This window comes from Mesoplodon densirostris, chromosome 2 (genome assembly GCF_025265405.1).
Source record: "Mesoplodon densirostris isolate mMesDen1 chromosome 2, mMesDen1 primary haplotype, whole genome shotgun sequence".
Lineage (NCBI taxonomy): Eukaryota > Metazoa > Chordata > Mammalia > Artiodactyla > Ziphiidae > Mesoplodon > Mesoplodon densirostris.
This window is the reverse complement of record NC_082662.1, coordinates 12,128,396-12,272,574: the sequence shown is the minus strand read 5'-3', so window position 1 is coordinate 12,272,574 and position 144,179 is coordinate 12,128,396. Positions and strand designations below refer to the sequence as shown.

Sequence of the window (144,179 nt, the reverse complement as noted above, 5' to 3'; positions counted from 1 at the left end):
TGAAGAGGAGGGGCACAGGGCATTTTAGGGCAGTGAAAATATTTGTTATGATACTGTAATGGTGGATACTTGTCACTATACATTTGTCAAAACGAAAGAACGTACAACACAAAGAGTGAACCCTAATGTAAACTATGGACTTAGTTAATCATAGCATATCAATATTGGTTCATCAGTTGTAACAAATGTACCGCACTAATGCATGATGTTAATAATAGAGGAAACAGTGTGTATTGGAGGGGTGGATATATGGGAACTCTCTGTATTCTCTGCTCAATTTCCTGTAAACCTAAAACTGTTCAAAACAATAAAGTATTAAAAAAATTAAAACACATTAGTTCTTTGGAAAATGTCACCCACATCATCTTCATCACCATTGCCATTGATCTTTGTGTCCTTTGAACCTTTGATAACCCATGAATGAGAGAAACTCTGTGTGTTACATTTTGTTTTTCTCTTCCCAGGCTTCACTGCTTTCAGTTCCTCAAAACCTGCCAAGCCATTATTAAGAAATCAAAGCAAGCAGGAAGTTTTAAATGACTCCACAAATTTGGGTGAGCCTCTACCACATGTTAGGCCAGGAGACAGCTTCCTAGTTTGGCCCTATAATATCACTCACTCCCTTACTTGGAAAATTGCTAAATGCTACTACTGGACAGATGCCCTGCTGCTAATACAGACTGACTCTATAAGCCCCAGCCTACTGAGCTGTCCAACTATGAGATGAACTGTTATTTGTTTATTATTATTTTTATTATTATCCTTATCATCATCTAACATGTTTTGAGGGCTTCCTGTGAACTGGGCCCTGCTGAAGCATTTTGTGTGCATTTTTATCATTTAATCTGCATGACAGCCCTAAACAGGGACTCTTATTATCTCCATCTTAGAGATGAAGAAGCTGAGACTCAAAAGGTGAAGTGAGAGGACAGCATTACCTTGATACCAAACCCAGACAAAGACACTACAAGAAAACTACAGACCAATATCTCTTATGAACACTGATACCACAATCCTCAACAAAATAGGAGGAAACCGAATTCAACAGCACATTAAAAGGATCATACACTATGATCAAGTGGGATTTATTCTTGGAATGCAGACTTGATGGTTCAACATATGAAAATTAATCCATGTAATACATCACATTAACAGAAAGAAGGAAAAAATGATCATCTCGATTGATGTACAAAAAGCATTTGACAAAATGCAACATTCTTTCATGATAAAAGCACTCAACAAACAGGGAAAAGAGGGAAATTACCTCAACATAATAAAGGTCAAATATGAAAGGCCCACAGGTAGCATCATACTCAAAGGTGAAAGACTGAAAGCTTTTCCTCTAATTTCAAGAATAAGATAAGGATACCTGCTTTTGCCACTTCTATTCAACAAAGTACTGGAAGTCCTAGCCAGAGCAATTAGGCAAGAAAAAGAAATAAAGGCATCCAAATTCAAAAGGAAGAAGTAAAATTATCTCTGTTCACAGGCAACATGATCTTACATGTACAAAATCCTAAAGAGTCCATGAAAACCCACAACCCTCTTAGAACCAATAAATAACATTCGCTAGCAAAATCGTAGGATACAAAATCAACACACAAACATCAGTTGTGTTTCTATATACTCACAATGAACAATCTGAAAAGGAAGTTAAGAAAATAATTTCATTTACAATAGCATCAAAATGAATAACATATTTTGGGATAAATTTAACCAAGGTGGTAAAAGATGTGTACACTGAAAACTACAAAGTGCTGCTGAAAGAAATTAAAGACACAAATAAATGGAAAGACACCCTGTATTCGTAGGTTGGAAGACTTAATATTGTGAAGATGTCAATACTACACAGCAGGATCTACAGATTCAAAATCCCAACATCAGTTTTGGCAGAAATAGAAAAATCCATCCTAAAATTCATATGGAATCTCAGTGGACCCCAAATAGACAAAATAATCTTGAGAAAGAAAAGCAAAGCTGGAGGTCTCACACTTCCTGATTTCAAAACTTACTGCATACAAAGGTACAGTAATCAAAACAGTGTGATACCGACATAAGGTCAGGCACATAGGCCAATAGAATAGAATAGAGAGCAGAGAAATAAAACTTTGCATATATGATCCAATGATTTTTGACAAGGGTGCCAAGATTATTCAAGGGGGAAAGAACAGTATTTTCAACAAACGATGCTGGGAAAGACAGCAAAAGAATTAAGTTGAACTCTTACCTTACACCATGTATAAAAATTAACTCAAAGTGGATCAAAGACTTAAACATAGTCTATACTTTTAGAGGAAAACACAGGAGGAAAGCTTTATGACATTGGATTTGGCAATGCATTTTTGGATATGATACCAAAAGCATAGGCAGCAAAAGTAAAAATAGATAAATTCAACTATATCAAAAATTAAAACTTCTGTGAATCAAAGGACACAATAAACAGGGTGAAAGGCCATCTAGGGAATGGGAGAAAATAGTTGCAAATCACAAATCTGAAAAAGGGTCAATATGAAGAATATATAGAGAACTATAACTCAACAACAACAACGAAAAAGAACCCCCAAATAACCTGATCAAATATGGGCAAAGAACTGGAATAGACATTTCTCCAAAGAAGATATATAAATGTCCAACAAGCATATAAAAAGTGCTCAACACTACTAGTCATTAGGGAAATGCAAATCAAAACCACAGTGAGATACCACCTCATACCCATTAGGATGGCTACTATCAAAAACAAACAAACAGCAACAGAAAATAACAAGTGTTGGCAAGGATGTAGAGTAGGGGAACACTTATGCACCGCTGAGAAGGTAAAATGGTGCAGCTGATATGGAAAACAGTAGAGCGGCTTCTCAAACAATTTAGAATAAAATTATCATATGATCCAGCAAGTCCACTTCTGGGTATATACCCCAAAGAATTGAAAGCAGGAACTTAAAGAGTTATTTGTACACTCATGTTTATAGTAGCATTATTCACAATTGCCAAAAGGTGGAAGCCACCCAAGTGCCCACTGACTGATGATTGGATAAGCAAAATGTGGTCCATCCATAACAGTGGAATATTATTCAGTGTAGGAGGAAGGAAATTCTGACACATGCTACAACATGGATGAACTGTGAGGACATTATGTGAAATAAGTGTCACAAAAAGGCAAATTTTGTATGATTCCACTATGTGAGGTACATAGAGTAGTCAGGCTCATAGAAACAAAATAGAACGGGGGTTGCCAGGAGCTGGGGAAGGGGAAATGGGGAGTTGTTGTTTAATGGGTACAGTTTCAGTTTTGCAAGATGAAAAATTCTGAGGCTGGTTGCACAACAATGTGAATAACTTACAACTACTGATCTGTACACTTAAAAGTGGTTAAGACGGTAAACTTTATAGGTATTTTACCACGATTTAAAAAATGGCTAAGATGAAGGGACTCACTCAACATCAGGATGTTGGCCCAGGGCAATGTCAGGGTTTGAACCCAAGTCTAATTCCAAAACTTGTACCTTTGATTTGTACCCTGTGATTTTCAGAGTAGAGAGTGATTTAATAATGAGAGAGGAGACAGGCAGGACCTAATATACAAAACAAGTGCATTTTTTAAGGCTCCTGCATTTAAAATGTCTTTAAAAAGTATATAGTGAGTCCATAAAATATTGAGATGTTTAAAGTTCTATTAACAATGACCATCTGCTCTGATGACCCCTGTGCTTTAAGGAAGCCTCTTCGGGAAGCTGACTTAGTTATGACGTTGCCCTGAGGTTCACTGACATTGTCGCTGAGGTTTGACGTGTACCTGGAACCGTCCTTTGGAGCTAGGTTTCAACCTTGCATCACCTGGCATTGGGAAGCCCCATCTCAGACCATAACCTCCCACTCCCGGCCTTCCTTATCCTCTGTCTCGTCCTCTCCTTGAGTCACGTAGCCTTTGCTCCCTGTTTGCTCTCTATGGGTAATGCCCTATGCTCACCCAGCCTGGGCCCTGCTCAAGCTCACCAGCTCCTTCAAGTCCATCCCGGCCCCCAAACCCTCCTGCCACCCTCACACTTCTGTCCTGAGGCTGGCCCAGTGCCCTTTGGGCCCCCCAGCCAGCAGGTCCCTGCTCTCAGGCTTTTCATTCTACTTTGACAACAGCCTCCTAGGTCTTCACCTCCTGCACCTGCCCCCATCCTCCGTCTGCTTCTCCCGACCCTCCTCCATCCCTTTACACGGCGCCCTCTGCCCAGCAGGCCCACCTGTGAAGCTACATCCATGGGCTGATGGGCTCCTTGCCTCTGGTTTCTGGTTGGGTTTGGCCAATGCGGGGTTTAGAGATCAGAGCAGGGAGGAGAGAGCTTGGGGTACTTACTCCCCTGGCTTCCATTCTCTGGGGCCACACAGCTTCCCTCAGAGGACTCTACCCAGCCCTCGGGGTCTCCGGGTCCCTGGAAATGCCCCTGCCCCTCACCCCTCAGCCCTGGGGGTGGGAACAGTCCTCACTCATACTAGCTCTGGGCCCTGCACTATCCTTTGTGGTTTCTCTGAGCCCTGCCCACTGCCCATGGAGTCCCTTCAGGAAACTCCCTTCCATCACTCCACACCCCTGTGAATGTGCCTTCAGCTCCCTGCCAGGACCTGGACTTCCCAGGCATGGAGAAGCTCTTAGATGGGACCTTCAAGGCTTCTCTTAGCTGCCAAGGGCCTCCGGGTGGTCCTGCCTTCATCCCACCCTGGTCTGGTCCCTCTCCTCAACCATCTCCTCTTCTGCATCCTCACCTTGACAGTGTAACTTCCGTCTAACCTGTGAACGTGCTCACCACCCCCTCGGCCTGGAAACGCCGCCCCTTCCCCCTTCCTTTCCTTTATTGTCAAATGGCTTCAAGAGGTTCCTCTCCCGCTGGGTCCTCAACCCACTGCCATTGCCCTCGGGGGCCTCCTCAGGCTCTCGGCCTCCCTGTGACATGTGACACAGTTGTCAGAGAGAGGCACGTGGCCTGGTGGTTCAGGGGTTGGGGGAGCAGGGCAACGTGGTGGTTATTAGACTGGGCTCGAGTCCAGCTCTCCTACTTCCTAGCAGGGTGACCTTGGGCAAGTGATACCTCAGCTTCCTCATCTGTAAGGTAACAAAAGGACAGTCTTATAAGCTACTGGTGACGTATAAATGATATAATACATACAAAAGCACTTAGAAGAGAACATAGGGCAAATGGGAAATGTTCTCTATTATGAGCAAGAGGATGGGCTCTGGAGTTAGAAAGCCTTGAGTTCAAGTCCCACCTCTGCTACCTTCCAGCTGTGCAGCCTGGGGCACGGTTCTTTGCTTCTCTTTGGTTGCTCCCTGAGCAGCAAAAATGAGTTTGATAAGCTGGGCTTCGTAGGATTGACAAAAGGTACTGCTTGGTGACATGTTCACAGGAGTGGGATAACATTTTTGAAATTAACTTGTGTGTGTGTGTGTGTGTGTGTGTGTGTGTTTTATCTATTTCTTTTAACCTTTTGGTTCTAGGCTATCCCATCCCCCAGCCCCAGCCCCCCACTGCCTCCGGAAAGGGATGTAGTGAGAAATAGTAAAAAAAAAAATGGGGTTTTCAAAAGAATAAGGATATGAGGAAACGGCCAGGCGCTGGTGAGACGACGAGTCTGGGAGTGGGAGGAAAGAAGAAGCTTCTCTGCTTCCCCGTCAGCTGGATCCTTCCTCCCCGGTCTCCCCGGGAGAGCCCTGTGGACCGGCAAGGCCTCAGGAGAGGCTGGTCCTGAAAGCAGACCGCACGAGCGTGGTGCCCAGTGCCCCAGCCTCCCCCTGTGACCCCAGGCAGAATGCTCAGCCTATCTGTGCCTCAACGCCCTCATCTGTACAGTGGGGCCATCAACACTAACCTCCTAAGGATGAAATGAGTTAATACACTCGAGAGTGCCCAGAACAGTACCTGGCACACAGCAAGCTGTCTCTGTGATGAATACCCTCAGCCTGTCAGCAGCGCTCTGGCTCCCTCACCTCTCTGACTGCTTCCAGGTCTCCGCGCCGGGCTCCTCTCCCCTCAGATGTCCGTTTCCTCCGCACTCTGTCCATGGGCTGGGGCCACTGTGCCACCCCCTCGATTCGCAGGTGTGTGTTTCCAACCCCTGGTTCATCTCCAGGCCCCAAACTGCCTGGCTGCTTCCGGGATGTTGAGGTGCTCACTCAACCCGTCCTGCTTCCTGCCCTCTTGGTAACGGTATTATCACCTGCCAGCTCATCCATCCATCTTTCTCCGTGGCCTGTGGCATTGATCCTACTGATTCTTCCAGAAAGCTCCAAGACCAGTCTCAAAGCAACGGTCCAGTCAGGTGGTAGTATTAATGTGGTGGGCAGAATGGTCTCCCAAAGATACCCAGGCCCTGATCCCCAGAACCTGGGACTATGCTCCATGATGTGGCCAAAGGGACTGTGACGATGTCAAGGTTACTAATCAGTGCTCTTAAAAGAGGGAGACTAAGGACTTCCCTGGTGTTGCAGTGGTTAAGAATCCGCCTGCCAGTGCAAGGGACACGGGTTCGAGCCCTGGTCCGGGAAGATCCCACATGCCATGGAGCAACGAAGCCCGTGTGCCACAACTACCGAGCCTGCGCTCCAGAGCCCACGAGCCACAACTACTGAGCCCACGTGCCACAACTACTGAATCTGCGTGCCTAGAGCCCGTGCTCCACAACAAGAGAAACCACTGCAATGAGAAGCCCGTGCACCGCAACAAAGAGTAACCCTCGCTCGCTGCAACTAGAGAAACCCTGTGCTCAGCAACGAAGACCAAACCCAGCCAAAAACTTTTTAAAAATTTTTTAAAAAGTGGGAGACTATCCTGGGTTATCCAGGTGGGACTAATTGAACTCCACCAGTCCTTATAAGCAGAGAACTTACTCTGGCTGGATTGGAGAGATAAGTGGTGTTTCTTGCTGGGCCCCCACTTAACAGCCCCAATGCTCCTCTTCCTGGGAAAGCACCAGGTCAACGTTTCCTCTTTACCCAAATCCCCCCCTAGATGGCACCACCTCAGTCTGTTGCATGAATGAGGACCACAAGAACATTCATCTCACATTTCACTGACAACCCCCATTCTCGATTCCACAGGGTGGAATTTCCCTAGCTTACTCAATTATCTTGTTATCTCAGTTAACTGAGAATTTCCAATTTAGATATTAGATGTTCCCAAAGCTAAATTTACACTCAAAAAGTGAAGCTTCTGTTTTTAGAAGCTTGAGTCAGCTCAGTCTGAAACTCAGCCCCACGTCCCCCGTCTAGCTGTGTGATTTGGGCCAGTTCCTTAACCTTTCTGAGTCCCATGTCCATGTCATCAAATGAGGATAATAATGATAATAGTAGTTCTCACCCGCACAGGATTTGTTTTGTGGATATAATTCTATAAATATATATACAGAACATACATAGATGATGTATAAAGCCATGTGAGATGCAGTAAGTAGTCCATAAATGTATGCTGTAGCTGTTTGTATTGTGTATGCTATTCAAAAGATTATGATCCTTCTTTCATCTCACATCCATCAGAATGGCTACTATAAAAAAAAAAAGGGAAATCACAAGTGTTGGTGAGGATGCAGGGAAAGTGGAACCCTTGTGCCCTGTTGTGAGAATGTAACTTGGTGCAGCCACTATGGAAAACAGCATGGCAGTTCCTCAAACAATTAAAAATAAAATTATCATATGATCCAGCAAGTCTACTTTTGGGTATATATCCCAAAGAACTGAAAGCAGGGCCTTGAAGAGATATTTATACACCCATGTTCATAGCATTGTTTGCAACAGCCAAAAGGTGGAAACAACCCAAGTGTCCATCACTAGATGAATGAATAAACAAAATGTGGTGAATCCACACCATGGAATATTATTCAGCCTCAAAAAAGGAAGGAAATTCGGACACATGCTACAGCATGGATGAACATGGACATTATACTCAGTGAAAGGATATTATACTCAGTGAAAGAAGCCAGTCATGAAAAGACAAATACTGTTATGATTCTACTTATATGAGATACCCAGAGTAGCCAAGGTCATAGAGACAGAAAGCAGAACGGTGGTTGCTGGGGGCTGGGATGGGGGGACAAGGGGAGTTGTTGTTTCATGGGTGCAGTTTCAGTTCTGCAAGATTCAAAGAGTTCTGGAGATGGATGGGGGTGATGGCTGCACAACAGTGTGAATATATTTAATGCCACTGAACGGCACACTTAATAAAAGTGGTTAAGATGGTAAATTTTATGTTATGCATAACTTACCACAATTTAAAAAAATGAGAAAAATGAGATCACGATCTAGCCCTTTCCTCTGAACTTTTTCCTCTTGGAAGCCCTCCATCTGCTGGTGAGAAACTAGTCCCATCAATTGCTGTGGTGGGTACTGACCAATGAAATCAGCCGCCAATTCCCAAACAGGGGACAAAACATTCCCTGAGGACTGGTGAGACCAAACAGGTGAACCCCCAGAGCAAGGAGCACTTGGGGAGAAGCCAGGGGTGAGGTGGGGGTGAGGGGGGAGGATGGGAGCACGACCCAGGCAGGAGGACAAGCGCGATGCAGATGGGGAGCCAGCAAGTGCACCCTCCCAGGCCTGTTTCATTCCGTGGATTTCCCCACAGAGAGTCCACCTGTCACCTTATGTCCGAAAATGCAGGTGTTCGCTTAGAATAAGAGAAATGTGAATTAAAATGACACAGGTACCATACTTCACCCCGTAGATCAGTGAAGATCCAATGAGGGGTCAGCACCCTAGGCTGGGGAGGGAGTGGGAGACGGGCGTCCACTGCTGGCAGGACACCACATCCGGAAACCTCTGGTGGGCAATTTGGCCATGCCCATCAGAGTTACAGCTGTATGTGTCCTTTGACAGAGCAGACATACCTGCACATCCGTGAAATGATGCAAATAATAGGACAATCCCAGCAGCCTTGTTTAATAATAATAAACAAGACTATGGTGTAGGCTCTGGTTCTTTTCTGAGAGGCAGCCCAGAACTGGCAGGGGCCAGGAAAAGGGACAAGAGTCATCCGGCTGGATGGGATCGGGGGTGTGTGTATGAGATCAGTCTGGCTTCACGACCCTCAGATCCCACGCTAGAAGGGCTGACACAGGCTGGAGAGATGGCTCCACCCATGAGAAAGGAGATGGCTGGCAGGACACTGACCACCGAGGGTGAGGGGTGGACACCAGCATTTCATCCCCCTGTCATGTCTGTTCTTTCTTTTTCTCTTCCATCTCCACCCTCGTAGCTGCAGCCCTGCGCTGACTTGGGCTGTCCTAGAGCTCAGTCTTCTAGGGATCCTGGGACTTCCCCAGGGTGGGACTGGGGGAGTCCCTAGGGAGGGGGTAGGGTCAGTCAGCCCTTCATTGTTTACCCTTCGCTTCTCTTTTCCTCAAAACAAAGTTTATTGAAAGAATACACACACACACACACACACACACACACACACACACACACATATAAGCAGGAGCTCTGCTGATCAAGAAGGGAGAGGGAGGGAGCACTGATGGTGGGGTTCTCAAAGTGTGGTCCTGGAGCCAACTCCAGGGGACTCCATTTCCCCCACCTGAACCTGGGGAGCATATAAATGTGAAGATTCCTGGGCCTTACCCCAAACCCACTGGGTCAGAATGCCTAGGAGTTCATGTTGAACAACCACTCTTAAACATACGGAAAATCCAACAACCACTGGCTTTGGTGTTTCTTCATTCTGGAAGAACTGAGTCCCTTTCTCAGCAGAGTTTAAATAACAGCCACATCCAACTCTAAAAATTACAGTTTACAAGGCACATCAAATCATATAAATTATAACTTGCAAGGTTTAGCTGTGAAATGAGCAAGGCTGAGGCTTTTGAGCCATGTAAAATGGGAGAGGGGAGATTGTGAATAGAGCTCCTGATGGCTCGTCTGCACACAGCAGCTGGGATGTTCACTGGCAGGTCTCCCCCTTGTTTACAATCCTTCAAGCCTTCTTCCCACTGCTTTTCAGATAAAGATCAAAACCCTTATGGTGACATGAAGGAGGCCGACTTGTCCCTTAGCCCTCCTCCTTCCCACTCTGACTTCTGGATGCCCTGGTTTTCTCTCAGTCCCTTGGATTCACAATATGCTCTTGCACCCCAGGGCCCTTGCACATGCCATTCCCTTCTCCTTTTGTCTAGTTAAGTCCTCCTTGTCTTCCATATTCCTTTCCTTTACAGCCCCAATGTTGGAATGGAATTAGTCACACCTCTGTGGGATCATTTGACTTATTTCTCTCTCTCCTGGCAGCTTCCTGATGGCAGGGACCATGTCCAGTTCTGCCATCACTGTACCCCTAGACTTGGCTTGGTGCTGAGGCTCTGGGTAAATACTGTGCAATGAATGAGTGATAGCAACAGTTATCACTGTTGACTATAAACAGTTCTCACTAGCCTGGCTATAAACAGGCTTCCTATTGCCTTAGGGAACCAAACTCCTTACAGGATATAGAAAAAAGTCTGGAGGGTAAAACCCTGCAAATATCAATATTGATTTTTCCCTGAGCCAAATGATTACAAGTGACTTTTATTTTCTTCCTCATATTTTCCTTTCTCCCAATTTTTAAACACAAGAAGCATGTAACTACCTTCCATTATCGGAAAGAGTAAATGATGTCGAAATACTACGATACCAATAGTCAAAACAACATGTCAGCCTTGCTGATGAGTAGAAGTCTTTAGAAGCATGACTGCCTATTCTTTAGGATTGATCCAGGCAAATAGAACAATCTTTTTTATTTGCTAGATGTAACCTCTGGGTAAATGCAAGGATGACTTTTTAGTAATATAAATCACTGAATTTTTTTTTTTTTTTTTTTGCGGTACGTGGGCCTCTCACTGTTGTGGACTCTCCCGTTGCAGAGCACAGGCTCCGGACACGCTGGCTCAGCGGCCATGGCTCACAGGCCCAGCCGCTCCGCGGCATGTGGGATATTCCCGGACCGGGCACGAACCCGTGTCCCTTGCATCGGCAGGCGGACTCTCAACCACTGCGCCACCAGGGAAGCCTAGTCACCTATTTCTTAAGCTAAGTCCAAGGAGCAGTAAGCACTCAATTATTTCTATACAATGAATGCAACTCAATTTCTGTCTAGTTAATAACTGTCCTCATTAGTTCCCTTTTCCAAATGGCTTATTAATGTCAGTGGATCCTCATCTCAACCCTGTGCACCTCTGAGGATTCTTCTCAGTCTCTGTTTTAGGAGACCATAATAATGATCATTGTGTCATTCACTGAGCACCACGTGCCAGGCTCCTTATATGCATTTCTCATTTAATCCTCAGAATAACCCTGTGAGGTAAGAGGTTTACAGACAGGGAAAAGGAGCTCAGAGTGATTAAGTAATTTGGTTGAAGTCACTCAGCCACAAAGTAGCCTAATGAGATTCAAACCCAGCTCTGTCTATCTCCAAAGCCTGTGCTTTTAAAAATTACTACAGTTTTCTAATATCATAGTCAGGTTCAAAACAGAGATCTCTGACTCTACTTTAGCCAGACAGGAAATAAAACTACCCCAAATCTATGCCTTGTTAGGATAAAGAAGATACTACAGTTCTTCTTCTTCTTCTTTTTCCTCCCACTTTGCACACTGCACAGATGTTCTGTGTCCTTGAAGGGAGACCATATCATGGAGGAGAATCTCACGGGGAGGTTCATGGAGTTATCTTTAAATCTGTTGCATTTACAATAAACATTCTCAGAAAACTAGGAATAAAGGGGGAAATTTCTCACTTGGTAAGAACATGTATAAAAACCCTACAGCTAACCTCCTACTTAACGGTGAAAGAGTAACTGCTTTCCCCTAAGGTCAGGAACAAGCGAATATAAGGATTTATACACTGCTCTTGTTCAGCAGAGTCCTGGAAGTCTTAACCAGGGAAATAAAGCAAGGAAAAGAAGATTCAAGGCATTCAGATCTCCTTTTCTGAAAGGAGAAATAAAATTGTTCTTATTTGCAGATGACATGATTGTTTATGTATAAAATCCCAAGAAATCTACAAAAGCCCTTATATAAGAAAGTGCAGTTAAGGTTGCAAGATACCAAGAAGCATACAAAAATCAACTGTATTTCTATATACTGTCAATGAACATGTGGACACCAAAATTGAAAATATAATACCATTTACAATCACTCAAAAAAAAAAAGAGAGACATACTTAAGTGTAAATCTAACAAAACATGTTCAGGACTCGTATGCTGAAAACTACAAAACACTCATGAGAGACACTGAATAAATGGAGAAATATACCATGATCATGAATTGGAAGACAATGTAGGAGTATATCAATTATTCTCACATTGTTATATAGGATTAAACACAATTCCAATCAAAATTACATCATGATATTTTGTATATACAGACAGGCTTACACTAAAATGTAAATGGAAAGGCAAAGGAACTAGAATAGGTTAAAAAAATTTTTTAAAGAAAAGTGGGAGGAATCACTCTACCTGATTTAAGACTTACATAGCGACAGTAATCAAGGCTATCTCATAATGGTAGATCCATTATGACAAATAGATCCATGAAACATAATAGGGAACTAAGAAGCAGCCCCCATAGAAAGTATGGCCAGATTATTTTTGACAAACTTGCAAAAGCAATTCAATGGAGAAAGGATAGTCTGTTCAACAAATGGTTCTGGAACAACTAAATATCCACATGGAAGAAAAATGAACTTTGACCTAAATCTCACATCATAAACGACAGTGAACCCAAAATGGTTCATAGATTTAAACATAAAACTATAAAACACTTAGAAGAAAACATAAGAGAAAATCCTCAGGGTCAGGGACTTGTGGCATGTTCTTAGACATGACACTAAAAGCATGATCTATAAAAGAAAAAATAACTACCTGGACTTCATCAAAAGTTGAAGCTTTTGCTCTGTGAAATACTCTGCTAAGAGAATGAAAAGACAAGCTACGGGTGGGAGAAAATATTTGCAAACCATCTATCTGACAAGGGACTCATATGTAAAATACATAAAGAATTCTCAAAACTCAATGGTAAAAAAATTAACAATTCGATTAGAGACACTTAAAAGATATGAAGAGATATTTCACTGAAGAGGATATGCAGAAGGCAAACACGTACATGAAAAGATATTTAACATCACTATCGATTTGGGAAATGCAAGTTAAGACTATGATGAGATACCACTACACACTTACTAAAACAGCTAAAATGAAAAACAGTGTTTATGCTAATTGCTGGTGAGGATGTGTCTCATACATTGCTGGTGGAAATGAAAAATGGTACAGACATGCTGGATAAGTCTGGCAGTTTCTTTACAAACCGAATATATATAAACACATATGTTAATCCATGCAATCATACTCCTGAGCATTTATCACAGAGAAATAAAAACTTATGTTCACACAAAAACCTGTATACAAATGTTTATAGTACAGTTATTTGTAATAGCCCCAAATGGAAACAAAATGTCCTTCAAAAAGTGAATGGTTAAACATAGGTGATACGTCCATACCGTGGACTATTACTCAGCAATAAAAGAACAAGCTAATAACCTAAATGGATGTCAAGGGCATTACACTGACTAAAAAAAAATAAAGAAATCAATCGCAAAGGTCATACATAAATGATGAAAATTATAGAGACGGAGAATAGATTAGTGGTTTTTGGAGCGTGGGGACGATGGTGGGAGGAGGAATTGTGACTATAAAAGGAGCATCACAAGGGACATCTCTGATGATGGAATACTCCTATATCCTGATGGCCACACCCAAATCCACACGTGGTAAAATGGCACAGGACTCCACACATGCTTCGTGCCATTCTCTCTACCATTTGTGCATCTATAATTATTTCAAAATAAAGTTTAAAAAACTCTGTTGAGTGAAGTCTGAGAGTGGTCTGTCTTTCACAGTCCTAAAGGGATTCCATTGCAGTTCTCTTTCTGCTTCAATATTTTAATCCCTTTCAAAATTTTAAAAGGCTCAAAGCCACTGTTTGTATAATTCCTTACTTACAATTTCTTCCAACTTCCTTGGCTGTCAATGAGCTGAGACTGTGGACCAAGCCACAGCTAATTCAGAGAATGGAATGAAATGAAGTGAGAGAGCGCTGAGGCCACGCCCAGGGCTGACCCTGATTTACTACTTGGAGGTATGGGGGCGGGGGAGGGCTCTGAGGGGCCCATAGTCTCCAGAAGCTCTGGAAAGGGCGAGAGGCCATTGCTCAAGCTGGGCCCTTCAGGTGGCCGTGGCTGCCAGACGCGGAGCAGGTGAAGGTCAAGCATCAGCTCTACGCCCACCTTCCAAACCGCGCCATCAGGGTGGGACACTGCACACACAGTCAGCAAAGGACACAGGGCCCATCGCACTTTGCACTGTGCTCATTCTTACCACATGTGCCATGGAGACCCAGCACATGCGGGGAATGGTGGCACACCGAGGAAGGCTGGGACTGTTAGCCAGAGGCTGTGCTTTACAAGAGACTGGAGTCCACAGAACAGTAAGGACTTTTGGTGGTGTGAGGGGTAGGGAGGGTCGGGGACTGGCTAGGAAGAGGTCTTACCTCTAAAACAAGGTCTGAATTTTCATGCCTTCCAATCGTAGTGCTTTTATTCAGGACAAAATAGCCTTCTGCACTCTTTAGATAGGCTTTCATATTCTCTGCTTTCCCTATAAAAGGTTTTCAGAAAACAATTTTGTTAGAAAAATACAGTCCTCTAATTATTCAATGTCATATTTAGAATGAATGGAATACACCATAATGTCCACAGGAGAAGTCAGCAGAGGTAGGAGTGGATAGCTGGATTTAACAATGATCACAATGATAATTCCGCACATTTTTAAGACTGTCCTTTTAACAGTGATAGCCGGCATAGATGAGCTTGCTTCTGATCACAAGAGGACATCCTTTATGTAATTCAGAGCACAAACAAGCAATAGCAAAAAAAAAAAAAAAAAACCAAACAAATCTGACTTCCACTGATCACCGCTCTCCACCTCCCGTTAAGCTTAGTTTGGGGTTAGTTATCTGACAGAATCAAGTACTCAGGGTTACTAACCCACCACTTACTAGCTCTGTGACTCTGGGTGAGTTACTTATTCTCTCTCTATGCCTCTGTTTCCTCATCTGTAAAATGGGGCTAATAATACTCTGTATCCCAAAGAGTTTTGTGAGGATTAAATGTGAAGCATCTAGAATGGTGATTGCTACACTAAACACCCATTTGTCCTACTGTGATCGTGACTGTTATTAATCTTGGGCTTCTGAACTTTGACTCAAGAAACCCCAACTTCTACAGAGCTTCTTAAAGTGTGGAAGAGTCAGTCATCAAGGAAATGGGCATTAGAAGATACTTTCTTTTTAAGTCACCGCATTCCTTCATATATTTAGGTTGAAAAAAAATAATTTCCAAAGACAAAATATCAAGATTATAGCTTGGCTGTACGGTCAAGACTCTGTACGTATCTTTTGCTGGCATTTTATTAGGAAAATGTCAAACACACAGAAAAGTTGAAAGAAGTGGATGGTGAACTTCTATAGAACCACCACCCAGATTCTACAATCAACATTTTGCTCTATTTGCTTTATCATATATCTACCCATCTATACATTTTATATTTTAATGCATTTCAAAGTAAATCCTATACATGGTTTTAAAATTTATTTATTTATTTTTGGCTGTGTTGGGTCTTTGTTTCTGCGTGAGGGCTTTCCCTAGTTGTGGCAAGCGGGCGCCACTCTTCATCGCGGTGCGCGGGCCTCTCACTATCGCGGCCTCTCTTGTTGTGGAGCACAGGCTCCAGATGCGCAAGCTCAGTAGTTGTGGCTCGCGGGCCTAGTTGCTCCGCGGCACGTGGGATCTTCCCAGACCAGGGCTCGAACCCGTGTCCCCTGTATTAGCAGGCAGATTCTCAACCACTGCGCCACCAGGGAAGCCCTATACATGTTTTTTATTATTTATTTATTTATTTATTTATTTATTTATTTATTTATTTTTTTTTTTTTGCATTACGCGGGCCTCTCACTGTTGTGGCCTCTCCCGTTGCGGAGCACAGACTCCGGACACACAGGCTCAGAGGCCATGGCTCACGGGCCCAGCCACTCCGCAGCATGTGGGATCCTCCAAGACTGGGGCACGAACCCGTGTCCCCTGCATCGGCAGGTGAACTCTCAACCACTGTGCCACCAGGGAAGCCCATATATACATGTTTTTTAAAACATAAAAATTTCAGTGACTTCAGCTGGTTCCAAGATGTTGATGATAATTCACATGATATTTGAATTCTGATCCATCTCAGTGCCATGCCAAAGATAGTCTCTTTTCTTTTTTTTCCTTTTTTTTTTTTTGGCTGTGTTGGGTCTTCGTTGCTGCATGTGGGCTTTCTCTAGTTGCGGCGAGCGGAGGCTACTCTTCCTCACAGTGCGCAGGCTTCTCATTGCGGTGGCTTCTCCTGTTGTGGAGCATGGGCTCTAGGTGTGCAGACTTCAGTAATTGAAGCACGTGGGCTCAGTAGTTGCGGCACACGGGCCCTAGTTGTGGCTCGCGGGCTCTAGAGTGCAGGCTCAGTCGTTGTGGTGCACTGGCTTAGTTGCTCCGAGGCATGTGGGATCTTCCTGGACCAGGGCTCGAACCTGTGTATCCTGCATTGGCAGGCGGATTCTTAACCGCTGAGCCACCAGGAAAGTCCCCAAAGTCTCTTTTCAACTGAAAGGTCACTGAAGTGTGAAGTTGTTAGACTGTGGATAAAAACAAAAATCATCTAGGTCTGACCGTAGAGGGTCTCCGGTCTGGCTCTGCTTTCCATCAACATCTCCATCATCATTCCATCACTGAATCCCTACTAAGTGCCAGGCACTGGGCTGTCCTTTTACACACGTGGCCTCTTTTCACCCTCAGAACCACCCTGCGAGGCAGGTGTCAGCATTGTCCCGCTTTACAAATGAGGGAACTGAGACTCAGAGAAGTTAAGGTCACACAATAGTAAGTGTGTGACAACTCTGGGCCTTTGCCTGTAACCAGTGTACAAACCTCCATTGCTGCTGGAGGGGCAGAGTAGGGGTGGGGGAATTGCACTGTCTGCTGACACTTGGGACATGTAATAAAAGAAAGTCCTTGAAACCAGCATTGTATCCTCTGAAAGGAAGACGAGACCCTACCTGGGGGTAAGAGAAATAAAAATAAGCAGGATAGTTTATATTTGTAAACTTTGAGGCCTGTGGATGTCCCACAAATATTGATGCTTTCAGATAATGAGAAATACATTTGATTAAGTTCGCTGTCATGTGTACAGGGGAAAAGACATTTCCTCTTCCCAAAGAACCATGCTCTGATGCCTTCAGTTATTAATCTTCAATTGCAGAGGATCATGTTAGCACGCAACACATTCAAGTCTAATTAAGCTAAAATGTAAACTTCCAAGAAATGTCTCTTCTGCAGGAAAACCACAGGAAACGCCACTAATCGAAAACTTAAACTTGGATCATGCGCATATTTGTTTTTCAGCTCTCACCCCAGACGTCCCCAAGGCTGGGGTCTTCTCTCTGCTCAGACGTGCCCCCTCGGGGCAACCACCTGACCACTCTGGCTAAAGGCACCCTCAGTCATGTTATTCCCCTGCTAGTTTTCCCCTGCTGTGTTTCCTTTCTTGTACTTATCATTCTCTGACATGTTCTTGTTCCTTTCTTTAGTTGTGCTTGCTGTTGGTTTCTCTTTCACTAAGATATATGTTCCTGGAAAACCAGGACTGTGTTCATTTTGTTCAGAAGCGATTCTTCATGGGTATTTTGTGTTTGTACCCATCTTCAGAGCAAAGGCATTGAAAGATTTTGTCCTGCACTCACTTTCCGAGGATGCTTGTATGGCAAACAGCCTGGGAGGATATAGGTAATGTTCCTAATAAAGATAACGGCTCCTTCTGGGGCAAAAGTTGGGCAGGTTTGCTAGCAGCCCCTTTCAAAGATTGCAGTTTCCTGAGTTTGGAGTTCCTTACCTGGGACACAGACCCACTGTGCGCACAGCATCCACACTGGCTGCTCTGCACCAGCCCGAGGGACTTTCAGGGCAACAGGAACCAATGTGCATATGCAGCTCTGGCTGCCTGTTATGTCATTGGCTGTGCTGTGAGTAATCAAGTTCTTTGTTTCTGGCCCAGGAGTCTCTTGTCTTCTGCCAGGAACTATAAGCTGGGCAGGCTAACTTACTAACTTTCAAACAGGGTCAAATGTCAGACCCTTTGCAGTTCCTGCCAGTTCTGTGCATTACCCCTTCTCCAGGGTAGGGGGCGGTGGGGGGGCAGAACCTGACACATAGTAGGTGCTTGGGAAACACTTGCTGAGTGAATGAAAATACAAAGGACACCTCAAAGCAAGTCAGTACAGCCAGCTGGCTAGGAAGCTTTGATGGTAACTACCTTTCATTTTTCCTGTCAGTATCTAGCTTAGATGACTCCTTGGAAAACCTAAATTCTATCTCTTTAGCTTTTGGATTGGACAATATTTCTCCACCTTCATTTTGCCCTGTGCATCACTTCCTTGCGTGAAAACACTGTCAAAGTAATTTGAATGTGTTGAGCTCTGTGAATTCCTTCTTACTCAGGGCCATGGAGCACCAGCCACAGGAAAGAGCAAAAGGGCTTCAGTCATCTGCGTTCCCCCGACCACTTTGGATGGCTCAGAATTGGGCTATAGGAGCAAACTTTCTTTTGAGGTTTACAGTGGCCTCAAAGTTCCTTAAAGAAGGGGAGTTCAGGTAAGGGGCGGGTGTGTGTGTGTCTCTGACCATTGGGTGGGTGTTGTCCATAAATCAGGGGAAACAGGGGTTCCTCTCTTAATCCCAGCTATACCCACAGGACATCCAAGAGCTGGTGCCCAGGAGAGGCTTAAAGCTCCCGTGCCGCCTCCCTTGGGGGGCGAGGAAGGGGCTGCACTTAGGAAGGAACGGCTGGTGTTGGGGCATCTTTTCTGGGGTGCTCCTGGCAACCCGAGCCTGGATCAGAGAGTTCGGACTCGGGTGGGGCCGGGTCCCCTGCCTACCCCAACGCCCTTGACCTCGCAGGGCTGGCCTCCTCCGGCCCAGGTTTCCGCCCGCCGCCTCCTCGCGTGCCGCTCTCACCTGGCCAGAGGAAGAAGCCCACGCCTCGTCCTCCGCCAAGAGCCCTGACCTCCGCTCTGCCGCCCTCCCGCGGAGTCTCCAGGCTATGGCCCACAGCACGAGGGCCCGCCCGGCCTTTGTACAAACGTCGCCACGGCAACGCCATTCTGACGGCCAAGCTGGGGAGGGGCGTGGCGTGCGCGGCGCCCGAGGATGAGGGGGAGGTGCGCTGGGAGCACCCGGCCAATTACAGCCCGCTGCAGCGCTGCGAGCCCTAACCGACCTGCCCGCTAGAGGTCCCCAGCCCCGTTTCAAGGATGGAGAAACAGGCTCAGTGTTCACAGAAGTAGCTCAAAGTCTTACAGCGGGGAAGGAGCAGCCTCAAGAATCCTTCCTAGTGACCTTAGCTCCAGGCTTGGTGCGTTGAGGAGGGGTGGTCAGGCGTGGGCGGGTAATGGAGCTGAACCACGAGAAGCTTGGAGGTTAGTACACCCCGTCCCACCCGAATCTCTAGTTCTCTCTCTTGTGGAGGAGAAAACAGAGTAAGCTGGGGGGACCATCACTTCTGGGGGTGGGGTTGGAGATGGGAGATGGGTGCGGTGGAAGGAACACTTCTGAAAGAATGGAAGATTCTCCCACGTGCTAGGGAAGGGGTATTTACAAGCCCCCAACCTTACTGTTCCTGTCCATCCCTGTCAAAACTCGCGTTTATTCATTCATGTGTTCTTTACTTCTACAAACATCACCTGAGTCCCTACAAGGTCAGATGGTGGACCCAGTGTTGACCTGGATCAGATCCTTAAGAAACCCCCCGCACTCCCCATGGGCACGGGGCTGGGGGGATGGAGCATGTGGAGAAGACATGCAAATGCCAACTATCTCCCCTCACCCCATGTCACCTTTTTCAGATCAGCCCCTTCTGTCTGGGAGCAGAACAGCTCCTCTGACTACCTACAGAATGCCTCATTTCCCTGGCAGGAAATGCCGGACAAGGTGCCCCAAGACAAACTCAAAATATTCATCTGAGAAAGATGAAAGATGGCAGACTCCACTCTAGTCAATTAGAAGAAGAGATAAGAGAGAAAAATCATGGAAATCGATATGGGATGGAATATATGGTAAAGATGCTCCCACATGCCTAGAGGCTCTTAGAAATGCACATTCCCTGGCACAGACCTCAGAGATTCTGATTAAGCAGCTCTGGAGCATGGTCCAGGAATGAATTTGTTGCATTCTTGCAAATTCCTTGTGCATTTGTTAAAAGCTTGGCAAAACCTCAGGACTTATTCAACCCTGCATTTGAATCACAGAGCCCTCCCAGAACTTGTGCCTAAAAATCTTTTCCAGGCCCTCAGTCAGCCTGGAAGGTTCTGCCTGAGTTAGTTCCCTTTGACCAGAAAGACCTTAGGAATGTATGAGGAGTGACCACAGAGGCCGGGGCCCTGAGTGGTAACTTCAGAGGAACAGAGAGGGTCAGGCTCAACTCTCCAGGCACATTTCTGCCTCAGGGCCTTTGAAGTTTCTGTTTCTTCTCCCTACCAGGCACTTCCCCAGGGATCTCCTTCAGCTCCTTTAGATTTTTATTCAAATATCCCCCTATTTAAAAGGGTCTTGGAATTCCCTGGCTGTCCAGTGTTTAGGACTCAGTGCTTTCACTGCCCTGTTCGATCCGTGGTCGATCCTGCAAGCCCCATGATGCCACCCAAAAAAACAAAACAAAACAAAAAACACCCCCCTAAAAACATGAATAACAAAACAAACACCTCACTCTATTGATCTTCCCTTCATCTTACCACTCCTCTAACATGCTATTTATTTAGTTTCCTTCTCTTATTTGTTGTCGGTCTCCCCACTCCCAACTCCCCCCTGCCCCCCAACTTAAGCTCCATGAGGGCAGGGATTTTTTTTTCTCTTTTGTTCACTGCTGTATGACCAGTACCTAGAACAGTGCCTGAATGAACGAATGAGTGAATGAACAGGGGCAGCCCTTGCCACCCGCCCACAGCCTTGCCTCCTACTCTTGAGCTGCTGAGCTGAACTGTCCTTACCCCAGGACCTAGGCTTCTGTAGCCTTGGACCTCCCCAGCCCCACCCCCATCTCCATGCTTGTCTTCAATGTCATCAACATGAGCACAGAACGCAACCCTGCTCACTGCCAGCCAGACCCTACGGAGCCCATCCAGGCCAGCCTGGAGCCGGAGCCGCCCTTGGCCCCCTGATAGGCTTGGGAGAGCCTATGTTGCCATTAGTCCATCTCTCGATGAGGAAATACTAAACGGAGAACAAAGCTGACATTCAGGCTCACTGGAGCAGAAATTGCCAAATCTTGATTGGATCCTGCCGCTCCCCACAGGATGCCACAGTCATCTCAAAGGGTGTGTGAAAGTCTTAAAACCCAGTTCCATGTCATCCACTTAAATTTCAAAAACAGAAACTAAAATACCCCAATAACTCATGGCTTTATCATAGCATGTCCTGGGCTGAGTGAGAGTTGTACTTTGCAATGATAGGGTGTTCAGAATACTGCACCTGGGGAATTCCCTGTCGGTCCACTGGCTAGGACTTGGTGCTTTCACTGCCATGGCCCTGGTTCAATCCCTGGTGGGGAAATTAAGGTCCCGCAAGCCACACGGCATGGCCAAAAAAAAAAAAAAAAGAGGTTTCTAGCTTATATGGGCTCCTTGGTGATGCCTGTAATCAATCAATCTTATTGAGCTCTGGGTGGCTACCAAGGCTGTACTGTATCTCCATCAACATCAGGATGCTGGTGTCTGAAAGGCCTGGGTCCAGGTCCCAGCTTTGTCATTCCCAGCTGTCCTCCTAATACTGGAGCGAGTGATGTTAACTCCGGGCTTTCCACCCACAGGGCACTGTCCCAGTCTTTCCTGTGGATCATCTCATTTAAACCTCACCATAACCTGGGGCAGTAGGTGTGTGTGAAAACACCTGGAACAGGGAGCTCTGCAGAGAAGCGCTCAAAAATGTCGTGATGGGTAGTATTTCTATCACATCACTCCCACTTGAACAGGAAAATAAGGCTCAAGAGACATGGAGGTATGTGCCCAAGGTGACACAGCCAGAGAAGGACTTGAATCTAGATGACTGTGATGGGACGGTATGTTCCCCGGGGACCACAGGTGACAGGTGTCACAGCCACGAGACACCCATGCTCACCACCTGCTTTCCCTCAGCCCTGAAAAATCTGGGCTTCCAGCTGTCCTGAAGTTTTGGCAGTGCCTGCAGCAAGAGGGGGAGGGAGCTGAGGCCAGGAGGGAGTAGCTGGGGCTTGCCAAGGACCTCTCCTGCCACCCACTGGGCTTCTTTCCTGTAGGACCTCTTCCCCATAAAATCTCATTGGGCCACAGTTACCTTCCCTGGGCTGTCCTTGACTGGGAGAGCCCATCCACTGTGCCCCCTCCCCAGATCTGCTTGTTGTCTCCTGCATTCCAACAAGAAATGAATGCTGGCCTCCCGCCTGGAAGAGGTAGGGAGCTTGCCCAGCCTTTAAGGGGTAAGAGAGAGCCAGGGAAAGAGCTGGAACAGGAGAAAGGGAGAGTAAAAGAGAGAGAGAGCGCTCGAAGATCAGGAAGTAGCTAAGCTGTTGAGTAGGTGACAGATGGGAGAGCAAAGGGCCACTGGAGGCTCCACAGTCCATTACTAACCTGGTGCGATGGGCAAAGGAAATGCAGGTTTTTATACAAACACACACACACACACACACACACACAGGTTCACAAAAGTAAATTCAAACCACAAAATCACAGCTGGTCACTGAGGCCTTCTGCGGCCCTGCTCACCCCCTTCCCCTGTGAGAAAATGAGAAGTCACCCAGGTGTTTTCTCAAATAGAGACAAGACTGGTTGGGACGTTCATCTCTTGCAAATCAGAGCTCTGCCAGCAGGCTTCCCTGGTGGCGCAGTGGTTGGGAGTCTGCCTGCCAATGCAGGGGACGTGGGTTCGAGCATTTGTCCGGGAGGATCCCACATGCCGCGGAGCAACTAGGCCTGTGAGCCACAGCTACTGAGCCTGCGCGTCTGGAACTTGTGCTCTGCAACAAGAGAGGCCGCGATAGTGAGAGGCCTGTGCACCGCGATGAAGAGTGACCCCCGCTTGCCACACCTGGAGAAAGCCCTCGCACAGAAACGAAGACCAAACACAGCCAAAAATAAATTAATTAATTTAAAAAAATTAAAACAAAAACAAAAAACCACTGTCTCTAAAAAAAAAAAAAAAAAAAAAACAGAAAAAAAGCTTTGCCAGGGAGGTCAGTCTGTATGTTCCGTTTGAAAACTGCAGATGAAGGGTGCTGATCCCACCTCTGATCGGCCTGGTTTCGCTTGTTTCTTTGTTTTATTCTGTCTGTACCTCACTTCTCTCACCTGTAAAATGGAGGTAATAACAGCATTGACTGTAAAGACCAAATGGGTTAATATGTGTGAAGTAGTAAACTGTGCCTGATACCACAGACTCCTTCTGTGAATGTCCGCGTTGCTGTCTGTCTGTTTGCTTGTTTTTGTTGTTTTCTTGATGATGTGGGAGGACAGCACCATCTCAACCCGATCACAGACATCCTGGGGAGAGCTTTGATTTGCATCGTCTCAGTCCCAACCCAGAGCAAACTTGACCACTCGCATATCATCTTGCTTGTTGCCCAGGGACCTTTCTGGGTGTGGGTGTCAGAGGCAGGCTGAGCTCCCCTGATCGCTGCTAGAGGGATTCTGAGAATCCAGCTGGTCTCTGTGGGGTGGCACCTGCAGGACAACTCCATAAATTCGACTTGCAGGCATCCAGGCAAATCAACCTCCACTACTTCTTTTTTTTTGAGATTAACAATGAACCATTATGAATGAGGTGAACCAAACTAGCTAATATTTATTGAGGCTTGTTAGGTACCAGCCGCTATGCCATGCACTGTTTTATTTAATTCTTAGCCCAACCCATTTTACAGAAGCGGGCTCAGAAAAGTCAAGTAACTTGCCCAGTTACAAATCTTGTAAGTGATAGGTCCAAGATTAGAACCCTGGCTGTTTGACTCCAGCATATTGTCTTTTTTGTAAACTTTTGTTTTCAAAACATAATCTACATCTCGAAAAGAGCACAACTGATAAGTGTATGCTTGAAGAATTTTCACAAAGTGTATGCACCCACCCTAACCAGAACCCAGAACAAGAAGCAGAACATCACCACCCACCCCCGCCCCTCCGAGAAGACTCCCTGTGCTCACTTCTGGTTAGCCCCTCCCGCTTGTCTGACTTCCAATCATAGATTAGTTCTGCTTGGTTTTGAACTTCATGGAAATGGAATCTTACAGATTCCATTTGCTGCCTGGTTTCTTTCACTCAACTATGTGAGGTTCGACCACGTTGTCTGATGTAGCTGTGGTTCATTCATTCTCACTGCTGCATTGCTTTACACTCTGTTATCTATTCCTGCAGAACAAATTATGGCAAACTTAACGGATCCAAAAAACACACACTTATGTCACAGTTTGTGTGGGCCAGGAATCCGGGCACTGCTTAGCTAGGTTCTCTGCTCAGGGTCTCTCCCAGGCTGCAATGAGGGAGGTGGCCAGGGCTGGGGTCTCATCTGAGGCTCAGCTGGGGAAGGATCCTCTTTCCAGTTCATGTGGTGGTTGGCAGGATACAGTTTCTTGAGGGTTGTTAGTTAGTCTGAGGGCCTCACCGCCTTGCTGGCTGTTAGCCAGAGATCTTGCACTTTTTTTTTTTTTTTTTTTTTTTTTTTTTTTTGCTGTACGCGGGCCTCTCACTGCTGTGGCCTCTCCCGTTGCGGAGCACAGGCTCCGGACACACAGGCCCCGCGGCCATGGCTCGCGGGCCCAGCCGCTCCGCGGCATGTGGGATCCTCCGGGATCGGGGCACGAACCCGTGTCCCCTGCATCGGCAGGCGGACTCTCAACCACTGCGCCACCAGGGAGGCCCGAGATCTTGCACTTTTTCTTGCCATGTGGGCCTCTCCATAAGGTGGCTTGCTTCATCAAAGCCAGTGAGAGTCCATAGAGAGAGTCTCCAGGCAAGATGGAAGTTACAATCTTCTGTAACATAATCACAGAAATGACATGCCCATCACCTTCGCAGCATCTACTGATTAGAAATAAGGTACAGTCCTGCCTACTCTCAAGGGGAGGGGACACAGAGGTGTGAACACCAGGGATAATTGGGGGCCGTTGTGTATGCCTTTTGGTCTGCACATGTGCACATATCTCTTGGGTATATATCTAGGAGTAGAATTTCTGGGTCCCACATACGTCCGGCTTTACGAGATTCTGCCAAACATTTTTCCAAAGTGCAGGTACCCTCTACACTCCCTCAGCAGGCTATGAGCTTCCCAGTTAGAGCACATGCTTTCAATACACTCCTCCCCTCTCTCCTTACAGAAGGGGTGTTTGAGCTGGGGCTCTTTGGGACGACAGGTCCTAATTCTAGCCCCATGTCAGAATCACTGAATTCCCGGGCCACTTCGCCAGACATTCTGATCATTTGAGGGCTCAGATACAAACTGGAAGGTCCACTCCATGAGGCGAGGATCCCTGTACCCTTGGTGGCCGGAGTAGTACCTGTCAGCAGTACCTGGCAGGTACCAGGTGGCTGGCACTCAATAAATGTGTTTTTGATTAAGTGAATGAGTTTAGGAAATATCGTTCAAGAGATGGGCCCCAGGGCGGGTATAAGCTGCTTAAACGGGAAGGAAACTTTGTTGTGTCTGAGGCTGTGTGCATTTTTCTGGGAAGAGGGCTCAGAGCCTCAACCAGGTATGTCCCCAACAAAGGTTAAAGGGCGCTGGGATTGGCTACTGTCCGGCTTAGGTGGTATTTTTTCACATGAAGAAATAATTGGTCCCAGGGTAGGAGGCATGGGAACTGTGGACAAGGTCCCATGGTCCTTAGAAGTAAAAAGCGAGACAGTGTTTGCCTGGGGTGGCTCATAAACTGAGACCTTGCTTGTTTTGACCTTTGACCCATGGTAGTTCTTTTGGTACATCTAGCCATTGCCTGGCCTCCTGGGACCCTCCCTGTGTCTGTCTGTTGAACAGAAAATTCCAGAAGGCCTCGGTGCCTTGAGTTTCCCTCAGCGGCAAGCCAACATGAGCCCTAGCTTTTGAAAAACCCCTTTCAATCCATACAAAGCCTCCCAGTTTATCTGGTTTGAGATGACCTCATCCTTTGTCACCTTCTCTCTTGTTTTCTGGAGGCTGCTCAGCGTCTTGCTGCTGTCTGCATTCTTTTCTCACGTGAACAGTGCACCTATTTTGGGCATTTTGTCGTTGTTGTTTTGGGTCATTCCCGTCACACATTTTTTGTATTCCTTTCCAGTCAGATCAACCTCATGCCTCTCTAGACATTTCTTCTCAGGTTTCCTCTGAATCATTTCGTTTGGTCTAAATATGTCCCGTGTTTCCTCCTTCCTCACTGCACTCCACATAGACCCTCTCTTTTCCCTAGAAGAACTGTTCTTTTCTTTCGAATCCCTTACCCAAATCCTCATCTTTCACCATGTTTTCTGACTTCTCCTAAGAACTGATTGTTTTTTGAAACTTAAGCCTCAAATATCATCCCTTCTAATCTGCGTCTGAATTTGGATCACGGTCAAGAAGCAGGGGAGACAGGAACGTGGCTGGGTAATTAGGCTCCTCAGCAGAAGGGCTGAGTGTTTATCGGGCTGGTCAGAGGGGCCTGGGGATGGAGGGAGAGGTATCTTCTTCTGCCTCGGGTAGGGCTTAGGGTGGGGTTGTCAGGAAAAGCGCTAAGAAAAAAGGACCCATTTGACTTGAGTTCTGAAGGAAGAGTAGGATTTCCGGAGGCAGAACAGGGAGAGCAGAGGATGGTCCAAGGAAGGAGCAGTGGGAATGGAGGCTAGAAGATGAGTCATCAGAGAAGCTAGGGACAGGAGTACAGAAGGAGAGGGGTGGCCAGGTGGTGAGACCGCAGACTGAAGGTCCATGGTCAGCCCTCAGATATGTTTGTCTGGCTTTCCCAGTGTGTTAAGACTTTTAATTTGTTGCTGAAGGGAGAGGCCTCTTTCTGTGGAGTGACAGAGAAACCTATTCAAATTGTCTTCAGCATGAATGCAAATTCACTGGTTACCAAAAATGAAAAGTCTAGAGGGAACCTCTGGGTTCAGGCTCAGATGATTTCATGAGGCCTTGGCCTCTCTCCAGCTCTCAGGGATTCTTTGAACCATGTGGATCCAACCTTAGACAGAATCTCTGTATAATGGTCACAAAAAGGCGGCCGAAGCTCCAGCCCTTACATCTTCTCAGCTTTGAATTCCATAGGGAAGGATAAGAGTCTTTTTCCTAAGCTTCCCCCAATGGCCTCACTGCTTCTCATTTTCTCTGGGTGGGTCACAAGCCCATTCCTGAGCCAATTATTGTGGCCCAGGAGACTGCTCTGATTGGCTGAGCTTGAGCCAACATGCCCAGCCCTGCAGCCAGAGGTGGAATCAACACCATCTCTGAGAAACTGGACTGAGACTAGGAGAAAGGTGTTGTCCCCAAAGGGGGATCATAACACCATAATATTTTAGAAGAGAGGTGAATTGTTATTAGGTGACAAAAACCAGATGTCTACCACAGTAGCCAACATGTACAGATCATCGACATCTGGATTTATGCCTTTTTTTAGGAAAATGGGAATATCTGGCAATACCTGGACTCTCTTCTTGTATATAGATCAACAATCTGCTGGGGCTGAGAAGAGGCACCCTCTTTAGATACAGCCTATGTTCTGCCTGCCCAATGCACTGCTCATATTTCCTCTCTGGCTCCTGGAAGCACTTGAATTTTTATTGCCAGCATAATTTGATTCTGTAAAGAAATCTGTTTTTCCCACCAGAATGGAAGAGCCAAATGTACAGGGGTCAAATAGCTCTCCTGGGCTCCCACAAACTCCTGAGGACAAATGCCTGGCCATTTTTGATAGTCTCATTCCTTGCTCATTTTAAAAGCCTTCTTTAAAAAAATATTGAATACATAGTGATTTTAGAATCTGTTATCTGATAATTCCAACATCTGAAGTCTTTGGGTGGGAGTGTCGGGGGGGGTGGTGTCTCAATGTCTTGTTTGTTGTGTGTGCTTACTCTGGCTCATACTGACTTATTGCTTGGATGTTTAGTAATTTGACTGTGATCTCATTCTTGATTGAACTTAATCTGTGGGAATCCTGAGGGGTCTGATTCCTGGCTGCTTTTCTCTCGGAAGTCTTTTTTGTTTGTTTCAGCTGGATGCCAGGGATAACCTCTGAACACTGACATTTATTTCCTCAACTTGGAGTTTTCCCACTGAATACATGGAGTGTAAACTTGAGCCCCAGACCCACGTGGTTACAAACCTTCAGGGTGATCATCATCATCACCAGTATTGTGGCCATTATTAGTTTTCCCCTCCAGAGCCACATTGAAAACTACAGGTTTTCATAGGCTCCCCCTTCTGAAAGACCAGAAAAAAAAACATTTTTAAGCCCTCCTCTTGCCAGGGTGTGGAGCATCTTTGAGGGTGCCAGCTTAATACAGGCATCTTAGACTTGGTTAGCTCACTTTGCAAGGCCCAAGTGTTAATCTGCCGTTTCCTGCACTTATTAAACGCAAATGGCTTCCTCATTTGCTTACGCTTTGGTTGTAGCTCACTCTGTTTGTGTTGTGTGTCTGTATGTTCCTTTGAGATTGCCTACATAAAAATTGTTTTTTATTATGGGATTTTGGAAACACACACAAAACTAGAGAAGCCTGCGATTAACTCCATGTATTCATCATCCAGCTTCAACATTTTCCCAGTGTTCTCTCATTCTTTTTTCTTCCTTTTTGAGTTTTTTTCTAGGTTAATTTAAAGCAAGTTGTGTCATTTCACCCATAAAGACATCCTAACTGAAAGGACTTTTTTTTCCTTTACATTATCCCCGCCTGGACATTATCACAGCTAAAAATACTTAGAATCATTCCTGAATATCATCTAATATTCAGTCCATGCTCACATTTCCTTGATTCTCTCAGAAATATCTTTTTTACTGTTGGTTTGTTAGAATCAGGATCCAGACAATGTCCACACATTACACTTGGTTGTTCTGTCTCTGACATGTCTTTAATTCTGTAACAGCAACTCCCCGCCCCTGACCTTTTTTATCCCCCAGCCACTGATTTGTTGGAGAAACTGGGTCTTGTGTCCTGTAGAATATTCACATCCTGGATTTGGCTGATCACTTCCTCTTGGTTTCAGTTAACTTGTTCCTCTTTTCCCCATGTTTCCTGTAAACTAGTAGTTAGATCTAGAGCACTGAGGAGATCAAAGTCTTTTTGTTGTCCAGACGCCTTCATAGGCGGTACTGTGTGATCCATCCTGCATCACACAGTGAGCACATAATGTCTGGTCATCCTGTTTTTAACGATATTGAGATTGAATGGTAGGTCCAATGCTAACAGACTGAGCCATCCATTACAAAGTCCCCAACGGCTTTTTTTCCCCCAATAATTAACATTTTTAATTTTTCATTATGGTAAAATATACATAACATAACATTTACCATCTGAACCATTTAAAAATATGCAGTTCACTAATGTTAAGGATATTCACATTGTTGCTTTACCAACCTCCAAAAACTTTTCTTCATGTAAAACCGAAACTGTGTACCCCTTAAACAACTACTCTCCATTTTCCCCTTACCCCAGCCCCTGGCAACCACCCATCTATTTTCTACTTCAGTGAATCTGGCTACGCTAGGGACCTCATATAAGTGGAATCATATGGTATTTGTCTTTTTGGTGACCGGCTTCTTTCACTTAGCATAATATCCTCAAGGTTCATCCATGTTGTAGCATGTGTCAGAATTTCCTTCCTTTTTAAGGCTGAATAATATTTCCTTGTGTGTATATACCTTGTTTTATCCATTCATTTGTAAATGGGCACTGGAGCTCATCCATCAACTTTTTACCTAATAGTTTTAGCATCCTTTGAGGATCATTCCCTGGATCCGTATTTCTTGTGGGGTCACAGAGTTGTGATTTTTTCCTGATTGTTATTCCTTTGGTAATTATTAGCTAGAATCCTTCATCAACCATTTGTTTATTTGTTTATCATAAAATACAGTTGGTTCAGGGAAGGCAGAATAAGAGATTGGTTCTTTCCTCCTATGTGTCATTATTCAAAGAAGCAACTGCCAAAGTGACCAGTGAGTTTTAAAAAATATCATTAGGAGTCTTTGATTTAAACAGTGTAGATGTGTTTTAATCCACTGAACTCATTATGTGGTTTGAGGCTCATACTATGCCACCTCAGGGGTTCATGCAGGTTGGCTCCCGTGTTTTTGTTTTTCCAGGTGGAAACTACGCAGTATTTACTGGTAACCACCTATGTTTGCATTGCATTGGTGTGGTCTTTAGACAAACAACTCTGCCTCTCAGTTTTCCTTCGCTGTACAAGGAAGTTGGACAAAATGAGCTCTAGCGCCATTCCTGTTCAAAACTCTCCCTTTTGTAGCATTTTCATTACATAGAACATTATGGTTCAGTCATTGGATTCTTCCAGTCCTGTGACTGAATGCAGTTACCAACACCTTCCTTTCAGAAACATGAAAATTGCCACCCTGCTGATACTGTTTTTAGTCTACTTCTCCATACTGCATTTTCCCCCAGTAGACTTAAAGCTGTACCTCTCAGTTAGGGATATTTTGCCTCCCAGGGGACTTTTGACAATGTCTAGAGACATGTTTGATTGTCACACCAGGGAGGAGCTACTGGTATCCAGTACGTAGAGGCCAGGGATGCTGCTAAACATCCTACAGTGCACAGGACGGCCCCCCCTCACATAAATGCTCTCCGGCACCAAATATCATTAGTGCCAAAGCTGAGAAACCCTGACTTGAAGAAATCCATAGAGATGAAATCATATTCCTCTTACTTATATGTTTCAGTGAAAGGAAGTACATATAAAAATGTACACATCTGAGAATTCAGCTATACATGACGTAGGACAATGAGATCGTCTGTTTTTAACCTACCCATAGAATTTAGTCATTTGATGTGCATCTCCTTACTGTTTCCCCTTCAATCTTATTTCTGGCTCCTATTCTACCCCTTGAGACCTTTCTATTATTGGCCTGAGGGAAGGTTAATGGACAATTTTTACTGCTTTCAGGTCAATGGAAAAAATTTAGGTCTTAATTTTTTTTTTTAGACTCGGGAAATAAACATCAAAATCAACTTTTATCATAAATAGCAGTTAGATATTTTTGGTCCCAATTCCTCTTTGCCATTTTAATTGATTGAGTGGATATTTTCAATGAACTTAGCATTACCTTTCAAATTATTGCTCTCTTCTGCTCACAGCATCTCCTGTGAGATGTGTATTCCTGAATCTTTCTCTCTCATGCTTTTGTGCTGATTTAAAAGAACCCACTTGGTGCTAAAATGAATTTATCATTGGCAACTGCTAGAATGGTGTGTCCTTTCCTAATCAAAAAGTCAATTTGTGGGCTCATACTTTGAATCTGATTGTTAAAACAGACAACTAATTTGTCAGAAACAAAAAAAAAATGCAGCTTTTATCTTTTTTGTGGTTGTTGCTCAGCTTTGAAAGAGGCAGCATTTAGATAAGGCAGGTACATTTATTTTTATTTTTGGCTGCGTTGGGTCTTTTTTGCTGCGCACTGGCTTTCTCTAGTTGCCGCGAGCGGGGGCTACTCTTCGTTGTGGTGCGAGGGCTTCTCATTGCAGTGGCTTCTCTTGTTGCGAAGCACGGGCTCTAGGCACATGGGCTTCAGTAGTTGTGGCACGCGGGCTCAGTAGTTGTGGCTCATGCACTCTAGAGCACAGGCTCGGTAGTTTTCGCACATGGGCTTAGTTGCTCCGCGGCATGTGAGATCTTCCCAGACCAGGGCTCGAACTCATGCCCACTGCATTGGCAGGCGGATTCTTAACCACTGTGCCACCAGGGAAGCCCAGGCAGGTACATTTATTCACTTGTTTATATCAAGTATTCACACAATTTCTCTTACCAACACATATATTCACAGCTTGTCAAGTTTTACCCAAAAAGTGAAGGAAAAAGCTTGCTATCCCATTATTATATGATTTTTCTCTCTTGTGTGTTTTGTTAAAGTAGATGCTGATGATTTTTCTTGACTGGACATATCATCAAGGATGCTTTCTGAAATAAGTCATCTTGATGATAAACACTAAGGACATTTTCTTGCATTTAAAGTTCCCATGCACCTCTCCAATTTTATACAGTATTGAGCCTAGGTGATCTCTGAGATGCATGCTGTATTGTTTGACATTGGTTCTTCTTTCTGATAAGGAAGACCTATAGCCCAGAAGGCTTTTTGCCATAACTTTTGCTTCCCAAATTGTATTCTAGTTGGTTTTGTTGTGGTTATTCACCCTCCATTAGTTCCAAGTATGCTTTTAAATAATCTAAAATTTCTCCAAATCAATGTGAGTTTCTAACTACTACTGACTCTTTTCTTTCCCACAGTTTTTATATTACAATTAAATTCCAGGTTTTAATGCACAGAGTTGGGGCTGGAGATAGAGAAAAGGAGAAAGGGAAGAGAAGTCTGTTTCTATCATGCCATGGAGAATTTGATTTATAGTTCTGGACTGGGGAGGGATAGGAAAACAGTCTTTGTAAAAGACTGTTTCTTTAAAGGAAAATGGTAAGTACCACACTCAGACTGGTCTCCAAGGATGATTGTTTCCTGCTTCTTTCTTATGGAACTGACACCGGGTGTCCAGGCTCTCTGATGGGAATCCTCACTGCCCAAGAGAATGGATTTTCCTCTGTTCAGGGCAGCGTTTTTCAAACTCGGCCCCATTGACTGTGGGGTAGAACAGTTCTTTGCTGTGGGGACTGTCCTATGCATTGGTGGGTGTTTAGCAGAATCCCTGCTCTCCTAGATGCCAGCAGCAGCTCCCCCTCCGGCCACTGTGACTTTGCCAAATGTCCACTGGGGGGCAAACCCAATCGTGGTTGAGAACCACTGATCTGAGGTGAGAACATTCAGTTCTGGCGTTGGCTTGAATCCTTAACAGTGTCACTGCAAGCTGAGAACGTTTGGTCACATGTTGCATCTGGGAGATGGTCAGCTTGTATCAGCATGTCATCCACCTAACTGCCTTCCTGGAAAGTGCAGAGTTCCAGGGGTCTGATGAGACACATGGCAGTCAGGCGGGTTGGTCCCAAGGAAACTCCTGTTGCCAGGGCTACGTTTTAAAGGTGTCTGGTGCACGTGTATACATGTTCTCTCTAGTGGCTTTTCTGGAGAAATTTGCATCTGTGTATTGTGTGCTCGTATTTCCCTATCTTTCCCTCCCTCTCTGGGTCAGCTTGCTTCGCAATGTCCAAGGAGAGCAGGTTTCCTGACCACTACTCTCCTTCAGTTATTGGAGGATCTGAGCCTGATGTGCTGTGGCTCGCTGTCACGTACCATCCCATCTTCAGGCACTCTGGGACATCGCTTCCTAGGCCAGCTGCATTGTTACAAAGACACCGGGGAATGGCTTTCTCCTGTCGGCTCAGCATGAAAGGTGCTTCTGAATGGTCTGACGGTGCCTTGCGAACCACCACCCACACAGGTGGCAAGAACTTTGGAAAGCATCCACCCCTCTGCCATGAGGCTGTCATGAGGGGGTGCAGGCTTCCCATCAGAGGCACACGCTTCCCTGTCGGGGAGTGGACACAGGGGGGTCTGAGCTGGAGGTTCCAGGCGCCTGTGGCTGGCTCATCCTGCACCCATGAACTTGGTTCTACCCCGCTGCCCACCACCACCACTGCCAGGCGCTGCTGGGCCATCTTAGTGGCTTGCCCTTACTGGTGATCTGCGATCTGAATGCCACCTAGCGAGAAAGCTGATGGACGACTTCATCAATGAGCTGTAGGACTATGGGCAACCCTTGTCTGCTCTGGGCCCGTTTCTCCCCCTGCAGAATATCACATTTGGCTCCATCACCATTCCCTGCAGGGTGTTCTGTGAAAGCTGACCCTGGAAGATGCTCTGTGGGGTAAAAGAGTTTTGTGGCCAAATGGGTTTGGGAAATGTGACGTCATACAGCATCTGTTTGGAGATTCATAATGTGCACAAACATTTGAGAGATTTTCTGGAATTCTCTGCACCCAGGTATCCATGTGGCTCACTCGTCACTTTTCTGCAATGTGATTTCCCTCAAGACTTTTCCTGATCACCCAGATCTGTGGTCCCTTCTCATCTGTCCTTTACCCTGCCTCATTTGTCTTCCCAGCACTTCTCATTTTCTGACATTGCATCATATTCTTATTTATTGGTGTATTTTATGTCCCCCTCCACCCAAGATGTGCCCTCTGTGTCAGCAGGGACTTGATCCATTTGTTTGCAGATTATCCCTAGCATGTGACCCATAGTAGGTGCTCAATAAAAATGTGTTGAATGAATAGACTGTTTAACTTGGAGATTCCCAAATGGAGCTCATCAGGGACGTTTTCCCATTAAAATCCTGGGAAATGTGCTTGGGGACTCACCAGGAAGAGGGTGGCTAAAATCCCGAGGGCCGTGGTTCCTAGTACCAGCCACTTAGTTCTGAGTACACAGACAACTCGGCGTTAGCCTGAAAACAAACAAAACGGACGTCATGAGAGTTGCCATCACGTGCCTCGAGGAACCAAGCCTTGTGCAAGGCTGACCCCAGGGCTGCCTCAACTGGTCTTACCTACGGGGCCCTGCTGCCGTTTTCCTGAGATGGCTTTATATGAAGATTCCTTGCAAACTATTGGTGGCGCCTGTTGAATCTTCCCAAAACACGTTTTCGGAAATGCGTGTGAGGCTCACACTTGGAGAAGTGCTTGAATCTTCAAGTTCTCCATCAGGAGACTGTGGTCTAGTCACAGCCACCACGTGGCAACTCCCCCCCGCACCCCCGCCTCCACTCTGAGTCAGGTGTAGCTTTGGCACTTTGCCTGTGGTTTCCTCAGGTGCTCAAAAGTAGGAAACTCCAGGGCTTCCCTGGTGGCGCAGTGGTTGGGAGTCCGCCTGCCGATGCAGGGGACACGGGTTCGTGCCCCGGTCTGGGAGGATCCCACATGCCATGGAGTGGCTGGGCCCATGAGCCATGGCTGCTGGACCTGTGCATCTGGAGCCCGTGCTCCACAACGGGAGAGAACACAACAGTGAGAGGCCCGCGTACAACACACACATTAAAAAATTAGGAAACTCCATTTTGCTGGTGTAGAGAGGAAGGCTCAGAGGGATCCAATTATTTGCTCACGATCATCCTTCTAGGAAGCAGCAGTGCTTGCATTAAAACAAAGTCCTCCCCAGTTGAAAGCCCATCTCTCGCCCTCTGTGCTTGCATACAGAACAGGGGCTGTCCTTTTGTACCTCCACACTTAAATACTCAGCACAATTTGTCCTAGGAGCTAAATGGGCCTGGCCAGGGCCCTTAAGGCAACAAATGAGACCAGTAATCCTCAGAAGGGCTCTTCGTGTACTGCCCATTTATGGCCTGTGGTTTGATTGATCCATCCATTTCCAGGGATAAAGCTGTGTCCCATTTTCAGTTTTGCTCCACAGTTGTGGGTTTAGTTTAGATTTCCCATCTCACACGTGTTCATCCAGAGCCAAGGCGTCTCAGAACATTTGGCATCAAGCAACAGAAACCCACTGCACCTCGTTTAGGCATAAGATAGGACTTTATTGAAAGTAGCCTGGGGCATCCTATAGGACAGTGAGTGAGGCCAGGCTAAGGGGAGCCCAGAACTCTCTCTTTCTATGAAGGACTGTTTTCTCCGTGAACCTCTGCTTCATGAGTCTCCTCTTGCAGACCAGCTTTCTCTGTGCACGTGGCTCCCTGGTGGCTTTCAAGTTGATTAGATCCAGTGCAAGTAGCCAGTCCAAAATGACCATGGTCATTGTCACCCAAGGCCACGGGACCCACTTTGGGAAACACTGTTCAAGCAAGGACCCTTCCCATGGAGAGCGGGGCTTCATGCCTTATCCCCAGAACCCAGAACAGTACCCTGGCACATATCTGTGGAGCTCCATACCTGTCTGTGGGTGGATGCAGCTGCCTTAGCTGCACACACACACCAGACAGCGCTCTGCACTGCGGTCACAGCTGTGCTCCAACACGATGTTTATCTCAATCATCTGCCTGTGGCTCCCCTTTTCAGAACTGTAACTGGTCTGAGAAAAGTGAAAATCAAAATTGAGACCCGGTGGAGTATCCACTGTGGGCCCAGCACTGCCTGATATGATGCAAAGGCAGGGCCCGCCTTCAAGGACATGGACTAAGTTTAGGATCCGACCTTAAAAGGGGAATTTATTGGGAGGACACAGCATTTCTTGTGGAACCCAGAGGCAGAAGTACAGCTGGGCTTTCCAAGGCATCAGGACCAAAGACCAGAAAGTCATCAGGACACAGCTATGTCTGAGGTCTCATCCTCATGTCGGCCTCTTTCAGCAGTCACCTTCTCTCTGTGCTGATGTACGTCCACTGCTTCACTCACCTGTGGCCCCTTAATCCCTGATACCACGTTGCCCAACCCAGGACCTGGGAGAGATGAGCCTAGCCCAGCCCAGCCTCTGATTGGTTCTCCTGGGTCAGGTGAACACATACCTATCAGTGGTGACTTGAGAGGGTGGAGGTCACATGGCACCAATATGGCTGCTGAGATTCCTCCTTTTGGGTGGGGTGGGAGTGCTGGGGGGAATTTTCTTTGCTCTTTCATAGCCCTGGGGCCAGTTAGGGCCCAAGAACAGGTGAGGTGGGTGGCTTTTGATTTTTCTCCCCTGTCTCTGCCTTTCTTCTATTTAGTCTAAGAACAAAAACACGGCGGAGAGGAAAGGAAGGGCCAGGGTCTTTCTTCTGGTTTTTACCTTTTTAGCTTTTTCTGTAGTGAAAAGATAGAGAGCTCTGAGAAGTCTGAACCAGTGAACAAGCAGGACGAGTGTGCCTTCGGGAATTTTGAGGTGAAAGTGACCTCCTGCTTTGGTTTTAATTTACTCTTGCAGATAACTTCCTTGTCTTCCTAGGCACTATTCAGGGCTCCAGCCTATTGCTACCATTCCCAGCTAACATTCTCCCTGCCTTCCTTTTAGACGGAGGTGCATCCATGCTCCATATTTTACGTACTAAACATCCATGAGCTATTCTCTGAACAACGTGAATAATTTTTTACTTGATTGTTTCCACACATACAAAACAACTAAGGTCCTTTGTGCAATTTCCACAGCACTCCTGCCGTATAGGAAGAGTCCAGAAGTGTTCAGATCAAAGTGGGGGGCTGGTCTCTAATGAGTTGAAGATTGAGCCCCGTGTTGGTTTGCTAAACACAGTGATGAATTCCCACAAGCTTAGTGGCCTAAAACAACAAACGTATTCTCTCATGGGTCTGGGGGCTGGAAGCCCCAAATCAGTATCAGCGGGGCTGCAATCAAGGTTTTTCAGAAGAACCAAACTCCCTTGGATGCTCTAGGGAGGAGTCCATCCCTTGCCTCTTCCAGCTCTGGTGGCTGCTGGCATCCCTTTTTTCTTTTTTTTTCTTTTTTTCTCGCTATGTAGGATTCCCATCTAGGGAAATACAATAATTTATATGTGCATTTTCCTGTTGATGGACATTTAAATTGTTTCCAATTTTCCATATGATTTCTTTAAAAAAAATTTTTATATACTTTTTCAAGGTTACTTTACATTTACAGTATTACAAAATATTGGCTATATTCCCTGTGTTGTACAATACATCCTTGAGCCTATCGTACACCCAGAAGTTTACATCTCTCACCTCCCCACCCTGTATTGTACCCTCCTCCCACTCCGCGCTGGCAACCATTAGTTTGTTCTCTATATCTGTGACTCTCCTTTTTTGGTATATTCGGTAGTTTGTTGTATTTTTTACATTCCATATATAGGTGATATCCTACAGTATTTGTTTTTGTTTGACTTATTTCACTTACCACAATGCCCTCCAAGTCCACCCATGTTGCTGCAAATGGCAAAATTTCGTTCTTTTTTAAGGCTGAGTAGTATTCTATTGGTTATATGTACCACATCTTCTTTATCCATTCATCTCTTTTAATTTTTTTTATTTTTTTTTTTTTTTGCGGTACGCGGGCCTCTCACTGTTGCGGCCTCTACCGCTGCGGAGCACAGGCTCTGGACGCACAGGCTCAGCAGCCATGGCTCACGGGCCCAGCCGCTCGGTGGCATGTGGGATCCTCCCGGACCGGAGCACGAACACGTGTCCCCTGCACTGGCAGGCGGACTCTCAACCACTGCGCCACCAAGGAAGCTCTGCCCCTTCTTTTTTCCTCCTGTTTGTCCTCAACAGGGGGAAGCATTAAGAGTAAATGAGGGGCTTCCCTGGTGGTGCAGTGGTTAAGAATCCACCTGCCAATGCAGGGGACACAGGCTCGAGCCCTGGTCCAGGAAGATCCCACATGCTGCAGAGCAACTGCGCCCGTGCGCCACGACTACTGAGCCTGCGTTCTTGAGCCTGCGAGCCACAACTCCTAAAGCCTCCATGCCTAGAGCCTGTGCTCTGCAACAAGAGAAGGCCATGGAATGAGAAGCCCGAGCAACGCAACAAAGAGTAGCCCCTGCTCGCCACAACTAGAGAAAGCCCGGGCGCAGCAACATAGACCCAATGCAGCCATAAATTAAAATAATAATAATAATAATAAAAAAATAAATGCATTAGTGGATTTTGGGTTTCCTCTCATCGTTAGCGTATTGCTTTCATTCCTAAGACCCTAAAAAATTGGAAACCACTCCACTTACCAGGAACACACTTTGCAACACGGATCCGGGGGAAGCTGTTTTCTTCCGTAGACACTTCATGACCCCAGTTTCCACAACAGCAGGCACTGCTGGCTCTGACAAGTTGCTGGAGAAGGGCACCTTATCTGCAAAGTCACGAATCCAAATGGGCCCCCACTGGCAAGGGTGGAAGGAAGTTGTTTGGCTTAGCTTCTTGGGGGATCAGAAGATTGGGAGTTCTGGTGGGGGGACTGCAGGTACCTTGCTGTCCCTTGGTACAACGTCAGGGGAAAGAAAGGTCGCTGGTAGCTTCTCAGAGCTACCAGTTGGGGCTGTGCAGAGCGTCTTAGTAAATGCCATTTTGGTTGCAAATTACAGAAACTCAAACCGGCTGAAGAAAAAAGGCGACATCTATGGAGAAGAAAAGATGGCTCCTGCCTGTCCAGACTCCTCAGCTTTGCTTGCCCTTTGATTCTCTAACCTTCCGCATTTCCTTTCAGTAAACTCCTTTTCTGTTTAAGTTAGCCACAGGAGATTTCTGTTGGTTGCAACCAGAGAATCTTGAGTGATACAAAACGTCCTAGTGGAACCCAAGGGCAGGCATTGGAATGGGCCTTTCCAAGGAAAAAACCAGGAACCAGATAGTCATCAGGAATCAGGGCAACTTTGTGCATCAGTTGGAATGCTTTCAGCTTTTTTTTTTTTCCTTCATGGAGCTCATAATCCATTCATTTATTCAATAAACAATTATTGAGTATTATCCTGTGCCAGGCACACTGGTAGGTCTTAGAGTTCCATACAGGTGTAAAATATGCCAAGACCCCTGCCCTCAAGTAGCTCACATTCTAGTGAAGATAAGTCATGTGAGCACATAGAGTATATTCACAACACAGAGTAAGAAGAGCTATGCCATGGACACATATACACCAGCAAACATAAAATAGATAGCTAGTGGGAAGCAGCTGCACAGCACAGGGAGATCAGCTCGGTGCCCCGCGACCACCTAGAGGGGTGGGACAGGGAGGGCGGGAGGGAGGGAGACGCAAGAGGGAAGAGACATGGGAACACATGCACATGCATAACTGATTCACCCTGCCACAAAGCAGAAACCGACACACCATTGCAAAGCAACTACACTCCGACAAAGATGCAAAAAAAAAAAAAAAAAAAAAAAAAACAAGAGCTATGCCAGAGGGATGAAGCATGACTGTCTTCATAGACCTAGAAAGCACAGATGCAATTATCCTGGTAGAGAGGGCCTGGGCAGAGAATCGCAGTTAGGTGAACCTGTGTGCACAGAGAACATGGTATGTATGAGAAGCTGCAAGTTTTCAACATCCGTGGAGCAAAAGAGTTCTTGCAAAAGTAGTGGGAGATGTGGCTGAAGAAATTGGTTGAGGATGAAGCATAAAAAACCCACTGAAGTGTGATCTTTTTTTCCTGAGGAGGCATGGGGGAGCCATGGAAGATTTTTAAGCTGTTTGAGGACATGGTCAATTCTCTGGGTTTCAGAAAAGTCCCTCTGGAGTCTGGGATGTGGTGAAAGTTGGGCTGGACCTTTCACCAGCAGGCATGCTCAGTCGCTCAGGAAAGGTTTTCGCTCTGCCTTGGGAAATTTTTCACGCCGCTCTGGCAGCGGAGCTCGCCCCGCCCACGGCTTCTCCTCACTGGATTGGTTGAACTCAGGGAGGCTACCAGGAGGCCCAGTTGACCTCCCAACTGCACACCCCCGCCCCCGCCCGTTAACGCTCTGGGCGCGCGCTGCCTTCAGCTTTAAATAACTGAAACCTGGATGTGGGTAGATGGTAAAAATTTGGAGCCCCTCCCAAATGAACTCTAGCCATGTGGCTTGCTTTGTCTGATGAGATGTTGGCAAACACATGGCAGGTGGAGACTTCAAAAGTGTGCTTTGCGGCTTTCTCTCTCCTGTTGCTCTTGGAAACCTGTACCCACCACACGTGGCCTGGTCTGGCCTGCTGGGTGATGAGGGACCACACCAGGCAGAATCAGACGTCCCAGCTGAGGCCTTTCTAGACCAGGGTTTCTCATTCTCGGTACTATTGACATATTGGATCAAATAAGTCTTGGTTGTGGGCAGCTGTTCTGTGCACTGCAGGATGTTTAGCAGCATCCCTGGCCTCTACCCCCAGATGACAGTATCACCGTCACCCCAGTTTAACAACCAAAGTGTGTCCAGACATTGCCAAATGCCCCCTGGGTGGCAAAATCGCCCCCAGTTGAGAACCACTGTCCTAACCCAGCTTGCCGGGCAATGACTAGGCAGGCATGTACACGAAGCCACCCTAAAGTAGCCCCAGCCAAACCAACCAGGCCAGTACAAGTGGCCAGCTTGACGCCTGGAATCCTGAGAACTAATAGTTGCCATTTTAAGTCACTAACTTTTGAGTGGTTGGCTCCACAGCACAAACAGGTACATCTGACTACAGTGGCTGAAACTGATAGGATTGATTTATTTATACAACAGGATGTACAGAGGTAGGCAGTTCAGGTACAGTGCAGAGCACAGTGATGCCACTAGGCTCCCACCCAGGCTTTTCATGTCTTTCCACTCCACTGTACTTTGAGGTGGGCTTTGGTCTCTTGCTTGTTACCTGGTGATCCCCAACATGGCTGCTCCAGCTCCAAGTCAGAGCTCCAGGAGAGGAAAAGGAGACAAGGCAAAGGGACAAAGAGAAAAACTTTCTCCTAGCAAAGCCTTGCCTTTAATTCCAGAAGGGAAGCCCTGCCCAGGGCCCTCACCTGCATGTCACTAGCCAGAACTGAACAACACAGCCAGGTCTAGCTGCAAGGGGGGCTGGGAAATGAGGGCATTTCACATGCTGCTTATACAGTAGAGGGAGGCAATGACTAAGGGGCTTGTAGTGTCTGTTGCACTGTCTCTCTGGGGATCATCTTGGTTTCTTCTTCTTCTTCTTTTTTTTTTTTTTTTTTGCCACACGGTGTGGCTTATGGGATCCTAGCTCCCTGATCAGGGATTGAGTCCGGGCCCTTGGCAGTGAAAGCGCAGGTTGGACTGCCAGGGAATTCCCTGGGTCTTGGTTTCTTGTCTCTACCTGTTGCTTATCTATCCTGGCCATCTCTTTCTAAGACTGGCTTTGTTTCTCCAAACACAGTGGGAGAAATGGCCACCCCAGCTGGGAACTGCATCAAGACTTTCAGCTCTGGGCCATTAATGACCTGTGTGGTAACTCCGTGTCCCACTTCCAAATATCAAGGGCACAGGTGCTGATTGGCCCAGCTTGGGTTAGAAGAGAAACCTGATTGGTCTGGCTTGGGTAGAATATCTACTGATCAGCCAGTCAGGTGTGGCCAAGAGAGCAGCAGTAGGTAGGGTAAACCTGGTTGGGGAATGTGCATTCTCAGAGAAAGGGGTGTGTGGCTGAGGAGACACCTAAAGAACCATCTAGTTCAAGGAGTGAAGAAAGGACATTGCCACTGTGGGTTGCAATGCTGATACGATAAAGATTAACACGTCCTTTGAAAGACCTCAAATACAGTGGAGTCCCATAGGCATTACATTTAACTTAAGCAAATTCAAATATTTGTATTCAACCAAAGTATTTTTTTTCCCACACAATTTGGCTTCCAAACATGAGCCAGCTACTTAACTACTGCCTGACCAAGTGATCTTTTCTGGTGCTGGAGATTGCTGTTTTGGATTTTGGGGATATGGTACAGTATAAGTAATATGTTCTTTATGGAAAACTGCTAGAATTTTCAAGATTATTTTTAAGGTCAGGTGATGCTCACCCTTCTCACTGTGTAAGAAGTACCTTTAGTGGAAGATCATGCAAATCATTTTTCCCATTTCCTTCTAGTTTTAATCAGTATAAAGAATGCATTTGGTTTTAAAATATCAAAATACTTTTATTGTGGCTTTTTAGAAATAAAAAATAAATGATATTCATGGCTTCTGGCTCTTCCTCCTGTTTTGTTTGGTGGTCTCTGGCCGTACACGAAAGGCAGGGAGAGAACAGATGGCTGGAGAGAAGGCAAAAATGAGGGTCTCTTCAAACACCATGGGAAAGGGGTATGTCCACCTGAGCAGTGTGTGTTCTTTGATGACTGGGTACTTGGTCTGTCCTGATGGCCTGGGACTTGACCTACTGGGCTGTCTTGGTGCGGCAGAATGGGCAGCGTGAGATGGAGTTAGAAACCTGGCTTCCAGACCCAATTCTTGAATTTACTAGCTGTGTGACTTTAGATGGGCCATTTAACCTCTCTGGGCCTCAGCTTCCTCATTTGTAAAATGGGGAACATAATGCTATTTACCTCCCAGGGCTTGAGAGAGGATTAGACGAGAAGTGTTTTGAACACCGCACAGCGCCATATAAACATGACTCACTGTTATGGAAGCGATAAAACTGGTTGCTGTTCACATTTATTATAATCAATTCAGATATAAATGCACTATACCATGGCCCCAACAGCCCTGAGGTTACCATTCTGTCCTGTGGCCCCAGTACACGCCCTGGGTTTTCTCAACTGCGGGCTTCTCAGAGCTCCTTGGAGGTGTGACATTTGGGTTTGTCACTACCCAAACACATAATTGCATCTACCAGGCCTAGGAGTCTGAATTTCAAACTTATTCTTCATATGCCTGTGTATGTTTACATTCATAATATCTGTGAAAAGAACCCCTCTCCTCACACACTCCAAAATGCAGTATTGTGCAAAATACCAGTCTAGGAAGCAACACACTAGGGTAGCAACCTTTAATGTCCTAAAAAAGCATCTTAGTAGTTTGACGCAGAAGAGTTACACTGACTCACGGAGGATCACGCGAGGCCCAGCGGGACGATGTTTCTAGTTCCTTCCACCAGGTTTAGAAAACAGAAGGCTCTGGCTGGATTTGCTAGACACTTCTCTCTTCAGCATCTCCCTTCCTTGGTCCATCTTTGGGGTGCCTTTTCTGGCTCCAACCTACAACAAGCAAGAGCAACAAATGCCCAAACTCTATAATTGTAGGGAGATCCCCAAATATTTCTCAAATGGCATTTTTTGTTACTCAAAATAAAATCTTTGTTGTAAAAAATATTTCTATACACGCATAGATGTGAGCAAAATGAAGGTAAAATGATCCACCATTATCACACTACCCACAGGTAACCTTATTCACATTTTGGTGTACACTCTTCCAGGTACACAGATAACGTTTTCTTCTGACATTTGCATCTTTTTTTGAACCAGGAGTTTCTGATTATAGGCAATTTCATTGGGATGGACTTTCTCTCGAAAAGCTGTTACTGAACTGAATGCCTTATGTCTCTGATGTCTTAGGAGGGTAAGATGCAGCATACTCTAGGGGGTCTGTCTAACCCTTTTCTGAGCACTACTCCTGGATCCAGGCAGCCATGTGTGTGACTCTGTCCCTGGTCATAGCTGATCGGGCACTTGGCATGGGCTGGGCTTTTAAGATGGTCACTCCCAGGATTTGGGGTTATGGGCTCTAAGATGCTACTTGCTTCCTGGGCTGGTCCTTTGAACTGGGGGACCGTGAGGTCATTCCTTCCTGTCACATGACTGGAGAGAGCAGAGATCAGGAGAGCCACACAGAGACACAGGGAGGAGATACGGCCTGTGTGTGCGGTGCGCATGATTGTGTGTGTGTAAAAGTGATGATGCCTGAGATCTGATGGCTTACCAGTTCTATTTCGAGGCCAGGCTCTCTTTCATCTCCCAGTTTGTATGAGGCACTCACCCCTATATCCTTAAAAAAGCCCCCTCCCCCCCCCTTTTTTTTTGCGGTACGGGGGCCTCTCAGTGTTGTGGCCTCTCCCATTGCGGAGCACAGGCTCCGGATGCGCAGGCTCAGCAGCCATGGCTCACAGGCCCAGCCGCTCCGCGGCATGTGGGAGCTTCCCAGACTGGGGCACGAACCCATGTCCCCTGCATCGGCAGGCGGACTCTCAACCACTGCGCCACCAGGGAAGCCCAAGGCCCACTCTTGGGGAAGGAGTCACCCAAGTTACACTTGGCAAGGAACCTGGAGGAAACCTTTCTGTACTGACGAGATCCTAGACACCAAACTTCTAAGCTCAGGCTGGAGGGCAGGGAGAATGGGAAGCTGGCTCTTTGCTCTTAGCTGAAGCACCATCTGCCCCGCTTCTGTTAAAGCCACAGGCAGCGTGAAGTTCCAGGGTGTCTCACATCTCAGAGAAGCACAATGTTCCCACAACATCCGGGACCCATCCCAATATCTCCTCTGCCATTTCACATCCCCAGGTGGTCCTCAGACAAAACCTAGATGTGGGGCAGTTTCTGCCTCCTCCCAGCTCAGTCATATATGTGAGTGAATAGGTAACAAACTTCCAGTCGTTTCCACTTTGCAGGGTGGCAAACGTCTCAAATCAAGTGGGGCCCTCAGGATGCTCTCTATCCTCTTAACATACTGCTCTGGGGAGTAACCACCTTCTGGTCTTAGCACAAGGATGCTGGTTGAGAAACTTCTATTTTCCAAATATATCCCTCACCTAGAATATCTTCGTTTCTTCCCATGATAATTTGGTTGCCTCAGCATGACTGTGGCCTTTTATCAAACTTGAATGTCTCCTCTCTCATATTCAACCAAAATGTGTTTGGCTTTCTAGCTTCCTGAGAGCTCGCCTCTACTGTCTGCAAAGTGGGAACGTGGACTGGCTTAATTGCAGTTCCAGGGCTGATTTGTCAATGGCAATGTTTCAACATGTTCAAGATTTCATAGTCTTAATTCTCAACTTTGAAGAGAATTCTAGAGGAGGCTTCCTGGAAATTTCAGAGAAATGCCACTGGAAATGTATCAGGTTTATTACCTGGAGGTTTCTAACCTAAAGGAGGAAAAGCTAGCACTCACCTGGGTGTCAGATCTGCACTGATTCCCAGCTCTCCTACTGAGCTGTGTGGCTCTGGACAAAGAAAGTCTCTGAGCCTCAGACACCTCATCTGGCAATTGGGTATAATAACAACACCCACCCCATAGGGTTGTTGTGAAGCTTAAAAGAGATACTGCACGTCGAGTGTTTGGCTCTGTGCCCGGCACATGCCAAATGCTCAGTACATAATAGATGTGGGATAACTGTCCACTGGGCTTCCTGCTGACGTTCTAGGGTTTTCTCTCTTCTCTCTTCTGGCTCACCTGGAAATGTGAGTTCTGCATCTTTGAGTTCTTCATCAGCTCTACAAACATTCGTCTCTTTAACACAGAAAGAAAATTGACCAAATTTAGCTTATGTTCTTCTTTGCCTTTTGCATCAGAGAAAAATGGATTTTTCTCAACTTTCAGATGCTACCCATTTGGATGGAATGTTGAGCCTTCCTAGGTGAGGAGGTGAGGATAGAGGTCTGCAGAAGGGGGTGTGGCTTTGGGGCAACGCTACACTGTCCTGCTGCACCTTTTAGGGAATCTCTGTTCCAGATTCCAGCAGAGAAGGAGGTGGTCAACCAAGAAGGCTATGAAGGATACTGTATTCTTCTTGGAGGACAGATCTGCTTTAGCTGGAAGCAGAGCCTCCTAGATCAGTGGAAGAGGCTGTAGATGTCCAGTGGCTTTCCACCCAGTGGAAATGTTGAAAGCCCCAGTGGCTAACCTCCCTGGCAGGGACTACAGGGGCCTGTTGGGAAGCCAGCATCACTGAAACCCTGGAGCTTGCCGCTCCCCTGGGGTTTGATTACTATTGCTGACCCTGATTGCTCAAGACCCTGCACCTCAGGGGCAGCTCATCAAAGAAAGAGCATCCCCTAGGCACTGGAGACACAAAAGTGAGAGGGAACTGGGGTCTCCCTTGCAGACTGACACTCCGCAGGTGAATGTGCAGTGGTGTCTGGAAGGAGACGTTCTCCTAGAGCCCTGAGCATCCACTGGGGTCGCCAACCTGATTCCTACAGCGGCCAGGAAAGTAAAAGAAGTGGGTGAAGTGAGCTGGGGTGGTGGTGGACAGCAGCAAACACACGAGCCCAGCGCCTTTCTAAGGGGCCTGGAAGATGGAGGCTTGTGATGGTGGCTTGTGGGTCTGTGGGCCTAGGGTCGCCAGATCTTCCAAGTTTCCCAGAGAAGCTGGAAATCCAGAGTATTCCAGGAAACTGCCCTATTTTGAAATGTAACTTAAAAAAAAAATCCCATGAGCCAAATGGAATATATCTGTGGGCTGCCATCTTGCGACACCTGCTTCAGAACCTCCCTGCTTGGTGTCTAGTTGGTGCTCAGTAAATGTTTGAGGGGTTGCCAGATAAAATACAGGATGCCCAGATAAATCTGAATTTCAGAATGAAGCCAACAAATTTGTGAGTGTGAATATGCCCCGTGTAATATTTAGGACATTTATACTGAATAGCTTTTGTTGTTTATCTGAAATTAAAATTTAACTGGGCATCGTGTTTTGTGTTTGTTTGTTTTCCCCTCAATCTGGCAACCCTACCGGGTAGTCACAAAACTCAGGGAGGAAATAAGGCTGTCTTTTGGGACAGGGCATAGGTGCTTACAAGACTCTTCCATTCTCCCAGAAGGATGCTAACTCTACCCTCAGAGGAATGTCCGTGAAGGCTGATGGGCCCGTATTGAACTGACAGTTGCCCTCCAGGCGTTTTCCGTGGAGAAGGCCTCGAGCCTGCAGCCACTCAGTATTTATCACAAACTCAGTTGAGACAATCACTATCCAAATTCCCAGATATTATAAAGCAGGGGTTAGTTTTAAACCAACAGCCTTCTTCTCTCCCACCCCATCCCCCACCTCTTTTTTTGCAGAACCGTTTATCCAAGCAAAATCCCATGAGGAACTTGGGGTATAAGATAATGGAGAGCTTCTCTGGCGGGAGAAAGGTGTGTGTGCTTTGAGAGTCACACCCGTCCATGGCACCCAAAGGCTCAAGGGAACCCCAGTTTGAACATTGCTGCAAAATTCCCTCCTGGATTAAGTTCCGTCGCAGAGCCTGGCCCCTGTGCACCTGCTTTTCCTGAACTTTACTGAACACACTGGGATGTGATGAAGGGGGTGCGGGAGGGTCTTTTTTTTAGCCTTCTTCTATCCGTATGCGGCATAGGCCTGGCCACATGGTTCTACTTCATCATTGTGCGCGGAAGAGCACCACCCCAAGCCCCTCCCATCCCACGCTCCTCCTACACAACATCTACCAATTGTGGGGCTTCCCCGGTGGCGCAGAGCTTGAGAGTCCGCCTGTGGATGCAGGGCACATGGGTTCGTGTCCCGGTCCAGGAGGATCCCATATGCCGCGGAGCGGCTGGGCCCGTGAGCCATGGCCACTGAGCCTGCGCGTCCGGAGCCTGTGCTCCGCAACGGGAGAGGCCACAACAGTGAGAGGCCTGCGTACCGCAAAAACAAACAAACAAACAAACAAAACACACAAGTGGCCCGGAGGAAGCCAGAATCTTGAGAATACCTGGGCCCAAGGAAATCTTGGAAGATAGTGAGTTAAAGAGAATAGTGAGGATAATGACGATGGTAGGAGAGGGTGAATGCTTTGTGGTCCTATGTGCTAAGGGTTTTGTATACAAGCTCCCATTGGGAAGGCTACGAGCTACGTGCCATTTTTATTCTCATCTTAAAGAAGAGGGATCTGAGCTAATTAAGCAGAGGGAAGGTTAGGGGGTTTTCCTGGCTGAGACCACAAGGCAAAGCGGTGGTCACGACCCCTAGCCAGGACTTGATTGGCTGGAGATTTGATTGGCAGGAGAGCTGAGCGGCTTCTCCTGCCAGAAGCAGCTGGTGCCCTTCAGCCTTTCTTACACTTCAATCCCTAAGAAAGGGCTTGCGTGCTTCCCAAGTGGCAACTTCTGTGCATTTAAAAATTTCCTCTTGAAAATCCCAGCCTTAGCCCATTCACAAAAGGTATCTGGGTCCTTTCTTGGCCGTGGCCTAGTCGTATTCACCAAAGAGAAGAGCGCGTCCCATAAGAGCTGGCGGCTTTGGGAGAACCAGGGAAGGCGTCAGCTGGCAGGAAGCTCCCTGAAAGAAATAGAGGAATCCCCACCCATCCATGAGCTGCCTATTCTTCCCCCTTAGACACGGGGCTTGCGATGTGCCAGGCACTGCAGGCATTTTGCCATTTAACCCTCCCGCTGCCCCACGGAGTAAGCCCCTTGCTAACAGTTTTGGTTGCTTTTGTTGAGGAACCTGGGATACAGAGGTCAAGCCACTTACTCAGGTTCATTCGGGGCAGCGGTGGGGCTTGACCCCTATTTGTTTGACTCCAAATCTGGCCTCTGAACTCTGAGAGACACTGCCGCCTTCTCGAGGGATGTGGGAAGTGGATTCGAGTGGGCACGGCCTGGGCCGCGGTTCCCGTCCCTCTGCCACATGGACAGAGCCACAGGCCCAGTCGCTGTGAAGGCCCAGCATCTTATACCAAGTCTCATTTTCACAGCCAGAGATATTAGTGTGGAAATAGGACTTTTGATTCTTGAAAGGTCTGCTTGGTGAAGAGATGGTCAAACATTAAAACTACACACTCCAGGTTTTTTGGGGGGGGCAATTCTGAGGCTTAAGATGTGTAATTTCATCTCAGTGCTTCAACCTTGCCACCTCTGTGAACGGGTGAAGAGTTTCAAAGTTTTATACAGGAGGCTAAAAAACTAAGGCTCCTTGTGAAAATACTAAGTGTAAAACTTAGAAAAGAGGAATTCTACTTTCTGTTCATTTCTGCTTAAAGACAACGAAGATATACTCCCTGGAAGGAACGGATGCCAAGACAGATGTATACAAGTGCGCTTTAGGATCCAGCAAAACTTTAATATATATTATTGTTTTCTTCCTGACAAACAGGCTGGCATGTCCCTTGCATTGTGTATGAATGAGGCAGCCCATGAATAATGCATGTGAAGCCTGATTATGTAAATCCTCAGGTTTTCAGTACATGACAATGGCTTTTTTTGGGCCCTTCACTGTCCCATTCTGTGATCTGGTGTCTCTGCTTTGGGGCCTAGTCTGCCAAGCCCTGGGCGCGGGGGTGGGGGGCATGTCGGAGAGGGGTGAGCTCTCCAGAGGGCACATCAAAGGGAAAGTCACAACTCTGTCACTGGCCCAGCTCTCCCTGGCATTGCTTGGTGTGAAAGGAAACTGTCCTCTGCCTGAGGCAGCCCCATGACACATGCAGACTAAGGCCTGTGATGTTTAATTCACAGCAGTGAGCACTGGAAACACCACATCCAGGCTCCCTCAGAGCAGGACAGCCACTTTTCATTTCTGGGGCTCTAAGCCAGAGAGCCTGCTGTCTGGAAACCTATTGCCTGGAAGGTTCGCAGGATGGAGGGCAGGCTTCTGCAAGGAACTATCTGACCATCACCTCCTGGCTGAGGAGAAGGGCACCCTTCTATGACCTTGGCCTCCTTAGAGCTCATGCAAGCAACAAACACACACATACAAATACACACACATGCCAACACACAACACATACTCACATGTACACACATACACGCAAGCATGCGTGTACAAATACACAGCCCCAAGTCAGAAAGACTGGAGTACTATTCTGGCTACTCAGAAGAGCAAACCCAAATCTTTATCCTCAGAGAGCTTATTCCTCGGTGTATCCCTGGCACCTGGCAGAGCAATGAAAATCAGAATCGCCGCCTTTAAAAACACTCGGGCTGTTCACTCAACTGATTGTGGTCATCATTGCAGGAGGCAGGGAAGTCAGATCATGATGCTGGACACACTTAAGCTCAGTACAGTGCTGTGGGTCACTTATGTCTCAATAAAACTGGTAGAAAAAAGAGTTATCTGGATAGAAAGAACAAGATAAAATACACGAATTATCAAAAGTTAAAAAAGTACAGACGAGCTAGACTATGAGTCTCAGAAAGCACTGTTCACAACAGCCAGGACATGGAAGCAGCCTAAATGTCGATGGAGGAGTGGATAAAGAAGATGTGGTACAAATATACAGTGGAATACTACTGAGCCATAGAAAAGAATGAAGTAATGCCATTTGCAGCAACATGGATGGACCTAGAGACTATCATACTATGTGAAGTAAGTCAGACAAAGACAAATATCATATTATATCACTTATATGTGGAATCTAAAAAAATGATACAAATGAGCTTATTTACAAAACAGAAAGAGACTCACAGACTTTGAAAACAAACTTATGGTTACCAAAGTGGAACTGTGGTGGGGAGGGATAAATTAGGAGTTTGGGTTTAACATATACACATTATTATATATAAAATATGTAATCAACAAGGACCTACTGTATAGCACAGGGAACTCTACTCAATATTCTGTAATAAGTTATATGGGAAAAGAATCTGAAAAAGAATATATATATGTATATGTATAACTGAGTCACTTTGCTGTACACCTGAAACTAACACAACTATGTAAATCAACTATACTCCAATATAAAATAAAAATTAACTTAAAAGAAAGAAAGTTTAAAAAAATAGAGGCAAGCTAGACTATGAGTCTCCGAGAGGTTAAGCTAACACATATATATGGAATCTAAAAAAAAAAAAAAAAAAAAAGAAGTTTCTGATGAACCTAGGGGCAGGCCAGGAATAAAGACACAGATGTAGAGAATGGACTTGAGGACATGGGGAGGGGGAAGGGTAAGCTGGGACGAAGTGAGAGAGTTGCATGGACATATATACACTACCAAATGTAAAATAGATAGCTAGTGGGAAGCAGCTGCATAGCACAGGGAGATCAGCTCAGTGCTTTGCGACCACCTAGAGGGGTGGGATAAGGAGGGTGGGAGGGAGACGCAAGAGGGAGGGATCTGAGGATATACGTATGCATGTAGCTGATTCACTTTGTTACACAGCAGAAACGAACACCACACTGTAAAGCAATTATACTCCAATAAAGATGTTAAAAACATAAAAAAAAGCTGCCTGAAGTCACACAGTAAATGGCAGAACAGGAGTCTAAACCTAAGTCTGCCTAACGCTAAAGCTATTCTGCCACCTTCCTTTGCAATGAGCGAATGCATTCTGTGCTGCCTGGATCCCACCGGGACCTCAGCTGGCTGTTTCTAAAGGGAGCTGAGCGGCAGCCTCAGAGGCTCTGCTCCGAGCAGGGGCCTCCCACCTTCTGCTGCCTGATCGCCCTGGTGACCCTCTTCTCCTGGTGCAGCCGCTCTTCCATGTGCACCAGGGCCTCCTTCAGCAGCGCCTTTCCTTCGGCCTCTTTGGAGATGTCGTCCTTCAGCTTTGCCACCTGTGACTGGTACATCTGAACCGACACTTTGCTCTGCCTGAGCACACAGGGGAGACAAAGTCTCTTTTCTCCTCATCTTTCTCACTCACCACCAATGCTCCCGACCTGGGAGATCCTCAGAACACTTCCATGTATGCCTGGCTTTGCGGTTTCCTTACAAGTGGGGGGAAGGCTGAAGATGTGGGGACTAGAGGGCAGAATAAATAGCCCATTGGCTGTGGATGTGCAGCATGAAGGGGGCAACGGTTATGCTACCAGCCCCTCCCAATTTCCCAGGGAGGGTGGGGGAACGGATACCACTGAAAATAGGATGGAATTATGAAAAGCACACACATGGTGAAACATCAGACACATTTATAAAAGGTGCACCTTATTCCTTAACAGTAGGGTACTTTAACTGCTGCTTTCTTGCCCAGAGACTTGCGTCCATCAAGCCCTGAGTCACCATCCCACCCCCCCCCGCCCCCCCCACCCCCCCCCGCCCACAGCAAGGCCTCTGTCCTCTTGTCCTGGTCCCTACGGGTCTGTAGCTGCACCGAGGTTTAGCCTGGAGAATGGAGGCCTGGGCCTTTTGCCGGAGACATGGGCCATACTTGAGCTGTGCAATGTCCTTCTCGTATCGTCTCAAAAGCTCTTCTTTTCTCTGCAGCTGGTTCTTAAGTAGGGTGATCTTATCAAACACCAGGTACAGGTCTATTTGTCGAAGCTGGTAGACACTCTCCCTCTCTTTTGGGGAGAGGTGTTTCATGGACACGTGACCTGACATACCTTGGATGTTCATCAAAGTCCCGAGGGTTTTGCTCATGTCCATGTACTACGAGAAAGCATTTCGCAGGTAAGAGGCCTGGCCCAAGACCGCTGGTGGCCACTTTGAGGAGGCAAACGTCCAATTGTGTTTCATTCATTTTCTGCAGTTGCAGAGAAGAAACACATGCTTTGCAAATGAGTGCATTTGGGGTTTTTAGTACGACTTTCATTTTCCCCCGCATCCATTTACACTAGGCCTTTTTGAGAATTGGGGGGAAGTGGGGAGGGGGAATGACAACAGACATAAACATTCATTCTTACTACCCAGTCTTGCAAGGGATTGGGCTCTGCAATTTCCAGCCCATGCTGGGATAGGAGATGGGTCTCGTGGAGCTACTGTAACAACTAAACATGTATGTGGAGTTGATGTTTAAACTATCTGCAGGGCACGCAGGTTTGGACAGGAGGGGACTGATGCTGGGTATACCTACCAGCTTTTCACTAAGATCTAAAGCGTCAGCCACATCCATTTTCCTTAACTTCTCAGAGACCATGATGGACCCTGGGCTGGAAAGGCCATTTTGAGGCTGAAATAAAAAAAAAAAAGAAGAAAAACTCTCTTGGCATTCCATTATGATTTTCTACATCCAGAAGAATAACCCAAACAATAATGGAAGAACTGGAAAGATACTAAAGAATAATTTGAGAGAGTTAATTTTTTTTAACATCTTTATTGGAGTATAATTGCTTTACAATGGTGTGTTAGTTTCTGCTGTATCAAAAAGTGAATCAGCTATACATATCCATATATCCCCATATCCCCTGCCTCTTACGTCTCCGTCCCACCCTCCCTATCCCACCCCTCTATGTAGACACACAGCACCGACCTGCTCTCCCTGTGCGATGCAGCTGCTTCCCACTAGCTATCTATTTTACCTTTGGTAGCGTGTGTGTGTATATATGTCCATGCCAAGAGAGTTGGTTTTAAATCCAGTCTGACTCTGTGAACTGCTTTCTTTATGACTGTGTTCCTACCCCTTCAGAGCACGACTGCCTTTGAAATGATGCATCACTTGTGCCGTTCTTTGGCCACCGTCTCGTCTGTCTTCCCTTTAGGCCAGTGGTTCTCAACCGGGGGTGACTCTGTCCACCCTACCCCCTCCAGGACATTTAGCAATGCCTGGACACATTTGTGGTTGTCATAATTGCTGCTGGCGTCTAGTGGGTAGAGGACAAGGATGCTGCTAGACACCCCACGATGCATAGGGCAGTCTCCCAAACAAAGAGTTACCTGGCTCAAAAAATCAGTACCGCTGATGTTGAGAAGACAAGCTCCAGAAAAATGGGGACCATGCGGCTTTTGCTCACTATCTCCCTCCTTGTGCCCAGCATGGCACCTGGCACCGAGTGGTGCATAGTGGGCATGTTTGTTGAATGAACGAATGAAGGTTAAGTGGAAAATAGCCTCCCTCCTTTTGATTAAAGGAATCTCATTTCTGTGCAGCAGAAACCATACCCTCACAAAATTTGGCCCAACCTTCTCCTAGCTCGGGAACCTGGTGGGTGGGCATCACTTCAGACCCTTTCCAGAGACAATGCAGATAGTGTTTGCAGCTGCATCTCCCTAAGACCCCAACCAGCCAGCTGGCTGCTGGAAGCCCAAATGACTGCATGGAATGGCCACCAGTCTGAATAGTTTACCCGAACTGAACGACTACAAATAACCATAATAAGCCTCCTTAAAAAATAAATTGGCTTTTAATGCTTGCCATGAGCATCTCTTAGCCCTAGCATTTGTTGGCACTACCCTGAAACCCTCTGAGATTAAAAACAAAACAACTAAAAAACTATAATGGCCCCCAAAGTGACTGTGATAGATAAGAGTGGACATATTTGTCTATGTATCTATGGAGATGAGAATAAAAGAGGGTATCTGAAGATGACAATAAACCGGGCAGATCTGCTGCAAAAAGAACCTGAGATGCTGCTCAGTGTCTTCAGCTACCCTGAGCTGCATCCTCTGTACCTCTCCAGACGCCCCCTCTTTTCCTGAGGGGAGGGTCACTAAGGAAGAGCCTGGGCTACAGGATCCAAGCACACAGTCCCCACCCGGTCTCTGCAGGCTAGCAGACACACCACCAGGGACACACCCCTGGTGTGTCTTCAATCATTATTCTGTGACCTTGGGTGAGGTACTTGACCTCCTGAAGCCTTCATTTTTCTTATCTGTTAAATGGGGACAATAAGAGTAACTATGACACAAGGCTGCTACGATGGTTCAATGACATAAGGCATGGAGCCGGCTGAGCTCAACGCCTGGCACACAGTAAGCAGTTCACAAATGTCAGCTATTCTTCCTCCTGCTCTTTCCTTTAATTACTGTCAACCTTGGAGGATTGAGAGTTAGGAGGTTTCCTGCTCTGTGGTGTCAGTGGTGGGATGAGGGCTTGTTGCCAAGGAGAAGGTCTTGGAAGCAGGACCATCAGGACGTGAGATCCAGCTGAGCTCCCCACCTGGAGACGGTCCCTCTACTCCCAACCTCAGAGAAGGAAGGTTCGATTTTATCAGGAAGACCAACACGTTTCTGAAGACTCACATCTCTAGACGTGTGAGCAAATGTCTAGAAAAATTGTAGGAGAAAATGCTGGTACGGATAGGATGGCTTTATTATGTTTTCCAAAAGCTGGTTTAGACCAGCTGCCGCAGCAAGCCACGCTGGCCTGAGCTGTCCATTGTCACGTGTCAGTCAAACACCCGATCAAACATCCATTTAGGACACAGGGCACCTTCAACCTAACAATCAAATTACTTCTGAAAATCCTGGAAAACACAAACTATGCTCCCTAAGAAAGGAAGGTTTTCTTGGATAATACTCTTTAAATACTGTTTGACAATAATAACTATCATCTCTTAAAGTGCTCGCTATGAGCTAGGCACTGGGATAAGCACTTTACATAATGATCTCCTTTAATTTTTCCATCCTCATTTTACAGCTGGGAAATTGAAGTCCCAGAAAGGTTAGGAGGCTGCCCAAGGTCACAGAGCTTGCAGAGCTGGGATTAGGACACAGGTCTCTGATTCTAGAACTTGTGTCTTCTTAATCATCATGGCTCCCTTCTGCTGCCCTTTATGTGTTCATGTTTTTCAGTTTATAGCAAAAAGCAAATGTTAGGCAAGCTCATGACATACTGTTGTACATTAGCTTGTTGGATATTTCTGCAGAATATCACATGTGATGTGAAAAGGAGGGCCCAGAGATTGACCAGGCCAGCATCAGTGCAATGCTATATCATGCTGTACATGATGGGAAGCCGCCTTTCTATTCAAACATTGGATCGCTGGTACGGCCAGGCACCGATCAGTCCATACAGGTGCCAGCCCATCAGGGAGGACCTGGCCTCGAACCAATGATGTATACAGTGGTGCCAGGGCACACGGCTAGTGTCTGTCCTCATGCCCACCCTCCCCATGTGTCAGTCAATGCAGAGACAAAGTTTCTTTGGTTACCGTTCGGGTCTCTACTCTTGAAAAAGTTGACAAGTCAGGTTTTGCATCCAATATTTTCCGAACATTTTTTTCCATCCCGAAGGTCTTTAAGTCTAGAAATGATCCATCCATGTGGTCCTTGTGATCTATAAAAGAAAAAGTTTACACTCAAAGGCTCAGGAAGAAGTTACTGCATGTAAAAGTCACAGCTGCTATTTACTGGACACTTACCACAGGCCAGTACTAATGAGCTCACCATCCTCCCTTGGCAGGTTGGTCATTGAGGCCCAGAGAGGTGAAATGACTTGTCCAAGGCCACACAGCTCGTATGAGGCTGCAGCCTCCCAGGGCTGGGGCACTGAGGGGAAACCTTTGGCCACAGGTGTGAGGACGGACTTGAACCCAGGCTTCTGTGTCCTAGCCCAGGGCTCCACCCAGCAGCAAGCTTGGCTTCTTGAAAGCCCTATTCCCTCTAAACAGGGTATTTATCCTGGGAAGTTCCCCAAGGTTGGTCCTTGCACAGCATCCGTCTATGAAAAAGTTTCCACTGGGCCACAGTGAAATAAGAAAAAGAAGGACAAGGTTCTGAGTTTTTCATGAAATCCTGTTTATTTAATATCAAGGCCTGCTCTTGACTCTGAGCTCATGCCTACACATCTATTTTTTTTTCCTGCCCATCTTTTTTTATAACTATTTTTTTTAGTTATGAAATGATGGGGATAGAAGATGGTGGTCCTGGCAAATTGGTTAGTCCCTAAAGTGAACCCTCAAGTCTGGGGTCCACGGTTCTCAGCACAGAGGGGGTGACTAGGCAGGAGGAAACTTACTTGACAAGCAGGCCTTCTCAAGTTCTTTAATTCGTGCACGAAGCTCAGATAAAGCCTCTTTCTGACGCTGAATGACTTCCTCATGTCGGGACCCTTTGCACTTGGCTCCTAGATCACTGAAGGACTGCTCCTGTGGCCGGAAGGGTGAGGACAGCAGCTTTATCAGTGATCACAACCTCCCTCTCTTGTATTTGAAGAAACATGAACAAATCATGGATTAGCAGAAACCCTGTCACTTACTTAGTACCTTGGAAAATATCATTACAGGGCTTCAGCAGAGAAGGAATTTAAAAATTGCATTTCGAATACAAAGTCACATCTAGGAAGATTTCCAACTTTCCTACCTACTTAGCATCACTATAAATAAGAGATCCCCCCTATGTTCCCTCCCCATGTTTTATTTCTTTTTTTCTTCTAATCTTCTTGTAAGCTTGGGTTTCCACTTGTTGTCATTCTGGTCTCATCTCTGAACAATCACATCAAATTTGCTCCTGGAGGGGCTTTGTTTTTTTTGCCGGCACCATGCGGCATGCGGGATATTAGCTCCCTGACCAGGGATCGAAACCGTGCCCCCTGCAGCGGAAGCACAGAGTCTTAACAACTGGACCGCCAGGGAAGTCCCTGGAGGGGCATATTTTTTTTTTTTTTTTTTTTGGTACGCGGGCCTCTCACTGTTGTGGCCTCTCCCTTGCGGAGCACAGGCTCTGGACGCGCAGGCTCAGCGGCCATGGCTCAGGGGCCCAGCCACTCCGCAGCATGTGGGATACTCCCAGACCGGGGCATGAACCGGTGTCCCCTGCATCTACAGGCGGACTCTCAACCACTGTGCCACCAAGGAAGCCCCAAATGGTTCTTATCGGCCAACTTGGGGAAAACCTTCTTCTAAGACTTTGTGGCTGAAAATGTAGTCTGCAGAGCTGTGCTATCGGTACCAGCTGGGAGCTGGTCAGAAATGCAGAATCCCAGGCTCCCCCCACCCGAGACCTGCTGAGTCAGAATCTGCATTTTAACAACATCCCCATATGATCCGTGGACACCTCTGAGTTGAGAGGCACCATTGTAAACTATCCTCTAATTGGCTGGTTTCTGGAAAAGTAAGTAGCCGTTTTGGCCATGTGTTTCCCCTGATATGCATGAAGAGAAAGCAAAAGACTGAAATACAATTGGTTGGTCTTGCACACACTTAGACACAAACCAGGACCCGCAGTAACGACTGGGATTTGTATCAATAAAATCAGCTGCGGTATATAAACAAAGTACCATTTCTAGACATTTCAATAACCTTGCCTCTTCAAGTTGATCTTCAAGTTGATCTCTGAGTTTTGGGATTCAAGCTTCATGTTAATTCCTCCTACATCATTCACCCTCTTTAATTAATTTAGCTCCCAACAAGGAGTTGCTGAGATTCCTCCATCTGAGTACGTTCCCTCTGTTTCTCATAGGAAAGCCCATTTCATCAGTTTCCAGTAGTAAAGCGAAGGACGGGGACCACCTTACCGATTTCTCTTCCATTAGCCGTTTGACTCTGGCTTTCAGCTTCTCCTCTTGCTGTAGCCTTTCCTTGGTCAGCTTCTCCTTCTCTGCCAGATGCTGCCGTAACTGTTCTTGCAGCAAATACTGCTGAGTTTCCCGAGAACTGTTGATCTTCATCTGAAATGAGGGGAAGGGAACCTGCAGCTGATGGGGGACAGGACTAACGCAGGAGTCATTTCCACTACCTTTGGGGGCGGGACAAAGGTTCACGAAACTTTCTTCAAAACACAGAAAAACGATGCTTAGCTTAGTAACGAATAGCGAAGTAGTAGAGCATCGTGGTTAAGAGCTCAGACTCCAGATCTAGATAGAATCTCAGCTCTAGATCTTTCTAGACACTTCTTCGTATAGAAAATAAGCGGGTGAACTAAGGCAGGCCATCTTCCTCCTCATTCATCCCTGCCGGCCACTTGGGTGCGGGATTCTGTGGAGAGCACGGGCCCGTGAAGGGGCTCTGCAGCACGCCTACCTGACCTACTACCCTTTCCAAATGGGCTTTAATGAGGTTTTCTCTGTTCCTCATTTCTTGCAGCTGAAGCAATTTCCTTCTGGAATCCTCCCGAAGCTTCTCTTCAACCTGAAAGGATGATGAAACCGAGGGCTTGCTGCTAATGTGATCATCATGCCCTCTGGGGAAACTCTTCTGGGGGGTGCTAATGGCAGTGGGGGAGTCCCTGAGGGGTAGGGACAGCTGCAGCCCAGCAGCAGGGGTCACAGGCATGCACAGGGTAGCGGCAGACTCACAGGGAGTTGCCCCCTATGGGAAAGGGCCCAGCTCTGCACCCGGGGCTCAACTATGTTCTACCGCACACTCCCATCCCAGCTCGGTCCCTAACAAGCCGTACGACACTGGGAAAGTTATTTCACTGCTCCGTGACTCAGTGTCCTCATCTGTCCAATGGGGATGATGATACTAGTATCACTGCATAGAGTTATTGTGGGGATTCAATGTTTGGAAGAGTGCTTAAGGGCTCTGTGAGTGTGTTAAGTACTGTTGTAACCTATGAAAGGTGGACGGGAATGTCCGCCGTACAGTCTCGTTCTAATAACTCGTGATGGATACTTGGAAATGTTATGATTGGGTTTATTATCATAACTGTTTGTCGTTACCACTTTGAGCACACTCACTGGTGGTAACCTCTATGGAGGCTTGCTAAAGCAATGTCTATTAAGAATTGCAGCCTGCAAAGGAAGGCATTTAAAGTGGAGAAGCTTGCCTACTTTTCCCCCCTTGCTTGGGTAACAGTCAACAAACGGTAAGCTTGGGAGTGCTTCACGCTACCCTTGGCTGGCCTGTGTAGGCCTCGCAGCTGCTCAGTTCTTAGATGCACCTGCTGAGCCCTGGGCCCTGGCACTAACAGGAAATGAGGCAAACTCTCGTAAATAAATGGAAAGTGTTTGTGCTGAAACAAATTCACAGGCTCTTTTTTTAGGGATCTGAAGAGGGGGATCACAGGGATGTAATAAAAGACCCAGAAAAGCCCTTAAGAGCTTTCTTCTGAGTAGTGTGGTCCAGTGGAAGAGCCTCTGCCCAGCTCTGTTACCTTGGAAAAGTCATCTAAGCTCTCTGGGCCTGAGTTTTCTCCCACGTCTAAACATGCTCTGACTTCTATGTCAGCAGCCTTTTTCATGTGCTACAAAAGCCAAGTCCAGCCTTGGACTCTGCCATTGTCTGTGCTCTGCATGAACAGCCCCCTTTCCCGTCCCAAAGCCTCAGAGTCACCTTCAACAGCCTCCCTGCTCCCTCTCTCACACTCGGGAGTCTCACGCCTGTCCTCCAACCCCTCTCACATGCAAGCTGGACTGTGACAGCTGGCCTCCTCGCCTCGAGTTTAGTTTCTTCCAGTGCAATCTTAACGGTACTGTGAGAGTTACCCAGCTGTAAGGCAGCTCTGTCCAACAGAACTTTCTGCAATGGTACAGGTACTCTGAGCGAGGCTGTGTTGTCTAATACGGCAGCCACCAGCCACATCTGGGGATCGAGCACTCGAAATGGGGCTGGTGTGACGGAGGAACTGAACTAACAATTTTACTTAATTTTCATTAATTTCAGTGTAAACAGTAGCATGTGGCTGTTTGCTACGCCAGGGTCACTGAAGTCAGACGAACCTGGAGTCAGACAAAACCGACTGTGCCATTGGGCTAGTTACTTTACTAGTAACTAGTAGCCTTGACTTTCTCATCTGTAAAATGGAGAGGATGATTTCTAGATCACAGCGCTGTTGTGAAGATGAAGAGATGAAATGTTCAAGGAAACGCCTAGTACGTGAGAAATTGTAACTATCATTTTCACCCTGATTACTGTCCACGAATGTCATTGCATCAGTCACTTGTTCAGAAGCCTTAGTAGCTCCCCACTGCCTGTGTGGTACAGAGCCCAAGCACCTGAACTAAGGCAAAACACCAAGCCAGGGATTCAAGAAGCCCCTATGAACTCTGAACGAGGTAAATAAAACTGAATCCACACCTAGATAAACCATAATAAAACTGCTGGAAATCAAGGGAAAAGACAATCTTAAAAGCAACCGGAGAAAAAGACAGATTATGCAAAGGTACAACAGTTAGGCTTACAGATGACTTCTAAATAGAAATAATAGGAGCCACAAGACAATAGTGACATATCTAATGCTGTATCTAATGTGCTGAAAGAAAAGAATTGCCATTGTAGAATTCAATACGCAGTCAAATGTGTTTTAAGAATGAAGGTTAAATATACATCTCCAGACAGACACACAGGCACATCTGAGAATTTGCCATCAGCAGAGCCACAATGAGGGAAAACATTAAAGGCTATTCTTCAGACACAAGAAAAATGAACCCAGGTGGGTGATCAGAGATGCAGAAAAGACGAGCAACAGTAAGGGTCATGTGTGGATATGATACTGACTATAGCAAAACACTAATAATGTCCTGTGGGGTTTCAAGTATCAAGAGGAGTTTAGAACATGACAGCAATGGCTTATGAACCTGGAGGGGGTCAGTGAAGTGAAGGTGCTTGAAGCTCACGGCACTGTCCAGGAGAAGGGCAGGATCACCAACTACTAGTGCCTCTGGGGAAGTGAAGAACGCAGGGCTGCCCTGGTGGCGCAGCGGTGGAGAGTCCGCCTGTCGATGCAGGGGACGTGGGTTCGTGTCCTAGTTCAGGAGAATCCCACATGTCGCGGAGCAGCTGGGCCCGTGAGCCATGGCCAATGAGCCTGTGCGTCTGGAGCCTGTGCTCCGCAACGGGAGAGGCCACAACAGTGAGAGGCCCGCGTACCGCAAAAAAAATAAATAAATAAATAATGCATATTGTAGTCTTCAGGATGACTACTAAGAGAATAGTAGAAGAGTGAAAAACTTAATTAATGTGTGAGTTTGGTGAGTCAAGGATGAATGCTATTGTCTTACTATTACTAAAAGAAGAGTAAAAAAGTGAAATATTTCCAAGCTAATAGAGGGGGAAAGTGGAATAAGAGAAAACAATCCACGCAGAAGGAGGCAAGAAAGGAGAGAAAAAGGAACATAGCACAGATGGTACAAATGGTATTGAGCAAGAACGTAGATTTAAACCCCAGTACACGAGTAATTACATAATATAAATGGACTAAAATTCAAAGATTGTCAAACTGGATTTTATATAAATGATACGCTATTTGAAGGCATATGTCTAAACCTTAAGACAAAAATTGACAGAGAACATATGAAAAAGATATGGTATGAAAACTCTAACCAACAGAAAGCCAGTGATGAAGCTAAATGACAAAGGAGACGTTAAGGAAGAAACACTACTAGAGATGAAAAGGGACATTTCATGATGATCTAAAGTTTTGCTCTACAGGAAGTATTAGGATTCTAAATTTATATGCACCTAGTAACACAGCCTCAAAATATATAAAGCAAACATCGTTCATATTAAAAGAAGAAACACTCAAATTACAAACATATTGAGATTTTCAAAAACATTCTCAATGATGGAACAAAAAGACAAAAAAAATCAATATGAGAATTTAAGTTGGAACAACATCATTGGCAAACTTGATTTAATGGATCAATTCTTTCTTAAATAATTTCACAATTAAGATTTGAAGGCAGTCTAGGGTAGTGGTTACACACAGGAGCTTTGGAGTCAGGCAGACCTGGATTCAAGTTCTGCCACAACTACTTTATGCAAGTGAACTTGGATAACTTCCTTCACCTCTGTGAGCCTCAGTTTTCCCAACTGTAAAGTGGGGTTAATACCAGTATAGACCGCATGGGGTCATTGTGAGGATGAACAGAGATGATGCAGGTGGAGTGCTTGCCCCAGAGTGGTTCCCAGGCCGACCTGTCCCTGCCATACCTTGCTCTTTTCCCGCAGCATCATAGAGATCAGGCTCTGCTCGGTACTGCTCCTTTTCAGCTCCACCCTGAGCTTCCTCATTTCTTTTTCCATGTCCTGGATTTTCTGAAAGAGTTCCAACAACAGGGAAGTCAACTTCACAGCTCATTTCATCCGGCTCATTAAGGCAGAAACCTAGTCTGGGATTCGCTTCATTCCTTCCATTGGGGGACAATTCCACATCTTTGAGGCAAAGTAGACTTTCTTTCAACGGATGCAATGAAAGGGCTGGGTGAGGGAAAATTTGAGTTTCTTTTGAAGATCAGCATGGATCCTGGATTAAACAGTACAAGATACCTATCCACTCATTAGAATCTCTTTCCTTGGGGTATATTTTTGAGTTCAATCTAAATAAGGGCTGTTTGGAAGACACAATGGGCACCGTTTGGAAAAAAAGAACAATGACACTTTTCTTTTTTCTCAGTTGAGGCAGAGAAGTGTGCTCCTGACAGAGAGAAGAACACACGTCTCCTGCCCCCGTCCCAGGCACCGTCCTTCCCAATGGATGGAAAACGTATGCCTGGTGATGTGCACGAGGGTTTGGGCTGGTATAGGGGGTGAACATTTACATTTAGTGGTCATCTTTTCATTGTGTTAATTTTTATGTTCACCTTCCATACAAGGCCAGTGATACAGTTGCTTTTTAGTTTGTTTTTACGAATTGTTGTAAAATTGAATGTATTTAAGTAAAAATACTTCAAGAAGAGTTGTGTTAATAACAGTGCTCAGGGCTGTGATAAAACTTGTGACAGTGGATCATGAAAGTCTGGGCATCACAAGTCCAGGGGTAGGGACCGCGGTGAATTTCTAGCAGCATACGGTGGCCACCTCCCGTCCCTTTCCCCAGGGGAAACCTGATGAGGGGCCTTGAGCCAACTGCCCAGAAAATCTGGGGAGCGTGTGTTTTCCATGGTCTTTTCACCCATCTCTTTGAGGCTAGCAAATCAAAGAATTAGGAGACTACATTAACAGACAAACACCCAGAAAGCCCCAGAGCTTGTGCTAGCTAATGGGCCAAGGAACCCCTCCAAAACCCTCAAGGCCACAATCTAGGCTTTCAGTGGACACCTAGGGGTCAGGAGGTTCAACGCACGGTTTTGCAGAGTTTTAACTCTTTCTCTTGGGCTTCCCACTTCTCCTTCTGGGCATCTTCCTTCTGTAACTCTTCTTTCAGCACTGAGCACTGTGGAGAAAAAGGACAAGGCCAGGGGGCTTGGCTGGGGGTCCCAAGTACCTGTGTTCATGCCCAGGAGTGTTTCCTGCTGTATAACCCAATCACACCTCTGAATTCTGAGAGGCGAGACCATTTATGTGATGGGAGCACGGGATCCTGCAGTCGTTCCCAGTTCACCCCTCTCATGAGTTCTGAGGAATAGAGCGTCTAAATTCCTCTTCAAAAGCCAGCAAACTTCACCGCAGGGGAAAGCCAGCTTTGTAGTGTCTGGGTACTTAGGGTGCAGGAATTGGGATATTTTCACGCTGTGACCAGTGAGGGTGGAAGGGGCCGAGCCAGTGAGCCCAGATCCATCTTAGGGCTTTTGTGCAGGTTGCATCTCAAAGACACAACTGCCCTGACTGGTGTGGAGGGGTAAACGGAGCTGTCTTGCCCGAGGGCGGCTTGGCAACAGGCATTAAGGGCATAAGGATGGATGTGCCTTCTTTTGACCCAGCAATTCCCACTTTAGGAATGTACCTTAAGGACAATGACTGGAGAAATAAGTAAATCTGTAGTTTCAAGGATGCTCTTCACAGAATTGTCAGTAACAGTGGAAGAAAAAAAAAAGAGGAAACAACCCAAGTGTTGTTTAGAACAGCAGACCACTTTATAACACTGGGTACATCCAGGAGAAAGTATGTAGATTTTAAGATGAATGATAAGAGCATTGCTTTATTAGAATGAAAAAATAATCAGTATTTAAAAATTTAAAAAATGTGCATAGTATAAATTCACTATAAAATGATTGATTGATTTCTAGGCAATATATAGAAACAAGACTGGAAAAACAGACATGAAAATATTAACACTGATTTCTCAAGGTAGCATTTCCTCTCCTCTCTTTTTACTTTTCCTTTTCAATGTCATCTACTTATTTTTCTAAAATTAACACACATGATGTATGCCATTAAAAAAAAAGGCATCTCAAATGTTCACAAGAGCAGTACCCTTGGTGGTGACGAGCCCTTTTGCTATTGGCCCGCACAGTCTAGAGGAGAAGGGACCTCATTCCAAGGTCAACGAGGAAGGGGAAACGGGGACATAAATCATCCAAATGCACTTCAGGAGGTAGAAGAGCCAAGCAGGTGCTGTCTTTGCAGATTCCTTCTACTTAGCACCAGCTCTTCATCCCCTTCCCGTCCCCAACAGAGACACACACACCACATAAAACAGCTATAGCACATGCCTGGGAAGACACTCTGCTTGGGAGAAATGAATGCAGAGGGCTTGGCCAGGCAGCTGACCTCGGGCAGAGGCAGAAGAGCACAACTAAAACCAGCCTCCCACTACTCGGAAAACGATTTTGTCATCCCCATTTCACAGATGTGGAAATGGAGGCCAAATAAGTTACAATAAAAGAAAGCTCTGGGGTTGGACCCTGGTCTGTCTGATCCCAAAGCTCATGCAGTGCCTTTCACCAGCTCCAAACTGGGTATGGTACTACGTACCAGGTATTACTTAGTGTGCCTTTTCCTTGGAACCTCAAGATCTGTTCTCACCCCACCCCCATGCAGACCTAGCTATCGGGTAGCCTCTGGGAATCTCTGAGTTGCCACCTGAGATGAAAGCTTTGAGGTTTTACCTTGACTCACAGAAACAGGCACATCATGCAAATACTGAGAAATCTTATCCTATAGAGTCAGGATTCTAAAGTTAGCATTGAAGGCAAGATTTGCAAATAGTCAAAGTTACATGTAAAAAGCTCTTTGCTTGCCTACCACGTTCATCTTCCATAGAGACATTCTACACACTAAAGTCTAAGGAAGAAATGAGAGTCTGCGTGTTTGCATCTGGATCTTCAAACATTCTGCTTTGAAGACAATTATGAGAACCAGTGGTGCTGGGACCATGATGCAGCCGTGTGGTCATCCTTGCTCACAGAGAGATCGTATTCTGTTTAATATTAAACTTTGCAATGGCAGTATATGCTCATAGGTGTGTTTGTTCCTGGGATTAAACAAACTAATTTATAATAGGGGTTAGAAAATGTTTGCTGGATTTGAAAATCTATTATGCTTATTCTGAGCCACATACATGCTGTCCTTTGAAAGGCTTCAGAGAAGTTGGCCACCTGCCCAGCAGCTACCCTCCCTGTGTCCTTGGGCACTGGCCTCATCTCACCACCGTGTGTCATGTGACTCCACTGTGTCTGCTTTTCGCAGCTACAATTTGCTGATGACACGACACTCACCCTGGAGCTGAGGGCTTTGAGCTGGTGATCCTTTTCTTTGTTCTCACTTTTCAGTTGATTCACCTCCTGTTGTAGTTGTTGAACTTGACCATCCTTTACTAACACGTCTCTTTGCAAAGATGACACCATCTCTGTAAAAGAACCAAACCAAACCAAAACAGAAGACTCATGGAGGTCAAAGAGGCAGGAAGGACTATTGGCAACACCATGGCTGTCAGCCAACGTTCGGACAAGACCTTCCAAGCCTGGGCCACCACCGGTGCCCGCCTAGACCTGGGGAGGATTTTTGCAAGGGTCCCAGAGCAGGAATGGGAATGAGAGCAAAGTCCACGGAACAGGGTTTGAGGCTTCAGTGAGAATGAGGGGCGGTCAGCAGCAGCGAGAGGAGAAGCCTTTAGGGGCCCCTTGTGGGCACAAGCCAGGCAAAGCTGGGAGGAGAGGCCACACCATGGGCCTGGGGAACAAAGGCCCAGCACAGGGAAGGTCCAGGAATTCTTCTCCAGAGGCCAGGAGACGGGCGTGTGGCAGAGGGCACTGCTGGACACTATTGATGGGGTGGTTGGTTTCACAGTCCTCTGAGTTTGGACCCCTCTCTACCACTTATTAACTTGGTGGTCTTGGACAAGCTATTTCACCTCCCACTGTCTGTCCCACACAGAGTTATTGTAAGGGTCAAATGAGACGGTATGTCCCAAGAACACAAAGTGGCTAAATTATGTTTGTTCCATGGCGCCTATTATTTTTCTCGGCAGCCAGCTTCCAAAATGGCCCCAATGATTCCTGCCGCCTAGAATTCATGCCCTCTGTAGCCCCTCCCACCCTGAATAGGGCTGCCAGGGGAACCAATATGATACTGTGGAAATGACGGACTGTTTCCTCTCAGGCTGGGTCATAAAAGACACGGTGGCCTCCTCTTTGCTCCCTCTTGAATCACTCACTCTGGGGGAAGCCAACTGCTGTGTTGTGAGGACACTCAAGCAGCCCTAGAGAGAAGCATGTGTGCTCAGGGACTAAGGCCTCCAGCCAATAGCCACATGAGCAGCCATTCTGAAGGGGGATCCTCCGGCGCCCCCCGAGGCTTTAGATGACATGACTTATGCCCCAGCCAACATCTTGACTGCAACTCATGAGAACTAAGTCACCCCCCTCACAAATTCCTGAACTACAGAAACTGGGGGAGATAATAAATATTGGTTGGGGTTTTATCCATTACATGTTGGGGTAACTTGTTATGCAGCAATAGATAACTACTCCATTACTGTAGTATCATTTTTTTAACATGTTTATTGGAGTATAATTGCTTTACAATGGTGTGTTAGTTTCTGCTTTATAACCAAGTGAATCAGTTATGCATATACATATCTCCCCATATCTCTTCCCTCTTGCATTGTAGTATCATTTTGAATAAAAGTGGGAAGAAGGGTGCATAAATGCAGTGGTATTGGGTTATCTCCTACGGTTCTTTTCTTGAAAGAACATCAGGCCCAGTTTTAGTGGTAGGTATCAATCAAGAATGTCTATGAAATAAAGCACAAAATGCTCCAGAATTTCAGTTTAAAAATGAGCTTTGCCTCCAGGACACAGTTCAGTTACTTGGAAATCCCTCTGGGGCTTGCCACACTTTGAGTGGGTCCAGCCAATCTCAAGCGTTATCCCAACCCAGGTCTGTCCGACTCCCTGATCGGAGAAGGTGGGATCTGAGACAGGCTTGATGCTTGGATGAGGTTTCACTGGCCGACATACGGGAGGAAGGTGAGGACCAGCGAGTTCATCCTTCCATTCCTAGTGCCCAGAACAGCACCTAGCCTGGGGGAGGTGCTCAAAAAATATCTGAGGACATCCCAAGTGAGGGAGGAGCATAAGCAGAGACCTGGGGGCAGCAGTGGGTGGGGCTGGGTGTGATTAAGTTGCAGAGTGAGGCAGAAGGAAAGCACAGATTCATACAGAGATGGGGATTCACGTGTGACTCAATGCTATGTGTGGCTTCTACAGCTGTGGGCATGTTTCCTGCTATGCGCTGGCTGCTTTCAGAGTGATGTGCCCCTCCGAGGCTCACTGCCTCCTCCCTGTCACCTGCTTCTCTCCCTCCCCTCGTCTGTGAGTGATCCCATCCTCTTCAGGTCTCTAGGCATGCCAGTTCCTGCTTGAAAACCTCCACTGGATTCCCAACACCCTTGGAATAAAAACCCAGACCCCCTGACACTGCCCAGCCCCACAATCCCCTGTTCACTCCATGCAGCCTCTCTTGCCCTTGGCTTGTCATTGCCCACGTGAAACAGGTCCTCTCTAAAAGAAGGACATAGCCGTGGAGGATACAACATAAACTGGTTAGAATCAGCTAGGTCCAAGGGGGCGTAAGATTCGACTTCCAGGGGAACTGGAGCCTCATTACAGGCTCATTGTAATACATGAGCGAAATGACACACCCACCAGCACCAGGATGTTCCAAGGCTGACCATAAAGGTCAAAAAGTGGGTGGTGGGGCTTCCTTGGTGGCGCGGTGGTTGAGAGTCCGCCTGCCGATGCAGGGGACACGGGTTCGTGCCCCGGTCCGGGAAGATCCCACATGCCGTGGAGCGGATGGACCCGTGAGCCATGGTCACTGAGCCTGCGCGTCCGGAGCCTGTGCTCCGCAACGTGAGAGGCCACAACAGCGAGAGGCCCGTGTACAGGAAAAAAAAAAAAAGTGGCTGGTGGCCCAATTCCTGGAAATCCCCGCCCCTTCCCCAAAATATTAGAGTTGTCCCAATCCTCCCACTCATTAGCCTATAAAATTACCCTGCCCATAAAAACTAATCGCCCCATATTTGGGGGCCTCTAGCCTTCTGAATTGGCCCACACTCTGTCTGTGGAGTGTGTTTCTCTCTAAAGAAATTCACTTCTTACTTTGTCTCTCACTGAATTCTTTCTGCGATGAGACTTAAAGAATCTGAGCTTTAGTAAGTCGCGAGACCAGATGCGTGATCTCGATTAAAAGATAGTGGGTTCTGACTGGGTTCGAGTCCCAGCCCACGGGTTCAAGTCCCACCTGAGTTCCATGGTTGCACACCCACTGAGCTGGTCCCCCTTGGCCTCCCCCCTTGAAGTGCTGGCCACCACCACACACAGTTTATTTTCTCCACAGCACCACTGCTCTCTGAAGTGGGCTTGTGTATTCATCCGTTTACTTTTATTGTCTGTCACCCCCTCCCGAATCTGTGAGTACAGGAATCTGACTGTCTTGCTTGGCTCTCCCTCCCCGGAGCCTGGAACGGGGCCTGACACCTAGTAGGAGCTCAAGAAACATGTGGAAGCAATGAAGGAATCCAGGGAAATCAAAGCTCAGCCACAGCTGTGTGTTGGCTGCACCTCTCCCAACCCAAGCCCTTTATCAGGGAACCACCTCGGATCAAATTAGAAAATGGTTTCCCTTGGGCCCAAGTGCACTCGGCTGAAATGGGTGAGACCATGTGTGCCTTAAAGGAGTGACCCCATTTTGTCCACGCTCTAGTTTGCACTCAGGCTGCTTTGTGGAACCACCCAAGCCACAAGGTGACCTGTGTTCTCCCTGGTGGGGCCAGTGCTCAGGAGACCTTGTAGCCAAGAGATACCATTCTCTCAAATATTTACCTGGCCCTGCCCTCAGAACTGAGTGGCAAGAAACCTCCACTGAGGGAGAACTCTAATGCACCGACACGGGTGATCCCTGAGGCTGCACCCAGGTCACGGGCACAGGTGTGCTGGTTGACTGGTGATGTCTGCAGGGGGAGGGCAGAAGCTCTGGGGCCTGAATGCAGAAGGGTCTCACCTGACGTTATGGCGGCCTCCCTCCTTAAGTTCTCGGCCTCGTGCTTCAGGGAGGTGATTTCTAAGATTCTCTCAGACAGTATCTGGCACAGCACCTGGTTGTAGACTTGCTGTAGGGCACTGATCTGTGGAAGGAGGCAACACACCGTCAGAGGGGGCCAGCCAGGCCTGCAGGACACGCCGGTACTTCTCCAACGTTGGGCAAAGAGTCGGGTTGATCTTGGATCGGGGTGTTGGGGAAACCAAGGTTTTCCGTTGGCACTAGTGGAAGGGGCAGGAGGGGGCCTGTTCCTTCAGTGACCACCATGTCATTGGTCCTCGAGACATGGACCTTATCTTTGTGGCCACCCAGGGGCTCTGGTGCTGCTGTCTTCCTATGACCTGTGGGTTTTTAGCCATAAATAGACCAGCTGTTGGTTCCAGATCATCCAGCACTGACTGGATGCACAGCAAAGTTCAAGAGCCGGGAGCAGGTTATGAAATGAATTCCCTCTAATGAGAATAGAGGGTAGTTTATACCTCACAGAACACTCCAGAGTTTACAAAGCCCATTCACACATGCTACACTGATACTCGTCACAGCGTTGCTGAAGGCTGACGTTCCCATTAATGTGCCCATTTTGCAAGGGAGCCAGGTTGAGACTCAGAGAGGCGAGGCCCCCTGCTCGGGATCACGCGGCTGGTCAGACGTGGAGTCTGATTCAAACCCAGTCTTTAGTTGCCTGGTTCCTCCTTCCCAGGTGGCTCTAGGAATGAGCGTGAGAAGTTGGAGACTGTAAAGCATGGCATGGACTCGGGAGCCGGACTGTGGCCTTCAAGTCCTGCCTCTGCCAGTTAACGGGCTTTGTGAACACAAGGAGGACACCGTATTCTGTTTCCTTTTGTTCAGTCTGTACGCGGGGTGATGGTAGTCCCAACCTGATAGGTTTGTGAGAAGTATTTTAATAAGTTAGCATGTGTACAAGTGCTCAGATCATGCCTGGCACATGGCACAGGGGGATGAGCTGTGACGATCCTCTCCTCTGACTACCCACGGGGTGTATTTTTTGTTTTGTTTTGGGGTTTTTTTTTTTGCGGTACGCCGGCCTCTCACTGTTGTGGCCTCTCCCATTGCGGAGCACAGGCTCCGGACGTGCAGGGTCAGTGGCCATGGCTCATGGGCCCAGCCGCTCCGCGGCATGTGGGATCTTCCCGGACCGGGGCACGAACCCGTGTCCCCTGCATCGGCAGGCGGACTCTCAACCACTGCGCCACCAGGGAAGCCCTCACGGGGTGTTTTAGCTTCAGCTTCCCTCGTCCGTCTCTGGGGAAGGTAGTTGGTAATATTTATGTGTGCATTTGTAAGCCTTGCCAGGCTCACTTAAACGCCAGTGTGGTTGTTATTAAGAAGAAATACAGGGGCTTCCCTGGTGGCGCAGTGGTTGAGAGTCCGCCTGCCGATGCAGGGGACGCGGATTCCTGTCCCGGTCCGGGAAGATCCCACATGCCGCGGAGTGGCTGGGTCTGTGGGCCATGGCCACTGAGCCTGTGCGTCCGAAGCCTGTGCTCCGCACTGGGAGAGGCCACAACAGTGAGAGGCATGCGTACCACAAAAAAAAAAAAAAAAAAAGGAAATACAGGAATCATGGGTGGGAGGACCACAGGTCGGCTCTATCTATGGCTGCTGTGAGCACCCTGTAAGTCCATGGCTCACAGCCCCTCAAGGGCGGGCCCCCCTCCAGGGGTCTAGGTCTACACGTGGGGTGCGGAAGGCTCTCCATCAAATGCAACGTTGATAAGGCCCCGAAAGTAGCTGCCAGGCCTCGGCCTCCACAGAGCAGGTACCCGAGAGGCCGGGAAAGAGAGCTGGGCCCGGAACTCCCTCCCTCTCGGTCTGATGTGGTCAGACTGCTTGTTCTGAGTGGCCAGGACTTTCCCACCTCAAGGTGCACTGTGGGCCTTTGCCCTGTGATTTTTCAGATGTCAGGCCTAAGTACTCCCACAGGGACACGTTTATTGAGGCATAAATGCCACACAATCTGTAGACAGGACAAGAGCTAGCTTGTTTTAGTTTTTTTTTTTTTTTTTTTTTTTTTTGCTGTACGCGGGCCTCTCACTGTGGTGGCCTCTCCCGTTGTGGAGCACAGGCTCCGGACGTGCAGGCTCAGTGGCCATGGCCCACGGGCCCAGCCGCTCTGTGGCATGTGGGATCTTCCTCGACTGGGGCACAAACCTGCGTCCCCTGCATTGGCAGGCGGACTCTCAACCGCTGCGCCACAGGGAAGCTCCACTAGCTTGTTTTGATAGATCAAAATGGAAGTGACAAGGAGAAGGGTGCAATTTATTTTCTTTTTTAAAAAATAAATTTATTTATTTTATTTATTTATTTTTGGCTGCGTTGGGTCTTTGTTGCAGTGCACAGGCTTATTGCAGCGCCTTCTCTTGTTGCAGAGCATGGGCTCTAGGCGCACGGGCTTCAGTAGTTGTGGCATGAGGGCTCAGTAGTTGAGGCACACGGGCTTAGATGTTCCACGGCATGTGGGATCTTCCTGGACCACGGCTCGGGCCCGTGTCCCCTGCACTGGCAGGCGGATTCCTAACCACCGTGCCAGCAGGGAAGTTCTGGATGCAATTTCTTTGTTCTCCTAAGGTAAGGTTGCCAGATTTAGGAGAGGAAAAAAGGATGTTCACTTAAAATAGGATTTCAGATAATGAATAATATATTAGTGCAAGTGTGTCCCATGCAATATTTGGGAAACACACTAAAACGAAATTCTAAAATTCAAATTTAACTGGGTGTCCTTACTTTATCTGGCAACCTCACCCAAAGAGAGTTCCTAAACTTCAGTCATTCATATACCACTTTCACTATTTTTCCCATGTCTCTTGGCTAGCCCCACTATAATTTCTTAGCATTTTTCGTAGAAGCAGCTCCCTTTTTAAACTAAAAACGTGCATTAAATTAAAAATAACTGTTATAAGAGTAAATAGAGACTCAGTATCTTAAATAAAAATAATCCCTCCAAAAGAAGAAATACAGGAATTTCCCTGTTTACCATCAGACCAGGTTGCGGGCATCACGCTAAAAAAAAAAAAAAAAAAAAAAAAAAAGATTGGGGGGAGGTGGTGGGCATGCCCAGGTAATGGAGTTCGGGCGTGCTGATATGGCCACCAGATGGCGCTCACAGCCTTTGGTCTTGGTTTGTGTCCTTGGAAATCTTGTCATTATTACTCTGGTAGAATTAACAGAAGCGTCAAGGTCTCACAAGTTTTCTGACTCGTTTCATGCACCATCATGGTTCAGAGTCTAGGACATTTGGGGCAGTTACACTTACTTTTTCCCTGGGGCACCTGAGACATTATTGGGGGGCGTCTATGCTAGAAGTTGCGGGGACACAGGCCACTCTGACCCCCACTCTCCCCAAGGCTATACTTTTGCATGTTTGTGCTTTGGAAACTTTGAGTAAAAAAATTCTTTCACATCTTACTTTTCTCTGTTGGGGGGAACTACAACTTTTCCATAAAAGGTCCTTGGAACACTGAAAGTGTTTGTAAGCTCTTCTCAGCTTAATGCTTTTATTTGCATGATACCAGAGATAGAACACACAGAGACAAACTTCCGGGAGTGAAAACATACGTTCCCCTCTAAGACTCCAGTGATTTTGACAGATTGAAAATATTTCAATCTGAGTGTCAGAGTTTTAGGATTTCGGATTGCTGGAAAACTCCAAAGAGTCTTCAAACCTCTTTGATACTTTTACTATCAAAATAAATATCCATATTGTTTGTAATGGCATAAATTCCAAGATGTTCAATGTCAAGCTGTGTAATAAAATGGGCACTGAATCATAAGAAAGTTAAGAGTGCTAGGAGGAGTGATTGTTTCAGGATGATAATTTGGCTTCTAATTAGCACAGGCGTATAAGAGCACATGGAGGTAAGAATTTTCTAGTGATATTGTAGCGGATCGAAGATCTCTGAGAGCAAATCATTATGCACACACCTTCGGGGACCAGGGAAAACACATAAAGTAATCAGAACCATAAATCAACCTGCCATGTGGCTTATACTTCTGGTGGAATGCTCTGCAGGCAGTAGAATAGTTAAGAAACTAAAATGTCAGTGGATGAAACTCGATTTGAGTTCAAACGAATGGAGCCTCTGGTTCATATATGCCTTGCTATAAAATATTCTTCTTCAGTTATAAGTGAAGCTCCAGGGGTAGGGGAGGCAAGAGCATGATGCATCAGTGTAATTATTTCTAGATAATTTCTTTGTAAAAAAAACATTTTTCCCCCAGATATCGGCAGCCACTTTAAATAATACTCAAATTGGGACCTGCTGATATTCAAAGATATGTGGAAATTATATAATATTCTATGTCAAATATATTTCAATTATTTAAAAAAAGGTATGTGGGGAATTCCCTGGCAGTCCAGTGGTTAGGACTCCGTGCTTCCACTGCTGGAGGCCTGGGTTTGATCCCTGGTCAGGGAACTAAGATCCTGCAAGCCGCGTGGTACGGCCAAAAAAAAAAAAAAAGGTATGTGGGAATAATTCAGCCTCGTCCATGTACCTGAAAAAGACATGTCATTTTCTCAGGAAAGCTCTGAAATGGGAGAATAACTGAAAGGAATATTTCAGCAAAATTGGGTTCAGTTCAAGAAAAAGGTGCTCATTAATGTGTCAGCTACATGTCAAGGTAGCTGTTTGCATTAATAATCCATACAGGACCTGTTACTTTCATTGTTTTTTCAAAACCAGGTTTGAAGGAGAGTCATTAGTTCATTTAAATATTAGAGCATGTATTTGTTGACTTGTTTATTCTGTCTCCCTCACTAGAGCATAACAGGGGGAAGGATCATGTCTGTCTTGCTCTCTGCTGAATTGTCAGAGCCTGGAAGAGGGCATGGTATGGGATAGGCCCCCCAAAATATTTATTTGGATTAATGGACGGATGGATGGATGGATGAATAAAGAACAAACTAACATACACAGTCCTAACAGAGTTCTAGAAGGTTACTGGGCCCAACCTTTGCCTTCATGGAGCTTACAGTTTCCTGCTAGAATCTCCTAGGTTCACCATACACAATCTGTGTCCTTTCTAGAGCACCATTTCTAGGACTGAAACTGTGTACCTAGAATCGGTTACAGAGGGAAAGACAGTAAACAGAGCACAAGAGAACAAAGGCCCCCAAGCACTGTCTACGGTTCTTTTTTTTTTTTCTATCTCTTTTTAAAAAATGCTTATTTATTTATTTATATTTTTCTTATTAGTCACCCATTTTATACACATCAGTGTATACATGTAAATCCCAATCTCTCAATTCATCATACCAGCACCCCCACCCCCTGCCGCTTTCCCCCCTTGGTGTCCATACGTTTGTTCTCTACACGTGTGTCTCCATTTCTGCTCTGCAAACTGGTTCATCTTTACCATTTTTCTAGGATCCACATATATGCGTTAATATAGGATATTTGTTCTTCTCTTTCTGACTTACTTCACTCTGTATGGCAGTCTCTAGATGCATCCACATCTCTACAAATGACCCAATTTTGTTCCTTTTCATAGCTGAGTAATATTCCATTGTATATATGTACCACTTCCTCTTTAACCATTCGTCCGTCGATGGGCATTCAGGTTGCTTCCATGATCTGGCTATTGTAAATAGTACTGCAATGAACATTGGGGTGCATGTGGCTTTTTGAATTATGGTTTTCTCTGGGTATATGCCCAGTAGTGGGATTGCTGGGTCCTATGGTAATTCTATTTTTAGTTTTTTAAGGAAACTCCATACTGTTCTCCATAGTGGCTGTATCAATTTACATTCCCACCAACAGTGCAAGAGGGTCCCCTTTTCTCCACACCTTCTCCAGCATTTGTTGTTTGTAGATTTTCTGATGATGCCCATTCTAACTGGTGTGAGCTGATACCTCATTGTAGTTTTGATTTGCATTTCTCTAATAATTAATGATGTTGAGCAGCTTTTCATGTGCTTCTTGGCCAGCGGTATATCTTCTTTGCAGAAATGTCTATTTAGGTTTTCTGCCCATTTTTGGATTGGGTTGTTTGTTTTTTAATATTGAGCTGCATGAGCTCTTTATATATTTTGGAAATTGATCATTTGTCACTTGTTTCCTTTGCAAATATTTTCCCCCATTCTGAGGGTTGTCTTTTCATCTTGTTTATGGTTTCCTTTGCTGTGCAAAAGCTTTGAAGTTTCATTAGGTCCCATTTGTTTATTTTTGTATTTATTTCCATTACTCTAGGAAGTGGATCAAAAATATCTTGCTGTGATTTATGTCAAAGAGTGTTCTTCCTATGTTTTCCTCTAAGAATTTTAGAGTGTCTGGTCTTACATTTAGGTCTCTAATCCATTTTGAGATTATTTTTGTGTCTGGCGTTAGGGAGTGTTCTAATTTCATTCTTTTACATGTAGCTGTCCAGTTTTCCCAGCAGCACTTATTGAAGAGACTGTCTTTTCTCCATGGTATATCCTTGCCTCCTTTGTCATAGATTAGTTGAGCATAGGTGCGTGGGTTTATCTCTGGGCTTTCTATCCTGTTCCATTGACCTATATTTCTGTCTTTGTGCCAGTACCATATTGTCTTGATTACTGTGGCTTATTAGTATAGGCTGAAGTTAGGGAGTCTGATTCCTCCAGCTCCATTTTTTTCCCTCAAGACTGCTTTGGCTATTCGGGGTCTTTTGTGTCTCCACACAAATTTTAAGCTTTTCTGTTCTAGTTCTCTAAAAAATGCCATTGGTAATTTGATAGGGATTGTACTGAATCTGTAGATTGCTTTGGGTAGTAGAGTCATTTTCACAATATTGATTCTTCCAATCCAAGAACATGGTATATCTCTTCATCTGTTGCTATCATCTTTAATTTCTTTCATCAGTGTCTTACAGTGTTCTGCATACAGGTCTTTGTCTCCCTACGTAGGTTTATTCCTAGGTATTTTATTATTTTGTTACAGTGGTACATGGGAGTGTTTCCTTATTTTCTCTTTCAGATTTTTCATCATTAGTGTATAGGAATGCAAGAGATTTCTGTGCATTCATTTTGTGTCCTGCAACTTTACCACGTTCAATGATTAGCTCTAGTAGTTTTCTCCTGGCAACTTTAGGATTCTCTCTGTAGAGTATCCTGTCATCTGCAAACAGTGACAGTTTTACTTCTTCTTTTTCAATTTGGATTCCTTTTATTGCTTTGTCTTCACTGATTGCTGTGGCTAGGACTTCCAAAACTATGTTGAAGAATAGTAGTGAGAGTGGACATCCTTGTCTTGTTCCTGATCTTAGAGGAAATGCTTTCAGTTTTTCACCATTGAGAATGATGTTTGCTGTGGCTTTGTCATATATGGCCTTTACTATGGTGAAGTAGGTTCCCTCTATGCCCACTTTCTGGAGAGTTTTTATCATAAATCAGAGTTGAATTTTGTCAAAAGCTTTTTCTGCATCCATTGAGATGATCATATGGTTTTTCTTTTTCAATTTGTTAATATGATGTATCACATTGATTGATTTGCTTATATTGAAGAATCCTTGCCTCTCTGGGATAAATCCCACTTGATGGTGTATGATCCTTTTCATGTTTTGCTGGATTCTGTTTGCTAGTATTTTGTTGAGGATTTTTGCATCTATATTCATCAGTGATATTGGTCTGTAATTTTCTGTTTTCGTAGTGTCTTTGTCTGGTTTGGGTATCAGGGTGATGGTGGCCTCAGAGAATGAGTTTGGGAGTGTTCCTTCCTCTGCAATTTTTTGGAAGAGTTTGAGAAGGATGGGTGTTAGCTCGTCTCTAAATGTTTGATAGAATTCACCTGTGAAGCCTTCTGGTCCTGGACTTCTGTTTGTTGGAAGATTTTTAATCATAGTTTCAATTTCATTACTTGTGATTGGTCTGTTCATATTTTCTATTTCTTTCTGGTTCAGTCTTGAAAGGTTATAACTTTCTAAGAATTTGTTCATGTCTTCCAGGTTGTCCATTTTATTGGCATAGTGTTGTTTGTAGTTGTCTCTTAGGATGCTTTGTATTTCTGCGGTGTCTGTTGTAACTTCTTTTTCCTTTCTAATTTTATTGATTTGAGTCCTCTCCCTCTTTTTCTTGATGAGTCTGGATAATGGTTTATCAATTTTGTTTAACTTCTCAAAGAACCAGCTTTTAGTTTTATTGATCTTTGCTATTGTTTCTATTTCATTTATTTCTACTCTGGTCTTTATGATTTCTTTCCTTCTGCTAACCTTGGGTTTTGTTTGTTCTTTCTCTAGTTCCTTTAGGTGAAACGTTAGATTGTTTATTTGAGATTTTTCTTGTTTCTTGGGGTGGGCTTGTATAGCTATAAACTTCCCTCTTAGAACTATGGGATGCTTTTGCTGCATCCCATAGGTTTTGGATAGTCGTGTTTTCATTGTCATTTGTCTCTAGGTATTTTTTGATTTCCTCTTTGATTTCTTCAGTGATCTCTTGGTTATTTAGTAACGTACTGTTTAGCCTCCATGTGTTTGTGTGTTTTACAGGTTTTCCCTGTAATTCATTTCTAATCTCATAGCATGGTGGTCAGAAAAGATGCTTGATATGATTTTAATTTTCTCAAATTTACTGAGACTTGATTGGTGACCCAAGATGTGATCTCTCCTGGAGAATGTTCTGTGCACACTTGAGAAGAAAGTGCAATCTGCTGTTTTTGGACGGAATGTCCTACAAATATCAATTAAATCTATCTGGTCTATTGTGTCATTTAAAGCTTGTGTTTCCTTATTAATTTTCTGTTTGGATGATCTGTCCATTGGTGTAAGTGAGGTGTTCAAGTCCCCCACTATTATTGTGTTACTGTTGATTTCCTCTTTTAGAGCTGTTAGCAGTTGCCTTATGTATTGAGGTGCTCCTATGTTGGGTGCATATATATTTATAATTGTTATATCTTCTCCTTGGATTGATCCCTTGATCATTACGTAGTGTCCTTCCTTGTCTCTTGTAACATTGTTTATTTTAAAGTGTATTTTCCCTGATATGAGTATTGCTACTCCAGCTTTCTTTTGATTTCCATTTGCATGGAATATCTTTTTCCATCCCCTCACTTTCAGTCTGTATGTGTCCCTAGGTCTGAAGTGGGTCGCCTGGAGACAGCATATAGATGTGTCTTGTTTTTGTATCCATTCAGCAACCCTGTGTCTTTTGGTTGGAGCATTTAATCCATTCACGTTTAAGGTAATTATTGATATGTGTGTTCCTATGACCATTTTCTTAATTGTTTTGGGTTTGTTTTTGTAGGTCCTTTTCTTCTCTTGTGTTTCCCACTTAGAGAAGTTCCTTTAACATTTGTTGTAGAGCTGCTTTGGTGGTGCTGAATTCTCTTTGCTTTTGCTTGTCTGTCAAGCTTTTGATTTCTCCATCAAATCTCAATGAGATCCTTGCTGGGTAGAGTAATCTTGGTTGTAGGTTCTTCCCTTTCATCACTTTAAGTATATCATGCCACTCCCTTCTGGCTTGTAGAGTTTCTGCTGAGAAATCAGCTGTTAACCTTCTGCGAGTTCCCTTGTATGTTGTCATTTTTCCCTTGCTGCTGTCAATAATTTTTCTTTAATTTTTGCCAAGTTGATTACTATGTGTCTCGGTGTGTTTCTCCTTGGGTTTCTCCTGTATGGGACTCTCTCTGCTTCCTGGACTTGGGTGGCTATTTCCTTTCTGATATTAGGGAGGTTTTTGAATATAATCTCTTCAATATCTTCTCGGGTCCTTTCTCTCTCTCTTCTCCTTCTCGGACCCGTATAATGTGAACGTTGTTGTGTTTAATGTTGTCCCAGAGGTCTCTTAAGCTGTCTTCATTTCTTTTCATTCTTTATTCTTTATTCTGTTCCGCAGCAGTGAATTCCAACATTCTGTCTTCCAGGTCACTTATCTGTTCTTTTGCCTCAGTTATTATATTGATTCCTTCTAGTGTATTTTTTTTTCCAGTTATTGTATTGTTCATCTCTGTTTGTTTGTTCTTTAATTCTTCTAGATCTTTGTTAAACGTTTCTTGCATCTTCTCGATCTTTGCCTCCATTCTTTTTCTGGTGTCCAGGATCATCATCACTATCATTATTCTGAATTCTTTTTCTGGAAGGTTGCCTATCTCCATTTCATTTAGTGGTTTTTCTGGGGTTTTATCTTGTTCCTTCATCTGCTACATAGCCCTCTGCCTTTTCATCTTGTCTGTCCTTCTCTGAATACGGTTTTTATTCCACAGGCTGCAGGCTTGTAGTTCTTCTTGCTGCTGCTGTCTGCCCTCTGGTGGATGAGGCTACCTAAGAGGCTTGTGGAAGTTTCCTGATGGGAGGGACTGGTGGTGGGTAGAGCTGGCTGTTGCACTGGTAGGCAGAGCTCAGTAAAACTTTAATCTGCTTGTCTGCTGATGGGTGGGTCTGGGTTCCCTCCCTGTTAGTTGTTTGGCCTGAAGCGACCCAACACTGGAACCTACCCAGGTTCTTTGGTGGGGCTAATGGCCGACTCTGGGAGGGCTCCTGCCAAGGAATACTCCCCAGAACTTCTGCTGCCAGTGTCCTTGTCCCTTGGTGAGCCACAGGTGTCCCCCGCCTCTGCAGGAGACCCTCCAACACTAGCAGGTACGTCTGGTTCAGTCCCCTATGGGGTCACTGCTCCTTCCCCTGGGTCCCAATGCACACACTACTTTGTGTGTGCCCTCCAAGAGTGGAATCTCTCTTTCCCCCAGTCCTGCCAAAGTCCTGCAATCAAATCCCACTAGCCTTCAAAGTCTGAGTCTCTAGGAATTCCTCCTCCCATTGCCGGACCCCCAGGTTGGGAAGCCCGACGTGGGGCTCAGAACCTTCCCTCCAGTGGGTGGACTTCTGTGGTAGAAGTGTTCTCCAGTCTGTGAGTCACCCACCCAGCAGTGATGGGATTTGATTTTATGGGGATTGCGCCCCTCCTACTGTCTCAGTGCGCCTTCTCCTTTGTCTTTGCATGTGGGGTATCTTTTTTGGTGAGCTCCAGTGTCTTCCTGTCGATGATTGTTCAGCAGTCAGTTGTGATTCCAGTGTTCTCGAAAGAGGGAGTGACAGCATGTCCTTCTACTCCGCCATGTTGAACCAAATCTGACTACGGTTTTAAGCAGAATTATGCACTGAGGCCAAAATTCATCAATGACCAACTGCTTTTTTATCAACTTTGTTGAGATATAATTTATGACCAAGATCAGTGGCCAATTTTAAAGTAGTTCTTTAAAACTTAAAAAGCAGTTTTGTTTTTTTTTTTGGATTTAGTTTCAGGAGGAAGGAAGTTGACTGGTAAATCCAGACATTCTGGGTGGAGATTTTTTGGTGAAATTCCCTATAAATGAACCAGCAGCTGCCTTCAGGTTTTGATAAAGGCCTCAGTGTTTGGAACACTGTGGGGTTCCTTCTCCCCATCTCCAGCTCTTTCTGGCTGGGTCCGGGTGGGTGTGAGAAGTGGTCACTGAAGCGACAGGAGTTGGGTGGAAATGCAAAGTGGGTGTGAAAGCATGAGGTGTACAAGGTGGCAGAGCTGAGCCCTAATCACATCACTGCCTCTCACTTGCTGTGCAAGCTGTAACAAGCTCCTGGGCATCTCTGAGCGTGCCTCAGTCTCCTCATCTGTAGAATGGCATCTGTCAGAAGACTGAGGTTTAAATAGCTAATGAGGGGACTTCCCTCATGGTGCAGTGGTTAAGAATCCGCCTGCCAATGCAGGGGACAGGAGTTCGAGCCCTGGTCCAGGAAGATCCCACATGCTGTGGAGAAACTATGCCCGTGGGCCACAACTACTGAGCCTGCACTCTAGAGTCCGCGAGCCACAGCTACTTAAGCCCTCATGCTGCAACTACTGAAGCTCACGTGCCTAGAGCCCATGGTCTGCAGCAAGAGAGGCCACTGCAATGAGAAGCCCATGCACCGCAGTGAAGAGTAGACCCTGCTCACTGCAACTAGAGAAAGCCCGTGCACAGCAACGAAGACCCAATGAAGCCATAAATAAATAAATTAAATAAATAAATTAAATAAATAAATAAATAAGTAAGTAAGTTAATGCACCAAAAGCACCTGCACCGGGGCCTGAACATGGTAGTCACTTAATCAAATCTAATATTGTTTTTACAAGGCTAGAAACTTGCCAAACCTGCACTTCCTGGAAGTGTACTCCTCACCATGTTGTGCTCACTGCCCATTTCTAACTACCCGGGTGGCTCCCCCCAGGCTCTACCTGAGAGCTGTCACCCTGTGTTGTGACCCCAAGGCCCCGACCCACTTGTCTCTGAGCCCCACCTGGTTTTTCAAGCTCTGGATCTCTCTCTGTTGGGCATCGTCCTCTTCATGCAGAGCCTGAAACTTGGGTGGGATCACCCTCTCCTTCTGCCTGGAGGCGGCTGTTTCCAACAGCTTCTGCCTCAGGTTGGACACTTGGCTCTGCAGGCTTGCTATCACGGTGTCTTTGTATTTAGATTCAAGTTCAAAATCGGAGAGACGGCTGACTTCTTTTCCCAGCAGCCGAATTATTTCATCCTGGGTGGAGGCCAGATGGGAAATTTACTAGGTGTGGGTCTGGGTGTAAGGCTGAGCCCATTTAAAGAAAGACAGGAAAAATATGGTATCATTCTTTGGGAAGGTGAGGGCAGGCAGGGAGGGTAAAAGCAGACTTTCAAGGCTATCTCTGTCATGTGGAAAATCTCATAGAGACAAGAATTGGGTTAAAATGAGGTACTTGTATATAGACTCCTGTAATGGATGTCTATACCTCACAGGTACGGAAACTTTCCTTTCCCCAAGAATTAGACTTCCATATTAAGAACAACCATCCCACTTGGGAACTTTTGTGGCTAGAAAGTTTACTTAGAATGTTTTCATTTATAATATTCAGCCTAGCACACTGGGGACCTAGGAAAGGTAGTTAGGAAAACAACATTCTGTTGGACCACATTCTGCCTATAATGAGGGTTATTTGTTTTAACTTAAAACATTCTGAACTATTTGTTTTCCCTTTCCTCTCTTCTAATATTTCCTGCCTCTTTTGGCTATTCATGTATGAATTTTTTCCAGGTAACTCAATCTGGAAAGTAAATGAGACAGGAATAGTGATTTATTTGCATGGGTTCATGTAAACTTTTGGCTGGAAAAACAAAATTGCTGGTAGACTGTACCCACAGGTATAATTAACCCTGTCCTCCATCTCTCCAGTGAAAAAGCTCTGCAGCCAAAGAATTGGTTAGGTTTTCCAAAAAAGGAAAAAAAAATCCCCCAAACTTCTCACCAGACGTTATCAATAAAATGTCAGAAAAACTGAAGAAGAAGAAGAAGAAAAAATTCCCCAGAGGCTTTTCCAAAGCAGTCACAGGAGGAGGTAAACGGGCAATTTCTGGGCCAGCTCATTCCCAGGGGAGCCGTCCAGTCAGCCTCACGACCTGCTAGCTCCGTGACCTGGGGCAGGACAGGGTCTCGCTCATGAGAAAGCCTGTCTGACATTGCCAGCTGCTGCCAGGGGCCTTCCTTTGGGTCCTTGTGAAAGTTGGTGGCAAAACTTCAAGAGAGAGCATCAGACATATTCCCTACTCCTGGGCAGTTTCTCCTGTTTCACCCTGTTATGATCAGCCAGGTGCTTATTCATTTTTCATGCAACAAACATTCATCGGGCAGCAACTAAGTGCCAGGCCCCGTGCCAGTGCTGGAATATAAGAAGTTTGCAGAGGGCAGTGGACAGCTGTGGGTTCTGCTTTCCTGCTGAGGGTCCCCTTGCCCTTCTTGGAGGGAGTGTTCCTCCTTCCATTTGGTCTGGGTAGGACTGTCAGTCATGTGCCCTGCTCCTTCCTGTCCCACCTCCCCGTGTGCATGTGGCCCAAGCTGGTCAATCAGAGATTTCACACATCGATTACAGAGGGAGAGGATCTTGCCTTCTTTTGGATCATGTAGGCTTGTTTGCCTGAGTTTGTCTTTTCTAACACACAAAGCCAGCCTTATGTAGAAAGCCAGACTCTGAGGGAAACAGAGGGGAGAATTTGGTAGTGGGGAGGTGTTCTTATGACATTATTCAAGCTCCTGGATCTAGCCATACCTGAAGCTAGTGGCCCTTTAAATTTTCCAATAAGATGAGCTAATCAATGCTCCCCCTCAAGCTAATTTGTTTATTGTCACTTGAAGGAGTCCTGGCAAGTCAGGGTATAAACGACTTATAAAGAGAAAGAATTATTTCTATTATAAATAGAAAAAATTATAAATGGCTTATAAACATTTTCTATAAATAGAAAAAATTATAGTGGTTGCACTATATTTCCAAGTTAAAATTGAGGCAGGTTGAACAATGGCTACAAATACTTTGCAGTTTTGCCATCCAGTCTATTTCCCCAACCTCTAGTCTGGGCTGGCTGCGTGACTAGCTTTAACCAACGGAATGGAGTGGAAGTGATGCTGCATGATCTCCAGGCAAGTTCTTACAGGCTGTGCAGCTTCTGCTCTGGCCCCCTGGGAACCCTGAGACCACCGCGCTGTGATGAAAAACCACATGCACAAAGGGGCGCACCAGTCCAGGCGTCCTGGCTGAGGCCCTAGATGTGGGAAGGAGGCCAATGGAGACCGACCACCAGCCTGGCCAAGCCAGCGGCTTACTGAGGCCGCATGAGTGAGGCCAGGGGACACGAGCAAAGGAACCTTCCAGGTCAACCCATAGATTCTGGGGAATAATGAATTGCTGTTTGAAGCTGCTAAGTTTTGGGATGGCTTGTTACACAGTGATAAATACAGAATCTGAGTGTGGCTTCTCGCCCTTCTGCAACATTTTGCAGAGTCTGGTCCCAGGATGCCTGGGTTGGAACCTCCTGCCTCCTGAAGGTTTGGATTTCCGTGTCTGACAAGAACCCCAGGTAGGTCTGCTCCTCACAAACTCTGAGAATTGCTGCAGGAGCAGGCCCTGGCCCTTAAGGAAAGCGAGATATTATAGACTGCTTCTTTTACAGTAACTTTCAAGTCGTGTCTAAGTGGGGAGAAATTGACCTGGGCCCTTCCCAGGATGGCTTGAATCCACCTGTTCTGCTCGCATCCCTGCTTTAAACCTCTCTGGCTCTTTAACGAGTCTCTTGGCCCAGGCCTCCCTGACTTCAGGGCTCACGTCCTCCTGCTAGGAACGTGTTTTTGCATCACTGTTCCATCACTGAAGGTTGACCAAGTGATTACTGTGTGGGAGTTAGAAGTACCCGCTGAGAAGCTAACCAGAACTGGGTTTGAATCCTAACACTGCTCCTTGCACTGGGCAGCCTTGAACACATTACTGAACCTCTCTGAGATTCAGTTTCCTCATCTGCAAAGTGAGGGTGATAAAATCTATTTTGAAGATGGTGAAGATTAACGAGCTAATAAATGTCAAGTGCACAGGACATGGCCCAGCACACAGTAGGTGCTCAGTACCTTGTAGCTGTAGATGTTATTTGGGATAAAATGAGCAGTGGCCAAACCTGGCTGAATGTCTTGGGAGGAAGAGGTGGTTTCTTGGAAGTAGGAAAAAGGGACAGTCCTTGAGACACAGAGAACAAGAGGCAGTGGCAATCTCGCCAAGGTCCCTCTTGCTGCTGTAGCTCTGTGCTTCCCCGAGACCCCTCACCTTATCGTGCTGGGACAGGTCCTGGTCCACAAAAATTTCTCTGTAGGGCTCTGCCACAGGAATTTCCTCGGCCACTGATTTTTCGGACAGTTCCGCCGCGTTGGTCCACACTAACACACAAGATCAACAGAGAATGCAGAGGAGACTGTGAGTTTCCCCAAAGCCCTAAAGAATATTTTCAGATTCACCTTCCCATTCATGAGACTTATGCACTGAAAGCATTGCAGGAGGCCTGGAAAGGGTAAGAGCTGCCTCAGTTCTCTTCCCCAGCGTTAACTGCACTGAGGCCCTGTGCTGTGTCTCTTTCCAGACTTTTTTCTATGCCGCATAAGAGCTGAGGACCTTGGGCAAGTCATTTGCTCTCTCTAAGCCTTAGTTTCCACATACATAATTCAGGATCCCTGATAGTCTCTGCTATAAAGGGCTATCTGGAGATTAAATAGAATAATGATATAGAGCAGGGGTTGGCAAACTATGGCCCTGTGGCCAAATCTGGCCTTCTGCCTATTTTTGTAAATAAAGTTTTATTGCAGCATAGTCACAGTGATCATTTACATATTATTTATGGCTGTTTCCCAGCTACAAAGGCAGAGCTGAGTAGTTGCAGCAGAGACCATGTGACCCACAAATCCTAAAGTATTTACTATCTGGCTCTTTACAGGAAAAGTTTGCTGACCCCTCATGTAGAGCATTTAGCACTAAACGTTAGCTATATTTTTTTTATTGCAATCATATCTTTTCAAAAAACAAAAATGCATTTACATGACAGAGATTCTTATCCAGCTTACTTTTCAGCTAACAATATCAAAAACATCTTCCCATGTCAGTATTTGAGGCTGTACTGGGTTCTTTTCAAGGGTAGCATTGTGGTCCACTGTACAAGTGTGCCAAACGTGTTTAACTACGATCCACTTGAGAGACATTTAAGCTTTCCTAATTTTTTTCTTATTTACCCCAATATTACAAGGCCTGTTTATATGACTTTTGGGGAGTATGGCATTGTGTTTGGGGGCCCCACTCTGGATCACATCAGACATCTCGCAATTCACTCACATCAACACTGAATACATTTTTTTTTATTGGTGTAGAAACGTTTGTAAAGATTTCTATAATTCTACGTGTGAGATCACTTGGGCCCAAGCAGCGTATTTTAAATTTCCAAGTGACTATGGTTTCTGGACAGTCACTGCACATTCTTATCTTCTTGTGAAGTGAGAAACTGAACAAATTGTTTTCAGTGGTGATGAAACTTTAATGAGTATTAACATTAATGATGAATGAAGCACGCACTGTCATGTTTGTGGACATTCATCATTTATTCATTTTGCTTCTGCATTTTTTATTTATGCATTTTAGAGTCAAAGATTCCTGCCCCCGAGCCAGGTCTCAAACCTGTTTGTGGACCCCAGAACCTCTAGTGGACATAGCTGATGGCCTGTGGTGCCCGGAGAATGCTCAGCCTTGCGTGTTGAATGAGCAGCCGTGGCCACAGTGTTTCCTGGGGCGCGAGGAACAGAAGGGCCTGGAACTTCAGCAGCTGCCCATTTTCTCTCCTTCCACCTCCCCAACTAGGTCCATGATTAGAAAACTTTTATTTGAAGCTCACTGCCCCCATCTGACTCTCTTGGATCCTGAGCAGCTAAGTCCTAACTGACTACAGCAGCAGTGCCTGATAGACAAATAATGGGAGCTACAGAATGCAATTTTCAATTTTCTAGTAGTCACGTTAAAAAGGTAAAAAGAAGAGATGAATTTTTTAATGATCAATTTTATTTAACCCAATACATTAAAAAAATATCATTTCAACACGTAATCGACAAAAAATATGGAGATATTTTATATTCTTTTTCTTCGAGGCATGAAGCCTTTGAAATCTGGGGTTTATTTTACACTAATTGTGCACATCAATTTGGAAACTTAATTTTCAGGAGGAAGACTTGATCTGTTTTCAGATTCCTCAAGAAATCGGCTCCCACTGGAGGATGGTACTGCCTGGCCTGTGTCGCCAGGGAGGGCCTCGGGGTCTGACCCTAACTGGGCCCCTGTCCAGTATCAGCTTAGAGCTCTGGCATCTGATGCCATCTCTAGGGGTGACTCCGGCTGCCTCTGCGACCCTGTCGTGGCTGCCTTGAGGGACGCTTCCCTGCAAGATGATGACCGGAGGGGGGACTTCATCAAACTTACAGAACAGGCTGATCGATGGGGTCCCTTTACTGGGGAAGGTGTGTTTACTCAAAGCCTTTGTGGGGCTAGAATTTGCTCTGAGACTCGCTTTCCTTACACCCAGGAAGGGAGGTGCTGGAGCAGTTACCCCTCACCCACCCCAAACTTCTTTACTGGCTACTGTTATTTATCAGAAAGAACCTAAGGGCCATGTATGAAGAAACTGGCTTAACTCTAGCTGCTGGATCCTTCGGAGGTCCCAGTGGGGAGAAGCCCCAGGGAGGGTCGGGAGGGCTGGGGCGGTGGGACGGCGGATATGGGGATGCAGGCACTTTAAGAATTTTCGTGCATGAGCTGTTGGCCAAATGGCAGGGGAGTTACTTTAATATTTTAACAACCCCCAGCTGTCCTGGTGCGCTCCAATAATCACCAGTCTGCAGCAGGGGCAGTATGTGTGCACCTTAACTGTGTCTTTCAGACATTGTAAGTTGTAAATAAAAGTTAAATAACAATCATGGTTAGGTAATAACTTAAATTTTAAATATTAAAATTTTAAATTATTAAAATTTAAATTTTAAATATTAAAATTTTAAATAATTTAATATTTACTGAATGTTCGCTGTGCACCAGGCGCTGTGCTCAGCACTTACACGCAGGATACGATTCCGTCTTCATAACAACCCCGTGAGATAGGCATTATTATTCCCATCTCCATTTTATATGTGAGAGATATGAGGCACAGAGACGTCAAGTCACCTGCTCAAGGACACACAGCTGGTAAGTGGTAGAGTCAAGGGATGAACCTAAGTTTGTTGAATTCAGAGCCTATGCTTTTAACCACTATGCAGTCATGTATTGAAGTGGGAAGATGTTTATGACATATTATTGAATTTTAAAAATCAGGTAGGGAAGTCCTTGGCAGTTCAGTGGTTAGGATTCTGTGCTTCCACTGCAGGGGGCACAGGTTCCATCCCTGGCTGGGGAACAAAGATCCTGCAAGCTGAGCGGCACGGCCAAAAAAAGAAAAAAAAAGAAGGTTACCTAGGTTAGGTTCATATGATCCCATTATTGGGAAAAAAAAAAAATATATATATATATGAATCAAGATGCTATTTTAATAAATCACTCCACATATTTTCTTTTCTCAGTAATTCTTCCCCACCTCCCATGAGCTCTTGCCATTAAGATTTGGCCTTGGAGCTGACGTTTTATTGCCTTGTGGTAAAGGAAGGATGAGTATTAACTAGAACAGGATGATTTTTCCCCCAGGCAAAATGATGTTTTGATTTTTGACAATGTCTGGAGACATTTTTGAGTACCACAGTTAGGGGGGGGGGTGGTGGTGGTGTTGCTACTGGTATCTCTGCTGGGTAGGAGTCAGGGATGCTGCTAAACATTCTACAGTGGACAGGACAGATCCTACAACAAGGAGTTATGCGACCCACCTGTCACTGTGCCAAGATTGAGAAACCCTGACCTGATCTGAAGTCAATAAATCCTTGGCTTTGGGTTTTCAAATAGAATTTTTCAAGTCTAAAGCAAGGTGACAGTCTAACAGTAAACCAATTTAATTGGAAGAGCCCAGCTTTGCTAAGAGAGGAAAGAGCTTTCTCGGAACCCTTAAAAAGAGGTGTTTTCTGTCAAGAGACAGCATGGAGGACTGGAGCACAGAGTATTCTCTAAAGCGTGGAGTAGAGAGGCCCAGACAGAAAGGAACTCCCCATGACACGGGAAGGTGAAAGTCCTTTTCTGAGGATGGGGAGAGAGTCAGGGGAATGAGGGCAAACGTTTGGAAACATGAGACCTGGCTGAGAGGCTGAGGAGATAGAGCCCAGGTAGATGTGAGGGACTCTAAGCCATACGACTCATCCTTCATTTCTCCATGGGGGGATGCAAGTCCTTTAGAGAAGCCCCAAGTTCAACATGGCACTGGAGAAACCGGTGATTACAGTGGAAAAATTTAAATGGCGGAGTGAAAAAAAGAAAAGAAACAGCCCATGTGCCATGTATCCAAAGGACGCATTAAAAAACAACCCCAAAAACCCTGTATATATGTTCATAAAACAGAACATGATCCATACAACAAAATGAATGAATCTCAGAAATACTATGCTGAGTGAAAAAAGCCTTGCACAGAGGAACATGTACTACATGGTTCTGTGTACTTGAGATTCTAGAACAGGAATATCTAATCCCTGGCGGGAAAAGAGTTCAGAAGAGTGGGTGCCTCTGGGGCCTGGGGCTGGGAATTGACTGGGGAGGGACATGAGGGAACTTTGTGCGGTGATGGTAATGTTCTATATCTTGATAGGAGTTTGGGTTACATAGGTGTACACGACCGTCAAAACTCAATGAGCACACTCAAGATCTACACCTTTCATGGTGTGTTAGCCAGTCTCCAAGATGGCCCCACTGATTCTTGTCTCCTGGTATTCAGACCCTTGCATCATCCTCTCCAATACTGGATGGACTTTATATTAGTTAGCTGGGGCTGCCACAACAAAACACCACAGGAGGTCTTAACAAAAGAAATTCATTTTCTCACAGTTCTGGAGGCTGGAAGTCCAAGATCAAGGTGTGGGCAGGGTTAGGCCTCTCTCCTTGGCTTGCAGACGGCCACCTTCCTGCTGTGTCCTCACATGCCCTTTTCTCTGTGCACGTGCATCCCTGGCGTCTCTCTCTCTCTTCTTACAAGGACACCAGCCCTTGGATTAGGGCCCACCCAATCATCTCATTTGAACTTACTCATCTATTTCAATACACTATCTCCAAATATGGTCACATTCTGTGATATTGGGATTGAGGCCTCAGCATATGCATTTTGGGGGAATGCAATTCAGTCCGTAACAAAGCTCCTCTATGTAACCAAGGATATTGCAGAAATGACACAGTTTGATTCCTGAGCTTAGATCCTAGAAGACATTGCAGCTTCTGCCTCACTCTCTAGGACCACTTGTCTGGAGGAGCTGGCAGCTTGAGGATGCTCAAGCAACGTATGGAGAGGTGCGCTTAGTGAAGAACTGAGGCCTCTTACCAAAAGGCATGGGAGTGAACCATCCTAGAGGTGGGTCCTCCAGCCCCAGACAAGCCTCCAGAGGACCACAGCCCAGCCACCACCATGACTCCCACCTCAGGGACAATCCTGAGCAAGAATCCCCCAGCGAAGCCATTCCCAACTTCCTGACTCAGAGAAACCATGAGATAATAAATGGTTACTGTTGTTTTAGGCCATTACATCCTGCAGTAATTTGTTATGCAACAATAAGTAGCAAATACAGGTTTGGGCACCAGGAGTGGTGCAAAATTTAACAAAAACCCTAAAATGTGGAGTGGTTTGGGATGGAACAGTGGGCAGAAGCTGGAGGATTTTGGCCAAGAGTCTTTGAGAAAGCCTGAATAGTCTTAGTAGAAGCCCGATGGCCTTTGAGGAGGCCGTGAGGGAAGGGTTCCAGGAAAGTGAGGAAAATGTTACTGGGGTTAAGGGATCCTTGTTAGGTGGTGGCAGAAAGTTTCCTAACACGTTGCCTGTGGTCATGAGGAAGGTAGAAAATGTTTGTGATGAGGCTGAGTGGTCAACCTAAAGAGAGTCCCAGACAGAGTCTTGGAAGGTGCTGCCTGGTTACTTCTTGCTACTTATAGTGAAATGTGAGGGGGAGAGACAGTTAAATGAAGGGCTGTTAAACCAGGGCAGTGCTCTGGGCTTGAAAATTCCGTGCCTCTCCACGTGGCAAATGAAATGTAAGAAACAGGTTCTGGGCAAAGATCAAATCAAGGGTGCTCTCAAGAAATCACAGTCTAGAGAAGAAGCTGAGGGTGTGGTTGTAAAATCCTTTGTTAAGAATACAGATCCAGGTCAGTGTCCAAGAAAACCCTTCGATCCAAGAACTGGGCTTCTAAGAAGCTTCTGTCCTTTGTCAGTCTTTGCAGAAGCCCATGGTGGAAGGGCTTGTGACAAAAAAGTCTGTGGGCGTGGGTTTTGCCTAATAGGATGAACCCCAATAAGAAGCACTGCCAACTCAGACTGACAGAGACCCACAAAAGTCAAAGAAGCGTCTGGACCCCCAAGCTTCTACAGGCAGGAAGCAGGCTATAAAACTATGCAGCCACATCCATGGGACACCTTTCATAGGAAAGGGAGGACGACTCCGAAGGTGGAGCTCAGGGACCAGAGGCACAGCCAAGAGCCCTGGAAAGTCATTTCTGGGCAAGAGTTGGACTGAAGCCCAGTCAAGGAACTGCCGGTATTTTCCCAGCTGGACTTCAGAACTGCTTTGGGCCAGGGGCTCCTGTGTGTTCCCTGGTTTTCTTCTTTTGGAACAAGAGGGGTGTATGGAGCAGTGACGCTATGCCTGTCCCACCAATATGTGCTGGGTGTGTGAGGGACAGACCCTTTGTTCAGAGGTCTTCAGATTTCTGGAAGTAGTACTTGATGAGCTGAACGTAACGTACTACACCCATGAGCCCCATCTGTACCTGGACTTGATTTAGACGAGATTCTGGAATTGGAGCCGAGGCTGTTACTGGGGTGAGATTTTGGGGGGCCTCCGGAGAGAGGAGGAGGAGTGTGAATCATTGAGGACACGAGGGCAGGCTGTGGTAGCCGGCCTCCAAGATGACTGCTGATAATCCCCACCTCCTGGTGTTCAGGCCTGGGTGTAGTCTTCTCCCACACTGGAGGGTGAGGCCCTGGGTAACCAGCAGGATATTGCAGCAATGACAGAGAATGACTTCTGAGGCTTATTCACAAGAGATGTTGCCATTTCCATCTTACCCTCCAGGATCACTTGCCCAGGAGGAGCAGCCGCCGTGTCATGAGAACGCTCGAGCCACTCTCTAGGGAGGCCCATGTGGTGAGGAACCGGGGCATCCTGCTGACAGCCATGTGAGCAGCCGTGTTGGAAGTGGATCCTCTGGCCCAGGTCAAGCCTTCAGATGACTGCAGCCTTACGAGGGACCCTGAGCCACAGCCATCCTGCTAAGCTGCTGCCAAATTCCTGACCCCACAGAAACCGTATAGATGATAACACATGTTTGATTTTGCTTTAGGCTGCTACGTTTGGGGAGAATTCGTTATGCAATCATGATAACTGATACACATTCTGTGTTCATTTTACATGAAGGAGACAAAAAATGTTGAGTTCTAGTTAATGGTATATGTGCTGAAACATTTAGGGGGAGGACTACAGATGTGTGCTATTTATTTTGAAATGCATCCAAAAAATAAGATGGATTAATGCCAGACAAGAAGGATGGGTAGACAGAAATGTAATAAAGAGTACAGCAAAGTGTTAGCGGTAGAATTAGGAGGAGAGCTGTCTCTGTAAAATTCTTTTTGCTTTGCTGTATGTTTGAAAGTTTTCACATTAAAATGCTGGGGGGGGGGCTTCCCTGGTGGCGCAGTGGTTGAGAGTCTGCCTGCCAATGCAGGGGACACGGGTTCGAACCCTGGTCTGGGAAGATCCCACATGCCGCGGAGCAGCTGGACCCGTGAGCCACAACTACTGAGCCTGCACGTCTGGAACTTGTGCTCCGCAACGAGAGAGGCCGCGATGGTGAGAGGCCCGCGCACCGCGATGAAGAGTGGCCCCTGCTCGCCGCAGCTGGAGAAAGCCCTCGCACAGAAGTGAAGACCCAACACAGCCATAAATAAAGAAATAAATTAAATTAAATTAAAAAAAAATGCTGGGGGGAAATGGCTGAGTAATTTCTTAACTTGGGTGGTTGGTACATGAGCCTTCCTTAGATGATGATGATGATGATGTAAACTGCAGAGATACATTTCATTTGCTCCTTAGTCTGTTTATTTCAGTATAATAACTATTATTTGAATGGTTGAGGGAAGTGACTAGGTGAGTGGTCCTGAGTGAGACCAGGGAAGGGTGTGGAGGCAACGAGGTACCTGGGGACTCAGAGGGGTCTGGGGCTGGGACACAGAAAACAGAGAATGGGACCTTCACACCAGTGGCCACAGAAGAAACCTGGGAATCATGCCAGGGACTAAGTCGACCCAGCTACTCTGCCAGTAAGCCTGGCAAGGCCAAGAGGATGGTGACAGACAGGAAGTCTCCTCCCCAAATGCCATGAGGCCTTCTGGGGGGGAGGGGGGAGAAGGAAACCCTGATGGCTGTGTGTCCCCAAAGTGACCAGGCTGTGAGTGACAGTCACTGAGATAACCAGCCTTAAATTTGACTGAAAAGCGTTATTTTAGATTAGATTGAATACATAACCTCCAGAGAAGTAATTTTCTCCATAAGCCTCAGTCTCCTCTTACCTGTAAAATGGTAATAAAATATTTAAAAACCTCCTAAGGCAAGAGGGACTTCAGTTACCAATATGTCTGTACATCTGAGTTGAAGTATATAAATTTAGATTCTGATACAGATTCATATATATTCATATATATGTACAAACACACACACACACACACACACACACACACACTCACCACAGAGGTACTGACGTGTGCAGATGGACAGAGCACAGTCTTGGAGGAGTTTGTACCAAAAAGTCAACAGGGAGAATTCTGGTGATAAGGGTGACAGCTTATCTTTTACTGTTTTCTAACTTTCTGCTTATCCCAATTTTTTCACATTTGATTATGTTCTACTTCAGAACCAAAGAACATAAGCAAAAGCCAGAGAAAGACAAATATCATACCATATTGCTTATATGTGGAATCTAAAAAAAGGTACAAATGAACTTATCTACAAAACAGAGATAGAGTTACAGATGTAGAAAATAAACTTATGGTTACCAGGAATAAGAGGGGGGAGGGATAAATCGGAAGAGAGGGATTGACATACACAATACTATACATAAAAGAGATAACTAAGAAGGACCTACTGGATAGCACAGGGAACTCTCCTCAATACTCTGTAATGGTCTATATGGGAAAAGAAGCTAAAAAAGAGTGGATACATGTATATGTTGAACAGATTCAGTGTGCTGCATACCTGAAACTAACACAACACTGTAAATCAACTGCACCTCAATAAAAATTTTTAAAAAAAGGGGAAAGCAGAAACTGAGACCCATCCTCCTAGCAAAAGCCCCTCCCCTAAGCTACCAAGGAAGCACCCATGAGTACCTTGCCTGATGATGGGAACGCTGTGGGCGGCTCTGTCCACCCCGAAGGAGAACATCTTCTCGCTGGCACTCACGTGCTGCCTGTGGGAGGCTGGTGGGACCATGGGGGGCTCGGGGGACCCCTGCGACCAGCTCCTCTGCACTGGCGCTGGCCAGATGCCCGGGTAGAAGGGGGTCTGTCGTGGTGAGGGTGACTGGTTCAGTTGCTGGGTGGCCCAAGGTGGCTGTGGCCTTGGCCAAGGTGCTGGGCCCCTCACCGATGGGAAGGAGACCTGCAGGGGCAGAAAAGAGGGTCAGGGGAGGTTACGAGCAGCTGGGGTGGTCTTCACCTTTCTGTCCCGGCGACATAATTGCTGCCCTAGATTTCGGCGTATAAGTCACTTCTCCCAAGAATCCCTCCCACACTCCCCAAATTTGGGATGGCGGTCCCCACCGTGGGTCACCTTGCACACTATCACACCACCATTTATTGGGTGCAGCCTTCGTGCCAGGCACCCAGTCAAGAGATTCACATGCATTACCTCATTTAATACCCCTGATGCTCTGTGATGAGCCCGAGGCTGAGCAAGACCTAGTGACTTTCCCAGGATCACAGATTTGGCAGTGAGCGTCTGAGCTGGTACAATGCCACCTCTGAGCTCTGAGAGGCTGACAGCTTTTTGTCTACCTTGCTCAGCACCGTATCCTCAGCTCCTAGAATAAACCCTTGGCACATACACAGTAGGTCCTTAAATATTGGTTGAAAGAATGAATGAACACATCTCCGAGATTCAAGCCCAGCTCTCCAGGACACACACATCCACACTGTGTGTCTCCCTGGCACTCCCATTCCACCTGTTCCCTGAAGCCGAGAGCTCTGGGGTGGCAGGCACCCCAACTGGCTCGAACCCCAGCTGGATCATTAACCTGTGATCCTCAACATCTGCCACATCTGATTCTTGGCAGACGCTCCATAAATATCTATCGAGGGAACCTTTTTTCATCTGATCCAGCGGAAGATGTCTATCTACTTTCATTAGAGAGCACATCAAAATCCATGTAAACCGGGAGAAGCAAATGCTGAGATGTGCTGACACCTGGCTTTGTCTTGGTTAATGCTGTTGTGGCCATCCCTCCTCGAGCCTAGTGGTTAAACCGTGACATCGTGAATGCTACCATTTATTGTAATTACTCACCGATTTCTCGCGATAGCCCTGAAGGGGAGGAGCTCTCCTTATTCCTAGCTTACAAATGAGGCTTGGAGAGGTTAAGGACTTCACCAAGCTCAGGTGGTGGTGGAGAGGTTGGTGGGACTGGGGTTCTGGAAAGCTCTTTCCCTCTCGGTCTCTCTCTCCCTTCTCTGCCCCACCCCCCAGTCTCTTGGCAGAAAAAAACACACTTTTCAAGTAAGAAGCTAAGTTCAAAGGTTTGCCTCCTGTGGCGGTCACGTTTCTCTTTCTGCAGACTGCAGACACATAATGAGAAACAGGACAGAATGCTTCCGAAATAGGAGCACTGGCAGACAGAACTTCCTATAGCTCCAGCTGGATTGTATTCAAGAAGAAGGTTCTCCACTCACTCATGTTCCCAAACCAGTCTTTTAGCTACAGTCTTTCCCAGCCAAGTCAAGAATCTGGTGAATTCCGCTGAAGACTTTTTTGGAGTCAGGGAGAACACTGTTCGGGAAAATCAAACTCCAATTGCCTGGCGACACCTGGCCCAGCATTTATGATGACACTGGCCCTGTTGAAACCTGTTTCAGGAACGGACTTGGCAGTGTTCCAGAACTCTGTTACCTTATGTGGAGATTCGAATTTCTCTCCACTGTGGGTACCTCGGTCTCCACCTAAGCTTTCTTCCTTTCTCTCCTTTCAGAAGCTGAGGTGTCCTGCTCCTGCCTTGCACTCACTTCTCCATCCATCCGATCCCTTCCCGTCCTCTCCTCTGGGGCTGTCTTGCCTCAATCATTCCTACAACCTTTCCTCATCGATTTAATAAAGATTTATCGAATGAAAGGGCTGAAGGTGGGAAGGGGGAAATTTGAGTATGTTTTACCCCCGCCTGATAGAAAACAAATCGAGAGACCACGGGTAGTGTGGAGGAATTCCCTTTTGTGCTGGGATGCTCAGGTAGATGTGCCTCACTGCCCACTAACTGCCAGGGTGCTGAAGGGAGTGCTCATATCTCATGCCTCAAGTGGTTCACTGCCGTAGTGGACAGGCCGCAACCCACCTGGCTCTTCTGGAAATTCCAGGAATCTCCCTCCCAATCTGTCAGCCCATTGCTGTGGGTGGGGCTAAGCAATCAACCAATCACACTCCCTGGACATACTGATTGGTTCAGTGGTGGGGCAAGTGATCCAATCAGATCCAAGGAGACCCAAGAAGATTTGGCTGGACACCAGGATCTGGAGTGACCTGGTGGGACTTCACAATGCAGCCAGCATGAGGGAGTGGAGCCCAGACATGGAGAGAGGGAAGCTGTTTATTTATTTTTCAAATTGTGGTAAATAACCTGCAACATAAAATTTATCATCTTAGCCATTTTAAAGTAAATAGTTCAGTGGTGTTAAGTATAGTCACATTTCTGTGAGATGGATCTCCGGAACTTTTTCGTCTTGCAAAACGTAAACTCTATTAACCATTAGACAACAACTCCCCATTCCCTCCGCCACCCAGCCTGTGGTGACCAACAATCTGTCTCTATGAATTGGACTACTCTAAGTACCAAGTACCTCAAATAAGTGAAATCACATGGTACCTGTCTTTTTGTGACTGGCGTATTTCACTTAGCATAATGCCCTCAAGGTTCATCCATGTTGTAACATGTCAGAATTTCCTTCTTTTATTTTATTATTTTTTTGTGTGTGTGGTAGGCGGGCCTCTCACTGCTGTGGCCTCTCTCGTTGTGGAGCACAGGCTCCGGACGCGCAGGCTCAGCGGCCATGGCTCACGGGCCCAGCCGCTCTGCGTCATGTGGGATCCTCCCGGACTGGGGCATGAACCCGTGTCCCCTGCATCGGCAGTTGGACTCTCAACCACTGCGCCACCAGGGAAGCCCTTCCTTCATTTTTAAGGCTAAATAATATTCCCCCATACAGTTTAGAGTGTATTTTGTTTATCCATTAAGCGTCATAGGCACTTGGGTGGTTTCTACCCCTTGGCTATTATAACTATGCTGCTGTGAACATGGTGGGGAAAATAAGGAAGCTGGTTTTGAGCACTGGCTGGGGTGCTACACTGAAGTGCTCCATCCCTGAGGCTGGCTAGAGCTGGTTTCTGTTGCTTGCAGCACACAGAGCCCGAACGATAGGGCCCCTAGTGGGAAGGAGCCAAAGATGTATAAACGCAGCAGAGACTCCAAGCTCTTCGGGTATAAAAATTTAAAAATAAAGTTTTTTTTTTTTTCTCTGAAGCATGTTGGTTGAGGGTAGCTTTAGTTGGATGGTTAAAGTTGGTTTTCTCTAGTTTCCCGGCTTGCTTTATCAAAGGGAAGGTCAAGGTTTTCTCAGAAATTGCTGCTGGTAACTACAACGAAACAGGCAGGGAGAAAAGCAAACATAAGAAGAAGACTCACATTAAAAGCCAGCTCTGGGCTGTACAGGAAGCATGGGGTCAAGGTCAGTTATCAACAAGTCTGTTTTTATTATTGATTTATTTTAGATTGAATTCTATTTATTTTTGTCTGTGTTGGGTTTTCGTTGCTATGTGCAGGCTTTCTTTAGTTGCGGCGAGTGGGGGGCTACTCTTGTTGTGGTGCGCAGGCTTCTCCTTGTGGTGGCTTCTCTTGTTTCAGAGTGTGGGCTCTAGGCGCATGGGCTGCAGTAGCTGGGGCACATGGGCTCAGCAGTTGTGGCACGTGGGCTCTAGAGCGCAGGCTCAGTAGTTGTGGCGCATGGGCTTAGTTCCTCCATGACATGTGGGATCTTCCCAGACCAGGGCTCGAACCTGTGTCCCCTGCACTGGCAGGTGGATTCTTATCCACTGTGTCACCAGGGAAGTCTTCAAGTCTGTTTTTAGAAACTTTAGTTTAAAAATACACGCTAATGCCTTTTCTCTTTCTTTGTGTCTGTTCTCTGACCATATGGTATGTTGCCATGGTTGGGTTTTTTGTTTTGTTTTTGAGGTAGCATATGTGATACTCCTGATTTCTTTTCCATACTACCTTTAAAACAGCAGGTTGGGGGTTCCCTGGTGGTTCAGTGGTTGAGAGTCCGCCTGCCGATGTAGGGAACATGGGTTCATGCCCCGGTCCGGGAAGATCACACATGCCGCAGAGCGGCTAGGCCCGTGAGACATGGCCGCTGAGCCTGCGCGTCTGGAGCCTGTGCTCCGCAACGGGAGAGGCCACAACAGTGAGAGGCCCGTGTACCGAAAAAAAAAAAAAAAAAAAAAGGAGGTTGTCAACCACCTGGATTAACCATGACCACATCCACGGCTGAATTTATATTAGCTTTAATAAACACAGGTCCATGATTTACTCAAGAGATCACTATCCATTTTTTTTCAAATTATCTATTTGTTCTTTGTGTTATTTCTCCAATATCTGCTTCTAACCCTGAGAAGAGTGTAAGTTGAATGGGACACCCTAAAAAAAATTCGAAGTAGTTTGCACATCGAGTGCCTACAGTACACATGAATTCTGCCAGGAAGCCCTGGAGCCTGCAGAGAAGGTGGAAACTTAGACCTTGCCCTTGGAGAGCTTGTTATGTGCTCTGCCATTTGTAAGTAATTGTGGACAATACAACGACTATGAGCCACTGTGTAGAGAAGCCACAGAGGTGCCACAGACTGTGCTGGGCACTTAATGCATGTGGTCTCATCTGATCTCCAGAATAATCTTGGAGGAGGCATTTTACCCCTCATTGTGTGGATTAAGAAACTGAAGCTCAGAGAGGTTAAATGACTTGCCCAACGTCTCACAGCCAGGAAGTGGTGACACAATTTGACTCCAATACCTGTGCTCTTAGGACTTCTAGGTTACTCGAAGTCATGATTTATTACCTGCTTTCCATACTCACAAACGGATCTTAGACGATTGGTTAGTGAATGATAGGATATTTTCCAAGTTAAAAAAAGGAAATGAACATTAGATGGTGTGAAAAAACACAAGACATCGCATGGGCTACTTAGAAATGGGATTTTCTAGCAACACTGACAACTGTCTTATGGAAGTGTTATTCATCTGGTACATGCCACGCCCTGGAAGCAGCTCAGAGGACCCCAGCCTCCATCCGGGAAGACCTGTGGTATGTTCACTAATGTACCAGAGGAGTCCTGGGCCCAGCTGGTACCCGCTCACGAGAACCGATTGTTAAATGTCCAAGAATTTTGCCAACTGGTTGATAAACACAGCCATTAATACGAATTAACTTACATAAGTTTACAATTAAATTATATCAGAAACAAAGGTTATACAAACTTAAAACTCACCCTTTCCTAATTATTTTACTCTATTTTATTATTACCTATGCTCTTGAGGTTATTTCACTCTACTATATGTTTCTGTTGGAAATGTTACATAGTAATGTGTTACCACACCTCTCTTTCCTTCTCTGTATTCAGGGATATGTCACTGGGAGCTTGAAATTGACCGTGGAGGGCATATTACACCATAGAAATCAGGAAATGTTATAAATGAGGGCTTGGTTTTTAAAAAGTTTTATAAATAGGTTTAATAATGGTGGTTCATGTAGAGCTTGATTTCGTTTGTTTGTTTGTTTTGTTGATTGCCTAGACTTAAGACGGTAATGGAGAAAATGTTAACAATGCAGATTATACAAAAGCATGTTGTGTCTTAGCCGTTATGTTATGAATAGAGCAAAAAATTGGGGAAACGTTCTTCCAGTATTTAAAAATTATTATCTGATGCAGCAACAAAGTCACTCATGTCACTGAGGAACATGTGAAGTTCTAACGTCTTTCTTTTTTCACTTGTATTATTCATAAATCCAAAATATCCAAAAATACCCACGAGTGCTCAGGTTGGGAACTCTCTCATTCGTCAACTGCAATGAGAAATTGGCTATGGATACAAGAGTTCGGCTCAAGTCAATGAAAGCATTCTGTGAGACTCAGCTGGCTATATAGAATTTACAAGAAAGAGTACTGTATTTCTTGTTACATGGAAAGACTGTGCTACACATTCTTTATATCAGTAAACCTTATGCTGTGCATCCATGTACTTTACTTTTTCCAGAGAGCTGGTCATTAAATATTTACCAGCCAATTGCTGGCTGTGCTGGCACCCAGCAGAGTGCCTGCTACTCATGGTAGGTGTTCGCTGACTGAGCTGAACAGTTGGCAAATGGAGTGTAAATAAAAAGCACTTTGATTCTGGGGCTGGGATGGGGAAAACACATGCTAAGCCTGGCGCATCTTGTAACAGCAGAGAGTAAGGAAGTGCCCCAAACGAAAAGGTGGGGAGATGCTCAAGGACACAGCAAGCAATCTGAAAGAGCTCCCAGTGGCCAAGGCTGGAAGAATTTGAGCGATGAACAAGTTAATGAGTATTGGATTATAATTCAAAGTGTAAAATCAGTATACATGGATCCATACTGACATAGATACATTAGTGAGTAAATACATAAAGGAGGGAGAAGAGACCGGCTTCCTTACAGAAGAATTTAACATACATAGATGTGGAGCTTAATTCCCATGGTCTGGAAGGGCCTGGGGGGTAGGGGTGATGGTGGCGAGCAGGGACACTGACCACAGTATGGAGGAGCCATGGACCTGGAAAGACAGAATGGAGACTAGAAAACATGGCCAGTAGATCTCAGAAGCCAGGAGAGGGTGCTACTTGGTGCCAGGACAAATGGCCTTTATCTCAACAGCTCCCGGGGTGTCACCGTAACTCAGAGACGGGTAATAATTCTATGTCCCCAAGAAAAGGGTAAATCATGTACGGGGTTTCAGTGTGAGAAATCAGGGTTATACATTTAGAACACAGAACCGCCAAGTTATACATTATTTTTAGGTTTTGGAACTTAAAAGAATTAAGTCCCTTTGAGCTGTTCAGAAAAGCCATTCGTTTGGGGTTTTCCCAGCTGTGTTAAAGGAGATCTGGCCCATCTAATTTTCCCATTTTCTTGTAAATCTTCAATCTTACGGTTTTTCCTTTCCTTTCAAGTTCTAATCAGCTTCCTGGTCAGTCCATAAAATGGGAAATAGAATCTAATGAGAAAACAGCCGGATTTTTGCAAATAGCTTTTGCTACCCCTAGACTTGGCCTGCTTCAATTCGGTCTTGCCAGTTAGAGAGACAGAATGAATCAATGAATGAATGAATGATCATCAACTAAGTTCACAGAAGGAGCAACGTGGTTCTGGTTTGGTAACAAAGGGTGTGGTCTGCCAGAGGAAGCAGGACGCGGCCCGGTTCCTGGCCGGGTCCGGGTTCTCTCTCAGCAGGATGCTAAGGGTTCAGCCCGCGCTCCCGTCTCCACCTCCCCCGATGTCATCTGCATCGCCTGTAGACATCTGGTGACAACACAGCCTCAGGGGTCCTTGTGTGTGAGTTTTTGCTGCGGAGGCCGAGCCTGAGGCTGCCTGCTGCCCCGTGCCCTCCACTTCACTGGTCTCGGGAAATCGCCTTTGATATAAAACACCCAGCCTCAGGAGTTCTCATCACATAAGTAAGTCCCCACGGGACCTGTAAGAGCACAGGGTAGAGGAAATCCTGCAAGGTCAGGTAGGAGATGACAAAGCTTGACAAGAAAGAGGTTTTGTTCTGAAGGGCACCACGCTCTCTGGTCATTCACTCAGTTGCCGGCTCCTCAACCCCCGGTACAGTAAAGCCACATCCTCCTCAAGAACGGGCCCTATTCAGAGGTCCCAGGAACGTGGAAATGCCACCCTTCTTGGGGATGGACAACTAAGGCCCTGACTCTGAGCTTCTCATCACACCTGTTCACCACAGGAGAGAAATGAGCAACTCTGCTTCCTTGGAGACTGGCCTGGGACTTTTCCAATGGAAAAGTGGATTATTCGTCATTTTCCGACCCCCACATCCCTAGTGGCAAATCCCGTTAGGAAGGCTCCACTTAGGCAATAGGAATGCTTCCTAATGTCATGGACATCTTCTTTGTTTTTGCCTCCCCCACATCCATTTCTTCCATCTTCTGGATGGGCACCTTAATTTTTTTGCAGGGAAGACACCCTTTCCCTGACAATCCTGAGTCCATAGAATTCTGACCCTTCCACCCCAGGGGTGAGACCATAACCCAGGCCTGGCCAATCAGAGCATTCCTGGCCCCTGGCCTCAGGGATTGGTTCAGGGGAAGCCACGTGATCCAAGCCAGTGTCAATGAAGATGCTGGCTCTTTCCCTGGAACTGCTACTTTGTAGGATGCTGGGGCTGCTGCTGGCCACTTTCCTACAGGTGAGGCAAGAGTCTGTCTGAGATTGGGAAGCTAACAGGGAAGAAAGAGTCAGATTCCTGACCATGATTTGGGCGCCTGGATCCAGCTGGGCCTAAGCTGCAGCTTTTGGCCTTTTCAGTTCCATGAGCTTTTTTTTTTTTTTGCCTAGGCTAGTTTTAGTTGGTTTTCTGACACTTGCAAAAATGAAATTTCCTGGACAGTATGCTTATTGAGACTTTAGCATAAGCATCACTATGTACTCAGAGTGAAAGTTGTTTTAAAGGTTATGACATGCTCAAATAAAACCCACCAGACTGTCATCATGCACCAAATTTACCTTTCCACTTATAAAAGTAAAGCAGCATCTCCAGAGAAGAATGATTTAAGACCAAGGAACCAATCATAAGACAAGTAGTAAAACGCTGCTTAGAGAAACTTTGATAGATAAATAGCTCTCTAGCTACAGCAGGCTTCAGACTACAAACCCCAAATTTCTGCTTGAAAAGTTACTCAGGGAAGACATTCCATAGTTTCATTTATTTCGTTTTTTGGCCTCGCCGTGCACTTGTGGGATCTTAGTTACCTGACCAGGAATTGAACCCAGGCCCTCAGCAGTGAGAGCACTGAGTCCTAACCACTGGACCACCAGGGAATTCCCAACAGTCCACAGTTGTAAAAGAAAACTTTCCAGTTGAAGAAACAGGCAAAATTTGTAATATGCATCTGTTGTATATATAATAGGTTAATGTCTAGTATATTTATCAGATCCATGTCAATGTAATTATATTATTACTATATTTGCAAATGCATATATATGTGTATGTATATTTAGAACCACATATTTCCAGCTCTTTTTTAAAGAGCTATTGAAAAGACTGTTCAAAATTTAGTTTTCCAGCTTGTCTGTTTCTTCTTATTCCTCAGTAAACTTAAGCAATTAACCAGCACATTTCCTGGCACACAGTAAGGCTCAATCTGAGTGAGTTCTTTCTCCCCAGCTCCCCCCTCTATTTTAAGTTCTTCTTTTAGAAACCAAGTCAAATGAAAGAGGCAGGACAGCATAGTGTTACAAGCAGAAGCTGGTAAACGTTTTCTGTAGAGCCAGACAGTAAGCATTTCCAGCCCTGTGGGCCATAGGATCTGCCCATCTTACTCTGCCCTTGTAGCCCACAACACAGGCAATACTGAAATGAATGGGATGGCTGTGTTCCCAGGAAACTTTACAAAAACAGGCGATGGCCCACACTTGGCCCTGGGCCATACCGTGCCGACCTCGGGTTAAGACCTTGGGATCCGGCGTCACACGGACTCTGGTCCGGCTCCCGGCTCTGCTCCTTCTCTGGGACCCTGACGAGTGTGTCATTTCTGTGCCTTGTCTGGAAGACATAGGGATACTAACAGCCATTTCTTAGTCTGTGAGAAGTGGGTGAGATAGTGCACGTGAAATGCTGAGAACACTTCCTGGTCCATAATAAATGAGCATAAAACTTTAGCCATCAGGTGTGATCACCTTCGTCAAAAAAGAAGAAGAAAGGGGGCAATTGAATTTGTCCAGGAACAGCAGCAATATCCCTGGGAAAGAGTTAGTGGGTGGACTTCCCTGGGGGTACAGTGATTAAGAATCCGCCTGCCAATGCAGGGGACAGGGATTCGAGCCCTGGTCCAGGAAGATCCCACATGCTGCGGAGCAACGAAGCCCATGGGCCAAAACTACTGAGCCTGTGCTCTAGAGCCTGCGAGCCACAACCACTGAGCGTGCGTGCCACAACTACTGAAGCCCACACACCTAGAGCCCATGCTCCGCAACAAGAGAAACCAACGCAATGAGAAACCCGCGCGCTGCAACGAAGGGTAGCCCCCGCTCGCCGCAACTAGAGAAAGCCCACGCGCATCAACGAAGACCCAACGCAGCCAAAAATAAATAAATAAAATAAATAAAATAATTAAAGAAAAAAAGTTAGTGGAGCCAGGGACCTCCCTGGCCGTCCAGTGGTTAAGACTCCACGCTTCCAAAGCAGGGGGTGCAGGTTTGATCCCCGGTGGAGGAACTAAGATCCTGCGTTAGTGCAGCCTAAAACTAAGTTAGTGGAGCCAAACAAGCGAGGAAGCCAGATAACTGAAAATGCATTTTCTTCTATTATCAGTGGCTTTCGTTTTTACCCACATAATGAATCATCCCCTGTCAGCGTGTGAAATTGCAGGCTGGACTGGGGATTGCAAGACCTTCCTTAACCGCTGGGCAGTGAAGGACCTGCCTGGGCTCTCACGGCCCCACGATGCTTCGTGCTATTAGGAAAAGCCTCCAAAAGACTCAGGAGAGCTGGCTTTTAATCCTGGCTCTGGATCTATAAGACTGATGCCTAACCTTGGGGAAGTCGCTGAAACTCTCTGAGCCTCAGTTTATGCCATGATAGGGGTGGTCCCAGGGACCTCTATAAAAACAACTGAAGGGGGAAAGGGGACCTGGGATTAATGAGTAGCTCCTTGGCAGACATTGGAAATTGAAGCTCAGAAAGGTAAAGTCAGTTGCAGCTGGCATTTCAACTTGGCTCCATCCAACTCCAAAGCCCTTGCTTTCTCGATTGTGTTCTGCAGAGCTTCCCCATTAAAGCAGAAAGGAATATTGGCCGACAGAGGGCGCTCTTCTCACAAGACAGGACGTCATGACATTGCAGGGACAGAAGACAGTATCCAGGAGCCACGTGGGAGAGTCTGGCTGGACTGGGAACAGGGCAGAGCAGGCTACAGGGAAGGCCAGACACAGGCAGTCATGGGGATGGGGGCTGCCGCCAAGGAGCTGTCAACCCCCTCATGGAACAACTCGGCACGTCATTTGTGGCGCCTGGCTTCCTTTTTCATTCTGACCATTTCCATGAGTTTTGCCGTATTTCAGAACAGAGAAAGACATGATTGATACATACGGGTGATGTGGGTTTCCTTACTCAGTTGCCTTGTAAGAACGGCGCCACTGTGACTAGCACAGCTTGTTTCCAAACCTCCTTTCCCAGAGCTCAGAAAGCACGAGTAAAGGCAACAACACACAAAACCCACAACACGGCGGCACACCTGACTCTGGGACTTCAATTTCCCACGCCTGGTGCCAAGACTCTATGGGATTAATCAACGGTTGCTTCAGGGCATTGCAGATGGCCCTGCGGGTTATCTCCTGCACAGCTTCATTGGGCGCCATCCACATGGACTACGTTGTGAATGGTGACCCTGGAGTTGTGCAACATGGCAGCCCTAGGTAATACTTTGATGAGAGAGCTATAATTTACACAGTATGGTCCTGGGGGCTTCCCTGGTAGTGCAGTGGTTGAGAGTCCACCTGCCGATGCAGGGGACACGGGTTTGTGCCCCAGTCCCGGATGATCCCACATGCCGCGGAGTGGCTGGGCCTGTGAGCCATGGCAGCTGAGCCTGCACGTCCAGAGCCTGTGCTCTGCAATGGGAGAGGCCACAACAGTGAGAGGCCAGCGACCGCAAAAAAAAAAAAAAAAAAACAGGATGGTCCTAGGCACAACCTGGCTGCCAATGCACTTCGTCAAACAAAAGTTTTTCTTTATATTTTTCCATCTTGTATGTTATTCTAAGGGTACTTTATTGCAAATGTATTTATCTGCTAGCGGGGGCAGGTCTTGGGAGGTTTCCCTGTCCAAAAGGACACTTACAAAGGAGGCATCTTGGCTGCTCCATGCTGGTTTGCTTGACTCTAAAGCTGAGGGTTATCATGTGCTTATTAGGTGCCAGACGCTGGACTAAGCAATTTACGCACTTTGCCCACTTAATACCACAGTCACTCAAGGTGGTAGGAACTATTGTTACAGGAGTGGGGACCGAGGCTCTGAGAGGTAGATGATTTGTGCACGTCCAGTATAAAAGCCGGTCAAGAGCAGGGCTGGGACGGCGCTGGAGTCAGCCTGACCTCCGGGCACGTGCTCTAACCACTGTGACATCTGCAAACACATCTGGATTCCTAACCGCCCCGCACCTCCCCCCCCTCCCCCAATAAAATGCTGTCACACCCTCCTCTATTGGTTAGGGTCACCACAAAACCTGAAATACATGCTTTCGTTTGGGAACTCTTTGTCGGGAGAAGAACAGTCCTCATCATACTTAATCTGTATGATATCAGGGCAGTCCTCCGTGGAAACTCCATCCAAGGAGGACACACAGCGCCCTCACCAGGGACCCCAAAATCAATTGGAAACAAGAATATGCCGGAAGCAAGACGGCCACAAATTTTTTAGAAAAATTGGGCTTCAAAATATTTGATGAGAGATGCTCTTCAATACCTCTCCCTTTTTCCCCTCTTCCTTTCTCTTCTTTTAAACAGCCAGCAGGTTGGGGTCATCAGGAAGTGGAATTTGTAGGAAGGTGTCAGTCAGTCCACAGGCCGCCCTCACACGGATGCTGCAAAGGACCCCTCCATAAATATGAGCGTCATGGATGGAAGCTTCTCAAGCTGGGGACGCCCCGGCAGAGAGCGCTTTTGAGAAGATGGGGTTGGGGAGAGTCCTGCAAAGTGCCCTGGGCACAGGCCAGGGCAACACTTGTGCAGCTGCCTGCAGTCAAGCGAGGAATGAAGCAAGGTGCAAGTGGGTGTAGGAATAAGAATTGAAAAAATCCGTGTATATTCGAGTGACCGTGAGAGTATGCTTTCCTCGGTGTGAAAACCAGTCAAGGCTACTGCTCCAGCTAGCATCAGACTAAATGGTTTTCTCCCCTCCTTTATCCGCAAGTGGGGATAGTGTTTAATTTGCACTGACTAGCTGTGTGGCCCTGGGGAAATTACTTAACCTCTCTGAGTTTCGGATTCCTTGTCTGTAAAATGGGGATCACGGGAGAACCCATCTCATAGGTTGCTATGAGCGTGAAATAAGGGAGAGCAGGTGAATTGCTTAGCACAGTGCTGTTCACGTCAGTGATTCCTCCTGCTGCTCTCCTGGTTTCTCTTCTTACAAAACATATTCTTCCGTCTTATCTACTCAAGGTTAGAGGTCGTCATCACTTTTTCCCACAATTATATAGGAAGCACCTTGTAAAATAAAGTCCCCATTCCATAGTTGTACACCCGTGTTCATAACAAACTTACTCAAAATGGCCAACAGGTGGAAGCAACCCAAGTGGCCATGGATGGATGAACAGGTAAACAAAATGTGGTGAATCCATACAATGAAATATTCAACTGGAATGAACCATGAGGATATCATACTAAGTGATAATAAGATGGTCACAAAAGGACAAACAATGTAAGATTCCATTTATATGAGGAACCTAGAATAGTCCAATTCACAGACACAGAAAGCATGGTGGGAGGGGAGGAAGGAAGCAGGGGGTTTGATGTGATGGGCTTAGAGTTTCAGTTTGGGAAGATGAACAAAGTTCTGAAGATGGATGGGGGTGATGGCTGCACAACAGTGTGAATAGATTTAATGCCACTGTGAACTGTACACTGAAACATGGTTAAGATGGTAAATTTTATGTGTATTTTACCATAATTTTGAAAATTAAAAGTTAAAAACAAACCCCAAAATGAAATACCTCCAAGGTTTCTCCGAGGTTTGGGGTGATAGAAATGGAGGAAAATGTTCTGAAAGCAGGTTGTGGTGATGGCTGCACAACTCCATCAATATATTCAAATTGATTGAATTGGACACTTCAAATGGGTGAAGTTTCTGTTATGTAAATTGTACTTCAGTGAAGCTGTTAAGAGCAAGCAAGCAAACAAACACATGCTGTGATCCGGGGGAAACTTTGGAGGATGAAGGAGCTGTTCACTGTCTTGATTGTGGCTATGGTTTCACAGGTGTACCCATATGTCAAAGCCCATCCACTTACAGACTTTAAACATGTGCCGTTTATGGCATGTCAATTATATCTCCATAAAGCTGTGTTTGAAAAAGGCAGAACAGTATTCCATATATACACGAACTCCTTATAATATATTAAACTCCTTAGAATATATTAAAAAATATAATTTATTAAACAATGCCCCCTTTGGATGGAAATTTAGGTTTCAAATTTTATGCCCTATAAATAATATTTCAATAAATATCTTTGTAGGAAAAAAAGAAGAAAAAAATGCAGATATTGTTTGCTGCTCCCCTCTTCTCCCCACGGGCAAGCCACAGAGTCAGAATTTCCCAGGGAGGGGGCCTGGGAACCTGTAATTTAACTGAACATTCCTGAAAATTTCTTGGAATCAGACATTTTGGGGCACATTGAATCAAACTTCCTGAACTTGGATTTTCAGGCTTGGGAGTGTGAAATCCCCTTTTTTTTGATCCCTAAAAAATTCTGTAAGTGTTCCATACAAATGATTCTAAATTTCGGTTTCCCTCCTATTGGCGGTGCATCAGAATCATCAGGGAGCTTGTGAGCATGCATATTCCCAGGCCCTACTCCCAGGGAGGATGTGTATGGTTGCCAGATTTCGCATAAACAAATAAATGAATAAATAAATATATAGAAAACTATAGGGTGTCCGTAAAATCTGAATTTCAGATAAACACCAAATAATTTTTTCAGCATAAGTGGTTCCTTGCAATAGTTGGGCCACACCTGTACATAAAAATTATTTGTTGCTTATCTGAAATTCAGATTTAACTGGGTGTCCTGTATTTCATCTGGGAATCCTAAGTATGAGTCCTCAGGCCTGGGGTGAAGCCCAGATCTGCACTGTTGGTCTGCTCCCCACGTGCTTCTGACGAGGGGGATCCTTAGAACCCATGTTGAGAACCCCTGATCAGGTCAACACCTTCTGGGTCAAGAGCCCCTCCTCAGGGCGGCCAGTGGATCCCAGGGCATCCCACAAGTGAGCACACTTTAATGTTGGTCCAAGGAGGAAAAGGGGGCTGAGAAGCAGCAGGAGAAAACTGCCCCAGATTTTCAAAGCCAAACGTGGTGGATGCGGTGTCACGGGCCCTGCAGCCTGAGGGACGGTGCTCATCTTCTCTGAGTGAGTATTTAAGGCTGCCTAGGGGACCCACACCCCAGGATTCTGTCTAGATTCTCTAAACTTTATTTATTTATACCCAGCCTCGTCCCAGAAAGGACTTTAAGCCTCGGAGGTCTCAGCCCATGCAGCGTTCTTGGTGCTGGCGAGTGAGGTTAACACACCATCTCTGTGGGACACACACTACAGGTATTAAGTGTGTGCTCACCACGAATGGGCATTATTCTGGGAGTTTTACAATGATAAGCATCTCATTTAGCCCTCGAGATAAGCCTGCAAGGTCACTGCTGTCGTTGGCCCCATTTTGTAGATGAGGAAACCGAGGTTCCGAGGGGTCCAATGGCTTGTGCAAGAGCGCACCGAGTAGGCCAGTGGCAGAGCTGGGGTTCTGACCCAGGACTGTGTTGCTACCCAGCCCCCATCCTGCCTCCCTACTGAACCAGATACTTCTTGTTACTGAGCTTTGCTGGGCGAATTTTGGCTTACGTTCCGCTTAAGCTGGGGCCATACTTTAGGTCCTGATCCCGGGAACATTTCTGATCCGGCGTGATAACAGCTGGCAGGCCTTGAGCATCTACTCTGGCCAGAGACTTTGACTTTTTGTACATAGATACTCTCTCAACGCCCTGCACCGCTGAGAAGACCCAGACCCAGGCACGCAGAGAACCCTGGCCGAGGTCGCAAAGCTAGGAAGTTGCAGAGCACTGATCTGCCTAAAAAGGAAGCATCCATCTCTGCATCTTCAAAAGCACACACCTGCTTTCCACCTCCCCTCGCCTAGCTTCACTTTTCAGGAAAACGCTCTCGCTCCGGGCTGGTCGCTAGGCAACCCTCGCAGGTAATTCCATGAAATGCCCAGAAGAGGGCGCGAGGACTCGCTCTCCCCGGGCACCCACGCAATGGGGCTGAACTTCGCAGAATCGCGAAAGCAAGAGTGACGCGCTCCAGACGAACTCCACCTGTGGCCGTACCCGAGCCCTAGGCTGCACGGAAGGTGACACAACACGGCACCTCTGCACCGCCCCCCAACCCCGGCAGGGGCCTTTACTCACAGAGGCTGGGTTTTCGATGACCAGTTCGTAGGTCAGCCCTCCGGACCCAAACCTCAGGATGTCTCCGGGTAGGAGCTTCACAGCCACGTTCTGAATGTGGCACTCATTAACGAACGTGCCGTTGCAGGAATTGAAGTCGTGGAGAACAAAGCTGCTTTCGGCCTCATTATATTCAATGAGTGCGTGATGGTTGTCGACGTCTGCAGACTGAAATGCAGAAGGGGGACAGTCAGAGCCAGGAATAACAGGAATAACAAGGAATAACTAGTGCCACTGACACTGGGTGCCCCAATGTGCTAACCACCTCATCTGGCTGGATGGTCACTGCAATCCTCATTTTAAGAGGAGGATGCTGAGGGTCAGAGAGGTTAAGTGACTTGCCTAAGGCCACACAGCTAGTGAGTGGAGGGTCACCAGAGCCTGACAGCAGACCCAGAATAGATGCCCAGTTTTGGGGTAGGGCGTCAGGCAACACAGAGGCAAGAGGGAACTCGGGGGGAATTGGCCAGGAATTGGCCACTTGATAGTTCTCTGATCCCATGCAAGTATCCTTTTGGTTGTCCCGAGTGGCAAGACAGCAGAAATGGCCCAACACAAACCAGAAAGGTCAGTTGGCAAGTGACAACTGTCCATTTACTGCGAGTGTTAAAGTTAAGGGGAGGTTTTGTAATAATTGTTGTTTTCATTTGTTTCTTCTATTCATTTTTAAAATAACATGTTTTTTTGTAATAATGCAGAAAATGAGAACTAGAGAAAAACACAAAGAAGACATTAAAATCACTTAGACTCCCGTCCCCCAGAGGCAGGCACTGAGAACACGATGGTTCACATCCTTGCAGTCTTTTCTCTATGCTTACAATCTTTTTTAAAAGTTTAAACACAATTGAGCTCACACCACAAAACATAGTTTCATAACTACCTTTTAAAAGCCTTGGTGTACAATGAAGGTTTTTCCCATGTGAATAATTATTACTGCTGCTTCTTAAAAGCTACTCAGAATTTATCTAACCAAAGATGATCTATTTTTCAATAGGGGCCCTGGTGTGACCCCATTTCCCCCAAAAGAGAGAGACCCCAGACAGAGAATTGTCAGTGGGGTCAGAAACCTCCTGTGTAACCACGTTAATAAGAAGAATGAGCAAAACTCGGCACCAAGGAGGAAATATCACATCCCCCCTGGCCCCGGCGCCCTGGACTATGGGCTGCAGGGCACGTGCGAAGTCTTCTGTCTCCTCAGGACACTGCCTATGAGCCATCCACTCCAGCCTGAGACTTTGCAACTATTTTCTAAGTCACTCTTCTCAGAGTGCCTCATCCAACTTTCACAGAGAGTACTTGGACTTAGAAATCTATACTAATGTCCCACAATATAATTATAACCAATAGCTTATATTAATAATAGCTTATAGTATATGAATAGATAATAATATAACTGCATATATTAGTAGAATATATTAATGACACATTATGTGTAATTACACAAATGCCAGGAAATTGGCTAAGTGCTTTACTGCATTATCCCGTTTCATCTTCGCAATAATTCAAAGGGATACTTCCTCATTTAAAACAAATTTAATTTTTTATTGAAGTCTAGTTGATTTACAATGTTGTGTTAGTTTCAGGTGTACAGCAAAGTGATTCAGTTATACATATATATAATATCTATTCTTTTTCAGATTCTTTTCCATCACAGGTTACTGCAAGATATTGAATATAGTTCCCTGTGCTGTACAGTAGGTCCGATAGTTACTCATTTTTTAGATGGGGAAACTGAGGCATAGAACGATTAAGTGTGCCCACAGTCAGCCACTTTGACTCGCCTGGCTTGTTCCCAGGTTTGCCTGATTCAAATGACTGTGCCTTTACCCACTTTTCAAATTTCTACCAAACACTTTGGCACTTAAAATACTGGAACACAAAAAGAAAGCAGGAGTAGCTCTATTAATTTCAGGCAGAGCCAACTTCAGAGGAAGGAAAGTTATCAGGGATAAAGAGAGGCGATACAGAGTGATAAAGGGGTCGATTCTCCAAGCAGACATAACAGTCCTTCATTGTATGTACCCAACAATAGAGCATCAAAGTATGGAAGGCAAAAACTGATAGAACCGCAAGGAGAAGCAGATGAATCCATCGTGGTAGCTGGAGACCTCAACAGCCCTCTGTCAGTGACGGGCAGACCCACCAGGCAGAAAATTAGGAAGAATGAAGTTGAACTGAACAGCACTACCATCATCTGGATCTAACTGGCAACCACACAGCTTCATCCCACAGCAACAAAACACACATCCTTCTCAAGCTCCCATGGAACATTCACCAAGCAGACCACATTCCAGGCCACAAAATATACCTCAACAAATGTAAAAGAATAGAAATTATGCAAAGTACGTTTTCAGAACACAATGGAATTAGGCTAGAAACCAATACCAGAAAGACAGCTGGAAAATCCCCAAATATTTGGAGATTAAACAACACATCTCTAAATAACAGATGGGTCAAGGAGGAAGTCTCATGGGAAATAAAAATTTATCTTGAGCTAAATGAAAATGAAAATACAACCTATGAAAATTTGCAAGATGTAGTGAAAGCAGTGCTTGGAGGGAAGTTTATGGCATTGAAGGCATACATTTGAAAAGATCTAAGCTTCCACCTTATGAAACTAGAGAAAGAAGAGCAATATAAGCCTACCACAAGCAGAAGAAAAGAAGCAATGAATGAAATAAAAAGCAGGAAACAACAGAGAAAAGTCAGCAAAATAAAGAGCTGTTTGGTTTTTTTTTTTTTAAAGATCAATAAAATTGACAAACCTCTAGCAGGATAACCAAGAAAAAAAGAGAGAAGATACAAATGACTAAAATCAGAAATGAAAGCGATGGCATCACTACTGATCTCATGGACACTGAAGGGATAATAAAGGAATATTATGAATAATTCTATGCCCACAGATTTTATAAGTTAATGAAGTGGACCATTTCCTTGAAAGACACAATCTACTGAAAGTCACACAAGGAGAAATAAATACTCTGAATAGACTCATATCTAGTAAAGAATTTGAATCAATAATGAATAACCTTCCAAAATGGAAAGCACCAGGCCTGGATGGGTTCACTGGTAAATTCTATCAAACATTAAGGAAAGAATGATATCAGTTCTCAATAGTCTCTTCCAGAAAATAGAAGAAGAGAGAACACTTCCCAGCTCATTCTGTGAGGCCAAACTTATTCTAATAGCAAAACCAGATAAAGGTATTACAAAACAGGAAAACTGCAGACCAATACCTCTCATGAACATAGATGCAAAATCCTCAACAAAATATTAGCAAATTGAATCCAGTGATGTATAAAAAGAGTTCTACACCACAGTCAAGTGGGATTTATTCCAGGTATGCAAGGCTGGTTCAACATTTGGAAATCAATTAATGTAATCCATCACATCAACAGCGTAGAGAAGAGAAATCGCATTATCATAACAGTAGATGCAAAAAGAGCATTTGACAAAATTAAACACCATCCATGATAAACTAACAAACCACCAAACCACCAAAACAACTCTTGGCAAATTAGGGATGGAGGGGAACTTCCTCAACCTGATAAAGTACATCTATAAAAACCCTAAAGCTAACGTCATATTTAATGGTGAGAAACTAGAAACTTTCCAATTAAGATCAGGAATAAGGTGAAGATGTCCCCTTTCACCACTCATTTTCAACATTGTACTGTATGTCCTAGCTAATGCAACAAGGCAAGAGAAGAGAATAAAAGATAGATTGGGAAGGAAAAAGAAATCTTCTTTGGTGAGGTGTTTGTTCAGATCTTTTGCCCATTTTGCAGATGGCATGATTGTCTATGCAGAAAATCCCAAAGAACCGACAGAAAGCCCTCCTGGAATGAATGAGCAATTATAGCCAGGCTGCAGGATACATGATTAATATACAAAAGTCAATTGCTTTCCTATATACCAACAATAAACAAGTGGAATTTGAAATTAAAAACACAACACCATTTACATTAGCACCAAAAAAAAAAAAAAAATGAAATACTTAGGAATAAATCTAACAAAATACTTAGCTATATGAAGAGGTATAGGAAGAAAACTACAAAATGTTGATGAAAGAAATCAAAGTAGTCTAAATAAATGAAGAGATATTTCATGTTGATTTGAAATTCCTTAATAATATATGATGTTTAACATCTTTTCATATGCTTATTTGACATTCTGTAGATTTTCTTTGGTGAGGTGTCTGTTGAGCTCTTTTGCCCATTTTTAAGTTGGGTTGTTTGGTTTGTTATTGTTGACTTTTAAGACCCATTTATCTTGTTTATTTATTTATTTTATTGAAATGTAGTTGATTTACAATGTTGTATTAATTTCTGCTGTACAGCAAAGTGATTCAGTTATACATATATATACATTCTTTTGAAAATATTCTTTTCCATTATGGTTTATCACAGGATATTGGATATAGTTCCCTGTGCTATACAGTAGGACCTTGTTGTTTATCCATCCTGGATGTAACAGCTCACATCTGCTAACCTCAACCTCCCACTCCATCTCTCCCTCAACCCCCTCCCCCTTGGCAACCACAGCCTGTTCTCTATATCCATGAAGACTCATGTATTTTGGATACATGCTTACAGCATCTTTATTCATAACTGCCAAAAACTGGAAGCCACCAAGATATCCTTTAAAAGGTAAATGGATAAACAAATTGTGGTACATCCATACAATGAAATACTAGTGATAAAAATAAATGAGTTATCAAATAACAAAAAAGACATGGAGGAATCTTAAATGCATATTGCTTAGTGAAAGAACCTAGTGTGAAAAGGATACATACCGTATGATTCCAACTGTATGAAATTCTGTAAAAAGTAAAACTATAAGGAGAGTAAAAGATCAGTGCTTGCCAGGGGCACAGGGGCTCTGGGGCTCAGGATGAAGAGGAGGGGCACAGGGCATTTTAGGGCAGTGAAAATATTTGTTATGATACTGTAATGGTGGATACTTGTCACTATACATTTGTCAAAACGAAAGAACGTACAACACAAAGAGTGAACCCTAATGTAAACTATGGACTTAGTTAATCATAGCATATCAATATCGGTTCATCAGTTGTAACAAATGTACCGCACTAATGCATGATGTTAATAATAGAGGAAACAGTGTGTATTGGAGGGGTGGATATATGGGAACTCTCTGTATTCTCTGCTCAATTTCCTGTAAACCTAAAACTGTTCAAAAAAATAAAGTATTAAAAAAAGTAAAACACATTAGTTCTTTGGAAAATGTCACCCACATCATCTTCATCACCATTGCCATTGATCTTTGTGTACTTTGAACCTTTGATAACCCATGAATGAGAGAAACTCTGTGTGTTACATTTTGTTTTTCTCTTCCCAGGCTTCACTGCTTTCAGTTCCTCAAAAACTGTCAAGCCATTATTAAGAAATCAAAGCAAGCAGGAAGTTTTAAATGACTCCACAAATTTGGGTGAGCCTCTACCACATGTTAGGCCAGGAGACAGCTTCCTAGTTCGGCCCTATAATATCACTCGCTCCCTTACTTGGAAAATTGCTAAATGCTACTACTGGACAGATGCCCTGCTGCTAATACAGACTGACTCTATAAGCCCCAGCCTACTCAGCTGTCCAACTATGAGATGAACTGTTATTTATTTATTATTATTTTTATTATTATCCTTATCATCATCTAACATGTTTTGAGGGCTTCCTGTGAACTGGGCCCTGCTGAAGCATTTTGTGTGCAGTTTTATCATTTAATCTGCATGACAGCCCTAGACAGGGACTCTATTATTATCTCCATCTTAGAGATGAAGAAGCTGAGACTCAAAAGGTGAAGTGAGAGGACAGCATTACCTTGATACCAAACCCAGACAAAGACACTACAAGAAAACTACAGACCAATATCTCTTATGAACACTGATACCACAATCCTCAACAAAATAGGAGGAAACCGAATTCAACAGCACATTAAAAGGATCATACACTATGATCAAGTGGGATTTATTCTTGGAATGCAGACTTGATGGTTCAACATATGAAAATTAATCCATGTAATACATCACATTAACAGAAAGAAGGAAAGAATGATCATCTCGATTGATGTACAAAAAGCATTTGACAAAATGCAACATTCTTTCATGATAAAAGCACTCAACAAACAGGGAAAAGAGGGAAATTACCTCAACATAATAAAGGTCAAATATGAAAGGCCCACAGGTAGCATCATACTCAAAGGTGAAAGACTGAAAGCTTTTCCTCTAATTTCAAGAATAAGATAAGGATACCTGCTTTTGCCACTTCTATTCAACAAAGTACTGGAAGTCCTAGCCAGAGCAATTAGGCAAGAAAAAGAAATAAAGGCATCCAAATTCGAAAGGAAGAAGTAAAATTATCTCTGTTCACAGGCAACATGATCTTACATGTACAAAATCCTAAAGAGTCCATGAAAACCCACAACCCTCTTAGAACCAATAAATAACATTCGCTAGCAAAATCGTAGGATACATCAACACACAAACATCAGTTGTGTTTCTATATACTCACAATGAACAATCTGAAAAGGAAGTTAAGAAAATAATTTCATTTACAATAGCATCAAAATGAATAACATATTTTGGGATAAATTCAACCAAGATGGTAAAAGATGTGTACACTGAAAACTACAAAGTGCTGCTGAAAGAAATTAAAGACACAAATAAATGGAAAGACACCCTGTATTCGTAGGTTGGAAGACTTAATATTGTGAAGATGTCATTACTACACAGCAGGATCTACAGATTCAAAATCCCAACAGCAGTTTTGGCAGAAATAGAAAAATCCATCCTAAAATTCATATGGAATCTCAGTGGACCCCAAATAGCCAAAATAATCTTGAGAAAGAAAAGCAAAGCTGGAGGTCTCACACTTCCTGATTTCAAAACTTACTGCATACAAAGGTACAGTAATCAAAACAGTGTGATACCGACATAAGGTCAGGCACATAGGCCAATAGAATAGAATAGAGAGCAGAGAAATAAAACTTTGCATATATGATCCAATGATTTTTGACAAGGGTGCCAAGATTATTCAAGGGGGAAAGAACAGTATTTTCAACAAATGATGCTGGGAAAGACTGCAAAAGAATTAAGTTGAACTCTTACCTTACACCATGTATAAAAATTAACTCAAAGTGGATCAAAGACTTAAACATAGTCTAAAACTTTTAGAGGAAAACACAGGAGGAAAGCTTTATGACATTGGATTTGGCAATGCATTTTTGGGTATGATACCAAAAGCATAGGCAGCAAAAGTAAAAATAGATAAATTCAACTATATCAAAAATTAAAACTTCTGTGAATCAAAGGACACAATAAACAGGGTGAAAGGCCATCTAGAGAATGGGAGAAAATAGTTGCAAATCACAAATCTGAAAAAGGGTTAATATGAAGAATATATAGAGAACTATAACTCAACAACAACAACAAAAAAGAACCCCCAAATAACCTGATCAAATATGGGCAAAGAACTGGAATAGACATTTCTCCAAAGAAGATATATAAATGTCCAACAAGCATATAAAAAGTGCTCAACACTACTAGTCATTAGGGAAATGCAAATCAAAACCACAGTGAGATACCATCTCATACCCATTAGGATGGCTACTATCAAAAACAAACAAACAGCAACAGAAAATAACAAGTGTTGGCAAGGATGTAGAGTAGGGGAACACTTATGCACCGCTGAGAAGGTAAAATGGTGCAGCTGATATGGAAAACAGTAGAGCGGCTTCTCAAACAATTTAGAATAAGATTATCATATGATCCAGCAAATCCACTTCTGGGTATATACCCCAAAGAATTGAAAGCAGGAACTTAAAGAGTTATTTGTACACTCATGTTTATAGTAGCATTATTCACAATTGCCAAAAGGTGGAAGCCACCCAAGTGCCCACTGACTGATGATTGGATAAGCAAAATGTGGTCCATCCATAACAGTGGAATATTATTCAGTGTAGGAGGAAGGAAATTCTGACACATGCTACAACATGGATGAACTGTGAGGACATTATGTGAAATAAGTGTCACAAAAAGGCAAATTTTGTATGATTCCACTATGTGAGGTACATAGAGTAGTCAGGCTTATAGAAACAAAATAGAACAGGGGTTGCCAGGAGCTGGGGAAGGGGAAACGGGGAGTTGTTGTTTAATGGGTACAGTTTCAGTTTTGCAAGATGAAAAATTCTGAGGCTGGTTGCACAACAATGTGAATAACTTACAACTACTGATCTGTACACTTAAAAGTGGTTAAGACGGTAAACTTTATAGGTATTTTACCACGATTTAAAAAATGGCTAAGATGAAGGGACTCACTCAACATCAGGATGCTTGCACAGGGCAATGTCAGGGTTTGAACCCAAGTCTAATTCCAAAACTTGTACCTTTGATTTGTACCCTGTGATTTTCAGAGTAGAGAGTGATTTAATAATGAGAGAGGAGACAGGCAGGACCTAATATACAAAACAAGTGCATTTTTTAAGGCTCCTGCATTTAAAATGTCTTTAAAAAGTATATAGTGAGTCCATAAAATATTGAGACATTTAAAGTTCTATTAACAATGACCATCTGCTCTGATGACCCCTGTGCTTTAAGGAAGCCTCCTCGGGAAGCTGACTTAGTTATGACGTTGCCCTGAGGTTCACTGACATTGTCGCTGAGGTTCGACGTGTACCTGGAACCGTCCTTTGGAGCTAGGTTTCAACCTTGCATCACCTGGCATTGGGAAGCCCCATCTCAGACCATAACCTCCCACTCCCGGCCTTCCTTATCCTCTGTCTCGTCCTCTCCTTGAGTCACGTAGCCTTTGCTCCCTGTTTGCTCCCTAAGGGTAATGCCCTATGCTCACCCAGCCTGGGCCCTGCTCAAGCTCACCAGCTCCTTCAAGTCCATCCCGGCCCCCAAACCCTCCTGCCACCCTCACACTTCTGTCCTGAGGCTGGCCCAGTGCCCTTTGGGCCCCCCAGCCAGCAGGTCCCTGCTCTCAGGCTTTTCATTCTACTTTGACAACAGCCTCCTAGGTCTTCACCTCCTGCACCTGCCCCCATCCTCCATCTGCTTCTCCCGACCCTCCTCCATCCCTTTCCACGGCGCCCTCTGCCCAGCAGGCCCACCTGTGTGGCTACATCCATGGGCTGATGGGCTCCTTGTGTCTGGTTTCTGGTTGGGTTTGGCCAATGGGGGGGTTAGAGATCAGAGCAGGGAGGAGAGAGCTTGGGGTAATTACTCCCCTGGCTTCCATTCTCTGGGGCCACACAGCTTCTCTCAGAGGACTCTACCCAGCCCTCGGGGTCTCCGGGTCCCAGGAAATGCCCCTGCCCCTCACCCCTCAGCTCTGGGGGTGGGAACAGTCCTCACTCATACTAGCTCTGGGCCCTGCACTATCCTTTGTGGTTTCTCTGAGCCCTGCCCACTCCCTATGGAGTCCCTTCAGGAAACTCCCCTCCATCACTCCACACCCCTGTGAATGTGCCTTCAGCTCCCTGCCAGGACCTGGACTTCCCAGGCAGGGAGAAGCTCTTAGATGGGACCTTCAAGCCTTCTCTTAGCTGCCAAGGGCCTCCGGGTGGTCCTGCCTTCATCCCACCGTGGTCTGGTCCCTCTCCTCAACCATCTCCTCTTCTGCATCCTCACCTTGACAGTGTAACTTCCGTCTAACCTGTGAACGTGCTCACCACCCCCTCGGCCTGGAAACGCCGCCCCTTCCCCCTTCCTTTCCTTTATTGTCAAATGGCTTCAAGAAGTTCCTCTCCCGCTGGGTCCTCAACCCACTGCCATTGCCCTCGGGGGCCTCCTCGGGCTCTCGGCCTCCCTGTGACATGTGACACAGTTGTCAGAGAGAGGCACGTGGCCTGGTGGTTCAAGGGTTGGGGGAGCAGGGCAACATGGTGGTTATTAGACTGGGCTCGAGTCCAGCTCTCCTACTTCCTAGCAGGGTGACCTTGGGCAAGTGATACCTCAGCTTCCTCATCTGTAAGGTAACAAAAGGACTGTCTTATAAGCTACTGGTGACCTATAAATGATATAATACATACTAAAGCACTTAGAAGAGAACATAGGGCAAATGGGAAATGTTCTCTATTATGAGCAAGAGGATGGGCTCTGGAGTTAGAAAGCCTTGAGTTCAACTCCCACCTCTGCTACCTTCCAGCTGTGCAGCCTGGGGCACGGTTCTTTGCTTCTCTTTGGTTGCTCCCTGAGCAGCAAAAATGAGTTTGATAAGCTGGGCTTCGTAGGATTGACAAAAGGTACTGCTTGGTGACATGTTCAAAGGAGTGGGATAACATTTTTGAAATTAACTTGTGTGTGTGTGTGTGCGTGTGTGTGTGTGTTTTATCTATTTCTTTTAACCTTTTGGTTCTAGGCTATCCCATCCCCCAGCCCCATCCCCCCACTGCCTCCGGAAAGGGATGTATTGCAGAAATAGTAAAAAAAAATGGGGTTTTCAAAAGAATAAGGATATGAGGAAACGGCCAGGCGCTGGTGAGACGACGAGTCTGGGAGTGGAAGGAAAGAAGAAGCTTCTCTGCTTCCCTGTCGGCTGGATCCTTCCTCCCCGGTCTCCCCGGGAGAGCCCTGTGGACCGGCAAGGCCTCAGGAGAGGCTGGTCCTGAAAGCAGACCGCCCGAGCGTGGTGCCCAGTGCTCCAGCCTCCCCCTGTGACCCCAGGCAGGATACTCAGCCTATCTGTGCCTCAACGCCCTCATCTGTAAAGTGGGGCAAACAACACTAACCTCCTAAGGATGAAATGAGTTAATACACTCGAGAGTGCCCAGAACAGTACCTGGCACACAGCAAGCTGTCTCTGTGATGAATACCCTCAGCCTGGCAGCAGCGCTCTGGCTCCCTCACCTCTCTGACTGCTTCCAGGTCTCCGCGCCGGGCTCCTCTCCCCTCAGATGTCCGTTTCCTCCTCACTCTGTCTATGGGCTGGGGCCACTGTGCCACCCCCTCGATTCGCAGGTGTGTGTTTCCAACCCCTGGTTCATCTCCAGGCCCCAAACTGCCTGGCTGCTTCCGGGATGTTGAGGTGCTCACTCAACCCGTCCTGCTTCCTGCCCTCTTGGTAACGGTATTATCACCTGCCAGCTCATCCAGCCATCTTTCTCCGTGACCTGTGGCATTGATCCTACTGATTCTTCCAGAAAGCTCTCAGACCAGTCCCAAAGCAACGGTCCAGTCAGGTGGTAGTATTAATGTGGTGGGCAGAATGGTCTCCCAAAGATGCCCATGACCTGATCCCCAGAACCTGGGAATATGCTCCATGAGGTGGCCAAAGGGACTGTGCCGATGTCAAGGTTCCTAATCAGTGCTCTTAAAAGAGGGAGACTAAGGACTTCCCTGGTGTTGCAGTGGTTAAGAATCCGCCTGCCAATGCAAGGGACACGGGTTCGAGCCCTGGTCCGGGAAGATCCCACGTGCCATGGAGCAACAAAGCCCGTGTGCCACAACTACCGAGCCTGCGCTCCAGAGCCCACGAGCCACAACTACTGAGCCCACGTGCCACAACTACTGAATCTGCGTGCCTAGAGCCCGTGCTCCACAACAAGAGAAGCCACTGCAATGAGAAGCCCGTGCACCGCAACAAAGAGTAACCCTCGCTCGCTGCAACTAGAGAAAGCCTGTGCTCAGCCACGAAGACCAAACCCAGCCAAAAACTTTTTAAAATTTTTTTAAAAAGTGGGAGACTATCCTGGGTTATCCAGGTGGGACTAATTGAACTCCACCAGTCCTTATAAGCAGAGAACTTACTCTGGCTGGATTGGAGAGATAAGTGGTGGTTCTTGCTGGGCCCCCACTTAACAGCCCCAATGCTCCTCTTCCTGGGAAAGCACCAGGTCAATGTTTCCTCTTTACCCAAATCCCCCCCTAGATGGCACCACCTCAGTCTGTTGCATGAATGAGGATCAGGAGAACATTCATCTCACATTTCACTGACAACCCCCATTCTGGATTCCACAGGGTGGAATTTCCCTAGCTTAGTCAATTATCTTGTTATCTCAGTTAACTGAGAATTTCCAATTTAGATATTAGATGTTCCCAAAGCTAAATTTACACTCAAAAAGTGAAGCTTCTGTTTTTAGAAGCTTGAGTCAGCTCAGTCTGAAACTCAGCCCCACCTCCCCCGTCTAGCTGTGTGATTTGGGCCAGTTCCTTAACCTTTCTGAGTCCCATGTCCATGTCATCAAATGAGGATAATAATGATAATAGTAGTTCTCACCCGCACAGGATTTGTTTTGTGGATATAATTCTATAAATATATATACAGAACATACATAGATGATGTATAAAGCCATGTGAGATGCAGTAAGTAGTCCATAAATGTATGCTGTAGCTGTTTGTATTGTGTATGCTATTCAAAAGATTATGATCCTTCTTTCATCTCACATCCATCACAATGGCTACTATAAAAAAAAAGGGAAATCACAAGTGTTGGTGAGGACGCAGGGAAAGTGGAACCCTTGTGCCCTGTTGTGAGAATGTAACTTGGTGCAGCCACTATGGAAAACAGCATGGCAGTTCCTCAAACAATTAAAAATAAAATTATCATATGATCCAGCAAGTCTACTTTTGGGTATATATCCCAAAGAACTGAAAGCAGGGCCTTGAAGAGATATTTATACACCCATGTTCATAGCATTGTTTGCAACAGCCAAAAGGTGGAAACAACCCAAGTGTCCATCACTAGATGAATGAATAAACAAAATGTGGTGAATCCACACAATGGAATATTATTCAGCCTTAAAAAAAGGAAGGAAATTCGGACACATGCTACAGCATGGATGAACATGGACATTATACTCAGTGAAAGGATATTATACTCAGTGAAAGAAGCCAGTCATGAAAAGACAAATACTGTTATGATTCTACTTATATGAGATACCCAGAGTAGCCAAGGTCATAGAGACAGAAAGCAGAACGGTGGTTGCTGGGGGCTGGGATGGGGGGACAAGGGGAGTTGTTGTTTCATGGGTGCAGTTTCAGTTCTGCAAGATTCAAAGAGTTCTGGAGATGGATGGGGGTGATGGCTGCACAACAGTGTGAATATATTTAATGCCACTGAACTGCACACTTAATAAAAGTGGTTAAGATGGTAAATTTTATGTTATGCATATCTTACCACAATAAAAAAAATGAGAAAAATGAGATCACGATCTAGCCCTTTCCTCTGAACTTTTTCCTCTTGGAAGCCCTCCATCTGCTGGTGAGAAACTAGTCCCATCAATTGCTGTGGTGGGTACTGACCAATGAAATCAGCCGCCAGTTCCCAAACAGGGGACAAAACATTCCCTGAGGACTGGTGAGACCAAACAGGTGAACCCCCAGAGCAAGGAGCACTTGGGGAGAAGCCAGGGGTGAGGTGGGGGTGAGGGGGGAGGATGGGAGCACAACCCAGGCAGGAGGACAAGCGCGATGCAGATGGGGAGCCAGCAAGTGCACCCTCCCAGGCCTGTTTCATTCCGTGGATTTCCCCACAGAGAGTCCACCTGTCACCTTATGTCTCAAAATGCAGGTGTTCGCTTAGAATAAGAGAAATGTGAATTAAAATGACACAGGTACCATACTTCACTCCGTAGATCAGTGAAGATCCAATGGGGGGTCAGCACCCTAGGCTGGGGAGGGAGTGGGAGACGGGCGTCCACTGCTGGCAGGACACCACATCCAGAAACCTCTGGTGGGCAATTTGGCCATGCCCATCAGAGTTACAGCTGTGTGTGTCCTTTGACAGAGCAGACATACCTGCAAGTCCGTGAAATGATGCAAATAATAGGAGAATCCCAGCAGCCTTGTTTAATAATAATAAACAAGACTATGGTGTAGGCTCTGGTTCTTTTCTGAGAGGCAGCCCACAACTGGCAGGGGCCAGGAAAAGGGACAAGAGTCATCCGGCTGGATGGGATTGGGGGTGTGTGTATGAGATCAGTCTGGCTTCATGACCCTCAGATCCCATGCTAGAAGGGCTGACACAGGCTGGAGAGATGGCTCCACCCATGAGAAAGGAGATGGCTGGCAGGACACTGACCACCGAGGGTGAGGGGTGGACACCAGCTTTTCATCCCCCTGTCATGTCTGTTCTTTCTTTTTCTCTTCCATCTCCACCCTCGTAGCTGCAGCCCTGCGCTGACTGGGGCTGTCCTAGAGCTCAGTCTTCTAGTGATCCTGGGACTTCCCCAGGGTGGGACTGGGGGAGTCCCTGGGGAGGGGGTAGGGTCAGTCAGCCCTTCATTGTTTACCCTTCGCTTCTCTTTTCCTCAAAACAAAGTTTATTGAAAGAATACACACACACACACACACACACACACACACACACACACACACAAGCAGGAGTTCTGCTGATCAAGAAGGGAGAGGGTGGGAGCACTGATGGTGGGGTTCTCAAAGTGTGGTCCTGGAGCCAACTCCAGGGGACTCCATTCCCCCCACCTGAACCTGGGGAGCATATAAATGTGAAGATTCCTGGGCCTTACCCCAAACCCACTGGGTCAGAATGCCTAGGAGTTCATGTTGAACAACCACTCTTAAACATACGGAAAATCCAACAACCACTGGCTTTGGTGTTTCTTCATTCTGGAAGAACTGAGTCCCTTTCTCAGCAGAGTTTAAATAACAGCCACATCCAACTCTAAAAATTACAGTTTACAAGGCACATCAAATCATATAAATTATAACTTGCAAGGTTTAGCTGTGAAATGAGCAAGGCTGAGGCTTTTGAGCCATGTAAAATGGGAGAGGGGAGATTGTGAATAGAGCTCCTGATGGCTCGTCTGCACACAGCAGCTGGGATGTTCACTGGCAGGTCTCCCCCTTGTTTACAATCCTTCAAGCCTTCTTCCCACTGCTTTTCAGATAAAGATCAAAACCCTTATGGTGACTTGAAGGAGGCCGACTTGTCCCTTAGCCCTCCTCCTTCCCACTCTGACTTCTGGATGCCCTGGTTTTCTCTCAGTCCCTTGGATTCACAATATGCTCTTCCACCGCAGTGCCCTTGTACATGCCATTCCCTTCTCCTTTTGTCTAGTTAAGTCCTCCTTGTCTTCCATATTCCTTTCCTTTACAGCCCCAATGTTAGAATGGAATTAGTCACACCTTTGTGGGATCATTTGACTTATTTCTCTCTCTCCTGGCAGCTTCCTGATGGCAGGGACCATGTCCAGTTCTGCCATCACTGTACCCCTAGACTTGGCTTGGTGCTGAGGCTCTGGGTAAATACTGTGCAATGAATGAGTGATAGCAACAGTTATCACTGTTGACTATAAACAGTTCTCACTAGCCTGGCTATAAACAGGCTTCCTATTGCCTTAGGGAACCAAACTCCTTACAGGATATAGAAAAAAGTCTGGAGGGTAAAACCCTGCAAATATCAATATTGATTTTTCCCTGAGCCAAATGATTACAAGTGACTTTTATTTTCTTCCTCATATTTTCCTTTCTCCCAATTTTTAAAAACAAGAAGCATGTAACTACCTTCCATTATCGGAAAGAGTAAATGATGTCGAAATACTACGATACCAATAGTCAAAACAACATGTCAGCCTTGCTGATGAGTAGAAATCTTTAGAAGCATGACTGCCTATTCTTTAGGATTGATCCAGGCAAATAAAACAATCTTTTTTATTTGCTAGATGTAACCTCTGGGTAATTGCAAGGATGACTTTTTAGTAATATAAATCCCTGAATTTTTTTTTTTTTTTTTTTTTGCGGTACACGGGCCTCTCACTGTTGTGGCCTCTCCCGTTGCAGAGCTCAGGCTCCGGACACGCAGGCTCAGCGTCCATGGCTCACAGGCCCAGCCGCTCCGCGGCATGTGGGATATTCCCGGACAGGGCACGAACCCGTGTCCCTTGCATCGGCAGGCGGACTCTCAACCACTTCGCCACCAGGGAAGCCTAGTGACATACTTCTTAAGCTAAGTCCGAGGAGCAGTAAGGACTCAATTATTTCTATACAATGAATGCAACTCAATTTCTGTCTAGTTAATAACTGTCCTCATTAGTTCCCTTTTCCAAATGGCTTATTAATGTCAGTGGATCCTCATCTCAACCCTGTGCACCTCTGAGGATTCTTCTCAGTCTCTGTTTTAGGAGACCATAATAATGATCATTGTGTCATTCACTGAGCACCACATGCCAGGCTCTTTATATGCATTTCTCAGTTAATCCTCAGAATAACCCTGTGAGGTAAGAGGTTTACAGACAGGGAAAAGGAGCTCAGAGTGATTAAGTAATTTGGTTGAAGTCACTCAGCCACAAAGTAGCCTAATGAGATTCAAACCCAGCTCTGTCTATCTCCAAAGCCTGTGCTTTTAAAAATTACTACAGTTTTCTAATATCATAGTCAGGTTCAAAACAGAGATCTCTGTCTCTACTTTAGCCAGACAGGAAATAAAACTACCCCAAATCTATGCCTTGTTAGGATAAAGAAGAAACGACAGTTCTTCTTCTTCTTCTTTTTCCTCCCACTTTGCACACTGCACAGATGTTCTGTGTCCTTGAAGGGAGACCATATCATGGAGGAGAATCTCACGGGGAGGGTCATGGAGTTATCTTTAAATCTGTTGCGTTTACAATAAACATTCTCAGAAAACTAGGAATAAAGAGGGAAATTTCTCACTTGGTAAGAACATGTATATAAACCCTACAGCTAACCTCGTACTTAATGGTGAAAGAGTAACTGCTTTCCCCTAAGGTCAGGAACAAGCGAATATAAGGATTTATACACTGCTCTTGTTCAGCAGAGTCCTGGAAGTCTTAACCAGGGAAATAAAGCAAGGAAAAGAAGATTCAAGGCATTCAGATCTCCTTTTCTGAAAGGAGAAATAAAATTGTTCTTATTTGCAGATGACATGATTGTTTATGTATAAAATCCCAAGAAATCTACACAATCCCTTATATAAGAAAGTGCAGTTAAGGTTGCAAGATACCAAGAAGCATACAAAAATCAACTGTATTTCTATATACTGTCAATGAACATGTGGACACCAAAATTGAAAATATAATACCATTTACAATCACTCAAAAAAAAAAAGAGAGACATACTTAAGTGTAAATCTAACAAAACATGTTCAGGACTCGTATGCTGAAAACTACAAAACACTCATGAGAGACACTGAATAAATGGAGAAATATACCATGATCATGAATTGGAAGACAATGTAGGAGTATATCAATTATTCTCACATTGTTATATACGATTAAACACAATTCCAATCAAAATTACAGCATGATATTTTGTATATACAGACAGGCTTACACTAAAATGTAAATGGAAAGGCAAACGAACTAGAATAGGTTAAAAAATTTTTTTAAAGAAAAGTGGGAGGAATTACTCTACCTGATTTAAGACTTACATAGCGACAGTAATCAAGGCTATCTCATAATGGTAGATCCATTATGACAAATAGATCCATGAAACATAATAGGGAACTAAGAAGTAGCCCCCATAGAAAGTATGGCCAGATTATTTTTGACAAACTTGCAAAAGCAATTCAATGGAGAAAGGATAGTCTTTTCAACAAATGGTTCTGGAACAACTAAATATCCACATGGAAGAAAAATGAACTTTGACCTAAATCTCACATCATAAACGACAGTGAACCCAAAATGGTTCATAGATTTAAACATAAAACTATAAAACACTTAGAAGAAAACATAAGAGAAAATCCTCAGGGTCAGGGACCTTGTGGCATGTTCTTAGACATGACACTAAAAGCATGATCTATAAAAGAAAAAAATAACTACCTGGACTTCATCAAAAGTTAAAGCTTTTGCTCTGTGAAATATTCTGCTAAGAGAATGAAAAGACAAGCTACGGATGGGAGAAAATATTTGCAAACCATCTATCTGACAAGGGACTCATATGTAAAATACATAAAGAATTCTCAAAACTCAATGGTAAAAAAATTAACAATTCGATTAGAGACACTTAAAAGATATGAAGAGATATTTCACTGAAGAGGATATGCAGAAGGCAAACACGTACATGAAAAGACATTTAACATCACTATCGATTTGGGAAATGCAAGTTAAGACTATGATGAGATACCACTACACACTTACTAAAACAGCTAAAATGAAAAACAGTGTTTATGCTAATTGCTGGTAAGGATGTGTCTCATACATTGCTGGTGGAAATAAAAAATGGTACAGCCATGCTGGATAAGTCTGGCGGTTTCTTTACAAACCGAATATATATAAACACATATGTTAATCCATGCAATCATACTCTTTAGCATTTATCACAGAGAAATAAAAACTTATGTTCACACAAAAACCTGTATACAAATGTTTATAGTACATTTATTTGTAATAGCCCCAAATGGAAACAAAATGTCCTTCAAAAAGTGAATGGTTAAACATAGGTGATACGTCCATACCGTGGACTATTACTCAGCAATAAAAGAACAAGCTAATAACCTAAATGGATGTCAAGGGCATTACACTGACTAAAAAAAAAAAAAAAAAAATCAATCGCAAAGGTCATACATAAATGATGAAAATTATAGAGACGGAGAATAGATTAGTGGTTTTCGGAGCGTGGGGACGATGGCGGGAGGAGGAATTGTGACTATAAAAGGAGCATCACAAGGGACATCTCTGATGATGGAATACTCCTATATCCTGATGGCCACACCCAAATCCACACGTGGTAAAATGGCACAGGACTACACACATGCTTCGTGCCATTCTCTCTACCATTTGTGCATCTATAATTATTTCAAAATAAACTTTAAAAAACTCTGTTGAGTGAAGTCTGAGAGTGGTCTGCCTTTCACAGTCCTAAAGGGATTCCATTGCAGTTCTCTTTCTGCTTCAATATTTTAATCCCTTTCAAAATTTTAAAAGGCTCAAAGCCACTGTTTGTATAATTCCTTACTTACAATTTCTTCCAACTTCCTTGGCTGTCAATGAGCTGGGACTGTGGACCAAGCCACAGCTAATTCAGAGAATGGAATGAAATGAAGTGAGAGAGCGCTGAGGCCATGCCCAGGGCTGACCCTGATTTACTACTTGGAGGTACGGGGGCGGGGGAGGGCTGAGGGGCCCATAGTCTCCAGAAGCTCTGGAAAGGGCGAGAAGCCATTGCTCAAGCTGGGCCCTTCAGGTGGCCGTGGCTGCCAGACACGGAGCAGGTGAAGGTCAAGCATCAGCTCTACGCCCACCTTCCAAACCGCGCCATCAGGGTGGGACACTGCACACACAGTCAGCAAAGGACACAGGGCCCATCGCACTTTGCACTGTGCTCATTCTTACCACATGTGCCAGGGAGACCCAGCACATGCAGGGAATGGTTATTGGTGGCACACCGAGGAAGGCTGGGACTGTTAGCCAGAGGCTGTGCTTTACAAGAGACTGGATTCCACAGAACAGTAAGGACTTTTGGTGTTGTGAGGGGTAGGGAGGGTTGCGGACTGGGAAGGAAGAGGTCTTACCTCTAAAACAAGGTCTGAATTTTCATGCCTTCCAATCGTAGTGCTTTTATTCAGGACAAAATAGCCTTCTGCACTCTTTAGATAGGCTTTCATATTCTCTGCTTTCCCTATAAAAGGTTTTCAGAAAACAATTTTGTTAGAAAAATACAGTCCTCTAATTATTCAATGTCATATTTAGAATGAATGGAATACACCATAATGTCCACAGGAGAAGTCAGCAGAGGTAGGAGTGGATAGCTGGACTTAACAATGATCACAATGATAATTCCGCACATTTTTAAGACTGTCCTCTTAACAGTGATATCCGGCATAGATGAGCTTGCTTCTGATCACAAGAGGACATCCTTTATGTAATTCAGAGCACAAACAAGCAATAGCAAAAAAAAAAAAAAAAAACCAAACAAATCTGAATTCCACTGATCACCGCTCTCCACCTCCCATTAAGCTTAGTTTGGGGTTAGTTATCTGACAGAATCAAGTACTCAGTGTTACTAACCCACCACTTACTAGCTCTGTGACTCTGGGTGAGTTACTTATTCTCTCTCTATGCCTCTGTTTCCTCATCTGTAAAATGGGGCTAATAATACTCTGTATCCCAAAGAGTTTTGTGAGGATTAAATGTGAAGCATCTAGAATGGTGATTGATTGCTACACTAAACACCCATTTGTCCTACTGTGATTGTGACTGTTATTAATCTTGGGCTTCTGAACTTTGACTCAAGAAACCCCAACTTCTACAGAGCTTCTTAAAGTGTGGAAGAGTCAGTCACCAAGGAAATGGGCATTAGAAGATACTTTCTTTTTAGTTCACTGCATTCCATCATATATTTATGTTGAAAAAAAAAAGATTTCCAAAGACAAAATATCAAGATTATAGCTTGGCTGTACGGTCAAGACTCTGTACGTATCTTTTCCTGGCATATTATTAGGAAAATGTCAAACACACAGAAAAGTTGAAAGAAGTGGATGGTGAACTTCTATAGAACCACCACACAGATTCTACAATCAACATTTTGCTATATTTGCTTTATCATGTATCTACCCATCTATACATTTTATATTTTAATGCATTTCAAAGTAAATCCTATACATGGTTTTACAATTTATTTATTTATTTTTGGCTGTGTTGGGTCTTCGTTTCTGTGTGAGGGCTTTCTCCAGTTGTGGCAAGCGGGGGCCACTCTTCAACGCGGTGCGCGGGCCTCTCACTATCGCGGCCTCTCGTTGCAGAGCACAGGCTCCAGATGCACAGGCTTGGTAGTTGTGGCTCGCGGGCCTAGTTGCTCCGCGGAATGTGGGATCTTCCCAGACCAGGGCTCGAACCCCTGTCCCCTGTATTAGCAGGCAGATTCTCAACCACTGTGCCACCAGTGAAGCCCTATACATGTTTTTTAAAACATAAAAACGTCAGTGACTTCAGCTGGTTCCAAGATGTTGATGATAATTCACATGATATTTAAGTTCTGATCCATCTCAGTGCCATGTCAAAGAAAGTCTCTTTTCTCCTTTTTTTTTTTTCGGCTGTGTTGGATCTTCGTTGTTGCATGCGGGCTTTCTCTAGTTGTGGCGAGTGGAGGCTACTCTTCCTCACAGTGTGAAGGCTTCTCATTGCGGTGGCTTCTCCTGTTGCGGAGCACGGGCTCTAGGCGTGCAGGCTTCAGTAGTTGCAGCACGTGGGCTCAGTAGTTGCGGCACGCAGGCCCTAGTTGTGGCTCGCGGGCTCTAGAGTGCAGGCTCAGTAGTTGTGGTGCACTGGCTTAGTTGCTCGGAGGCATGTGGAATCTTCTTGGACCAGGGCTCGAACCTGTGTACCCTGCATTGTCAGGCGGATTATTAACCGCTGAGCCACCAGGAAAGTCCCCAAAGTCTCTTTTCAACTGAAAGGTCACTGAAGTGTGAAGTTGTTAGACTGTGGATAAAAACAAAAATCATCTAGGTCTGACCGTAGAGGGTCTCCGGTCTGGCTCTGCTTTCCATCAACATCTCCATCATCATTCCATCACTGAATCCCTACTAAGTGCCAGGCACTGGGCTGTCCTTTTACACACACGGCCTCTTTTCACCCTCAGAACCACCCTGCGAGGCAGGTATCAGTATTGTCCCGCTTTACAAATGAGGAAACTGAGACTCAGAGAAGTTAAGGTCACACAATAGTAAGTGTGTGACAACTCTGGGCCTTTGCCTGTAGCCAGTGTACAAACCTCCATTGCTGCTGGAGGGGCAGAGTAGGGGTGGGGGAATTGCACTGTCTGCTGACACTTGGGACATGTAATAAAAGAAAGTCCTTGAAACCAGCATTCTATCCTCTGAAAGGAAGACGAGACCCTACCTGGGGGTAAGAGAAATAAAAATAAGCAGCATAGTTTATATTTGTAAACTTTGAGGCCTGTGGATGTCCCACAAATATTGATGCTTTCAGATAATGAGAAATACATTTGATTAAGTTCGCTGTCATGTATACAGGGGAAAAGACATTTCCTCTTCCCAAAGAACTATGCTCTGCTGCCTTCAGTTATTAATCTTCAATTGCAGAGGACCATGTTAGCACGCAACACATTCAAGTCTAATTAAGCTAAAATGGAAACTTCCAAGAAATGTCTCTTCTGCAGGAAAACCACAGGAAACGCCACTAATCGAAAACTTAAACTTGGATTATGCGCATATTTGTTTTTTAACTCTCACCCCAGACGTCCCCAAGGCTGGGGTCTTCTCTCTGCTCAGACATCCCGCCTCGGGGCAACCACCTGACCACTCTGGCTAAAGGCACCCTCAGTCATGTTATTCCCCTGCTAGTTTTCCCCTGCTGTGTTTCCTTCCTTGTACTTATCATTCTCTGACATGTTCTTGTTCCTTTCTTTAGTTATGCTTGCTGTTGGTTTCTCTTTCACTAACATATATGCTCCTGGAAAACCAGAACTGTGTTCGTTTTGTTCAGAAGCGATTCTTCATGGGTATGTTGTGTTTGTACCCATCTTCAGAGCAAAGGCATTGAAAGATTTTGTCCTGCACTCACTTTCCGAGGATGCTTGTATGGCAAACAGCTTGGGAGGATAGAGGTAATGTTTCTAATAAAGATAACGGCTCCTTCTGGGGCAAAAATTGGGCAGGTTTGCTAGCAGCCCCTTTCAAAGATTGCAGTTTCCTGAGTTTGGAGTTCCTTACCTGGGACACAGACCCACTGTGCGCACAGCATCCACACTGGCTGCTCTGCACCACCCCGAGGGACTTTCAGGGCAACAGGAACCAATGTGCATATGCAGCTCTGGCTGCCTGTTATGTCAGCTGTGCTGTGAGTAATCAAGTTCTTTGTTTCTGGCCCAGGAGTCTCTTGTCTTCTGCCAGGAACTATAAGCTGGGCAGGCTAACTTACTAACTTTCAAACAGGGTCAAATGTCAGACCCTTTGCAGTTCCTGCCAGTTCTGTGCATTACCCCTTCTCCAGGGTAGGGGGCGGCGGGGGGGGCAGAACCTGACACATAGTAGGTGCTTGGGAAACACTTGCTGAGTGAATGAAAATACAAAGGACACCTCAAAGCAAGTCAGTACAGCCAGCTGGCTAGGAAGCTTTGATAGTAACTACCTTTCATTTTTCCTGTCAGTATCTAGCTTAGATGACTCCTTGGAAAACCTAAATTCTATCTCTTTAGCTTTTGGATTGGACAATATTTCTCCACCTTCATTTTGCCCTGTGCATCACTTCCTTGCGTGAAAACACTGTCAAAGTAATTTGAATGTGTGGAGCTCTGTGAATTCGTTCTTACTCAGTGCCATGGAGCACCAGCCACAGGAAAGAGCAAAAGGGCTTCAGTCATCTGCGTTCCCCCGACCACTTTGGATGGCTCAGAATTGGGCTATAGGAGCAAACTTACTTTTGAGGTTTACAGTGGCCTCAAAGTTCCTTAAAGAAGGGGAGTTCAGGTAAGGGGCGGGTGTGTGTGTGTGTGTGTGTCTCTGACCATTGGGTGGGTGTTGTCCATAAATCAGGGGAAACAGGGGTTCCTCTCTTAATCCCAGCTATACCCACAGGACATCCAAGAGCTGGTGCCCAGGAGAGGCTTAAAGCTCCCGTGCCGCCTCCCTTGGGGGGCGAGGTAGGGGCTGCAATTAGGAAGGAACGGCTGGTGTTGGGGCATCTTTTCTGGGGTGCTCCTGGCGACCCGAGCCTGGATCAGAGAGTTCGGACACGGGTGGCGCCGGGTCCCCTGCCTACCCCAACGCCCTTGACCTCGCAGGGCTGGCCTCCTCCGGCCCAGGTTTCCTCCCGCCGCCTCCTCGCGCGCCGCTCTCACCTGGCCAGAGGAAGAAGCCCACGCCTCGTCCTCCGCCGAGAGCCCTGACCTCCGCCCTGCCGCCCTCCCGCGGAGTCTCCAGGCGAAGGCCCGCAGCGCGCGGGCCCGCCCGGCCTTTGTACAAACGTCGCCACGGCAACGCCATTCTGACGGCCGAGCTGGGGAGGGGCGTGGCGTGCGCGGCGCCCGAGGATGAGGGGGAGGTGCGCTGGCAGCACCCGGCCAATTACAGCCCGCTGCAACGCTGCGAGCCCCCACCGACCTACCCGCTAGAGTTCCCCAGCCCTGTTTCCAGGATGGGGAAACAGGCTCAGTGTTCACAGAAGTAGCTCCAAGTCTTACAGCGGGGAAGGAGCAGCCTCAAGAATCCTTCCTAGTGATCTTAGCTCCAGGCTCGGTGCGTTGAGGAGGGGGTGGTCAGGCGTGGGAGGGTAATGGAACTGAACCACGAGAAGCTTGGAGGTTAGTACCCCCCGTCCCACCCGAATCTCAACTTCTCTCTGTTGTGGAGGAGAAAACAGAGTAAGCTGGGGGGACCATCACTTCTGGGGGTGGGGGTGGAGATGGGAGATGTGTGGGGTGGAAGGAACACTTCTGAAAGAATGGAAGATTCTCCCACGTGCTAGGGGAAGGGTATTTACAAGCCCCCAACCTTACTGTTCCTGTCCTTCCCTGTCAAAACTCGCGTTTATTCATTCATGTGTTCTTTACTTCTACAAACATCACCTGAGTCCCTACAAGGTCAGACGGTGGCCCCAGTGTTGACCTGGATCAGATCCTTAAGAAACCCCCCCGCACTCCCCATGGGCACGGGGCTGGGGGGATGGAGCATGTGGAGAAGACATGCAAATGCCAACTATCTCCCCTCACCCCATGTCACCTTTTTCAGATCAGCCCCTTCTGTCTGGGAGCAGAACAGCTCCTCTGACTACCTACAGAATGCCTCATTTCCCTGGCAGGAAATGCCGGACAAGGTGCCCCAAGACAAACTCAAAATATTCATCTGAGAAAGATGAAAGATGGCAGACTCCACTCTAGTCAATTAGAAGAAGAGATAAGAGAGAAAAATCATGGAAATCGATATGGGATGGAATATATGGTAAAGATGCTCCCACATGCCTAGAGGCTCTTAGAAATGCACATTCCCTGTCACAGACCTCAGAGATTCTGATTAAGCAGCTCTGGAGCATGGTCCAGGAATGAATTTGTTGCATTCTTGCAAATTCCTTGTGCATTTGTTAAAAGCTTGGCAAAACCTCAGGACTTATTCAACCCTGCATTTGAATCACAGAGCCCTCCCAGAACTTGTGCCTAAAAATCTCTTCCAGGCCCTCAGTCAGCCTGGAAGGTTCTGCCTGGGTTAGTTCCCTTTGACCAGAAAGACCTTAGGAATGTATGAGGAGTGACCACAGAGGCCGGGGCCCTGAGTGGTAACTTCAGAGGAACAGAGAGGGTCAGGCTCAACTCTCCAGGCACATTTCTGCCTCAGGGCCTTTGCAGTTTCTGTTTCTTCTCCCTACCAGGCACTTCCCCCAGGGATCTCCTTCAGCTCCTTTAGATTTTTACTCAAATATCACCCTATTTAAAAGGGTCTTGGAATTCCCTGGCGGTCCAGTGTTTAGGACTCGGTGCTTTCACTGCCCGGTTCGATCCCTGGTCGATCCTGCAAGCCCCATGATGCCACCCAAAAAAACAAAACAAAACAAAAAACACCCCCCTAAAAACATGAATAACAAAACAAACACCTCACTCTATTGCTCTTCCCTTCATCTTACCACTCCTCTAACATGCTATTTATTTAGTTTCCTTCTCTTATTTGTTGTCGGTCTCCCCACTCCCAACTCCCCCCTGCCCCCAACTTAAGCTCCATGAGGGCAGGGATTTTTTTTTTCTCTTTTGTTCACTGCTGTATGACCAGTACCTAGAACAGTGCCTGAATGAACGAATGAGTGAATGAACAGGGGCAGCCCTTGCCACCCGCCCACAGCCTTGCCTCCTACTCTTGAGCTGCTGAGCTGAACTGTCCTTACCCCAGGACCTAGGCTTCTGTAGCCTTGGACCTCCCCAGCCCCACCCCCATCTCCATGCTTGTCTTCAGTGTCATCAACATGAGCACAGAACGCAACCCTGCTCACTGCCAGCCAGACCCTACGGAGCCCATCCAGGCCAGCCTGGAGCCGGAGCCGCCCTTGGCCCCCTGATAGGCTTGGGAGAGCCTATGTTGCCATTAGTCCATCTCTCGATGAGGAAATACTAAACGGAGAACAAAGCTGACATTCAGGCTCACTGGAGCAGAAATTGCCAAATCTTGATTGGATCCTGCCACTCCCCACAGGATGCCACAGTCATCTCAAAGGGTGTGTGAAAGTCTAAAAACCCAGTTCCATGTCATCCACTTAAATTTCAAAAACAGAAACTAAAATACCCCAATAACTCATGGCTTTATCATAGCATGTCCTGGGCTGAGTGAGAGTTGTACTTTGCAATGATGGGGTGTTCAAAATACTGCACCTGGGGAATTCCCTGGTGGTCCACTGGTTAGGACTTGGTGCTTTCACTGCCATGGCCCTGGTTCAATCCCTGGTGGGGATATTAAGGTCCCGCAAGCCACACGGCATGGCCAAAAAAAAAAAAAAAGAGGTTTCTAGCTTATACGGGCTCCTTGGTGATGCCTGTAATCAATCAATCTTATTGAGATCTGGGTGGCTACCAAGGCTGTACTGTATCTCCATCAACATCAGGATGCTGGTGTCTGAAAGGCCTGGGTCCAGGTCCCAGCTTTGTCATTCCCAGCTGTCCTCCTAATACTGGAGCGAGTGATGTTAACTCCGGGATTTCCACCCGCAGGGCACTGTCCCAGTCCTTCCTGTGGATCATCTCATTTAATCCTCACCATAACCTGGGGCAGTAGGTGTGTGTGAAAACACCTGGAACAGGGAGCTCTGCAGAGAAGCGCTCAAAAATGTCGTGATGGGTAGTATTTCTATCACATCACTCCCACTTGAACAGGAAAATAAGGCTCAAGAGACATGGAGGTATGTGCCCAAGGTGACACAGCCAGAGAAGGACTTGAATCTAGATGACGGTGATGGGACGGTATGTTCCCCGGGGACCACAGGTGACAGGTGTCACAGCCACGAGACACCCATGCTCACCACCTGCTTTCCCTCAGCCCTGAACAATCTGGGCTTCCAGCTGTCCTGAAGTGTGGGCAGTGCCTGCAGCAAGAGGGGGAGGGAGCTGAGGCCAGGAGGGAGTAGCTGGGGCTTGCCAAGGACCTCTCCTGCCACCCACTGGGCTTCTTTCCTGCAGGACCTCTTCCCCATAAAATCTCAGTGGGCCGCAGTTACCTTCCCTGGGCTGTCCTTGACTGGGAGAGCCCATCCACTGTGCCCCCTCCCCAGATCTGCTTGTTGTTCCCTGCATTCCAACAAGAAATGAATGCTGGCCTCCCGCCTGGAAGAGGTAGGGAGCTTGCCCAGCCTTTAAGGGGTAAGAGAGAGCCAGGGAAAGAGCTGGAACAGGAGAAAGGGAGTGTAAAAGAGAGAGAGAGAGCGCTCGAAGATCAGGAAGTAGCTAAGCTGTTGAGTAGGTGTCAGATGGGAGAGCAAAGGGCCACTGGAGGCTCCACAGTCCATTCATAACCTGACGCTATGGGCTAAGGAAATGCAGGTTTTTATACACACACACACACACACACACACACACACACAGGTTCACAAAAATAAATTCAAACCACAAAATCACAGCTGGTCACTGAGGCCTTCTGCAGCCGTGCTCACCCCCTTCCCCTGTCAGAAAATGAGAAGTCACCCAGGTGTTTTCTCAGATAGAGACAAGGCTGGTTGGGACATTCATCTCTTGCAAATCAGAGCTTTGCCAGGGGGCTTCCCTGGTGGCGCAGTGGTTGAGAATTTGCCTGCCAATGCAGTGGACGTGGGTTCGAGCCCTTGTCTGAGAGGATCCCACATGTCGCGGAGCAACTAGGCCCGTGAGCCACAACTACTGAGCCTGCGCATCTGGAGCTTGTGCTCTGCAACAAGAGAGGCGGCGATAGTGAGAGGCCTGTGCACCGCGATGAAGAGTGACCCCCGCTTGCCACACCTGGAGAAAGCCCTCGCACAGAAACGAAGACCCAACACAGCCAAAAATAAATAAATTAATTAATTAAAAAAATTAAAACAAAAACAAAAAACCACTCTCTCTAAAAACAAACAAACAAACAAACAAAAAAACAGGAAAAAAGCTTTGCCAGTGAGGTCAGTCTGTATGTTCTGTTTGAAAACTGCAGATGAAGGGTGCTGATCCCACCTCTGATCGGCCTGGTTTCGCTTGTTTCTTTGTTTTATTCTGTCTGTACCTCACTTCTCTCACCTGTAAAATGGAGGTAATAACAGCATTGACTGTAAAGACCAAATGGGTTAATATGTGTGAAGTAGTAAACTGTGCCTCCTTCTGTGAATGTCCGCGTTGCTGTCTGTCTGTTTGCTTGTTTTTGTTGCTTTCTTGATGATGTGGGAGGACAGCACCATCTCAACCCGATCACAGCCATCCTGGGGAGAGCTTTGATTTGCGTCGTCTCAGTCCCAACCCAGAGCAAACTTGACCTCAGAACACTCGCATATCATCTTGCTTGTTGCCCAGGGACCTTTCTGGGTGTGGGTGTCAGAGGCAGGCTGAGCTCCCCTGATCGCTGCTAGAGGGATTCTGAGAATCCAGCTGGTCTCTGTGGGGTGGCACCTGCAGGACAACTCCATAAATTCGACTTGCAGGCATCCATGCAAATCAACCTCCACTACTTTTTTGGGGGGGATTAACAATGAACCACTATGAATGAGGTTAACCAAACTAGCTAATATTTACTGAGGCTTGTTAGGTACCAGCCGCTATGCCATGCACTGTTTTATTTAATTCTTGGCCCAACCCATTTCACAGACGCGGTCTCAGAAAAGTCAAGTAACTTGCCCAGTTACAAATCTTGTAAGTGATAGGTCCAAGATTCGAACCCTAGCTGTTGGACTCCAGCATATTTACTTTTTTGTAAAGTTTTGTTTTCAAAACATAATCTACATCTCGAAAAGAGCACAACTGATAAGTGTACGCTTGAAGAATTTTCACAAAGTGTATGCACCCACCCTAACCAGAACCCAGAACAAGAAGCAGAACATCACCACCCGCCCCCGCCCCTCCGAGAAGACTCCCTGTGCTCACTTCTATTTACCCCCTCCCGCTTGTCTGACTTCCAATCAGAGATTAGTTCTGCTTGGTTTTGAGCTTCATGGAAATGGAATCTTACAGATTCCATTTGCTGCCTGGTTTCTTTCACTCAACTATGTGAGGTTCGACCACGTTGTCTGATGTAGCTGTGGTTTATTCATTCTCACTGCTGCATTGCATTACACTCTGTTATCTATTCCTGCAGAACAAATTATGGCAAACTTAATGGATCCAAAAAACACACACTTAGGTCACAGTTTGTGTGGGTCAGGAATCCAGGCACTGCTTAGCTGGGTTCTCTGCTCAGGGTCTCTCCCAGGCCGCAATGAGGGAGGTGGCCAGGGCTGGGGTCTCATCTGAGGCTCAGCTGGGGAAGGATCCTCTTTCCAGTTCATGTGGTGGTTGGCAGGATACAGTTTCCTGAGGGTTGTTTGTTAGTCTGAGGGCCTCACCTCCTTGCTGGCTGTTAGCCAGAGATCCTGCACTGTTTCTTGCCATGTGGGCCTCTCCATAAGGTGGCTTGCTTCATCAAAGCCAGTGAGAGTCCATAGAGAGAGTCTCCAGGCAAGATGGAAGTTACAATCTTCTGTAACATAATCACAGAAATGACATGCCCATCACCTTCGCAGCATCTACTGATTAGAAATAAGGTACATCCTGCCTACTCTCAAGGGGAGGGGACACAGAGGTGTGAACACCAGGGATAATTGGGGGCCGTTGTGTATGCTTTTTGGTATGCACATGTGCACATATCTCTTGGGTATACATCTAGGAGTAGAATTTCTGGGTCCCACATACGTCCGGCTTTACGAGATTCTGCCAAACATTTTTCCAAAGTGCAGGTACCCTCTACACTCCCTCAGCAGGCTATGAGCTTCCCAGTTAGAGCACATGCTTTCAATACACTCCTCCCCTCTCTCCTTACAGAAGGGGTGTTTGAGCTGGGGCTCTTTGGGACGACAGGTCCTAATTCTGGCCCCATGTCAGAATCACTGAATTCCCGGGCCGCTTCGCCAGACATTCTGATCATTTGAGGGCTCAGATACAAACTGGAAGGTCCACTCCATGAGGCGAGGATCCCTGTATCCTTGGTGTCCAGAGCAGTACCCGGCAGCAGTACCTGGCAGGTACCAGGTGGCTGGCACTCAATAAATGTTTTTTTGATGAAGTGAATGAGTTTAGGAAATATTGTTCAAGAGATGGGCCCCAGGGCGGGTATAAGCTGCTTAAATGGGAAGGAAACTTTGTTGTGTCTGAGGCTGTGTGCATTTTTCTGGGAAGAGGGCTCAGAGCCTCAACCAGGTATGTCCCCAACAAAGGTTAAAGGCCGCTGGGATTGGATACTGTCCGGCTTAGGTATTTTATCACATGAAGAAAGAACTGGTCCCAGGGTAGGAGGCATGGGAACTGTGGACAAGGTCCCATGGTCCTTAGAAGTAAAAAGCGAGACAGTGTTTGCCTGGGGTGTCTCATAAACTGAGACCTTGCTTGTTTTGACCTTTGACCCATGGTAGCTCTTTTGGTACATCTAGCAACTGCCTGGCCTCCTGGCACCCTCCCTGTGTCTGTCTGTTGAACAGAAAATTCCAGAAGGCCTCGGTGCCCTGAGTTTCCATCAGCGGCAAGCCAACATGAGCCCTAGCTTTTGAAAAACCCCTTTCAATCAATTGAAAGCCTCCCAGGTTATCTGGTTTGAGATGACCTCATCCTTTGTCACCTTCTCTCTTGTTTTCTGGAGGCTGCTCAGAGTCTTGCTGCTGTCTGCATTCTTTTCTCACGTGAACAGTGCACCTATTTTGGGCATTTTGTCGTTGTTGTTTTGCGTCATTCCCGTCACACATTTTTTGTATTCCTTTCCAGTCAGATCAACCTCATGCCTCTCTAGACATTTCTTCTCAGGTTTCCTCTGAATCATTTCGTTTGGTCTAAATATGTCCCGTGTTTCCTCCTTCCTCACTGCACTCCACATAGACCCTCTCTTTTCCCTGGAAGAACTGTTCTTTTCTTTCGAATCCCTTACCCAAATCCTCATCTTTCACCATATTTTCTGACTTCTCCTAAGAACTGATTGTTTTTTGAAACTTAAGCCTCAAATATCATCCCTTCTAATCTGTGTCTGAATTTGGATCACGGTCAAGAAGCAGGGGAGACAGGAACGTGGCTGGGTAATTAGGATCCTCAGCAGAAGGGCTGAGTGTTCATCGGGCTTGTCAGAGGGGCCTGGGGATGGAGGGAGAGGTATCTTCTTCTGCCTCGGGTAGGGCTTAGGGTGGGGTTGTCAGGAAAAGCGCTAAGAAAAAAGGACCCATTTGACTTGAGTTCTGAAGGAAGAGTAGGATTTCCGGAGGCAGAGCAGGGAGAGCAGAGGATGGTCCAAGGAAGGAGCAGTGGGAATGGAGGCTAGAAGATGAGTCATCAGAGAAGCTAGGGACAGGAGTACAGAAGGAGAGGGGTGGCCAGGTGGTGAGACCGCAGACTGAAGGTCCATGGTCAGCCCTCAGATATGTTTGTCTGGCTTTCCCAGTGTGTTAAGACTTTTAATTTGTTGCTGAAGGGAGAGGCCTCTTTCTGTGGAGTGACAGAGAAACCTATTCAAATTGTCTTCAGCATGAATGCAAATTCACTGGTTACCAAAAATGAAAAGTCTAGAGGGAACCTCTGGGTTCAGGCTCAGATGATTTCATGAGGCCTTGGCCTCTCTCCAGCTCTCAGGGATTCTTTGAACCATGTGGATCCAACCTTAGACAGAATCTCTGTATAATGGTCACAAAAAGGCGGCCGAAGCTCCAACCCTTACATCTTCTCAGCTTTGAATTCCATAGGGATGGATAGGAGTCTTTTTCCTAAGCTTCCCCCAATGGCCTCACTGCTTCTCATTTTCTCTGGGTGGGTCACAAGCCCATTCCTGAGCCAATTATTGTGGCCCAGGAGACTGCTCTGATTGGCTGAGCTTGAGCCAACATGCCCATCCCTGCAGCCAGAGGTGGAATCAACACCATCTCTGAGAAACTGGACTGAGACTAGGAGAAAGGTGTTGTCCCCAAAGGGGGATCATAACACCATAATATTTTAGAAGAGAGGTGAATTGTTATTAGGTGACAAAAACCAGATGTCTACCACAGTAGCCAACATGTACAGATCATTGACATCTGGATTTATGCCTTTTTTTGGGAAAATGGGAATATCTGGCAATACCTGGACTCTCTTCTTGTATATAGATCAACAATCTGCTGGGGCTGAGAAGAGGCTCCCTCTTTAGATACAGCCTATGTTCTGCCTGCCCAATGCACTGCTCATATTTCCTCTCGGGCTCCTGGAAGCACTTGAATTTTTATTGCCAGCATAATTTGATTCTGTAAAGAAAACTGTTTTTCCCACCAGAATGGAAGAGCCAAATGTACAGGGGTCAAATAGCTCTCCTGTGCTCCCACAAACTCCTGAGGACAAATGCCTGGCCATTTTTGATAGTCTCATTCCTTGCTCATTTTAAAAGCCTTCTTTAAAAAAATATTGAATACATAGTGATTTTAGAATCTGTTATCTGATAATTCCAACATCTGAAGTCTTTGGGTGGGAGTGTCGGGGGGGGGGGTGTCTCAATGTCTTGTTTGTTGTGTGTGCTTACTCTGGCTCATACTGACTTATTGCTTGGATGTTTAGTAATTTGACTGTGATCTCATTCTTGATTGAACTTAATCTGTGGGAATCCTGAGGGGTCTGATTCCTGGCTGCTTTTCTCTCGGAAGTCTTTTTTGTTTGTTTCAGCTGGATGCCGGGGATGCTAATAACCTCTGAACACTGACATTTATTTCCTCAACTTGGAGTTTTCCCACTGAATACATGGAGTGTAAACTTGAGCCCCAGACCCACGTGGTTACAAACCTTCAGGGT

At 45.8% G+C, this 144,179-nt stretch overlaps 1 protein-coding gene across 1 annotated transcript; it reads right to left on the bottom strand.

Moving 5' to 3' along the window:
* Nucleotides 1-43,627: 43,627 nt before the first annotated feature.
* Nucleotides 43,628-135,114, bottom strand: LOC132502437 (forkhead-associated domain-containing protein 1-like). Its single transcript, XM_060118338.1, has 18 exons — nucleotides 135,072-135,114; nucleotides 130,783-130,889; nucleotides 111,302-111,508; nucleotides 94,953-95,223; nucleotides 85,703-85,812; nucleotides 82,384-82,620; nucleotides 70,120-70,243; nucleotides 66,333-66,463; nucleotides 64,019-64,108; nucleotides 62,887-62,991; nucleotides 59,035-59,142; nucleotides 58,530-58,682; nucleotides 57,033-57,162; nucleotides 56,227-56,351; nucleotides 53,211-53,306; nucleotides 52,566-52,786; nucleotides 51,844-52,009; nucleotides 43,628-43,744 (listed from the first exon to the last, which is right to left on the bottom strand). The coding sequence occupies exons 2-18, from the start codon at nucleotides 130,873-130,875 to the stop codon at nucleotides 43,628-43,630; spliced, it is 2,484 nt and encodes an 827-aa protein (XP_059974321.1). The 5' UTR covers nucleotides 130,876-130,889; nucleotides 135,072-135,114.
* Nucleotides 135,115-144,179: the final 9,065 nt, after the last annotated feature.

What these genes read in the sequence shown, in the direction of transcription:
- LOC132502437 (XM_060118338.1), bottom strand. Translation starts at nt 130,875, where the DNA reads ATGAAAGCCTATCTAAAGAGTGCAGAAGGCTATTTTGTCCTGAATAAA. An exon ending in TCCAGAGCTTGAAAAACCAG is followed by an intron (nt 70,244 to 82,383) that starts GTGGGGCTCAGA and finishes CTCCTTCCACAG; the next exon opens with ATCAGTGCCCTACAGCAAGT. An exon ending in GGCTAATGGAAGAGAAATCG is followed by an intron (nt 57,163 to 58,529) that starts GTAAGGTGGTCC and finishes TTCCGGCCACAG; the next exon opens with GAGCAGTCCTTCAGTGATCT.